At 40.3% G+C, this 144,179-nt stretch overlaps 4 protein-coding genes across 16 annotated transcripts; 2 read left to right on the top strand and 2 right to left on the bottom strand.

Annotated features, from left to right (window-relative positions):
- Positions 1-30,878: 30,878 nt before the first annotated feature.
- MRPL15 (mitochondrial ribosomal protein L15) lies at positions 30,879-44,949 on the bottom strand. The gene is made up of 7 exons (XM_065053546.1): positions 44,875-44,949; positions 41,389-41,507; positions 40,525-40,995; positions 37,026-37,183; positions 34,629-34,794; positions 34,023-34,146; positions 30,879-32,870 (listed from the first exon to the last, which is right to left on the bottom strand). Exons 3-7 carry the CDS (start codon positions 40,621-40,623, stop codon positions 32,533-32,535), a joined length of 885 nt encoding a protein of 294 aa, XP_064909618.1. The 5' UTR covers positions 40,624-40,995; positions 41,389-41,507; positions 44,875-44,949; the 3' UTR covers positions 30,879-32,532.
- On the top strand, positions 44,492-58,296 carry LYPLA1 (lysophospholipase 1). 3 transcript variants are annotated; one of them, XM_065053553.1, is made up of 9 exons: positions 44,492-44,644; positions 45,191-45,222; positions 48,222-48,287; positions 49,769-49,816; positions 50,667-50,737; positions 51,397-51,470; positions 52,171-52,272; positions 52,851-53,027; positions 54,450-58,296. In XM_065053553.1, exons 1-9 carry the CDS (start codon positions 44,576-44,578, stop codon positions 54,501-54,503), a joined length of 693 nt encoding a protein of 230 aa, XP_064909625.1. In that variant the 5' UTR covers positions 44,492-44,575; the 3' UTR covers positions 54,504-58,296. The 3 variants fall into 3 exon arrangements, with proteins under 3 accessions (XP_064909625.1, XP_064909627.1, XP_064909626.1); XM_065053555.1 differs by lacking the exon at positions 44,492-44,644 and adding an exon at positions 44,725-44,816; XM_065053554.1 differs by lacking the exon at positions 44,492-44,644 and adding an exon at positions 44,733-44,824.
- Positions 58,297-63,372: 5,076 nt separating this feature from the next.
- On the top strand, positions 63,373-91,863 carry TCEA1 (transcription elongation factor A1). 4 transcript variants are annotated; one of them, XM_065053542.1, is made up of 10 exons: positions 63,373-63,635; positions 69,948-70,010; positions 75,140-75,245; positions 82,973-83,060; positions 84,121-84,266; positions 86,629-86,685; positions 87,651-87,805; positions 89,708-89,854; positions 90,923-90,994; positions 91,558-91,863. In XM_065053542.1, exons 1-10 carry the CDS (start codon positions 63,567-63,569, stop codon positions 91,564-91,566), a joined length of 912 nt encoding a protein of 303 aa, XP_064909614.1. In that variant the 5' UTR covers positions 63,373-63,566; the 3' UTR covers positions 91,567-91,863. The 4 variants fall into 4 exon arrangements, with proteins under 4 accessions (XP_064909614.1, XP_064909613.1, XP_064909617.1 ...); XM_065053541.1 differs by having other exon boundaries at positions 63,376-63,635; positions 84,118-84,266; XM_065053545.1 differs by lacking the exon at positions 63,373-63,635 and adding an exon at positions 63,871-64,058 and having other exon boundaries at positions 84,118-84,266.
- Positions 91,864-97,464: 5,601 nt separating this feature from the next.
- Positions 97,465-139,901, bottom strand: RGS20 (regulator of G protein signaling 20). Of its 8 annotated transcripts, none has more exons than XM_021292966.2 (5): positions 139,353-139,901; positions 104,813-104,961; positions 100,787-100,873; positions 99,714-99,948; positions 97,465-98,526 (listed from the first exon to the last, which is right to left on the bottom strand). In XM_021292966.2, exons 1-5 carry the CDS (start codon positions 139,473-139,475, stop codon positions 98,338-98,340), a joined length of 783 nt encoding a protein of 260 aa, XP_021148641.2. In that variant the 5' UTR covers positions 139,476-139,901; the 3' UTR covers positions 97,465-98,337. The 8 variants fall into 8 exon arrangements, with proteins under 8 accessions (XP_021148641.2, XP_021148639.2, XP_064909621.1 ...); XM_021292964.2 differs by having other exon boundaries at positions 104,813-104,964; positions 139,353-139,439; XM_065053549.1 differs by lacking the exon at positions 139,353-139,901 and adding an exon at positions 122,173-122,748 and having other exon boundaries at positions 104,813-104,964.
- Positions 139,902-144,179: the final 4,278 nt, after the last annotated feature.

Here is a 144,179-nt window from a genome sequence, read left to right as displayed (position 1 = left end):
GAGCTGTTAGAGAGCCAAAGTTATGGGATGCAGGCTAATTTCTTGTCCGTGGGCTTCTGGCAAAATTCAGAAAGCTAAAACTCAAAGATGAATAGAGAAGACTTTCTTCTAGAGGAAGGGATCATGGATTTGCTGATGTTGCATACACTGTGCTTTCCGGCTGACAGACACTTCATAAAGTTCAACAGAACAAATACAAGGTCCTTCACATGGGACAGAAGAAGCCCCTGCAACACTGCAAGCTGGAGACCAACTAGAGAGGGAACAGCTCTACAGAGCAGAACCTGAGGTGGAGACGCTGTTGAACACAAGTCAGCAGTGCGCCCTTGAGGCAACGCAAGATAAGCACATGCCAGGCAACATCAGCAAGAGACCAGCCAGCACCTCGAGATAAGTGGCTGTTCTCTTCCAACGGGCACTTGTGAGGCCACATTTGGAGTACTCTGTCATGTCCACTTTTGTGTTCCCCAGTAAAAGGCACTGACACATTAGACCAAGTTCAGTGGAGGGTCACCAAGGACATGGGTCATTACATTCAAGGAAGGGCTGAGGAAACCAGATTTGCCCAGCCTGGGGAAGAAAAGGCTGGGGGTGCAGGGGGATCTGGTTGCAATAATCAGCTGCTTAAACGGTTCCTACAAGCAAGATGGAGCCCGACTTCTCTCAGAGGTGCACAGCCAAAGAGCAAGAGCAATGGCCACAAGATGCATCCAGGGAATTTCTCAGCAAATATAAGAAAACAAACAAACAAGCAAACAAAAAGGTTAGAGTGGTTAAATCTAGCCAGAGAGGTTGAGGAACCTCCACCCACAGTTACTTTCAAAACTTAACTGGACAAGGCTATGAACAAGGCTATGAACAACCTCATCTGGCCTGCCTGAAGCAAAGGGCTGGACTAGGTGACCTCCAGGGGTTCTTTCCAATCTAAATTATTCTTGATTCTATAAATAAGTAGCGGTTGCAAGGGAAAGGACCTAAATCAGACTCAGGAGTGGCATGAGTCTTTCCTGTGTTGAGAGGAGAGAACAAGCCTGCAGGCTGCTGCTGCCGTTGACCTCTCAAGGGCTGGATGATTGAAAATCACTCCTGGATGCAGTGGAGCGTGTGTTCCTGGCACAGTGCTTGCATTGAGCCATTCCCAAGTTTCTCTAAGCAATGGGCTTATCTGGGTGGAGTGCTGTCAGTCAGGCATTTTTTCCTTCAATTTTGCCTCACCCTTTGCCATTGCCATGCATTAAATACAGCCTGTTTAAAGGACTCACCAAACTTTCACACTCCAAAAACAAGCATGTGATTTATGCAATAATTTCAATTTTTTAAAATACAATTTTCATTTATTGATAATGAATTTGTACCTTTGATGACACAAGTGTCGTGCAAGTAAAATGTACCAATTGCACACAGATTTCTATTTCTAATCTGAATTAGAACACCAACCAGCGGCAAGAAACAGACTTGGACTAGAAATATTCTCCTCTCCTTCTTTTAGCTAAAAATGATTTTACTAAATGTAAATAAAGACCATACACTTAATTATTCTGGTGAATTCAGAAAGTAATAGGCTGGAGTGACAACATTTTTCATGTTGGGTAATTAAACTGGTGGAATGTATAGTGTAATTACCAATTGAAAAAAAAAAAAGTTCTGATACATTCCTTAGAAAAGTTTTACTCCACTATCAGCTGCTCACCCAACACGCACAACCCCAGTTACCTGTATAGAACCAAAATGTTTTACACTGATTAAAAAAAAAAAAAAGTTTGATTTTCAGTCTAGTCAGTTGGAGACAAAAACCATTTTTATCTGATAACACCTGCCCAACAGACTATTAAAACTGCCCTCTTATATTTTATTTCTTTCTTAGCAATAAGTATTGGAGTTTGGATTTTCTTGCTGTAAGTAAGGACATGTAAACCAATAAATAATCTTGTATATGCAAGTAGGTCTAGCAATGTGGCTTATCTTTGGTTTAAGTTGTTCCCTGCTCATGTTTCATAGGGTTGGAGCCTATGAGAAGAGTAACAACCTATGGCAACATTAACAATAAAAGTTTATGACTAATGAATTCAACAGACTTTTTAGAATCATGTGTGTTTCATGAATAGACTGTCACTCTGTTGTTTCAAGTCCCCAAAATTTCACATTTCAAAGAAGCCACCCATTTTCATCTCTCCATCATAGAAATGTCGTTTTGTGTTAAAGTCTTGCATTTCCTTATATTCAGAATTTGAGACATGACACAGTGAGTCATTTTTGCTTGTAGAAAAAAAGACAAGAGAAACTTCTACATTGTAAAATTATCAGCAGCCCAGAGAGCAAGCTGGCTATGGGAAACTCCATCACCCTTGTCCTCATTTGGGCTCTACTGCTGCCTTTTATTCCAGCTGGAGCTCAAACTTCGATCACTCATGTTGTGCTTTTGATGAGCCAGACTCAGGATATCTTCCGAGGACTGTAATATCACACCCAATCTGTCCAGACTGTGGGAAAGGAAGCTCAGATCAAACCACAGGGCGAGTGTGATTACACTTTCCCCTTAGCACACCGCGGCTGAAACAGAGCCGGCACTCAGTGTGACTATGGGCACATGTTGCGTGGATGGCTGACAAGATGAGTCTCAGGCAAGCTCATGGAAACAGCCTTAACCTGGCAGTGGAAGTAGCCTCAGGCTGGTCAAAAATCTCAAACATGATTAAGGAATGTGCCCTGTGTTCAGCAGATGACCATTTTATGAACTTCATTAAAATCTTTTCTACTCAATCAGTTTTCAGCTTGGTTTTGGGTTCAGTTCCTCGCTAGTCCTTGCACTGCTTCCTTATAATGAAGTGCCTACTCTCTGAAATTTGTTAAAGTGAGAACTTCCAGACAGAAAACTTTACTAATTGTCAAGGAGATCAAACTCTAGCATTTTCTTGTCCATTAAAATTGAGAACTCAAAAAGACATGCAAATATTGCATGCGGCAGAACACGGAAAGGAAAGACTCTTAATGTTAACCCGTATGTCCCTAGTTCTTGCCTAAGCAGACCCAGCGTCCAGCAAATCACACAGATTTTAGTGCCTGCTGCCACATTCCAGTCCTTTTGCAATACATGGCAAAATTCCCAGTGATTTGAATAGAATTAGGTTTTAACGCAAAGTTGGCAAGCCTGGAAAAAAACAAACAAAAAAAAAAGAAATAAAAGTATTTTTAAATCTTCGTGTTAGAACAAAAAGCATCTTAGAGGCTCTATATCAAAAGTGAAAACTGAGGCTGGAACTTAACTCCAGTTTCATGTGTACTTCTAACCTTTACACCAGTATACTGACCAGTTTCTTTAAATACAATAGAAACTCTGCCACTTTGAAGATAAGCCCTCACAGTTAGCTTAAAACAATAATTCTGTACTTTCTTTCCTGTTTCTAGATTTATTTTAAGTATTAGTATAAAATGTCAGAGTCTGATAGCAGCCAGATCAGTTTGTATAAAAATCGACTGCCTGTTTGTAGTATATTACAGTCTATATTTGACACAGGAAAGCACTTAATCATGAATGCTATCAGCACACCACACCCATCTTTGTAAGTGCCTTATAAGCTAGATTTATCACCATGAACTTCAACGGGATAGAGACATGTAATGATGAATAACGCAAACCCTTTCTGCAGAGGTAGGGTTAAAGGTGTATTATCCACAATACAACTGCCAGACAGTTCAGAAGCTGTGCTCCTATCTATCAGCAGCACAGAGGCATCAGGATCAACTCTCTTTCACTTTGGACTGATGTCCAGAGGACTGTTTCCACTGGAGTCATCAGGCTCAGATAAACGGAGTTCAGACAAAAGAAAGAATCTGTCTAAAGTATATGATCACACAGATTCTGACATTTTAGGTATTTTTTATCTCTCAGCTCATCGTATTTGCACAGCAGAACTGATGGCCCTTTAAAGACTTAAATAAAACTCACAAATTCTTTTGCCACAGGTTAAGTGTGACTTTATTTCAGGTGCCTAATTTTTTAGCTCTATTCTAGCTTTTGAGCTCTAATATACCACTTTTTGGATGTGTGCACTCCAGAAACATCCTGAAAGATGCACATATTACATGGGGGACAGGACCTTCCTCCTTTTCTCTGTTGATTCATGCAGAGAACTGCTCCCTTCTATCGAGGCTGCCCCTGTAGCTGGCTCCTCCATGTTTCTGTGCCCACCACTGTGCAAAAGCTTTTCCAAGCTCACGTATGGAGTCAGCAGTGGAGATGGAGCAGAGCCAGGTGGACAAACATCTTAAGCCACCCCCCCAAGCTTCTTTCTCCTGCCATTCTTGTCTCCCCAGCTCCTGCCAGCAGTGCTCCTTGGAGAAGGGAAAGATTTGGGTGGCTGTAGGGGCTGCTGCTGCCCCTCTGCCTGATTCTTCTTCCCTGCCACCACCATACTCTACACCAGCTAGCTCATGGGGGACAGAGAACAGTGTGGTGCAGCAGGACCCTCATGGGTCTGGGGCTAGGCCAGAGATGCCCTTCTCTCCTCAGCAGACCATGCCGAGAAGTCAAAATCTTTGCAAGCAAAGCAAACAAAAAATGCTACCAAAGAATCACAGTGTTTGGCAAAAATTAACTGGAGAGTAAGTTGTGATTGTCACCTTGAGATATGGTGTGGACATGCACATTTTTGGCACATGCTTACTATGAATACACACAAAAAGAGGTTTTGTTACCTGTTTATGACATTTTTTCACTACAGCCCAGTTAGGAAACACGAATTAAAATTTGAGCCTTTGGGTTTTGCCTTGATTAAAAGAGAGGAATTTTGGCTGGGCTTTATTAATATGTTAGCTAAATCTAACTCAATCACTTTTCCTTATAGATTAAGACAAAGCTTTTTACAAAATCACAGAATGTTAGGGATTGGAAGGAACCTTGAAAGATCAATCTAGTCCAATCCCCATGACAGAGCAGGAACACTTAGATGAGGTTACACAGGAATGTGTCCAGGCGGGTTTTGAATGTTTCCAGAGAAGGAGACTCCACAACCCCCCTGGGCAGCCTGTTCCAGTGCTCTGCCACCCTCACTGAGGAGGTTCTTCTCAAATTTAAGTGGAACCTCTTGTGTTCCAGTTTGAACCCATTACCCCTTGTCCTATCATTGGTTGTCACCGAGAAGAGCCTGGCTCCATCCTCGTGACACTCACCCTTTATATATTTGTAAACATTAATAAGGTCACCCTCAGTCTCCTTTTCTCCAAGCTAAAGAGCCAGCTCCCTCAGCCTTTCTTCACAAGGGAGATGCTCCACTCCCTTAATCATCTTTGTTGCTCTGTGCTGGACCCTCTCCAGCAGTTCCCTGTCCTTCTTGAACTGAGAGGCCCAGAACTGGACACAATATTCCAGATGTGGTCTCACCAGAGCAGAGTAGAGGGACAGGAGAACCTCTCTCGACCTACTAACCACTCCCCATCTAATACACCCCAGGATGCCATTGGCCTTCCTGGCCACAAAGGCACAGTGCTGGCTCGTGGCCATCCTGCTGTCCACCAGGACCCCCAGGTCCCTTTCCCCTACACTGCTCTCTAGTAGGTCATTCCCCAACTTACACTGGAACCTGGGGTTGTTCCTACCCAGATGCAATACGCTACACTTGCCCTTGTTATATTTCATTACATTTTTCCCTGCCCAACTCTCCAGCCTGTCCAGGTCTCACTGGATGGCAGCACAGCCTTCTGGCGTGTCAGCCACTCCTTCCAGCTTGGTGTCATCAGCAAACTTTAGCCTGTATATCCTCACGACTTAGACAATACTTACTGCAACAGTGTGAAACCCTCAAATGCTTTGCAAGGAAATGCATCTGCAGGAATGTTACACATTTGTGAATCACTTCACCCTTCACAAATACCTGTAACTCAAGCTAGAACGGGAAAGCTATTGAAGGATGCAATGGAATATACTTCACCAGCTCAAGACAAATGCTGAAATATACAGAGAAATAATCCTTAAGTAGAACAACATTTTCTTCTCTCCAGTAAGAAAACACTCTGACATTTCCAAGGATCAGTTTTGCACCTCATCTGAAAGATGCCACTATCAGCAGACGGTGCCTGTCATGTGGTGGTGAAGGGCCGCTCAGCGGCGACTCAAAGGGCAGCGTGTCACCTGCTGCACTGAGTCACCAATGCTTCCCGGAGCACCCATGGATTCCCAGGTGACCCAATCTTGCCAGCTTGGGATGAGGTAGCACGGCTGCAAACTAAATAAGGACAGAAACCACTGAATAAAATTCAGATCAGTACATCAGAGAGATATATTTTGGATTTCAATAAGTAAAGGTCATTCTTATTTGGAGTCATGAATCTTTCCCCACTACACAGGGCAGACACCCAACCATACAATAAGTTCTTTTGGGACATTGCTAATAAATATTTTTTCTTAAATTAATGAATTTTGTTGCTTTACTCCCTTAATACACTTATTCAACTGCATAACACTGTGCTTGGAATAAACAATGTGTTTGGTGCCCCTAATGATAATTTTGAGCACTGAAAAACAGCATGACACTAGGAAGTATGTCCTTTATCTCATCACTCTAGCCCCAACTTTTTAGTCACAAATGTCATTAGTGACCGTATAACTGATTGACATACTAAAAAAATACAGATACATAGCTGAATTTGGCAACCAATACTATGGACTGCCAATTCATTTATTAGAGGTAGTCATCCGCAGTTACCAGATCTAAGCTCAAAACAAGGTAATTCTATTAATGAAACACCATTGGTATTCAGGGCTTTACATTACGTGAGACGCTAAATTAGAAGGAGAAAAGTCAGGATAAAGAAGATGCACAGAGCAATCAAGATCCTAAATCATCTCAGTCCAGGCAGATCAGACCAACAAGTAGGCTCAGAAAGAGCAAGGCTAAAACTCTGCACAATCTTATGACAAATATGTTGAAAACTCAAGCACTGGTTAAACACAGGGATTTTGAAAGTTCAGGGACTCTGCAATAGACCTCACCCTCCAGGTGATCTGTAAGTTTCCCCAAAGCACTTTTAAAGGTAACAGTATGTGCATTATACCTTTTCAGGGTTTTGTGGCCAGATTTATCCTTAAGGGTACTGTTGTGACCTACAATTAATGACATAGAAACAGAAAATACATAATTATGTCTAATAATCACTTCCACAGCTACAGAGATTGAGTAGACCTCTTTTATTTTTTTTTCTTTAGAGTGAACTTGCATCATCTTTCTGTCTGTCCTCTTTTGGTGTAGAGAGCAGAGCACCAAAACGCCTGTTTTCATTATGGCCTAAACCCAAAGAAAGTGAACATCAGCTGAAAAGGGGTTTTACAAGAAGTTGGCTGGGTTATGTGCTGTACCTTTTGCAGAATTCTGACACTGCCCCAGTTGCAGAAATCATAGAATCATCAAATCATTTAGGTTGGAAAAGACCCTTAAGATCATTGAGCAAGTCCAACCATTAACCTAACACTACCGAGTCCACCACTAAATCCTTTCCATTTGATTTCTCAGCTTTCACTCCTGTATTATTATTACTTCAGCTTAGTCACAGTTTTCTAGGGAAAGCAAAACCCAAATTCCTGATGTTAAAAACCAACCAAACAAAAGACAAGCAGAAAATAAAGAAAAAAAAAAAAAAAAAGGAGGAAAACTAGCTCTCCTTTGTGTACTACAGCACAGTCAAAGCAAAACACACACCCACGCTCCCCCCCACTTTGTAGTTCACTTTGAAGTCCTGCCGTGTCCAACAGCTGGAAGCTGTCTTGCCGTTGGACTCTGCACAGGGATGTGCCAGAGATTCCCTCTTACTCCCTTGGGTGGGATGTAAAGGATTCCTCTCCTCATAACTGGCATTCCTGCTGCACTGAGTCACTATAATCAAGGCAACAACTTACAAGTCTTGTTCAAACCCTTGTAGAACGACATTGTGGGGTTTTTTTCTAATTATATAAATATGAGAATGTCCATTGGATATGATGCTTCCTGGCCAAAACCTTTATTAAAAACAGAGTAGCCCATGCTCGCCACCTGCAGTTAATAGACATACTTTGGTGTTCTTATCCCACCTTCCCAAAATTAATTATTCAAGACTGAGGAAGGGGTTTCAAATTCACAGCATAGCTATTAAAATAAATTTTATTCCGGGAAGATGTAGGAGTCAGTAATATGGTCACCTGCTTGTTCCTCCTAGTAGCAACCAGCACAAGCACAAAACTCTATTGTGTTGTGTACTGTTCCTAAGCACAAGCCCACCTGATGCTTTGCCAGCAGACACAGAAGAACAAGTCATCTTGTCTGACATGTTTGTGCTGCAGTGGTGGGGTAGAAATAGAAGGTTTGTGTTGTTTTAGGTTTGGGTTTGTTTGTGGTTCTGGAGTAAACTGAAATGAAAGAGAAATGTTAACCACAAAATCAGTGTTTGGGGTTTGGAATAATTTCCCCCTGCCCTGCCAGGCCGAGGTTGTCAATATGGGTGAATATTGTCCATCTGAATTATAAGATGGTATCTAATCTAATCAGGGTTCTGAGTACACCAGAGAAACATTGGGGTGCCGGACCTGTTTCATGGTGTGAACTAGTCCCCCATGACTGGATTATGCTTGGTCACATTCCAAAGATCTCAGCAAACTTCTTTTCAGACCTTTGCTCACATGAAGCTTCCTCTTTTCTACGCCTGTCAGCCTAGAAGAAAAGCCTTTCTCCCTTCAAGATGAATTAAATGTGTTAGCTTATCATTATGTAGGGTTTAGATATTTTATTCAGCTTTTTATACCTTGTTCCTTTGTTGTTTTTTTTCCAAGCCCCTGGAATCTGATGGGGGAAATTTGGAATTATGGGGTAACAGATCAAATTTAGCTTGTATGCTGTGCAGAGTAAGGCTATCTTGGTGGCCAAAAGTAGATCTATGGAAAATAATAAGATTAATTGTTCAAGAAAGTAAATTTTTGTTTAAAATTGTTTACTGGTATTGTAGTCCATGAGCAAGAGGCACAGCTCCTCTACAGAGCAGCCAACACTATTCATCAGGGCAGACACTTGGAATATTCCTTAAATACCTGGCCTCATGTCTCAGTGCTACTTTGTGGTGGTTCAGTCTTTTTGATTCTACATACATAAAACACAACAACTCCAGTCGCCCCATAAGATCTTGGTTTCATCAGTGCAGAGCAGGCATAATTTCAAACGGCAGAAAGGTTTTGTAGTGACTTAACATGATTCTTCCTTCTGTCTATCCAATCCCCACCCAAGAGCCAAGTTCCTCCAAAAATTGACTCTGCATCGAACTACTTATCCTCACAGGAATTTGGATTCTGAATGACTGGAAATATATCAACACTTTTCATACACAGAAAGAGCTCTGTCTTCTGCAAGAAAACTATATGCAGAGTATCCATGGGATAAGCTTTGGGAGCTATTTTACTATAAAAACATAAGTTTATAAGTGCACACTTATAGATACTAGAACATGCTGTAAAGGTACTGGTGCATGGTATAGGCTGACTTTCATAAAGAAGACATCATTTGTGTTCAGCATCTTTCTAAGCAAATTACTGGCATTTAGCCAAGTAAAATTTTTTTTTAAATACAAGAAAAATGAAATCACTTACTGGAACTAACCCACTGATTCACTTTTGGTCACTTTTACCACTCAGTCCGATGTCCAGGCTACAAATGACTCCTTTTCCTGAGCTGGCGAGGACCACAAAGGACCAGCCCAAGCCAGGTTCTGCAGAGCCGCGTGGGAAAGGGACACAGGCAGTAGATGACAAGTTTGTTGGGGAGTTGGGCTGGACCCCACTGAAGGAAGGGCTATTTATTTATCCAATCTCTCATTAAAACACAAAACATTGGTTATAATGCACAAGCATATACAAGAGATAAACTATTTATTAAAGTGGCATTTAGTTAACCTAGTACAAAATCATTTTTATGCATAACCTCCAAAAACTCTACATGTCTTCTTGCTGCAAAAGATACCAGTACACACAGCTAAAATAACCCTTTCTTTGTTCTTCTTTTTTTTTCTTTCTTTCTTTCTTTTTTTTTTTTTTTAGGAAAAAAAATCAAAATCCATAGTAGTGGTATACAGTATGATATAGTATATGTATTAAGCACATGCCCTTTATAGAAAACTTCAATGCAATTTTAAGTAGCACAGTAATTGCAGCTCTACAACCCACTGAAGGTGCAGGTGCCATGCCATGACTGCTGCTAGGTCTGAGCCATCCGGTTCTACCAGCCATGATTTCAAGAGTCATTACACAAAATCCCTGCCTTGTCTCACTGTATAATAAAAAAAAGTCTTCTCTGTATGTTTTGTTGCTCATCTTCCTCCTTCCTAGTGAATTTACCAGTAACATTACATCAAACATGGACCTGATGTGATAACCAAACCTCTATTAAGGGAGAATCTTGTATTATGCATTTTTTTTTTATTGAGAATTAGGCAACTGAGATGTTGCAAATGATCCTGTATGCCCACTATAACTACACTACACAGATAGCACTTGTCCATCAACATGCAAATGTAATAAAGTGCCAACTTCATTTGTTCTTAAACACAAAGCTAATGCATAATAAGTTACTTCAGTGACCACATTCCATAGGGACCAGGTGATTCATAGCTATACCCCTCTTAACTTTCCTGCAGTTTCTCCTTTCTTCCTCTATATGCCCACATGTGAATTTGATGCTCCATCTAACATCGTTGTGATTAAAAAATCATCTAGAGTTTCCTATCTATGTATGAAGCCTTCTACTTTAAAAAATGGTCTTTTAAATAAAGAAAGTATGTAAAGATCCTGCCTCTATTTATTTTAAAGTGTTTTGTATTTATTCCTGTTTGAAAACACAGAATACATTCTTGCTGTAAACCTCTCAAGGCTATGTTTTCTTTGCAGATTTTCTGAGCTCATTCACCTTGTGCTTGAGCGGGCGAGCAGGTCAGGCAAGGCTCCAGGTTCTTCACACCCCAACATCGTCTTTCTAATGGAAATGTAGAGCAATGCATCAGCAAGAGGGCTGAAGAAAACTTAGATTTCTCTGATCAAGCTCTGGTGCACTCATTTAGTGCCTTGATGCTGGGTGTGTCTCCAAGTATTTTGCACCACCATCAGAATTGTGGTTTTCATCTTGTCTCCCGAGTGATGTCTTTTAGACAGATGAGGTGGAGGGTCAGCAGGAATAACCAGCTTCTACACACACTTTCTGCAGCCAGAGGAAGGGGAAACAAGGAGTAGCCATGGTATGCTTCTAACCACAGCAATTTCTGCTTGCTATCGTTTTAGCCATTAAATGATTCAGTGCTGGCTCCAGGTTGCTCTATAGATAGTGTCACAGGAGCATCAGTGGATGTTGCACTACAGACGTGTTGCGCCAGACTCCTCATCTATTAGAATGAAGATCTGGCCACTACTTTCCAAATGATAGAGAAAAACAGATAAATCCTGTGCGGATATGGAAATCAAATTCTCATGATCACCTGAATGTTTCTTCAGCTCCTGCCATTCTCTTTTCTAAAGATGATTCTTTTTCATGAGTCTCCTTTATATAGGCATTTTACAGACAGCTTTACCTGCCTTTGGTTTAATAACCCTGTCACGCTTGCTGCTCCCCCCTTTCTTGTGCATGTGTGTGCTTTTGTTACTTGTATTGTATACGGTGCCTTGGGATATTCGCATCCTGTGCATTGTGTGGCATTGTGTTGAATAGGAGGCACAGAAATTAAAAGCGGGTCTCCTCCTACCCACATATGCCTTTTCTTTGCAGGTTTTCCTGGAAGTTTTGTGAGGGAAGGGAAGGGAAGAGGTAAAATATGACTTGGCTGAGACTGCCGGATGCTGAATCAGCTGCGATTGCCTCACGTTTTCCTTTCTTTTAAAATAAAGGGTACAGTTTTCAAAAATGCCCATCTGACTTCTCTACAGGCTCTACCCAGCCCATCACTTCTCAGTAAGTCACTTCTAAAAAATGGTGCTGCATATGCCTCTAAGTCACATGGGCACCCTCAGAGAACATCTTTATAATGCCTTCCTCCGTGGTCTAGAGACTATGTGTTCTGGAATTGCAAGAAGCTGGTGCAACCACTGCAGAGTTCATGATCAGCTGCAACTAGTTTTCACCTCCTCAAAATACCATTTGAAAAAAAAAAGAGGATATCACCACATTCATTCAGTCAGAAACCCCCACCATCACCAAACACCAACACATGGTGTTTAAAGCATAATTCTGCTCTGCTGCACTGCTCTGGTTAAAGGAGCTGAGGTCTAAAGTGTTGCCTCTGTGCTGTTCACAGCTACAGACACTGGCACAGACTGCTCTGACCAGGCTAGTCAGCGATGGTGTGGTGATGCACAAGTCAGTGGACAGAGGAGCACTTCACGAGCAGCACACAAGGAGAGTGGCATCAAGATCCTTCAAGGCCAAGACAGGGCTCTTTGCAGGAGACATACACATCCTGAGGCTGCAGACAGGTGACATCAGCCACTGGTTAGGAGCTAGCAGCAATCTCTGGGATCATGTAATCTATTTTTGTCAGGGCTCGGCATTTGGCTTCCATAGCATCCCTGTCTTTCAAAGAAAGGAGGAGCTTGATGATACTTTTTATTTAAAGGACACACAGCCCTATAGCATCCAACCACAGGGTACTCAACCTTTCCTTCCCTGTTGTGCACTGACTCATGCAGATAAAGCTTCATCCAGTCTTGTTCGCTTACTGATGTAGCTACTGTGATTGAATACTTGAAACCCTGGCAAAAGAGCAGAGGAAAATTGGGTGTTAATAAGGGCTGTGTCCTCCAAGGCGTACAAGAAAAAGAACCAGCATCTGACAAGCAAGGCCTTTGCATTCAAAGGTGAGAAAAGTAATTGCCAATTGCTATCTTTCCTCTTTCTCCTCTGTAGAAATATGTATATATTCACCTGACACAGATAGCTTTTGGGTCTTGATAGCTGGTTTTATACACCCTCTTGAAGGTTATTAATTCTTCCTACACTGTTCCCACTTAGATGGAGCACCTTATAACTTCCTCATTAACATCAAGAGCTGTGATTATGCAGTTGTGTTACCAAGGGCTTCAAAGACATGAAGCCTAAATATAATCTTACAGTACCTTGTTACAATACAAAGCACATCCTCTAATACATTTTTTTTGTTTGCATAAAATGCAGCACAATAATGGCTTGCTTGACCTTTGCCCCTCTGTATAGTTCATTTTAACATTGTTTGAGGAGCACGGAGTTTGCATTTTGCAGGGCACAGGTGCTCTGCCCCACACTGGAGGCTGAGGCTCGAGCCGGCGGTGCGCTGCACCGCTTCTCCCCCAGAAGCAGCTGGACTCAGGGGATTGCTTTTGTGGTCCACCAGGAATTTCCTGTGATAGAATATCAGAAACCTACTGGTGACTAGTAGGAGGTGACTTCAGAGGGCAAAAGTTCTCTCCCTACAATAAACATTCTCAGTGCTGCTGTGGAGATTTCCTACACAGACCTGACAGCCGCCAGCTACTTGTCATCTCGGCAGAGAATGGCTCAGGGAAAGGATCGTTGTCCTTTGCAAGCGTTTGTCACCTTAAAAGTGAAGTTGCGCCCCCACTGACATTATATCAATGCCTCCTCAGAAAAGGAAGAATTCCACTTATCCATGCTAATTAAAACAAAGAAACAAACTAACAAGCAAAACCCAACAAACCAACCAAAAAAAAAAAAAAACCAAAAACCAACCATTTTGACTGAAAAGACTTTTAAAAATATACAAATCAGAGTATACAAGTCAGAGTATACTGGTATACTGGTATACACATACAGTCCATATGTACCATATATCCTGGTATCTATAGGTACTATGATGCACTCACAGTCAGAGAACTTACACAACAATTAGGAAAACACCGTACTCTCTCTGTACACAGGTTTCCTTGGGAAAAAAACACACGGATATTTAGCCAACAGATCTCTTGCAGGGGACTGGCATTTGGAGGATCCAAGTAGCAAATCTGAGCCTGACACCATTCCCTTGGCTAAAACTGCTAAAAGGAGTGTCAGGGGCACTAGATTCCTGTGGTTGGCTGAAATAACGTGCAACTGGGCAGACTGCAGTGAAGTTTACAGACTGAAATAGCTTTGGGGAAACAATACATTAATTTCCTGTGGAAAATACATCTATTAAAATGGAGACTAGTCTTGGTTGAGCCCAGCACGGTAAAAAAGCATGCTGTAAAGCCTGGAAGAACATACAGTTCAGGGGTGACTGGAAAGTGAAAAAATGCTGAGAAGTAATATTATCCTCAGAATCAGGGCTGTGCCAGGGTCCTCCTTGGTAGAGGCAGTGAGAGAGCGCAAAGATTTCCAGAAGGTGTCTTCAAGCTGTCTCATCAATTTCTCAACATTCTCCAGAACTTACGCACAAAGTCTGCAGCCGTGGCCTTCACCATGTACTTTCCAAGCATGTTTCCTGTCCACTGAACAAAAATTCAACCCAAAGCAATGCTTATTTATTTGGCTTCTGAAATCTCGCCATTGGCTGGTGGCCATTTCCTCAGGTGAGTCTTCATCAGGGCTGGACAGAACAGGGCAATTATTTTGTCTCACATCTCACTTTGCTCTGCAACTCATAGCGCCGCATTGGGAAGAAGAAAGGGGAAAAAGGTGGTGAGAAAACTGTAGGAATACTCAACAACACTGGAGATGTTTGATGCTGCAGTCCTCGTTCACTGTTCCTGAAGTACTCCTGTATTCATGGACATTTGCACCACTACAGAAATCACTGTCTAGCCTGGCCAGAGCAGTCTGTGTCTCTATGTGTAGCTGTGAGGACCAGGGTGTCAGCACTTCATTTCCTTTAAGCATAGCAGTGGGGAGGAAAAAAAGCCCTGCTTTTAAGACTTGTTTCTCTTTACATTCACAAATAAAAGTTTATATTTCCTCCAGCCATGTACAACCTCTAAACCAGCATGATTTCTACCAGAGCTCTGACCATCCCCTCTTGGAGGGCTTAATTCAAAGAAACAACATCCATCTTACCCCACAATCTATTAATGGTGCAGTGGGAGATGAACCCACACTATTTGGCTTCAGCGTACTCACCAAACTTTTAGTGGCAAATAAATGTTCATGCTGAGGAAAGACTAAATCCACCTGTCAAATACTTCATTTTTGTGTGTGTGATCAAGGCTGATATTTTTAGTCTCAGTGACTGAATTTCCAGTCAGTCACTATGTACTCAGGAAGAAGAAACCAGTTTGGTTAGCTTTTTTCTGTTTCTCAGCAAGCAGAACACTGTATTCCATTTCTGTGGACCGTGACATCCCATGGCACATTAAGAGCCTTATTCAAACTGCAAGACAGCCATATTTTACACTCAGCAGGAGACTCTAGGAAGAGGTATGAGGCCAGGGTTATTTTGACTCTGGACAGCTTGTCAAACTGGGAGCTAGGAACAAAGCATAGGACATTCTCTGCCAGTTCATGTGATCCTGAAATAAATAAGTAGAAGACTGCCTCAGAAGGGATTTTCTTTATGTTGCAAGAGACTCTCCATAGAGGAAGGTTTAAATTAAGAAGTAGCTGAAACTGCACTTGTACTAAGTCTCCATCCATTGTGCAGTATTGCAAAATCTGTGGAAATGCAGGGGACAGTTCTGAAATAAACAGGATTTTATTTCTTGTCCACACTGGAACAGAGCAAATGAACAAGATCTCAGCTTAGTTCATGGTTCTGGTTCACTGGGACCTGGGAACTCCTCTTCAAACCTGGGTCATGTCTCACATGCTGATCCATAGTTTTATCTCAAAAGTATAAAAAAATAGTCAGGAAATGGGAGAGCTTGAGAAGCCTTTTATTAGTCTGCTCAGTATTTTATTCTGATTGATCTTTTCAAAGAGATGATGACAGAAAACACAATAATCACTTCTACCCTCCAAAACAATAAATTGCATTTATTGAACTCTTCCTCAAAAACCTCGTACATCACTCCTCACATAAAGGCAGAGGACATTACATTCCCTATGGCTATCCAGTTCTACCGTGTTGAAGAGAGCATTTATACATTTCTGCATGCCAGGAGATCTTTGTCTTCTTGTCTTCCACAGATGTTTAAGATAAACAGGAATGGAAAGGGTCTGCAAGGTGGACAATCTCCTTGCTCTTTGACTTTAGCATGCAAGGCTGGATTTAAGCTGGGCAGAATCCGATCTTCTGAGTGTGCTGCATGACACCAGTTTCTAGTTGATATTGCTCATGACTGTGATGTGTAAATTAGCGCTATCATCCATGAGAAATAATATCAACTGACCTTAGTTGTGCACTTGAGTTTCACAATCAAGAGGCAAAGAGGTCCAAGGGTCTTCTTGAGCAATTTAGTTCACGTTATTCCAGAATGCTTCAAGATGGATGGCTTCTTGTCTCCTGAAGCTCATTGTAATTCATAGGCTGCAAGTAGTCAACAAATCTTTCAGTGATTTTTGCCTTTGCACATGACAGAAAGTTTAAGGGGTCTGTTCTTTTTTGCCATGCAGGAGAGGAAACCTTTACATACTGATTCATTGCTTGCATTAGCAAAGTTTGATCACAAAACATCCACTGAATATCTGAGATAAACTTAGGGAAAGAGCTTTCATCGAGTGAATGTGTAGGAAAGGTCTCAGTTTGGAGCTTGGCTTTTCACTCCGTGGATACACCACAGAAGAAAATAAATCCATTTACTTTGATAAATTACTATTTCCATCAAAAAGGAGCAGAATAAAGCATATGATCCTTTTGATCACTACATCTCCTACACTTGGTGCACATATGGAGAAAGACCGCAGACAAACAAAATGGCTCTTGCTTTTGAACACTTTTGAAGTTAATAAACTCAATCTGGCTTTGTTGTGGGTGGAAGATCTCTTTTGTGAGAAATCTCTAACATGTCATGGAAGATGTTACATTGTGCTGGGGCATGGGGAGAAGACAATGGTGATTGTTGTCTAATCTTACTTAGGTTGTTTTAATCCTTCACATTTGTCTTATTTCCTCATTTTCCAGTTTTGAAGCTCTTGCTGTGGTTTTTGGAAGAGAATAAAATATTTCCCAATGTCAGCAGTGTATTTCCCATCTAACAAGGTATCTGACAGTAGTGGACTACAGGAAAACAGCAGAGTTTGTTAAGCCACTAGGCTGCCAAAACCTAAAACACAAAACCTTGTCCTCTGTGGGTTCTTCTCCTATACATTTATGCCTCAATTCTATGCTAAAAATTTCCTAAGCTTGAGGAAATCTGAAGATCCTACTTCATATTCACATCTTTCCTGAAAGTGAGGTGAAGAAGAATTACATGACTCACTAATGGTAAAAGCAAGATAGTTTGCTTTATGTTTAAGCTTAACACTGCTTATTGACAACTAGGAGGTAACACAGCTAAAATCCAGAAACACACCACTTTATTTTTTTGTGATACGGAGGATCCTGGAATTGGCCAGCTTGTGCTTGGGTCCACAAAATGGTGCATTGCTTGATTTTAGGGTGAAAAGGAGAATAGATGCCTTTTTTTTCCTTTCAGTAGCACACTTACAGTACTTCTTGCTATGGACTGCACATCACACAATTGGTTTTCCATAACACTTCTGTTACAGAAATGAACATGAAATTGCTGTTTCTTTGGATTGCATCTGATTTCCCAAGACTACTCCTTCCAGTATTTGAATGCTTGGTACTGCTTTCCTGTCTAGAAGACTAAATCTCAATGTATCTTCAGTTCCTTAATTTGTAAGCAGAGCTCTAAATTAATAAATTTAATCCCACTAAACAGTAGCTTCATAAACAGCTCAGTGTGGCTGTTTGTAGAGTGATGTAGCGTAATGTAATTCTAACCCACTTGAAAAATGGTCCAAACATAGAATCACAGAATCATAGAATGGTTTGTGTTGAAAGGGACCTTTAAAGGTCATCTAGTCCAACCCCCAAACATGTTATGCTTAATGAATACTTTCCATGACTGTATAAATCTATTAAGAGAAAGAAAAAAAATCTTTACAAAAGGCCTCTGTTTATTGTTTTGTTATTACTTTGTTTTATTATTACTTCTTTTTCCAGACAACATTAAAAGGTTCACCACCACTTCATTATTTCAGTGTAATGAGAATATTCATCTTACCACTTCTGACTTAGAGATATCCTCAAAGATTGCAGGTTTTAACACCAGGAAATGTAAAGGTAACAGAGTAGCAGCCTTCCCATTTACTAACCATTATGTTTCAAAACTCTACTTTCCTTCCCCCAAAGTCCTTGCCTCATTAATCTCCACGCATGACTGAAAGCGTTAAAAGCTTTTTTGACTAATTAATTACAAAAAGACGTCTGGGGACATTTCCCATCGTTTTCAACAGCAGTCTCTGGTTTGGTGCAAAGCAGATTTTGAAGCATTCCTGCTTCAGAACCCCCCTAGAGATTTTTTCACTCACATTAGAGACTTTCAATCTCCGCACCTGACCCAGGAACGGAGCCGCTCAGCTTCGGCCCTGCGCTCGGGAGCCGGGCGCGGTAACATCTCCCCCCAGCGGCCACTGCACCGCCGGCCTCTTCCACGAGTTTGTACGATGCTTTTGGGGAAAATAAATCGCGACACCCCACACACACTTCACCCTTAATTCTAATTTCTTGTAAGGTGGTGGAGGTGATGGGTGCGTCTCCCTCTGTGTAACTCTGTGCTCACCTTCCTGCTGATGGCGATTGATGCTGCCGCACTCGCAAAGCTCTGTGGGTTACTGTTAAGGTTAGAAAAATTATAACTATAACCTTCTGCTTTCACATCAACAGGTCTAAAACTTTCAAAACCGTTCCAAGCATATTTCACACAAATTCTGTTCCCTAAGATGAATTTTTGCTTTGTTCCAGCTATGTGCCTGTCCCCACTTAGAGTCTGCATGGTTTTTTCCACTTGCCACTCCTGAACAAGAGAGATGGATTTTGCTGAGCAATGTCAGAAAGAAATAGACACACCAACTGCCCTATTCATCAATGGCACAAAACACACAGGGCTGAAAATCATGGCCCGAGGCTGGACGCCCCTCCTTACCTCCTGGATGCTCACCACTCACACCTTGGTGGACGCAGGAGTCAGCTCGCTCTGCCTCCAGCCCTCTGTCCCACCTCGACAGTGCTGTTCTTTCAGCAATAAGCATATTTTGGTGGGCAAACTCCCTTGGGAACCCCTGGGCAGCACCAGCCAGTCTCTTTCTTGAGCAGCAAAACACGTTGACCCTGCTGGCCCCATACGTAGCTGAGCTACCTTCTTGTTTCGCACTGGGTCACGCAGGCAGGTGCATTCTGCCAGCTCCAGCCAGGGCAGAAAAGGAATCAGCTCCTGTCCCAAAGAAAACTAGTAGCAAAAAAAAGGAAGAGACATTTTTTAGGCAATTAAAAAATGGTCCACATCTGCAGAAGAAGTTTACACAAAACCTTTTTTTTCTTGCCTGAGTAACTGGTAAAAGTTACCACCAAGTCAAGCATGGCATAAATTAGGAAAATGGGGAATGTTCATCTCATTAAGAAATTATCTAGCAAATTAAAATCTTCTTCTAGGTTAATAGCAGCTTCCAATATTTTTTATTCTCTGTACTGTTGTACTTTACATCTACCTGTTTCTGACACTGATCAACAAAATGTGTCTCCTTTTCTTATGAGTGGCAAGTGAAAAAAATTGCAGAGAGTAAGCAGAAATAAAACCGAAACAAAGTAGCATATAAAAATCCAAATTACTGATTTGCATTACAAATTTACATTGCATTTATATTACAAATTACTGGATTTGCATTAAATACACTTGGAATAGTTTTGAAAGTTTTAGATTGGTTGATGTGAAAGCAGAAGGTTATAGTTATCATTTTGCTAACCTTAATAGACTGCCAACTTTGTATAAATCACACCACAGCTGAAAGGGTTGTTCTTACTACTGTTACGAGCAGTATTGAGACTGCTGGGAGTGAAAAAGATTTTGAGGAAAAAAATTTCCGTTTAGCTTTTGACTGGATACTTTGTGGATTTGTTTTCATTGTTTGCCTCTCCAGCCAGTATTTTTGTGTGCATATTTCTAAGAGCATCGGGGCAGGAGACATGTGCCCTTTCACCCATGGCTTATGAGCAGCACCCCTGCTGAAGCCTGGCTCCTCTAGCTGAAGCCTTGGAGCTATGTTTGCTGGTTTCTAATGAGAAGGATTCACATTTAAGCCTGTGTATTGGTTAGGACACACGAGCCTCCTCTCCCAGTCCAGCTGCTTGTCTTCATGGGGCTTGTGGGACCTTCCGCTCTTGGACTCTTCTACTCTTTCATCAAGCAGGGCTGAAACTGTTCAAAACATTTCAAAAGAAATTACAAGAAAGACAAAAGGGTGCACAGACAGGCAAGTGTGTACTGTTGCACAACACTTGAGAAAAGAAGACTCAGGGGACACCTCATCACCATGTTCCAGTATTTAAAGGGTGGCTACAAAGATGGAGACTTCCTTTTTACAAGGAATCATGTGGAAAAGACAAGGGGTAACAGGTACAAGTTACTCCTGAGGAGATTCCAACTGGACAGAAGGGGGAATTTTTTCACTATGAGAACAATCAGCCATTGGAATGATCTCCCCAGGGAAGTGGTGAGTTCCCCAACACTGGAGAGTTTTAAGCTTCAGCTGGACAGGGTGCTGGGCCATCTTGTGTTTTTGTCGAGAAAGGTTCTACCAGATAATCACTATTGTCCCTTCCAACATGGCGTTCTATGATTGTATGATTCTACGACATGATTTTCCTTAGGAAATCAGACTAAAACACATGAAAAACTTGACTGTAGCATTCCCTGAACCTGATTCTTCAGCTTCTGATTGCACAAGGTTATTATAAGAACCCATCACATTCTAGGAACGTCAGTCGGTGTTAGTGTTAGCTACTGAAACATGTTGCCTCATTCCTTTTCTTTCATTTCCTCCTATTCTTTTATCTTTTCATTTAATTTTGTTTATTTTTGTTTCTTTTAGTTTCTTTTTATTTCATTTCTTCTCCCTTTCCTTCTTTCTTTCCTTTCATTTTCATATCTATCTTTATTTTCCTTTCTTTTCTGGGTAGGCCTGCAGCTGAGAGCTCTGCTACCTACTGAAGAAGTGGCTATACCAGCATCGCCAGCCCTTGCTCAGTCAGTGCCTCCCAGACTTTGTGACCAACGGATTACTACCACCGGCCTTCCGGAAATACTTTAGACTATCATGCATCCAGGTCAAAGTTCTCCTTGAAAACTCTGTAAAGATTTTATACAGGGTGGTGTATTAATATTTTTGGCCATCAGGCTGCAGTTTGACAAAATCAAGGGTTTATGTGCACTATGCCAGTGAGCGGCTTGCTGATTAGATTTTGATTATCGGCCAAGGGGTAATAAACCACAGTATTTTCATGGTAGAAAAGGGACATTGATTACATTTGTTTTCAGAGTGGATTAAAAAAAAAAAAAAGGTTTTGTAATCTAATTGGTCCAAACAAATCAATACAGGGGTGTTAATCAGAACAGAAATGTGCCATGAGTCAGGAGGACCTGTGTCCTGTGGGAACCTCGCACATGTCTTTCATGTGGTCAGAGGGTTTAGCATCCTAGGAAGGATGACACAGAAGAAGTTGAAAGGGGCAGAGAGAAGAGAGAAAAACATTTGAATTCCAGGGAAACTAAATAGCCTTCAAAGTTTCTTCCACGTCATAATAACTTTTTCATTCATATGAGACCTTTATATCTTCCTTTTGACCTCTCTTTTAGTAAGCGTTTTCTGTTCATGTTAATCATGTGAGCAAATTGCTCAAACATACAAAAAGAAATTCAGTCATTCCTCAGTGAGCATGAAAGTTCCATCATTATTTAAATAACACGGTACTATACAGCTTAATGCATGAGACTATACTTCACCATGATGTCTTTATTTGGATTAGTTTATAGGAAAGTGGAATTAGGAATTCTCAAACGGAGTTTCAAAAAGGAGTCAATAATACTATAGGCAGAAATTATCACAAACTGTTGACTTCTGATAAAGAATATTAGTGGTCAGAGATACAAAAGTAGTGTTTCAGTGTAGAATCATGCATTTCCTGGTGGTTTTCTGAAAACAAACAAACAAAACACCAAAAACCAACCTCAACGGTGTAAAATCTTTCACCTAAGGTTTCATCAGTTGGTATTTTTAGAACACAACTGTGTAAAATTCAAGTGCGTGTGCAGTAGGGAGACATCCTGAGTCACAAGAAGAACTAAGATCAAACAGATACATTCAGCTTCAACTTTCATTTAAGTTTAGCTGTGACTGAAATTAGGAAATGCCTTTGTACTTCATATTTGCAAGTGTATCATGAATCCAGTTGCAGGCAGAGCCAGGATGTCCTTATATACTGCTTTCCGTATAAACTCAAAGATCCCATTAAAGGCTGTCAGGGTCCCCAATGTTTAGCTTTTGAAATGAATAATTTGACAGGTCTTTATTACTTATACCTGGTCAAATTCACATTTACATGTTTTGTGACTCTTGTTCATAACTGATCATTAGCTTTTCAGTGCAAATGAAATAAAGTTTAGAACTCAGTTTTTGTGATTTTTTAAAATATTCAAATTGACTATGCAGATGAACTACCCTTTAACTTTGTGAGCTGCTTCTGGAGATTAACCAAGGATGGCTGCAAACATGAGTGAGAAAATACAGTTTTCCCTTCAAGGCAAATGTTACTGGGTGACAGTTCTGAGACACTCACCAAACTGCACCATCAGTTTTTCAGAGAGGGAAAAGAACTGTGTTCTGTGTGTTCGGACAGTTTTGTTATCCTCATTCCTAGTGTCACAGCTCAATGAGTGGTGGCCAGGTGGGGGCTGGCAGCTTGTCCCATCCTGTCGCAGCACCCTGGGCAGGAGCAGGGCAGCCAGGGGTACCAGGGAAGCCCCAGCCCTCGCCATTGGGCACCTCCCTGGGATGGGAAGGGGGCATCGACCAGCGGGTTGCAGGGGGATGGTCATGCTTGGTGGTGCCCTTGCAGCCCTGAAACAAAACTGTGAAAGCTGTGACGATAGAAGAAAAAAAAAAAAATAGGCCATGATGATGTGGACTACTCTGAATAAAAATGGGTTTCACGTACATAGTGTCAGAGTACCCGAATCCCAGACTTATGGAAAGACAGTTACTATTTGGAGGCTTGTATTGCTCAGAGACTAGAATCTCCTGCCTTTGACAGAGATTTGTGCCTTGAGAATTTGCTAGGCCTCTCTCCAGAGGCACATCCTATCAGAGATGGTTAGCACATGAAAAAAATCACTGTATTTTAAAATACAGATCACTTATTTTGTCATGGGTTAATTAGAAACATGCCACAGATACAGAACATGAGCCATATGTAAAGTTCTGAGTCAGATAGAAAAGATTATCTGAAGGAAAAGAAGCCTGCCTTTTCCGTTCAACAACACATGGCTTGTGCAAGTTCCTAGTTATTTCATTCAGGAAGAATCAAAGTTTCCTTTCAGCCACAGAAAAACATCGAGCTTGGACACTTTGTGTAGTCAAACACAGTACTAGTAGCAAAGAGTCATGCTGAATCAACCAAAATGTTTATTTCCAATATTTCAAGAAACATTTAAATGACAAAAGACATTTAAAACACGAACATTTATCCAATCCCAGTGATTGCTCCAAGGCTTCTTTAGAGCTTCAGTATAGGGTTTCATGTGAAACCTATTAATGTGGGGAACCACTGAGAACTTCTGCAGTCAACTTCTGGAGTCAATGATTATTCTTACAAGGAGAAGACTGCTTTGCTTCACACTGTGGGGGCTGTTTCCCCAAATTTATACAGTTACTCCTTTTGGTAAAGGTCACATACCATTCTCAGAAGTGTTCATTTAGATAGGCAAAGAAAAATCAGAAGGCAAAGAAAAATCATAAGCATTCTGGAAGAGTCTTTTAGCCAAGTTTTACTCTTCCTCTTCAATATGCAGTTCACTAAGGCACAGAACTCAAAGCATTTCCAGCAGGATCTGCAATGATGACTGAACAAGTAGCGCTTTCCAGGTGGCAGCATCATTGTAAGATGCTACCCCTGGTCAGCAGACATCAGTAGACAGAAAATTCTGCAACTCAGAGAATATCCCCTTATGTTTGATTTTGCATTTTTTTAAACAGGATGAACAAAGAGAATCCAAACACCAAGGTCAGCCGTGATTTTATTAAGGAAAAGCCACAGAAGGACCATATTCCAGACCTACTGGTGATTGCTATCAGCCATCTCACAGTTTGCTCAGAGCAGCTGCAATGCACAGCTCCCAGGAGATCACATGCAAAACCTTCATGGCTCCAATATTAAGCTTGAACAAGCTTTCAAGCTACCTTAACTTCATCTTTAGAAGAGAACACTAGAAACTGAACACTGAAAACAAAGGCTGAAAGTGATGATGACATAAATTAACTATTCCATTTGAAGTTTAAACCTTCCAGATTTAGAGAAGAGCAAATAGTGACTGAATCAGAATCCAGTGAATTCCCATAGGAATAAATGCATCTGGTCACTAGGTGTCAGCCTTGCCTGTGCCAGAAGGACAGTGGACCTTCTCCCTCTGCCCAGTGAGCAGATACAACTCTGGGCACTTCAAATAATCACAGCAGAGTTGTAATTTGGGGAAAGAAGCAGAGGAAGATGCTGTTTCTGTTGTGCTCTACTCCGCCCTGGTGAGACCACATCTGGAATATTGTGTCCGGTTCTGGGCCCCTCAGTTCCAGAAGGACAGGGAACTGCTGGAGAGAGTCCAGCGTAGGGCAACGAAGATGATTAAGGGAGTGGAGCACCTCCCTTATGAAGAAAGGCTGACGGAGCTGGGTCTCTTTAGTGTGGAGAAGAGGAGACTGAGGGGTGACCTTATTAATGTTTATAAATATATAAAGGGTGAGTGCCATGAGGATGGAGCCAGGCTCTTCTTGGTGGCAAACAATGATAGGACAAGGAGTAATGGGATCAAGCTGGAACACAAGAGGTTCCACTTAAATTTGAGAAAAAACTTCTTCTCAGCAAGGGTGACAGAGCACTGGAACAGGCTGCCCAGGGAGGTTGTGGAATCTCCTTCTCTGGAGACATTCAAAACCCGCCTGGACATGTTCCTGTGCGACCTCACTTAGGCGTTCCTGCTCCAGCAGGGGGATTGGACTAGATGATCTTTTGAGGTCCCTTCCAATCCCAAACATACTGTGATACTGTTATGCTCACATACCTGGTTAATATAATGTTTGTTACGCACAGGTTTGGATGCTGGAAACAACAGTGTGTTTCTTTCATGCTGAGGAGACATGACTGGAGGTCAGCTGCAGAGACAGCAGAGGAGTTATGCTCTCAAACAATGAATAAGTCAGCAGAGTACAAGCAATGAATCACTAACTGTTTTGCAAGCCTTACAGTATTTACTGTTTATCCTAAAGCAATAGTTCTTGGAATAATGCCATCCCATGAAAATGCTGGCAACCACTTCTTAAATTTGCTTCTAGTATTGCTGGATACAGGAACAATACTTGGAAACAAGATCCCTGCAGGGCTGAAAACTCTAAGGACAACAAAAAAAAACCCTAAAATGTATTCTTTAAATGATTTCTTGAATACTTACACTTCATTACAGTACAGTCAGCAAAAACAAAGAGTAATTAAAAGTGCAACAGAGTTTTAGTGGTGTTTGTAGAATGCTAGTATGTTTCTGCTTTTGGAATCTCTTCAGATGGAGACTTTCATATCTTGATGCTCCTGTTCCCAGATCCCACAGATTCTCTTTTCTTTTGTTAGGGCCAGCTACGGCAGCACATCTGCCTGGCAGTGCCCACAGTGCTCTGCTGCCATTGCAGCTTCCTCATATGCCACCAGCACAGTCATCCAGCTACGCTGAGAACAGTTCAAACCTGGAAAATGTGCACTTTTCACAAGATGCTGCAAAAAATTACTTGACGTCTTTTTGCTCTCTATTTTCTTTTTAGGTTCTCTTAATGGTCAGATAAGATTTTCCACAATAAATAAAGTCATAGCAGCCCAGTGCTTCTGTTCCCTAAGATACAGGCAAATGAATGTAGAAAAACTGACTCGGGTAGAATTTTGCAACACATTCACATCCTTGCTACGGTAATTCATTTCATGATCATTCCACAGTAAACACCTGTCTTTAATGATGAACCTGGAAGGGCTGGAGCCTTCCAATAACAACAACAAAACATATCAACAAAGTCATAATGAGCCCAGACATTTTACAAGTCCTAGAAGTCAGGGTGGCAGCAGTGTCACGCCAGCCAAGTCCAACATAAAACCAGTAGAATAATATTTTGCCTGGAACAGTCTCAAGCCTAGTACATGGGCCATATCCAGACTGCCTGCTGTGGTGATTAGTGCAATTGCCTTGCCAAAAAAAAACCCACCAGATAAATGATTGCCTGTGCACTAGAAACCAAACAGGTCTATGAGGTTCCAGGGACTCAGATATCATTGAAAAGAGGAGAAATGGCAAGTCCAAATCTGTAGAAAGATCAGTCCCAAATCTGTCTTTTATAGAAATAACACAATTTATCACAGTAGTTGTAGGGGGAACCCTAAGAGACACATTGGCCTGCATGTTCTCAGAGTGCGGTGAGACAACATCTGTGTTTAAACATCTGTCACCTTCTCTAACTATTACAAGCACCACATGCTGAAGCAGACCCCTCAGAGGGACACAATCCTCCTCCCCCATTTTTTCTTTTGCAAACACACACATCAGAGTTAGCATAAACATCAGCAACATATTACACAAGGGCCAAAGAAGGCAGGCAGACAAATTTTGAATAGCAATAATGCCAGTGCAGGGCTAGGAACTGGGAGTCATCCACCTTGAAAGAGTCAGCAGCTTCTGGCAAGGATGCCACTGATTTCTGTATCCTGGAAAAGCTGCTGTCTTCAACAGTTGTATAATAAAATAACACTGATTGTCTGACTGCCAGCATTTTGCCTCTTGTGGCATCAAGATGTCCTCTGACTTGCTTTTTATTAAATCAATGTGCTTAATTCCAAAGACAAACACAACCTAGTACATCAAGCTTCAGAAATTCCAAATGGTGAGCTAGGCAATCCACACTGGAGATACACAGATTCCTAAGGAGAACTTCCAACCATTAACTTCAAGCATCTTGGGTCACTGAAAACAGTGGGAGTCAGCTCCAAATACTTAAATTTTGGGCGTACACAAGTGTGTTACGTGTCAAAACTACTGTCACAGTCAGTGGAACCTAGGGTGTGATTTAGTTGATTGATCCAGGCTAAATGCAGGGATTCTCCAGGCTCCACTGACTGTACCAATCAGATTTCTACTAACTAGGAAATGAGCTTTAACAATTGTCTACCTGAGAGCAATGTAAATTGCATTTATTTTGAAATGAGAACAACACCTCATGGTATTTAGCTTAGAGGGAAAAAGTTGGATTCCAACTGTTGAAGGTCTGAATCACAGCTACATTCAACTAAGAAAGCATCTACCTTGTCAGATATTACGAGTGAATTTACTTTCTTAATTTAAGGTACTCCACATTAGGAGCAAGGCAAACTACAACAGCATCCTCACCCCCACCCCAAAATAAAAAAGCCATAGAGAACTAGTTTACTGTAAATTTACATATCAACTATTTTTCATAGACCACTTTATGTACACAAAACTCTAGCTGTCATTACCTGCACAAAGAATAACAAGAAGAATATTAACATTAAGAAATGGCAGACTTTCAAGCTAACCTGCCCATATTTATAAATTAAAGACCAGACAGGACAACCCTATCAGGAGACAAAATGAATCTTATAGAAGCTGGATTTCCAAAAGTGCAAGGAGGGACTGATTTGGGTATTAATGCATGGAATGCAAAATTTCTGATCCATTAAGACTTGTATCTAGTGAGAATAATGCTGAGTTAAGTGCACAGACACTCTTCTGGAGTGCTCCTTGGCTCTGAATAACTCTGAATCCACTGCTCAAAGGGCCCTTCAACATGGCCAGTGTATGCCTTGGAATCTACAAGGTTAACAAGTAAACAACACTGCTGTTGACATTTTTAACAACAAAAGCAACACCAGTCCAGGAAACTCAAGCCATGAAAAACCCCCTCATATAAACAGATGCAGGAATGATCAACACTTTTCCTGCTGCAGAAGCACATAAAACAACCAGATTTTCAAACCCAGAGTGGGCCAGACAGGATGACACTGTGAGAATGATTGAGCCCTGTGGTTCCCACCACTGCAACAGGAGAAGTGAGAAGCGACCTCGGGAAGATGCAGATGCAACAGAGGGAATATTAACCAAGGGAGACAGAATAGATCTGAAGATAGTTGGCTTCCACTGAGAAACCAATAATTCTGTAGACGGTGCCATGTGTTTCTGCTACAAAAGATCAAGATGGGCCACCTGGGCTAGGAGAAGGAGCTTAAAAAGTTCATAACTAATGGGTAAGAATTCTGACACACCAGGACTTCTAACTACATCTTTTCGTAGACTAAACTATACCACAGTAAACTGATGTACAGACTGTGAGTTATGTAAAACTGTTCCCCTCTGATCACTGATGAGGAAATTTTAAGAAATAAATCTGCATATGGAAAATTAAACTGCCCATTTTGGACAGACACAGCATTTTAACTTAGATATACATAAATGTAACACTTAAATATTTAAAGTACAAAACTTGGGCAACGATTTCAAATTAGAGACAATTTTTTACAGAACTTGTGGGTGTGCAACAGTGCAAAATTACCTTTGCATTAGCTTAGCAGTTTAAACTTCAGCAATAAAACAAAAAATAATAAAATAGCAATGGGAAGCTATCTTCGTAATTGATCACTTTTATATGACTTCCTGGAGCACTAACATCAATTATGCTTTTATGTCAAAACAATGTTGGCACACTGCCAGTGAAGATTCAGATCAGGGCCACTGATTTATTCATTTCTTTCTTTCTGGAAATCAGGGAATCAACTTTTGGTTGTTAAACATGTCTAATATGAAGTATAATGAACTAAAAGGCAGTGTGTCTTTGTTGTAGATACAAGTAAAAAGGAAAGTGCATTTATTTTAACTGGCTGCATTTTCAATCTGCAGTCAGCCACCTGTAAGTACAGTATTCACCAGCTGCTGTTATCAGTCTCTCTCATAAGAAACAGGTGATTTCCAATTATCGAGGTATGATATAACGAAGTATGTACTCATTCAGAGGCCTTTATTTTTATTTCAGTCTCACATACATAACCAACTTTATCAAGGAACCATTCAAAAGTATGATGCTGATAAAAATTGACATGGCTTTCAGTATTTTATGGCACAAATCACGTTTCTTTTCCTCAGATACTTGATAGTGCTTTTCCGGTTACAGCCAATTGGGTGCTTTTTGCTGTGTTAATATATTGTTGCGTATGAAAACCCCTATCAAAACAGGATATCTAAGACAATAATTTATCTTATGAACATGAAAACATGGTAGATATTCCTAAATAAAAAGAATAGCCTCAGTGCTGGCCTAGAGTCTTTCATCAGCGAGCCTCACCCTCATATAAACAACGGTCCATCGGGAGGCTGTTTATTATGGATTTATTAGAAACTTTGTCAATAACTTACTTGTGCTTTTGATAATTCTGTATTCGGTTGCCAGGAGACTTGTATTCCTGATGAGATAAAATGAACAGGAAATCCTCTATAACCTTGTCACTTTTTTCACTAGTAAATAAAAATCAGAACAACAGTTATAAAATACTAGCTACTGTAAACAGAAGAAAAAAGACAAGCATTGCATATTTTAAATAAAGCAACATACAGCCCTTTTTGCCCTCTCCAATTATAAGATGATAAAAGATCACCTTTATAAAGTAGAATGACCGGATTTGGTGGAACGTGGCTGTTTTGGCTCCAAGGTATTTGTAGCGTTATAGTATCAGAGCCAGGATACAGCTGCCTTGTGACTAAGACGTCGTTCACTAAATAAGCGCTATCCAATCCCTCGACGTCACCAGACATCTGTTTCCTGTTTTCATTCTTTCTTTCACTGTTATCATTTTATCCAAGTTACCCTTTCACCTGAAAACCATTTAGAAACCTACAGAAACCAACATGTGCACGCATGTATATATCAAAGAAGTTGATTTTGAAAAAAAAAAAAAAAAAAATTGCTGAGAGCAATTTGTTCATTTTAATACAAAGAGCAGGAGTGGAAACAAAGTTGCCTGCCCCCTTCTTCTCCTCCCAAAAATACACAATGATACATAAACACTTTTGTCTTCTGGTCTTCACTAATATGACTAACTTCCTTCTTCGCTTCCAGTTAAGTAGCTTTCCTGTTGAGTACCACCACCTCCACAAAATACAATTGTGAATTGATTCATAAAAACAGAAACATTATGGCACAAATAAGGGAAGGCAATAAATACTCTTCCCCTCCTCCAACTCCTTCCCCAATGGAGGCAGTAGTATTGTAATAACAAAAAAAGAAAAGAAAAAAAAAAGTAAAAAAGTATTGCTTGTCATTTAAGTTTCCAAACCAACAATCATCAGGATGCAGAACAGGATACATCTAAAGTGAGAAAGTTATTTACTTCACATTCAAGTTAACACTAGCTATACTTTTTTTGGCATGCTGTATTATTCTTAATGTTCCAAAAAAGTGTTGTGCGCTGTATAAAATATGAATGTTAGTGCCACTAAAACCAAATTCCTGCTATTCACAATCCAATTTTATATCGGTGTTATTTTCCTATGTTTCACCTATACTTAAAGCACAAGTCAGGAGAATGACCGGTACTGATAGCATCTAACACACATTAACAACAGACAATAGAAGCTGAAGAGTAAATTATCAAAAATTAGTGACTTTCCATTGTTAATCTTTGGATTTCAGATTATTTAATCATCATGAGAATAGAAGACTTGTTTTATTTTGTTTTGCGATTACAGATGCTCATATTAATTTACAAGGCGGTTTGTTGAGTGAAACAAATATCTGAGCTAGTTCACAAACACCAACGAAAACCTTAATCTGCTTCTTGTTATTCCCTGAAAGAAAAATAAGTTGTTGTTGTTGTTTTTTTTTCCTCCTTGAAGCACACAAGTGCAATACAGGTGTTATACAGGAGATTCTGGCACTCAAGGCAGCTTCCCCTAGGAGACGAGATGGTTTGGCAGCTACAGGAAACTATATATAGCATTTCCAAGGGCACATGAACATTGGAAAGCAAGACTTATTCTTGTGTTCTGGTCTTCCGGACTGTTTCCTGCACCATAATAACCAAATTATCCATATTTTAAAGCCAAATTCAGCTTCCATTAAGTTCATGTAATTATGAAACATCTCACTAACTTCTAAGGAGTCTGATCAAGTTCTGATGGATTAACTTAGTGTCCTCTCTCATCTTTTCGTTTACCACTTGGTTCATCATCCCAACACCCAATCCTAAACTTCCATATGAAACCTAGAACACTCCTGCATAGTAATAATACAGTATTCTGCAGAGACTGATGAAACAAATGTTTGTTGGAAAATAGTTTTTGTAGTTGTATCAAGTCGGTGTGATTAAAATACTGTTTCCCATTAAAATAATTTGTTCATAACTTTTCAAATCTATATTTGTTTGTCGATGGTCATGTATGCAATCTGAGATCAAGCTGAAAACTGAATCTTAATTGTGTACTTAATCACATTCCCATCCTTCACGATCTATTGTTGCTGTCTAATATGCATTGACTCTGGATTCTACTATGCATTTTTTATTAATGGCATTACATTTATATCTGGACAAGTTTTAAATTCAGTTTGAATAATAAAAAACATTTAAGATAGCCATTTTTTTCTGTAATTTAGATAGAAAGTTCTTTTAAACTGCACACCCCGTCTGTCTCAATTCCACCTGCAGACATAAGACAAAAATCTAGACCTCTCAAGCTCTAGTGATATTGATGGAAGTGGCAAAACCCAAAACATCACTATTGAATTGAAGAGGTTAATGAATTCTGCAGTACTTTGTTATTTCTGGTTCTTTTTAATTTCCCCCCTCCAAAAACAGATGGTCTACCTCTCAAAGGTATTCAGGATACCATTTTCTAAAACATAAATTATAATGATATGTAATATGATTGTAAAACTAATATGGGCTTTGTACAGCCACATTTCTGATTTTAAATTGAAGGGGGAAATATAAACTAATTATTAGGTCAAGTAACTCTTTGGAACCATTCTCTGAAATAAAGGCAACATCAAAACATTTTATCTGAAAAAAAGAAATGGCAAATCATCACAAGAGAAAGTGCCTGAACACACTCTTTATGTCAGATTCTACACTGTTTCCAAATGTTAGGACTTTTCATATACTGTATTGTGATAATAAAAAGAGTTGAGAGCTACACCAGAAGATTACATAAACAAAAATGTATGTTTTGTCTAGTCTAACAGGAGTCTTGAACAAAACAAAACAAACACCACCTAGTATCCATTATTTCATACCCAGATGTTTCCTGTGCACCTGCAGTTGTCTCTAGTCCTGAATTCATGAGCTATAGTATTTTAACAGCCTCTCATCAGTTGGTTTGAGAATTTTCTTGTCTGCCATGTTCACGATCCAGCCTGGAGCAAGACCAAAAAATATCTGTCTAGGATCCTTGCGTGCGCTTAACATTTTGAAGAGTTCATCCTTCGTTATGTCTGGTAAGACGTAGCCATATTTCTTGGCAAGTTCAAGCCTGGCTTCTGCAACCTTCGATGGATCTGCCAGGTATCCCCGATTCTTTGCATCTGTGTAGTAACGCACTAAATCTTCAGGTGGAAGCATTCTCTTTGGAATAGGCTGGCCACGCAGAAAAAATACTACTGGCTTACATAAAATTTCTGTGGATAAACATGAAAGACAATCAGGTATTATGTTCCATAATACATATTTAAAGACATTAAGTGACACCTTATTTAGTATTTTGTGCTAAATAAGTTATTAAACTCTTATTAAAAAGTACCATGCAAAAAAACAAATCTTAAGAATTTTCTTGTTCAGAAGGAGATAGTGTTTTACAAATTTCACCTAAAAAAACAAACAACTCTGTTTAACTGATATTTACAGTGACAATCCAGATGAATCATTACTTCTAATACATTTAGAATGACTACTTTGGTAAGATACCATAACTAAGCTAAAAGACGCCATTTATTTAAAGGACTGACTTCCAGGTTAAAAGCAATGCATTTGCATGGCTATTTATACAGTGTACCAACAAATGTTAGTATTTTAAATAAAGAATCGATAGCATGTGTATCTATTTCATCATTTGTGAGACTACCCTCTCAAGTTTTACTGAATTTGGCAAATGACATTCTGGATCTTTTTAACCTTACTATTTTTATTATTTTCTGGATTGGAAAAAAGAAAACTTGTATCACTCCAGAATAACATATTTTGCAACTAAAAAAGTTTGTTCCTCTTGTTCTCAGCCTCATTCACACATGAAAGCTCCATTATTGTCAATAAAAACCACATGAATGAATATTAGGCAGGATGCAGCCTCAAGCAAAGCAAAGCTTCATTCTTCAGTGAAAGTGTTCTGAAAACAATAGCCATTTTGACTAGAATGATTCTGAGCTTCCGTAACTTATTTCCTCACTTTACGTGGAAAAATATTTTAAATTAAAAATATAAATATCCGCAGTTCTTTTAAAATCTATTTTTTCCTGAATTTTCTCAAGGTTATTAAACACTTGGAAAAGTTGGAAGAAAAAAATTCAAATAAAGAGTCTTTATTAAGTTGGTAAATGACAATAACACTGGTAGGGCTAAACAAGTGAACAGTTTAAAAAATAAAGACCCCAAACTGAGGATGCATTACAGTTCAACATTTGTACAACAATGTGTTGCTGAAATTTTTAGAATAGGATTGGATGATTTTACAGTAAGAACTATGTCTGAAACTTTGATTTGGACCATTTAATCTTTGCACAATCAAAACAACAACAACAATAATAACCAAGTCACAGATTAAAAGAAATTCTTACCCAAACTCCTTGGATCATAGAATGATGTTGTAACAACACCTCCATTTTTTTCTATGGCTGCAATCGCTAATTCAGATGCCCTCTGAACTTCAATATTTACTTTTGCTGCAAAGATATCAGCACCCTGTAAATTTCAACACATATTAGAGTAAAATTAAAACAAGTGGTTTTGGACATATTCTTCTCGGCAAAGCTGTAAGAAACATTAAATCCTGCAAAATACTATGATGTGTCTGTTCCCTGCACCAAGACAAGTAACCAAACTGTCCTCAGTGTGAATAAAAAAAGTTTGTCTGTCCACGGTATTAATACATTTCTTTCAGTACATTCTAGGCTTCTGTTCTAAAATACTAGTTCAACCTCTTGTTATGTGTTACTTAACTACTATGTTTGTGGTCTCTCAGGTCTTAATACACCATCTTGGCTTTTTTTGCTAACACACAGTGCCCTCTTGTGGTATTGTTACCACAAAAATCCAACAACAAACTAACAGAAAATGGCAAAGATGTTTCCAACACAGAGGAAGGTCAATCTGACAGCCTGGTATGGAAAACTGAAGACCCAAGGCTTTATATGCCTGAAGTAATAAATATCCTGTACACATACCTCCTCCACCAGCTGGACACCATAATCCCTTTTGAGAGGTTGCACTGTTACACCTCTGGCGTTAGTGAGCTGCGTTAAGTCAATTGGTTGTGTGGGATCAACTCTACCCAAATCAATCAGGTACTGCAGCCTCTGAAGACTGAGCGGTTGATACTGACGTCTGCAGCTGGGGAGAGAAAAATAAAATAAAACTCAAACAAAACAATGAGAAATTTACAAAATTAAAGCTTTAATAGCAACTGGTTAACTGAGATACACCACAGTTTACTCCATTTTCTACCTACTCCTAAAAATATCAAGTGTTTAAAACACACTCACCTATAAGTCAAAATTTTAAGTTTAATGCAAATACAATCCCTAGTTACAGCCCAAGACTCCATTATGCCTTCAGGTTTGCACACACACCCCCACTCCAATATGATATTAATAATTTTGCTGTTGCTGAGCTAATTTTACTCCAGAATATCTTTCCACCTCCTAGCTGGTTTAAGGAATTAAAGAAAAAAAAAAAAAAAAGAAATGAAAGAGTCAGCATTTCTTGGTAAGCCAACAAGATTCTAAATAACTACCATCTTCAAAGTGAATCCAGCCTGGTAGCTTCGCTTAAACATTCAGAAAACCTGTCAAAAAAAAAAAAATAAAAAATCCTCTCCTCCCATACAAATTTAGTCCAAGACTATCAGCCAAACTCTGTATATGCTCCTGCATCACTTGCCTATGTCCAACAAGATTTTTTTAGTCTACTACCACTCTACCTGACATCTCACAAGTATTGAATGGAGTCTTCCTCAAAATGCCACCAGGGGAGAGAAACTTCGAGAAAATATGCATCAAGCCGTATCTCCAAAGGAAACTTGAATATTTTGTCAATAGCCATCAGCTTCAGCAGAACCTACTTTTGCATTTTATACAGTTCTAGCTTTACTATGCAAGCCAATCCACACTGTTCAGCACGCTCCCATCCCGCCATTATAGTGTTGCTCAAGTGCAGTTACAGGGTTCACTAAAAAAACATTTACAATGGCCTGGCATTTAAATTTTGCCCATAACATTGAAAAGAAATTACAGAGCAGTTTTTTTGTTCCCACATGCTGTCAGATGCAGTTAAAAACAGCAAGACCCTATTTCTTGTCACTGTAGAAACTTGGAATTTTTTGCTGTTGATTCTTCACAAACATGTGACCGCTGTTGACATAAGCTCAGTGTCTGCATTCTGCAGTGTTTCCTTCGTAGGATCCACACCATGTCTTCACCTATTGGAAGTACTCCTTTCAGAAGAAAATGACAGTACGTGGAAATACAGTTTGAATCACGCTTCAAAACCGGAAAGACTGACAGAGAAAAACTTTCATCATCAGGACAGGTAAGTTATACTCCACGCATAAAGAATGGAAATGTAAAAATGCACAGCTACTTGATGAAGTTATAACAGCAAATGGAAGTTTAACAATTTTCAAATTAATTCACAAGTCCTTTCATTCTTGAACTGTCTGCTAGGTGTGGCATATTTTTCTTACTACTGCCTAGAACAACTTCTCTCTCCATACAATGCTTTCATGACCATACCTAAAAGCAACCAGGGTAACCAAAGTAACAAAAATGCTATCTTAAAAAACAAAACCAGCTTTAAACAATAACAAAACAAACCAACCAAACATGTAATTGAGAATGTAGCAGAGGAAACTAATAAGAAACTGGCATACAGATCTCCAGCTAAGAACAGTAACTGGTTAGAAGAATAGTTTTAAACATTAAAAAGCTGAAAGAGGGGCACGGCATAAACAAAACCATCATGTGAAGGGGACAGAAGTGTCAAACAAGGCAGAATGACTGAGGAGAACAATAGTCAAAGATGACTTAATGGCTTCATCCAATGGATTTGATATTAAAGAGCTTGTTAAGATCCCAAGTGGACCAGATAGGAGTGTTTAGCCCACAGCGTTGCAGGGCTAAATAAATAAATAAATAAATAAATTAAATAAAATAAATTGTCATGAAAAGAAGTAGAATTGCTTGGCTAGCAGTAGACCAGGTAAATGAATGAAGCAAAGAGAGATCACAAAGCAAGGCTTTGGATTACACCTCCATGCCCAACATCCTCATTCGAGCCAATGGGACTGTTCCCAGTCATTTCAGCTGCAGCACGAAGGGAGACTGCTATATATGAGGGGTTATGCAAAGAAATGGGCAAATAAGCAGAGCTGTAAACCAACAGAACATAATTCATTTAAAAAAAAAAATCTCACAAGAAATGGAAGATGCTGCTGGTAAGGGAGCTAACAACCAAAAGTAATGTCTCATTTTCGGTGAGGTCTGTTTTGGCATATTGCATTCCAGCTTCAGAAGAAAGACCAAGCGGACAACAATTACTTTCTGACTAAACGTGAAGAAACTTACCTATGTCCCTCGTTAAACCCATATTTTGGTATGGCCAAGTAAAATGGAGTTTGTCCACCCTCAAAGCCTAATCGTGGGCGATTTCCTCTTTGTCTTTCTCCTTTGTGACCTCGACCACACTTCCTGCCTCCATATCTTCCACGGCCACGTCTTTTCTCCTTGAAAACAATCAATGATACATTCAGGCAGCTACTTTGGCAATAAGTATAAAACATAAGATTTCAGGGATCCAAACAACAAGCAAAATACTGATTCTTCAAGAAAAATAAAGTAATAGCTCTTTTCTAAGGGGAAAACTTATCAGAAAAGCAGTTAATGTAATTTTTGCAGAGCACAGCTCTAGGTAGACACCACAAATAGTCTGAAACTTTACATGAACACATATTGCAACAAAATGAATACCAGTACCGAATCCTACACCTTACACCCTGCATTCTCCAAGTTAGGGAATTTTCCTGAATTACTACTGATATTTCCTGTATCACGAGAAAGTTGCTCAGTGCTCAGAAGTTTCCAAACGCTGACAATGAAAACAGGTAAAAGAAAAAAAAAAAAAAAAAATCAATTCTAATTCAAGAGGCAGGGGAACAGGCTATATATACTATGCACATATGATTCTTTTCATGGACAGACTTTCTAAAGTAATACTACAGTCATAAGTAGCAGTTTAGCAATCTTCTTGCACTCAGCTCCTATTTCTGCCAGCAGATGCTATTGCATAGCTAAATGGTGAATGGGGTAAGCAAAGCTAAAACTCTTTTCTTTTTTAATTTAAAATCTAGGTCAGTTGCACCATTCAGTACAATTCATGGGTATGCAAATATCTATTGGATTACAAAACCAGCAGTAAGCAAAGGTGGAAATGAGCAGCTGGGAGCCATTGCTACTAAACGGAACGGTGCCAGCTGACTCTGACCTAATAAAGTTTTCTGTGTAAGGTGACTTTATTTAATTCATATACTGAAGAATCTGCAGCACTAAGGCTCACTTTTCTTCACACTTTGTCAGGGATAAGACAGAGCCACAAGGTTCAGAATCCTTGCTGCTGTGCCACATGTGGTAGAGCTCACTGTTCAGTTCCAGGAGGCACAGTCACATCGCTTTGATGGATCCATTTGATCTTACAAAGCTTTTCCCATTTAAACTAACATTCACTAGAGCATGAACACATATGGAACAAGCAATGTCATGCTGCTGACTAGTCTCATATTTGCACACCACAATTCATACATTTGCTATTTTCCATCATGTTCGTTAATGTTAATCAGTCAGGCTGGGATACATGTAAAGCAACGCAGTATAAACAGTATTTGTACTGCTTATAAGCTAACTTTGGTTAAGTCACAGCATAGTCACTGTTGGATCAATAATAATGTACATAAATAATTACTAAAGAGACTACAGTAAGCCTCTTCAGCTTCTCATTTTATGTGTTCAGAGCTCAGATGGCCAAACTTCGAGCACCGATAACCCTACAAACCACTCTGTGCAGTTAGACTGCAGTACAGAATACTCAGCAAAATGCAGGTCTGAAAACTGCTCACTACATCATGCTATTTGATTATTCGCCTAACACCACAAAGACATAAAATTTGGTGGTTTATGCTCTTTATTATGTCTGTAATGTTTCCAAAGTTATGGAGCACTTAATGTGCATTGAAATATTAGTAGAAAAGTTCATATGGGCATATATCAGAAAAAAAATGCATTAATATATTTGAAACATCATCTGACCTAAGATGTACAGCTTACCTGTATTAATATTAAATAGCGTAGCATTCAAGTGCGATTTTATGCTAGACCAGACTATCCCTGCCACCAAAGGAAGCTGGCACACTAAGCTTCTTTACTCACAGTGCTTCCTGTGCTGACACAAGAAGTTGTGTGGCTCTGTGTTGGACAGGTCAGGGAATTAAAGCAGATGAAAACTAATTTTTGTCTAACTAGTTTTCAGCTGGTTTAGTTCCTTGCTTTGGCTCACCACACAACCTCCAGCAGCAGAGAGCACATGGAAGCAAAGAGAGGACACTTCTGGTCCACCCACTCTTTCTGGCAGCTGCCTGTACACACACCAGATTACATCGTGACTCTAGTTAATACAAGTACACCAACAATATCTGGTCACAAATGGAACGTAATCAGTACATTGACCAGATTTTACATTGTTAGAGGAGCCAATTAAAACCTTTTTTCCAACAACTTCTCTTTGTGAAGTCAAATGCTCTTAAACCTGCCCTGCTTACTTGAGAACTTCATTAATCACAAAAAACGACTGTCAGGCACAAAAAAACAAAACAAAACAGAGAAACAGAGCTGAGTTCACTTGTACAAACTCTAACTGAAGGTAAACAATTAGCAGTAACATGAGCAAAAAATGCTAATTTCCTATACAGAGCTGCAGGTTACTTGCCAAAGACTCAGTGAGTGTACAACAAACCTCTACTTTCAAGATTCAAAAAAAAAAAAAAAAAAAAGTTTTCCTAAACCCAAAAGCCACCTTGAAAAATTAAGAGTCCTGAGACCAAACACTGTCAGGAAAACATCAGTTCCAGTAAAACTCAAGTTTAAATTCTTTCATAACTTCTAGATGATAAACCTGAAAGCATTATTTTGGAGCCTGTATTGACTTGAAAAACCTTAGTAATCACCACTCCAGTCCTGCACAGTGCTTCTTCTTCTAGCTCTGCTTGACTCTGGCCAAGCTGGGTGTTCACGGCTTCAGGAGAAGTAACTTGACAAGGGAACCCCAACAGCTGCAGGGGGGGAAGAATTTCCACTCTCTTTTCTTGTCACAGGTTTATGAGGTTGCAACTATGCAGCACTCACCGGCTCCATATGCATCTCTAGGGAAACTTGACAGCTGACAGCGAAGTGTTGTTTGGTGCTCCCTGTCAGTTCTCTAATTCTGTGACTTGAGCCCTTGAACCTCATCCCCCTGCTCACTGATATTTCCCACAAATCAGGTGGGTTTCTTCATGGTTGCTCTTCTTTACTCCCCAATTACTTTACAATGAGACATGGAAGATAACATTCAGTTTTGTTTTTGAGAAAGCAACAGGGAAAATAAGTGCTGGCTAGTATAACATTCATTTTCTTTTTAAGCCTTTTAATCCTCCTTTTTCAAGTATATTACCACATCTCATAAACATTTGGTATTCTATAGTTTTTATGGTTTCTGCTTGTCCCCCGGTGATGGTCCTGAGGTTCAGCTAGAGCCACTCCTCGGCCAGTTCTCTGTGGGGATGGGCACACACACCAGCTACAAGACATAAAAACGGCACGAACAGGGCCAACACATACAACACTGCCACCCACTCCTCAGCCTTCCCACGCCTACTCCGGCCAGGCCGCTCTCCTGGGCCTGCCGCAGCGTCCTCAAAGATCTTCTGACAGCCCTCGAGACAGCCGCCACCAGGGCCGGGCGTGCCTCCTACCGAGGAGCCCTGCCGCCGGAGGGAAAGCGTGCCTACGAGCCGCCCGACGAGCTGCAGGCACTCACCCGCTTTTTGGAGCCTGGACTGGGCCTTAGGTTGGCCAGGCTGACTCTGGGCAGTGACCGCAGCAGCTCCAAGGCCTTGGTCCCGCCATTCCCACTCATGTCCGCTCGCCTCCCAAGGGCAGCAGCAAGGCTTGTCCGGGTGAGCTGCTTTACGGCAGAACCGTAAACCACACCTCCCGCGCCTTCCCAACAGTGTCGCGCAGCCTCCACCGCCGCCGGCAGGGCGGAGCAGCGAGTCAGTCACCCGGTAGCGCCGGGGGGCGGGGTGACCCGAGCGAAGAACTGAATTAGGGAAGCTGCTGCTGAGAAGATACAGAGCAGAAAGACCGGTTCTCGTTGTGAAAGTCACCCGGTCCCTCTCAATGTCACATCCCATGCTCCGTCCTGAAACTGCTCTTTGAGCAAATTGTTCCTCTGGGTGGAATCTGCTGCGGGTCACGTCTGGGAGAAAAGGTCACACCGCAGCTCTCCCTGTTCCAAGAGAAAATGGGTGAAGTGGGAGAAGGCTCCAAAGAGACCGTATTGCCCTTCAGTACTTAAAAGGGACCTATAAGAAAGATGGGGACACACTTTTTAGCAGGGCCTGTTGCGATAGGACAAGGGGTAATGGTTTTAAACTACAGGGCCCAATACCTGGAGATATTCAAGGTCAGGCTGGACAGGGCTCTGAGCAACCTGATCTAGTTGAAGATGTCCCTGCTTACTGCAGGAGGGTTGGACTAGATGAGCTTTGAAGGTTCCTTCCAACCCAAACTGTTCTACAATTCTATGAAATTAGTGAGTTTTAACATGAAATCTGACCCCCTTCACAAAATAAACACACAATGCAACAATACCCATGAAATGCCACGACAAACATCTTACCTGAGTCCTGAGGGGAACGATCTATTAGAGAGCCGTGTAGGAAAAAGGGACCTGGGGGTCCTGGTGGACAGCAGGATGATCATGAGTCAGCACCGTGCCCTTGTGGCCAGGAAGGCATCCTGGGGTGTATTAGAAGGGGGATGGTTAGTAGATCGAGAGAGGTCCTCCTCCCCCTCTACTCTGCCCTGATGAGACCACATCCAGAATATTGTGTCCAGTTCTGGGCCCCTCAGTTCAAGAAGGACAGGGAACTGCTGGAGAGAGTCCAGCGTAGGGCAACAAAGATGATTAAGGGAGTGGAGCATCTCCCTTATGAGGAAAGGCTGAGGGAGCTGGGGCTCTTTAGTTTGGAGGAGACTGAAGGGTGATCTTAATGTTTACAAATATATAAGGGTGAGTGTTACAAGGATGGAGCCAGGCTCTTCTCGGTGACAACCAGTGGTAAGACAAGGGGTAATGGGTTCAAACTGGAACACAGGAGGTTCTACTTAAACATGAGAAGAAACTTCTTATCAGTGAGGGTAACAGAACACTGGAACAGGCTGCCCAGGGCAGTTGTGGAGTCTCCTACTCTGGAGACATTCAAAACCCACCTGGACACACTCCTGTCTAGCCTCATCTAGGTGTTCCTGCTCCAGCAGAGGGATTGGACTAGATGATCTTTTGAGGTCCCTTCCAATCCCTTACATTCTGTGATTCTGTGATCTTAGCCACCAGCATGGGAAAAATACAGTTTAGAGCATGCTCTGCCTTGTAAAGCTGTCACTACTTTAAGCAGAACCTTGAAATTGGGTAGAAAAACATCGCTCACATGATTGATATCTCACTGTAAAGGGACAGCCAGCTTACAAGTCTTTAAAAGCTCAGAAGCTCAGTTCCCTGAACATTTCTCTGTAATTCGCAAGACACTCCACACCAGCCCAGGCCATCCCACTGCTCTGTGACTCATGAATCCCCAGTCCCCACAGAGCTCATGTTTCTCCAGCAACCCTGAGCCATGCTGGCAGCAATCAGGAATCCAGGTAAGATCATTCCAGACATATTGACTAAAAGATTTTAAAAAGATTTTAAAATGTTAGAATCATAGAATCAATTCAGTTGGAAGAGACCCTCGGGATCATTGTGTCCAACCATGACCTAACTCTATCACTAAACCATGTCCCCAAGAACCTCATCTAAATGCCTTTAAACACCTACAGGACTGGTGACTCTACCACTTCCCTGGGCAGCCTGTTCCAACACCTGACAACACTTTCCAGGAAGAATTTTTTCCTAATATCCAATCTAAACCTCCCCTGGTGCAACCTGAGGCCATTTCCTCTTGTCCTATCACTTGCTACTTGGGAGGAGAGACCAACACCCTCCATGCTACAACCTCCTTTCAGGTAGTTGTAGAGAGCAATAAGGTCTCTCCTCAGCCTCCTTTTCTCCAGGCTAAACAGCCTGCTCTTTTCTCTGCTAAACAGCAGACTTCTGACCTTCTAGGCTGGAGGTTCACCAGGAGGCCACTTGACAGAAGTGACATTTATGTGGTAAATAGCACGGTAGAGAGGGAAAACAAAACTTTGTTCATGTTCCAAAAGGATTTTCTGCAGCAAGAATCAGGTTCAATGTACTTGATAAGCACCTAGCATAATCTGAAGTTCCTAATGTTTTAGGAATCTTTCATTCATAAACTGTATTTTCATAACAAATTTGAGTCAGGTACAGTACACGAGGCAAGAACACACACTAAAGGAGGGATAAATCAGAACACAAAAAGCTACCTGTGAAAATAACCCAATTTCGTCAATAACAGGGACACCCAGCAGCAGCACTATGCATCAAAGCAGCCTAATAATCACAGCAAAAGAGGGTGCATGTTTAATGTTACACCATTGGTGCAAAGACTTCTGCAATATATTTTATGCAGCCATGCTGATAAGAATATTAATGTTGTTGAGCAAAAGCTTTGTAGAAAAATGTCCCTGCCCCTTATGGAACTCACCAGTGGGAAGGAAGGATGTGAAAGAAGGATAGTGTGCATTCAGCTGCTGTTTGAGCTGCCAAAATAGCATCTATGTCAGCCAGATAGCACCCGACAAATACAATGAGCAGATTGACTTTCTGGGAGGAAATATCTGACAAAGATGTATGGAATAGAAGACAAAGAACAAAGTATTTCATTTTGATAGAAATGTGTTTGCCATACTTATTCGGAGTCAGTCTACCGATCCAGTAATTTCAATACAGAGTGCATGAATAGCCTAATACATTTCAAGATGAATAAGAATCATTGACTCTTTGGCTGTAAATCAAGAGATTTAATTTGGTGATGAAGACATCTGATTCGCTGAGGACAAATGAGTTCTGTCTAACAATGCTGTTTGCTGTATATATGCTGGTTTTCCTGTTTCCTATTACTTGCTAATTTATATTTACCTATATAAGAACACTGCAATTTCCCTTTTCCCCTAAGCCTTATAATACAGCATAAAAACGATTTTTACAGGAACACTCAAACCACAGACATGTACAAATTAGACTATAAAAGTGCAATATAAGCTGACAGATGTATCTGGCTACTTGAAAGCGAGTTTTAAAACACTGGAAACCCAAATACGGGAGCAGCTTTGCAGAGCCTGACTTCCAAACAGCGTGCGCAGACTCGTCACTCTTCAACACACCGGGCTTCAATCGGACTTTCCCAGAAGGGTTTCCCTACCAGGCGTTCGCTGCCGCCGCTACACACGAGAGCTCTGCCGCACTTGACGCCGCCGCCGCCACTCAGCGGGCCGGCCCGGGCAGACACGTCCAAGGCCGGGCGAGGAATCGCGGGTCGCTGCCCCGGCTCCAGGGAGGCCGCGTTAACGTTTCACTTCAGGTTCGCGGACGGGCGGCAACGACTCCCCTCAGCCGCGCGACCGCCCGGGCGACACCTGTCCCGCCACCGCGGCGACAGCCAATCGGCTCCAGGGAGGCTGCCCGGGCGCGGGGCGAGGCTGCGCCTCGGGGAGCGAGTGGGCGCGGGGCTGTGGGCGCCAGGCGCGCTCCCCCGCCCGCAGCTGCAGCAGCGCCCCCGGCTGCCGCCCGCTCGGCCGCGCTCCTCCCAGCCCGCCGCCCGCCTCACCCCGCCCTCCTGGCCCGGCGCCCGTCCCGCCTCCCTGCTCCTGGCCGCTGTCCCGCTGGCCGCCTTGCAGCCCGGTGTATGTGCGGCAACAACATGTCGGCACCGCTCCCCGCCATCGTTCCGGCCGCCAGGAAGGCGACGGCTGCCGTGAGTGCGGGCAGGGGTGCGAGCCGCGGGGAGGCGCCGGCGGGCAGGGGTCCGCCCTGGCGGGTGGCGGCCCCCGCCGCGCTTTGTTCTCTGCCGTGACCTCAGCCGCGGGTGGGGGGCGGCCGCAGCGGCCCCGCGGCCTGAAGGCGACGCCGCGGTTACAGGCCCGGCGGTGAGGGGGTATGGCGGGGCGGCCCGCGCAGGCTGACAGGTCTCCCCTGTTACCTTACCACAGGCTCGGGGCCGGGACCCCGCTCCACTCGCGGCCGGAGTCAGCGCCGGCGGGGGAAGGTCACTGGTGTCGGCGGGGGCCCCGCGGCGCCGTGTGGCGGCCCAGGGCGGGCGCGCCCGCTGATGGCGGCGTGGAGGCCGGGGGAGCGCTGGGTGGGAAGTGAACCAAGCGGAGTTTTCCTCAGAGAAAGTCGTGTCGTGCTTCGAACTCCGTGTGATTTTGCGTGGGCTCTGTGGTTCGTGGGTTGAGTGCGCTTATTGTTTAGTGATCTTAAACCACCGTGGTGTTTTTGTTGTTTTGTTTTTTTCCTTTAGGTCATTTTTCTTCATGGACTGGGAGATACCGGGTACGTATTCTGATCTGTTGCATACTTAATAGTTACTACCGTTTCAAATATAAGGCTGCATGTTTTAAAGGTATGGGCTGTTAAAAAGTTATTTAAGGTTCTTATTTTGCCCTTACTTGACTGTAGTGGCTAAAAACAGGTGAAACTTCACGTATGTTTGAATGACGGTGACAGCTATTTATTTAAAATTTCCCAGTGTAACTCCTCAAAAGCTGCTTCTTTCTTTTAAGTCACTTACCTAATTTGTTCTGAATGTGTTCACTCTTTTGTTCTTGAGTTGAACTAGGTGGAAAAATAACTCCGTGGGTTTCTGATCTTTCACTTCCCTGAGAGTGGGCTTCTTGTATTTCTTGTGCTTGTGTAAATCTAGACTTCTCTTTTTTCCAGACTTGCGGATTGCTGATTTGCTAGGAGGTGCAGTTAGGCCATGATTTCTTCTTCAGTATGCCACACATTAAAATCGAGGCTTACTTAGTCATCTGTGCGAACTCCTAAGTAGTCACCTAGTGTCTACAGGTTTCTCTCTCTGAAATGTGGTCTTCAGACTCCAAAAAAAACCCCCAAACAATCTGTGAATTACTTTGTTTGCCTTGTTTGTGTCATTTCCACATTTGAGTAAAAACAGAAAGAGTAGGGAATTTCTGGGAGGTGTTACAGGTGTGGTATAATGTTTCACTTTAAAGCTTGTGTGTGTCAAGGTATAAGCATACATTCATTAAAACCATTGAATCAACAAGTTAGGAGTGTGTTGAAACTATTTTTGGTAGAAGACTTCAGAAGAATTGGTACTTAGATACTGAAAATAAGCATGAATGCTTTGTGTATTGTGCTCCATTATGAGTGCAATTATATAGTGTTTTTTTTTAAGAACTTCATTTTTTTTATCTGTAGTTTGAATGTTGCCTCTAGATTGAAACTTGCAATGTTTAAGACAAACTTTTTCTGGAGAACTTAAAAAAATAAAAAGGTAAGCTGTCAAATTTGAAACATGAGTAAGCTGGACATTTAATAAGTTAAAAGAGTGAAGTCTATGCACTTGCGAGTATTCTACAAGTGGAGATGTTTGCTCTCATTTGTTGTGCTGACCCACCACCTTGTTTGCATTATCTGCTGGTTACACGTAGCTGAGGCAGCAGGACTGTCTGTGTCTTGGCACCACATGTTCTGCAAATGATTGTAGAATCTTTTGAGTCTTTGGAATTTGAGTCCTTCCAAATCAAGTTGATGTTGGTTTTGGCAAAAAAAACCCACAAAGATTTGCTCTCTAACATAAATTGTATTTTTTATACAAATATTATGCAGTTTCAAGGTTGCAAATGCACTGGGCACACTGGAAATATATGCATTAAGTTGTAACACCTCTGGAAATACGGTGATTGAGCTGTATTTGTTCCTCTAGTCCACTGCAGATCAGATTAGCCTAAAACTGCCTTTGACATACTGCCATTTTTTTTTTTCCAAAAAAAAGTAGGTCTGACACGAAAAATAATTGTTTGAAGTGAACTGATTAACAATTTTATAATTTCATACAGTTTAAACTGACCTGTTCTACTTCACATGATTTTTTTTAAATTACTTGGTTCAGTTCACCAACTGTAATTTTCTTGCTCTGAGAAATGTCTAACAGAGGTTATGTTCTTTTTCTTTCTTAGTTCCTATATAAATGGCACTTAACGATTGGTACATACTTGTCAAAATCTGAACAAAAGGTACAGCATAGAGGATTGTTCTAAAGAGTCTGCTTAAATGTGCATACAATATTGCTTTCCAAGTTTGTAAATTAATCTTTGTAGTTGGCTAGAAAAAGTCTTATTTCTCCTTTAGATTTTTATTTGGCCTTCTATGATACTGCAAATATGCAAGAATTATCAACCACAATTTGTTAATGGTATATATTTTTATGGATTGGCAGGAAGTAGGCTGAGATATGCAGCCAGTGTTTCAAATGTCTGTGTGTTTGAAATGTCTTTAACTTTAGGTAGCACACATTAACTTTTCAGGGTGATATTAAAATTAAAACTAAGCCAACATGCTTTTATGGCTTGTCTGGTGTTGGTCTGATTAGTTCTGCTGTGTCACTGACAAGTTTGTTACAGGTGCTTTCTGCTTAGCATCAGCTTCCTAGTGGATGAGTTAGGAACACCGAATAATGAGAAAAATCGGGAAATACAGGTACTCTGGCATGTTTTTGAAAGCGAAATGCAGGCACAGGCATTGGTTCTACACAGGTTCAGATTTGGGTGAAGCTCAGTTCATGTCTAGATGAGCCCTGGAGTGAGTCATTTGGAGCTATTCATTTAAGTTAGGCTTTTCAGTTTTCTGGTTTGTGGGAAGCTTGATAGCTCATCTGCTGTGCAGATCTTCTGTTATTCTCTGCATTCATACAGCATGTGCTTGAGATTAAAAAACTCCCTGCAATCTGAAGCGGTGTTCATGACTGCCTGAATCTGAGAGCATTCACTCTGAGCCAGAGTTAATAGGTCTGATTGTTTAGGTTGGCTCCATGTGGATTTAGCTTGGATGTCAGTTTGCTTCTCTCCTGCATCAAGATATTTGGTTCAGGAAAAGCAAAGCTGGTTGTGAAAGAACCTGCTTTAACTCTACAGGAGCAGCAAAAGCAGCCTCTGGGCCAGAGCTGTCTGGAAGCAGGATAACTGTGTTTGTGAGTTGTAGCCCCCAGGTTGATAAACTAGCCAGATACAGAGCATGCTTTGCCTGTGGAGCCACAGTGGTATTTCTTCAGCTGTGCTGTGACTGTGATAGTCAAATTAGATAAAATGTCTCTGGCTATATACAACAAATATTCAGAGGCAGAACAAACCTTATCAGTTTAGTACTATATTCATAGCATACTGCAGTTAATGTAAAAATTTTCTACAAGTGTGTTTATATTGATTTAATTCAGCATATTTCACACTTGCGCTGTGCTGTTGCACCAACTTAGAAATAAGAGCTAAGCCAAAACATAAATGCAATTTAATATATTTTTTTGTTGGCAGGCATGGATGGTCAGAAGCACTTGCAGGTATCAAAAGCCCCCATGTGAAATACATTTGTCCACATGCGTAAGTTTGTAACTTTTCTTGTTTTACATTTTTCTGTAGAGTTATTTATTAAGGCACTTGCACAGATGAAGTCAAATAGGATTTGGATGCTTCCGCATTTTGCTGTTATATTAAAAAGCACTCTAAAGTAATGTTGGTACTATTAAATGTGCTTCTATTTTAGGAACTGCTGTGTGTTTTACTTTATGGTAAAAGTGCATTTTTATTCATGTTTTGCCTTTGTTACTAATTCAGACTGAAAACATATTTGGAAAATGTTATGTGCAAAGTGAGATTGTTTTGACTTTGTTTTCACTGAGTTGAGTTGGTAGTTGCCTTTTCCCCCCCCCCAACAGTCATTTGTTAAAAGGAATATTTTTTAATATTTTACTGACCATCAAATATACTTTGCATTAGGTACATGTACTTCTTAAACTCAGGGGCATGTACAGTAGATGAAATTTCCCCGATACCTACAGCAAGTTTCAAATATTCACAGGATATTAATGTTTTCAGCAAATAATGCAATTTGAGCTGTCTTTGTGCAATTTGAGAAGTGAAATACTTCTAAACAGGGTCAGAAGTCAGTAAATAAAGCATTAAGATTTATCTAGTATTTACTTAATGATAGGAAAAACTAGTTAAGTATAATCTTAAATTATTTGAACACAAAATTGAGATTGTCTTTTGCTCTAGCAGTCTTGTGAGAAGTGGAGCAGGGATGATAGGGAGATAATAAGCAGTATTTTGGTGTATTACTGGTTAGCTGGGCTGTGATTTATGTATTTCTTTTATCACGTGGATGCACTTGCTGAACAATTCAGAAAGAGCTTAGCAATATCTGCTGTTCTCTTGGCTCTCCCTTTGTCTTCTTTCAGTCTTTTCCCACATAACTTCTATTCCTCGGTTTCAGTAGATTAAAACTATCGCCAGATGTGATCCATGGCATAATCTCCTCCAGTTGCCTTGGTGTGTCTGAAAAGCAGCCCAAGGGTGGGCATGAGCCCTGTGGTGAAGGTGGGCGCTGCTTGAGCAGGTTCAGCTGCTGAGAGAAGTGCCCATGGCCAGACAGGTACCCACCACTGCGCTGTGTCTGGCTACTTCCTCGGGTTTCCTGATGCTGCTGTGGAAGGTGCCTTCACCCACTGCGTGTGTGTGTGGGGCTGTGATAAATAACTGTTACTTAGAAATAACTAAATGAGATATAGAGATATAAAAATATGTATATGATGTACATGCATTCATGCACGTATATAAAGCAGACTGCTGATGCTTTGCTTGCTCTCCATAGAGAATGGTAGTTCAACCCAGAATATTAAATATGTTTGAGCTGGCAGGTTTTAAGAGAGATTTATTGAAGAGATGTTGCAAGGTAGCTAATGGTAATTATGACTTAAAAATAAGACAGAATTAGGTGTATGTAATTTAATTATGTAACTGCATCTGCATTATTAAATTTCAGTGTATATCTTAATGTCAGTGATGTTCATTCTCATTTCTAGGCCAGTCATGCCAGTTTCTTTGAACATGAACATGGCTATGCCATCATGGTAAGTATTTGTTCAATTACAGACGATGCTAATCAAAAGATAGCTAGGGGTTTGAACTCATTGTTCTTAATTAAAAATCATTATCAACCTGAATGGCTGTTTTTAATCACATGTGAGTATAAACAACTTTACTTTAGTTCTGTTATAAAAGGCCTCTAATGAGTATGCTCTAATTTCCTTTTTGTATCTGTGGTAATTGTTATTCCTCAGGACTAATCTCGATGTCTTAAAATACAAAACCCACTTTAGTTTTTTTAGTATATTAGTAAGCATAAGTATATTAGTAAGTATAGTCTATAGTCTGTATTGTGTATGAATTCATAGTAGTAGGGAATTGATGTAGAAATATTATTGCTACTAATGAGTAATATTTGGTGGGTCAGTAGGATATTTAGAAACTGTTCTTTAGAACATCCATTCTGAATAGAGAACAAGAAAAGTGTGTTAGATTTCAGTGGTCTTAAACCAGTCCTCTTCATGTTTGTTTGTTTTTTTCCTCAAATAAGTTGTTTTATTTTTCCTGTATTTCTTCAAACAGCCTTTTAATATTGTATGTGCAGTGGATAAATTGAAATTCCTGTTGATATTTTTGCAGCAAATATCAAAACTGAGCTGTGTAATCTGCAGTAAAGTACAGAAGACATTGAAATTCAGAAAAGCTTTGTTGACTAGTTCTAGACTTTTAGCAACATTCACAGATTGTCTACCATTTCTTGTAACCTGTGAGTGGTTTGTGATAAAATGTCAGCTACCCTTTTTATCTGGAAAATATCCCAATTTTATTATTTTTGTTTTAAGGAAGTTGAATGGATGCTCTAATGAGTAATGCTCTTGTTGATATTTTTGTAAGGTTTGATATCATTGGACTTTCTCCAGATTCACAGGAAGATGAAGCTGGGATCAAGCAGGCAGCAGAGAATGGTATGCTTAGGAATACTTTTTATGTCTTTAAAAGTACTTACTTGTATTCTTAAAAATGAATTATCAGTCTGAAACAGATTTTATGAAGACAAAATTATTTGGGAAGGTAATATGTATATCTTGTATTATTGCTGATCAAATTTAGCCAAGTGCCTGGTTCATTGTGGGTGGGTTGTTTGTGTTTGATTTTTTTGGGGGGGGGGCGGGGGGGGGCTGTTTGTTTGTTTTGGTTGGGGTTTTTAAATTTTTTTAAACTACATGAGTAAATAGAGTAACTCACCAGCATAAACACTTCATACTATCAAATATGAAATGTACATGGGAACCAGTGTCCTTTTATTTAAAGAGCTTCTGGGTAGCACAGTAGGTTAGAGCTGTATGAGCATCTACCTCTGATGCTGAGTGGTTAGAAGAGGATACCATCTTCCTGGTAGTGGGGCTTTTGCAAGACTTACTTGCATGTTTTTCTTTTTGGAAATGGTACAGTGGCACTGGAATTTCTGATCATGCTCTAGATCTTTTGATACTTTTCAATGTACAGCAGACTAGATTTTTTTTCACTAGCCTTCTATTGATATCAGGGAGAAAGTCTCTCTCCTTTTCTAGACTTTCTACAGAACAGAGTGGTTTTTAACTACTGGACTTTATTTATGTTGTAGTTAAAGCACTGATAGATCAAGAAGTAAAAAATGGAATTCCTTCTAATCGAATTATTCTGGGAGGCTTTTCTCAGGTAAGGTGTGATTGGAGAGAACTGTGGATTTTTCTGTGGAGGTAACCTAGCCTTCCTAACATGGGAAATCCAGGAACTTGAACTGAAACTAACTGATGTTAGGTGCTTCTAAAATTTTAAAATGTCAGTTTTCCTTAACAAATGAAGTCTTTTAGTTTTATGCAAATAATTACTCTTCACTGGAAAATTACATATATGTGGAAAAAGAGTACTAAAATTAATAGTCTATTTAAAAGTCCTTATGCACCTAACTTACATAGCTTTGTTTGAAAATCTTGCTGGTATTTTAAATTTCATTTGGTAGGTATTTGACGGTTTGGTTGTATTTGGGAAATTCTGTGGTAGGCAGGTTTATAGATTAATTAATTGATCCATATACCAGCTCCCTAGTCTGTGTGCAAGTAAATTAAAATATTGTAGTTGTGCTAATACTGTTGTGAGTGATAGTTCTTTATTTTTTTGTTTTGTTTTCCAGCTCTTAGTTATGATAATTTGCTGGTTTACTTCTAATTGATCACATGAAATTAGATAGAGGGGTGAAGCATAATAAATGTAGAGGAATATTTGTTTTAGTGCTGGTTCTAAGGAGGAATAGTTTGGAGTGGAAAAACACCTTTAAATTAAAAACCAGAGATCTTGAAACAAACATTAGAAGGAATATTACCATCACCATTCTGATGCCTGTATCTGTTTCTCATAGGGAGGTGCTTTGTCATTGTATACAGCTCTTACAACACAACAAAAATTAGCAGGTGTTGTAGCACTCAGCTGTTGGCTTCCTCTACGGGCTTCTTTTCCTCAGGTATTTATGGTTCTTTCCTAAGCTTACTTGCAGTTGGGGAATGAGTGCATTTGAAGATTGTATCTTGTGCAGGAATTAGTGGCCATTGTTATTACTGAATATTGACAGTTGTTTGATAACTCAGAAGTTTTTAAAATAGGGCCCTGGATTTCTGGAGTTTGGCAAGCAAGTAAAATGAGGAAATAGTAGCTGTCTCTGCTTAAATGGTGTTCCTAGGAAGCTTAAAGAGTACAGGAAATTTTCCTTGAAAATGAGTTTTCTATTTGTTACTCTTTCCATCTTCAACACACTGTCTTACTAGAGACCAGGTATTTAAAGAAAGTATCAGGTATCAGCAATCATGTTTTTCTGTTCCTTAATTAGTGCCAGAATTTTAGGTTTTTGAACTTAATATGTTGTCAGGCACAGAGCTGAATTAATAAGGAACTTGCAGACTATTCATTGTGATTTTTCCCCTTCAGAATTCAACTTGCTTTGTCAGGCTACAGGGCTTAGTGCCATGGGGTAATTTCATCTCAAAGATGTTAGCCTTACCTCCATTTATTGTCTCTTCCCTCCTCCAATTCTGCCCCTAACAGGGCCCTATCAGTGGTGTCAACAAGGAGATTCCTGTTCTTCAGTGCCATGGGGACTGTGACCCGTTGGTTCCTTTAATGTTTGGTTCTCTCACTGTTGAGAAGCTAAAGAGTATGATAAATCCAGCCAACGTAAACTTCAGAACTTACTCTGGCATGATGCATAGCTCATGTATTGAGGTAATTTTATTAATATACAGTGTTTTAGCTGTGTATGGTTAATTTTTTTCCCTCAAAACAAATATGTATTGGGTGTGGGGTTTTTGTGTTGGTTTTGTTGCTTGCTTGTTTGTTTGTTTGCTTTAACAAGTGCTTGATGCTACTACCTTATTTTAGTGAGTAACTGAGTGCCTGGCTGAAAAAGCATCCAAGGCAAGTTTATGTGACTAGTGGGAACTTCCTCGTTAGATGGTATTTTTGGGACTATGCTAGTTGATCTATAAAATAGTCTTTTTTTTTTTCCCTAATTTTTGTTATTTGCTTATTAAAAAAAAAAAAAAATTGCTGAATTAGAAGTCAGACTTTCCCAGTATTAATTCAACTTGGTATTTTGGAGAGAAGAATCTTGTTAGTTCTATAGATGGAGCCATCAAAGGAATGGATAGCAAGGGTTGATGCTATGGAAGAAGCAGCCTCAGAACTTCTGCTTATGGATCTGGCTCAGCAGGCAGCTGAGCTGATGTAATGGTTTGCTGCTGCCAGAAGGGGGTGGACTGGTTCCCTCTGTCCGTGACCTTGTGGCCCTCTCGTCTTATACTAGCTCTGGAGCTGATCAGAGATGTCTTTGAACTTTTTGAACTTGCTAAAATGGTGAAAGCTGCTGGCTTCAGTTTTTGCAGCTGTAGTGAGCTGAAGCATCAGAACTCACACAAAGTATATGGTAGAAGCAAGAAACAGAAGAGGAGGCAATAAATGGATCTGCCATTTGTCAGCAGTAGTAACTTTGCTAATTTGGATTGCTTCATCTTGTGGGATCTGTACCTTTGGACAACCCCTTTGGGACATTTGCACAGTTGTATTACATTTAGGGAGTAATAGCACTGCGTTGTTGCACAAATATATTAAATTGTGCTCTTTCTTACAACATTGACCTAATTAAAAAAAACTATATTTTTTTTTAACGTGGCTTGGTTTCCATTGGTAGTTCACCATATTGCTTTTCCTTGAGGGAGGAAGCATCTTGAAGGTGAAACTGAACAATTAGGAGGAGGAGCTGCTGGCTTTTCATGCTGCTGCTGCCTTGCTAAGTTTATACAGGAAGCTACAGCCTCTGCTGCATTCAAATCCTGTCACTCCTCAGCCTGGTGCTGTTCAGATCACTTGATGTTTAATAAGTAGCTTGCCTGCTCAACTTCAAAGAGAGAGAGGAAAAGTAGTCTTTGCTCTTTTTCTTGTGTTTTAGCATCTTCTGAGTGCATAGTGCCTAAAGAGTTATCAGCCTTGACTTCTGTGCAGAGTGGTATGATTTTATCAAGTAACTAATTACTCAGTATTTGTAGCCCAGCTGCTTATTATGACTGAAATGTTGAAACACTGATTTAGTGTAGCTGAATATATATTAGTAGGGAACTTCAACTAATAAACACTTTTATCTTTAAACAGGAGATGATGGATGTAAAACAGTTCATAGACAAACATCTACCTCCCGTAGACTGAAATGATATGTGAGAAGCCTTCTATATAAATACACCAGCATCAACTGTGGTAGAGTGTTAATTTTTTCGTATGCCTGATAGGAAGCATTACTTATATACCTGCAGTGTTACTACTGTATTGCAAATTTATATTTAGGATGAGGTTTGAATAATACACATGTACAATAAATGAAAATCTTTCTAGTATTAATCATCCACTGGTGGGACTGTATGAATGAGGCAGCTAGGTAACAATGACAGAATGCAACCTAAGCATACTGTTTTAAAATGTCTGATTTTATTTTTTTGATTAAACGGTTTGTACAAGTAATTAAAAACTAAATTTAAGTGAGCAACATCAATGTGACCGGTTTAGTTATACTTGAGACATGATTTGTTCTTAATACTCACTGAAAATACATTAAAACATTTTCTTTTTGTAATGGATGCATAAAGTATACAACATGTAATGTAATGGGCATATGATGGTAGAATAAATGTTACTAAGGACAAAGCTTTAAGTATTACATATTGTTACTCCAGATGAGGAGGATTGTTCTAGAATGGCTAGAAGTCAGCTAAGATATTTCTTATCTTTAAAGCACCTCAATTTTAGCTGTTTTCATATAGCTAGATATTGTGGAAATTCTAATGGGACTCATTCCTTGTTAGACCATTGCTTGTCACTTATTGTCTTTTTTTTATTACTATAAACTCACGTCAAATGCTGATTTGTAACAGAAGTCTGAAGAAGTACATAAAATTAATTAGAGTTTCGTTTAAAAATTCCTGTTTCCATACTGAATATTCATCTTGTACTTTATTCTTTGTAGCTTTCATTTGTGTGGAAATGTTGATGTATTTCACATGAGCAATTCCAGCATATAATTTTGTTTTATCTGTCTGCTTTGGAGTAACTAACTGAAAACAATGCAGCTGTGCAGTTCTGTGTATTGTTGAAGTCTCATCTGCAACGTAGCTGTTGTCAAATTTGAAATTTTTTTTAATAGAAATATAAGTGCAATTGAGATATAACTTTAAATTTATACCATCTAATACTTTCTTTTATTGCATGTTGAGACTTGACTATTTCTGAAAATGAACAAAGAAGTCTATTTTTGAATATACCATTCTGCAGTTACCTAGATCAGTATAGCCTAGGAATATGAAGACCTACTGTGGGGAAAAAAAAGTACGTCTACAAGATGCAGAATGTCTTTTTTTTTCAGAAGCTCAAAAGTTCTAGAACACAGTGGGTTACAGAAATTAATGCGCACTCAAGAGGTCTTTGTAGCTGAGAGCCATGATTTGCTTCTGCAACAGCTGTTCTTCTGTAGAGTTAGAGGCTGTCACCGCACTAAGAATGTTTAAAAAAAATACACTACTGTTTTAACTACATAATATGCTGCATAACAATGTTCTATAATATGTTTGCAAGAAAAGATTATTTTTGTTTTGGCTGCATATGTTGTGTCAGCACTGTGTTTTATACCTGCATTCGAGGTACTTTCTCTTCTCCCAACTTAATCAAGTGGTCCTTTTACAGTGTATAGGGATTTATGTCTGAGACATCTGCCAGCACAAATACATAAATGGGGAATTACACTTCTATATCCCTTCTTTAACAGGGCTGCAGCCAGAAATCTGGCTTGTTCACGTAGTATGAATTCTTGGTTTTCAGTGCTTTTTTTTCATATGTGTTAACCTTAATTTTTAGAAAGCTATTTTTCTTTTTTAGTCCAGTTTCTCTGGATTATTAAACATCTCTTAATATGTAAAGTTTAAAAGGTTTCTTTTTTTCTAGATGGTATTGAAACACTTTAAGATATTCCATCTCTCATTGGGAGGGCATGTCTGTTAACTTTGAAGTTTAATTAATCTTTTTCCTCAATCATTCTGTTCTGTAGATCTGCCAATTTGTCTTTCAGTTAATTTCGTTCACAGAAGAAACCATAATACTCTTATTGTAGTTGTGCCAAAGTTCTATTGAGAAAACATTATGTCCTACTTTGGAGTCATTCCTAAATTGCATTAGCTAATTTTGCAGTCCTGCTAAATTGCAAACTTGGTAAGCAAACTGTATGTTATTTCTCCTAGATTTTAGATTTATCCTAATTCCTCTGTTGTCTAAATAACTCCCTGAATATTGGCATGTTTCCCAAGTTCTTCACAAGCTTCTAATTTTTCCTATATTATTTTCTTGTTCTGTTTGTAAATTGTTCAGTGATGTTCAGCTGTCTTGTTGAACTTCTAATTGACTGTGCATACATTTCACATATTCTTTCTTCTGTTAGAAGGAGTTTAAAAAAATTTCTAGGATGTTAAAATAAGATCAGTCCTAACTTCATTCTGCATTAGCTTCATAACACTTTCTTGAGTTTGGTGAACTATGTTCACAGCTTGTGGTCAGTTTCTAGTGCTTACGCATTTTAATCTGAGTCTGCTTCAACTGCTGTCTCAGTGATGCTTTCAGATGTTTTTCCAGAAATGCTTTATGTGCTAACTTTGTTCAAATATTCAGCTATCATAACAAGATTTTGTTCATACTGTTGTTTTGCCATTTGCTTTATCTACAAAGAGCTGTGTTACCAAAGTAAATGTAAGTAAATGTTGTGACTTATTCTGAATTTCTGTATTCTAGGAAGAATTCTACCCCTGTAGTGTTGTTGTGTTTTGTTTTGTTTTGTTTTTTTTCCAGGGGTAAACGAGTATGTTGTAGTTGAGGGTTGTTACAGAGCCCAGAAGCTGGAGGAAACTTCAAGGAAATATCCTGTCTTCTCCAGTATCACAGTGTCTATTTTGAGCTCTTGTCTTTTGTAGCTTCCCAGCTAGTTGGAAAGCTGTGTGTATGATCTTGTAGCTGAACTGCTTCACTGCCTGAAGTGATTTGATACTGGAATGGTTGTCACAATTGCATGTGTCTTTAGGCTGAATGATAGCTCAGTCTAGAGTAGGAGTTTTCATAATATCCTATTAAAATGGAGAAGTTGAACTGTCAGTATTCTAAATGTGAATGTCATATCCTCATAAACTGCAATTTGAAACTGTCCAATAATTATTTTTTTGTAATGTTAGACTTTCCCAAAAAGGGGGTGATGTCTGTCAAACTTCTGAAAGCATTGATGTGAAAATACCTGACTTGAAGATCAGTTTGTTTCAATGGGTATCTAATTCCCTAATGCGTTTTTAATTTCAAAATGGTACTTAAATTTGACTGCAGTTTTGTGCAGTCAGAAGTCTGACTTCTTGCTGAAATATGTTGCCCACTTTTTAAAAGAGATGTTATGTCTTATTAGACAATCTTCCAGCCATTCTTGAAGTAAACCTATATTGAGCTCTGTACTGTGTTGAGGGCTGTATGATTTGGTCTCATCCTCCTATCTTGTATAATTACAACACAGTAGATTTATAACTGTACACTGCAACTGGTATTAGAACTGTTAATTAAAACAGGTTCTCTCTAATGAAGCATACTGCACTTCATTGAAGTCATTAGGATGCATCTTTTATGTAGAGGTGCTGTTTGTGTTGATGGATATGACTGAGAACAAATTTTTAAGATGTTAATGAAGCCATATGTACAAGGCCTGTGTATCTTAAATTTTATAAAGAAATGCTGAACACTTAGTCTTTGTGTTATGAAGTATAAGCCATTTATATTTACTATAAGCATCTAAGATGTAATTTACTTGGTTTACTCATTTTATTTATGATAAGAACTCTTAACTTTGGAAGTTATTCTGTAGTAAGGAAAATGTGAAAGCTTTCCATTTTTATCATTGTGAAATAAATTTCAGTCACTGTTTGGTAAAGTACTAACAACTTTTTTCCATACTTACCTGAAAGAAGTCAAGCTTTCATGTGCTGTGAAATGGACATTTCACAGGCTGCTTGCAGATGTATTGCATGGTAATGTATCCATAATACTACAATACAAAAGAATGATGATTTGTAATTACTGAAAAGAAAATCACCAATTTATGTTTTGCTACCTTGTTGAGAGAATGCTAAGTATGATTTGATTTTTTCCATATCCTGGATTAATTTTATTTTAGCTTGTTTTCTTGGAATTTGCAGTAATTTTGAAAGGTAGAAGAAATGTAAGTATTTTCTGGTAGCCGTATTCTACCACACTAAAGAGCCTCAGTCTTCTCACTGTGTACTACTGCACCTTTCTCGGGGGGTTCTGCGATGTCTGGGAGCCTTTGAAGTTACATTAGGCATAGCATACATACCACTTTACACATTTGTTAAACAAGCAGTTTTCAGGTCAGGAGTTACATGTTGCTCTTTAAGATTAACTGTAATACTTGAGGCTGATCAGTGTACATGTAGCATGGGGTATCCTAGAGAAAACTAGAGACTGTCTAGGCAGAGACGCTGAGGAAACTTGGGAGGGAATGGGATGTACATGTAATAAAGGTAGACCTTCCCCCTCAAGCAGTTTAAAGCAACTGAAAAGCGGCTTGTGTCCATAGTCTGCAATGTCTAAAGGTCAGCGTGGAGCACAGTTAGAGGTTCATAAATGTGTGGAAATGTATTTCAGGTTCAGTGTCGTGTGTGAATATATTGTGGCAACTTTACTGGAATGTTCAGTTTCTATTTACTTTTGGCTCTGGCTTCCCTGAGGAAGTAATTGTGAAGAGAAACTTTGCCTAGACTTAGCATAGGAAAATATTAGAATGTATTATTGTATTAAACTTTATCAAATATGGTGTGAGACCAGTGGTGAGAGTAAAGAAAGTGATGCTCAAGAAATTTTCAGAGTGTGTATTGATTAACTTGGATATGGGGTTCCTTGAAGAATAATAACACTAGAACAGATTTTTTTTTTCTTTTCATTGCTTACCACTCTCATGTTAACCACTGTTTGCCTTTGGGTTAACAGGTTTTATTAATTCTCTTCGAGTGAAACAAGTGCCTTTGTTGCTGATTAAAGCTGACTTAAACAGAGTGCTTGTATAATTTAATGGACATCCCCTAAGTGAATCAGTAGAAAATGGTTTTCTCTTAGTTACAATTACTAGAAAAAAACAACCCGTTGCCTCCTTTGTCTCTGCAACACTTATTAAACTCAATACTTCTAGGCAGTTTGAGGTGTAGTGAACCTTGCTTCAGGCATCTAAGTGGGAAGTTTGGCTTCTCTGTGTGGAGAAGGTAAGACTTCCCTCACGGCCAGTTCAAAGTTCTTTTTTTAAAAGGCCACATGTCTGTATTAACAGATGGAGTATAAAAGTTGGAATTTGGATTTTCCTTGGTTGTGAACATGAATGAACTCTTAAAAGTAGCTTCTGCTTGAAATAATTTGCTAGCTATGTTGTAGTATTTACAGTTATTTGGGGGAATCATTAAAAGGCTTAAATATTTTCAGTCTATGTACAAAACAGTGAGCAGAGGTTGGTACAGAATAGAAAAGTCTAATAATGTGATCTTAAAACCAAAAAAAAAAGAAAATAAATGCAAAATCCCAACATTTTCTTAAATTTTTTTGTATTTAAATGCCTCTAGTTACTGCTTCTAAGTTCACAAAAGTGAAGGCATTTTGCAAAGAACTTATTGCAAACACCAGAATTTGAAAATGATACTTGGTCTAACTTCAGGCTGAACCATTATAATCTAGAGCTAGTGTGAGGAAACAGAGAACAAGAGGGGAGGGAAAAAACAAAACAAACCAACCCACAACGAAAAAAATACCAAAACACCACCAACCCATCAGTTGCATAACCATAGAAAGAACTAATCAAGATGCATATTACTGTTTCAGAAATTTTTGAAGAAAATCTTGCCATTGTGCGGAATCGGAGCTCCCATTTGCTACAGCTGCCCTCAGGTCTCTGTGGTTGGACTCATCTCATCTGCAATGCCAGGGAGCAGTTGGCTGAGTTGAAATTCTGTTTTGGTAGAAATAAGTCATTCTTCTACTGAGAGCTCAAATAAAGAGGAGAGGCATAATGGGTGTAACACATGGTTATATAAAATCTTTTGAAGAACTGTGAATTTTAGATTTTGCGTAGTTCTGTTGACACTTGATTAGAGGAGCCTTTTTCACAGAGAATGGAAATGGAGGATTTTAAGTACCTTGATAGAAGTTCAGGGATGTTTCACTACAAACTTTGTGTGTGCTGCTGTTTGCACCCCCCAAATTTAGCTTGGAGAAAAGGAGAGTGAGGGGAGACCTTATAGCTGTCTACAACTACCTGAAAGGAGGTTGTAGCATGGAGGAGGTTGGTCTCTTCTCCCAAGTAGCCGTTGATAGGACAAGAGGAGGTGGCCTCCAGTTGTGCCAGGGGAGGTTTAGATCGGATATTAGGAAAAATTTCTTCATGGAAGGGGTTGTCAGGCATTGGAATCAACTGCCCAGAGAAGTGGTGGAGTCATCATCCCTGGAGGTGTTTCAAGGATGTACGGATGCAGTGCTTAAGGACATGGTTTAGTGGTGAACTCGGCAGTGTTAGGTTAATGGTTGGACCTGGTGGTCATAAAGGTCTTTTCCAACCAAAATGATGTTATGATTCTAATTTCTCTAGATGCTCTCTCATATCGAATGAGACTAGTCAGTAAATGCTACAAGATCTCATATGTGCCCCCCCTTAGGAGAGCCATCTATGCCTAGGAAGTGTTAGTGTTATGAAAGGTCCTGTGGTCCAGCAGATGACAGGCTCTAGCGAGTCAGACACAGGCTCTTTGCAGCAGCAGGTATACGATACCCTTTAGAAAATGTTGCAAAAAAAAAAAAAAAGTGAGAATTTACTGTAACAAATGGTGTGTTATTCTTTCTAATGGCTTTATTTCGGAGTAAGAAGCTACAGGGGAAAAGGTTGCATCGTTTAACTTGTTTAGCCTCTTCCCTCTCCTATTGCTCTTTGGACTTAGAGTGGCACGTTATAGAAGAAATTGATGCAGTACAAAGCAGCTTGGTTTAGAGCCAGCTAAAAGATAACAACCACAGAGAGTGCTGTGCATTTCTTTGCAATAAGGAATTGTTGTCATAAAGATGATAGAGCAGCTAATATAAAGAATCTGTTTAGTACTGGTTCAGTTAATTGAGTGTCATTCAGATATTGTAGCATACGGTGCAGATAGTGTGAGCTGTATTTATTTTACTGCATCAATTTGCAGAAAAAGGATATGCATTACCATCTGGTTAATCTTTGATTTCCCTACTGAAATATTTCTGATGCTACTTTTGTTAGCTTAGATGTTAAAGAAGTATGTGTTCCACTACAGTCCGGCAGCGGGCCTTTTATAAGTGCTGTATAGCATTTAATTTACTTTTATTATTTCCTTACCTAATACATTTTGGATCCTAATAGATTTCATCTTCATTTTTTTACCTCTTTGAATGCATTTCCAATGAAGGTGTTGAACTGCATTTTTGAAGCCATTAATACTGGAAGACTTCATTCCCAAACATAAATATATTCAAACTAACCATGCTGACTGATTTGAGGTTTCTAGTTTTCTGATAGCATTTTCCCTGACCTAAACTGCACCTACTGTAGAACACCTACAAGCGTGTTTATGATACAGTGTAGCAATAGCTCTCAGCTGCTAACAGCTTGTACTGTTTTTATCATTGGTGTGTTTGTGGGGAAACATGATGAGAAATTTCATTTGAGGTTAGCATATTATTTACACTCAGGTACTAGGTTACTGCATCTAGACAAAATGGAATTTAACCTGAACTGGCACAATTCCTTAAATGTTGTGGTGCTTGTCCAGTCGGTGGCCTGAATCTAACCTGTGGGAAGATCCTGGATAGCTTCTAAATAATTCTAACTGCTTCTTATCAGTGTATATGCAGGCCTTTCAGCTGGCAGGCACTGCGACCATTGTGTGAACTGAGCAATACGTAGGAGCACCTGAAAAGCACCTGTCTCTATATGGCTCCAAAACACAGGACAGCCTTGCTGCGAAGTACGTGACACAGAAGTGCAGTGACAGTTCTTGCTGTAATCATGTCCTTCAGTGTCGTTTCAAGGAGAATGCCTTTCGCCTCTTCTCCAAAATGTACATATTTTACGGTCCTAAGTTTACAACTCAGGCAGCCACAGCATTAGACTACTCACTAATAGATTCCAGAAGGATGTTTAAGCGCCTTCCTGCATCTTCGTAAGAGATTATCTTCATGCAATCTTTTTGTAACCTTCAGATATGCCTACCATTTTCTTGAAGTAAATGTTTTTATTTTACAGTTTAATTATGCTGTTCCTTTTCTTCAACAGCAAATCCCAGTAATAAAGGCATGTAACTCTGTTCATGAACAGAATTTCATTGATGGTGCATATTATAAGTTAGTGGAACTTTATAAACAGCGTGTGTCTCACTGGAACAAGATTTAGGCTGGTTTAAGACATGGGAGTGCTGTAGCACATTAGAGTGTGATGAAGTTTATCTCCAGCTCTTGTGCTGACTCTTATAAATTCTGAACTGACTGTAAAATTACAATTTGAAATTACAATTTGAAATCCTCGATCCATTTTATAGAAAAGTAGCTCTTTAGAGATAGACTTAAAAAAAAAAAAAGCACCTTTTCAATTACAGGTGAGAGAGGATTTTCCATCGTTCTAAAGCTAACAAAATCAAAGTTATTCTGAGCCTTCCGACGGCTGAAGGAAAGCTTGAAGGCAGGAAACAAGTTGCTGCTGCCACATTTTGCCGTGATTCACTCGTGGTACGCGCAGGCAGAGGGTGAGACACTGTAAGAGGTCAGAACGTTTAATCGTACTGGTGTTGGGCTTTTTGGGAGGACGGGCGAGACTCACCCACGCAGCGCCCCCGTCCCCGTCCCCACGGCGTGTCGCTGCCGCCCCCGCCCCGCCGCCCCGCCCCCGCGCCGATGTTCTCGGCCTGTGGCAGCGCTGCCTGGCTCCTGTGGCCGGCGCTCGACGCGCGCTGCCTGGCGCCGCCGCTCTGGCTGCTGGGTCGGGGCGCTGCGCCGCGGCCTGGCTGCGCTCCTGCCCGCAGAGCTCGGCGGCGGCCCCGGCCGCGTACCCCGGGGAGGGCGGGTGAAGGGAAGCGGGTCTGCTCCGAGGGCTCCAGCTCCCCTCGCGTCGCGCCGGGCCCCGCTCGGGCAGCCGCAGCCATGACCACGGAGGACGAGATCATCCGCATCGCCAAGAAGATGGACAAGATGGTGCAGAAGAAGAACGCGGTGAGCGGGGGCGGGACGGGACGCGTCGCGTCGGGAGGCGGCTCGGCAGCGCGGAGCCTCCGCGGGCCCCGGGCCGACCCCGCGCTCCCTGTTCCCAGCGGGGCCGGGCCCTTCCCCCTTCCTTCCCCCGCCGACGGTTCTCCGACGGTGCCCGGCGGCCTTGGTGCCTTCCCGGCCGCGGGAGGACGTGGAGCTGCCGGCTGGCGCGGCCCGCCCGCTGCGAGGGGCCTCGCCCCGTCCTCCGGCCTCCTTCCGCGGCGGGTTGGCTGCCCGCCGCCTCCCCCCGCTGCAGCGCGGCTGCGAGCGCGGCGCTCTCGACCGGGAAGAGGTTCTTACCGCGGGCACCCGCCCTGGCCCCCATCGGCGTTTCCCTCCCGCTGCCCATTCATTAAAATCCCAATATTTGCCTCGCTCGAGTGTGGGGTGAGTGGGGAGGGCAGGCATCCTGGGGAGAGCTGCAGGGGTGGTCCCTTTGCCTGGGTTGTTTTGCTTTCAGGCGTGAAAGCTGCAGTTTTATTTGGTTGTGCAAACTTAAATGTGAATGAATAACCGTAATCCTGCCGCGGCAGGGCAGCAGGAGCTGTGTGGGTAAAGTGCTGAAGCGGATGGGGGGTGTGAGCCACTTTTTTAACACGAAACAAAGAATGAATGTCACTTTAACTGGGTTTGTCAAGTCAAGGAGTAACTTCTGCCTCAGAATGGTGGTAGAATTCAGTTAGCTTAGTTCATGTGTTGTTCTCATGTATGCGTTTGGTATAGGATTTACTTAGGTATCATATAATGTCTGTACTATTTCTAGAGATTACACATAAAATAGCATAAAAGTAAATAATAGACTCCAGTTATTGCTTCTTTATCAGGTGGGCATATTGTTATTTTCTTTTAACTCGTATGTTTGTGCTTGCTGCTCTTCCTACAAACTATTGGTTTAGTACGCAAAGTTAAAATGTTTCTATATGTTATGATTAGTGCATTGAGTGCTAGAGCTTAGTTGTAGTTTGGAACTGAGATGGGTGGAATTTCAGTTTATAGAAGTCTTAATGGGTGCAGCAATTTTTTTTTTTTTTTTGTGCTTTTTAAGATAATCGAAATTATAAATAATGCTTTTTAATAAAATTTGCATATTTGTAGAAATACTGATTGCATTACAGCAATTAAATTTGTTTGGTTCAGAATCCAAACAAATTCATTGCAAGTACACACAGGCCAGGCTTTGTTGTGTTTCAGAGTCCTTGATGTTGCGATACATTTGAACCCTGCAATGATACAGTGTGGGAAGAATTTTTTACAACCAATGTTTACTCATTGAATATTTTTTTCTGGTTTGTCCTCTGCTTCTTTCTTTGTATTTCTGTTACCCATGCTTTTTCAGGACAAAATAATTCAGTCTTGCTTTCTCAACTTTAATATTGGAGTAGTGGTTCTTTCCTATGAGGTGGTGAAAACTTACCAGCTATGAAGTATTTCAATATTGTGGCAATAAGAATGATAAAGTGCAGTTAGTTCATTTTTTTTGCATCGACTTCTGACAGTAGAAGGAAAACAGCAACTCCCAGGTAACATGAGAACAAGTGTTGAGGCTGGGGAGCGTTGCTGCAGAGATCCCAGAGATGCTCCTGGTGACCACAGGGTGTTTCTCGGTGATCTGGGAGGCTCGGGAATTTGGATATAATTCCTAGCAGCAGCTGTGGGCGTGTATTCATGCTTTGGTACATATAACCTTGCTAACTTTCAGAGCTCTATGGAGTGGTGTGGTGTCTTTGCTGGGCTCAGCGTCGGTCTGATGTGACCACACAGAGCTGTGCTGGGTTGCAGCCAGCGCCTGGGTCTCTGTCTTCAGTGCTGTTCCATGAGCCAGAGCAGCACCACCACCACCAGTTGTGCTTCTGTACTTTGTTTTTTCCAGCTTGTTACCACACACAAGTGGCTCTGTTGTTGGTTTGTTGGTGTCTCAAAACCCTTTTAACTCTGAGGACTTGAGCTACCTCTGTGGCCAGTACTTGAGATCTGACAGTTTATCCGAAGCATGTGTGTGTACCATGATAAAAGCCTTACTTGTGTGGTAGGAGAGGGGAAGTACAGGAGATTTGTCTGGGTTTTTTTACTAGTCTTTGTCATTTATAAGATATTTATTTTTAAAGTACACGATGTGATCTCTTACTTCATCCTGCCCTACAGTTAAAATGCTAACTTTAGAAAAATTAATAAGATAATTTCTATGAAGATATACTTAATTGTCTCACAAAGATGAAACTCAATTGAAAAATGCATTCCTATATAAGTACCCGCTCAATAATCATGCTTGGACAACCTCTCGTATTCCTTTCTCCATTTTTACTCAACAGGTGTTTGGTGTATGTCTTTGAACAAGAATGTTCTGATGAAACCAATCAATAAAATAGGAAAAAAAAAGTTGTGATACATTTTCACTCTAAAGTTGTTAAGAATCAGATGGCAAGAGATGCTTAATCTCTCACACAAAAGGTGATGGCGTGGCTTGTGACAAAGTGCTGTTTGCCATTTCTTTTGATGAATTGCAAAGGGAGTTAGAGCAGACACCCTTCCTGAGTCACACTCTTGGTGATTTGCATTGACTAAGTATTTAATTGTAGCCGTGCAGATTTCACAACTATTTTAGTGAGGTGATATATGAAGTTCTTTAGTTTTGAAGGACAAAATAATAATTGCAATATTGTACTTACTACACTACGATATATGTAGTTGTGCCTTTACTTCAAATATTTGTTTGAAATAGATTTCATTAATAACTGTGATTGGGTTAAAATGTATGTAGTGCCTTCCTATAGTTTGTAAGTATACCTTTCTTTCATTAAGTTGCTGTAATGAATAGGTATAAAAAATAAGGTTGTACCATGGATTAGAATAATTGAGAATGGTTGAGTAAGTTTAGAGAAGAGAATGTAAAATTGTTCTGTTATTAAATGTTTGCTTCCTTAAATAGAACAGAACTATAACTGGATAGCTCTGCTGCCTTCAGAAATGTATTTCATTTTCTATCGCCTCAAGCGTAGCTTTGAAATATGAATACAGAACATCATTCTGGTGTTATGATGTGATCAACAGAGAAGCTGAGAAGAATAATCTAAATCTGTATGAAACTGACTTCTGTTATTTCCAGTAACAAGGTAAACTGGAAGCCAACCAGCCAGGTGGAATGGGGCATTGCCTTTCACTTTCTATACAGTTATATAACTGCCATTAAAAGTAGATTTAGAATAATGTTCTTAATGGTTCACGTTTTTTTAAACAGAGAAGTCTTATATAAGAAAAATAGGAATCATAAAATATCTCAAATTGGAAGGGATCCACAAGGATCATTGAGTCCAACTCCCTGCTCCTTGCAGGACTACCTAAAACTAAGCCACATGACTAAGAGCATCGTCCGGATGCTCCTTAAACTTTGACAGGCTTGGTGCTGTGACCACTTTGCTGAGGAACCTGTTCCATTGACCGACCACCCTCTCAGTGAACAACCTTTTCCTGATGTCCAACCTGAACTTCCCCTGACACAGCTTCATCCCATTTCCTCGTGTCCTGTTACTGGTCACAAGAGAGGGGGGGTCAGCACCTCCCTGTCCACTGCCCCCCTAAGCTGTAGACTCTGGGGTAAGGTGTCACCCTCAAGCCTTCTCCTCTCCAAGATAAACAGACCCAGTGAATTATAGTTCTACCATGCAACTTTCAGTCTGGCTTTGAGGAAAAGAGAGCATTGTACTTGATGATAAGAAAAGTGGTTATGAAAAACTGTTTAGTTGCTGTGAGTTTAAACTCAATTTGAATTTAATTTTAAAGCATCTAATTCTTGGTACACCTAATATAATTGTTTAGAAAAGAGTGAAGGATTAGAAAACATCAGTGCATTAGAAATTTTGGTAACATCTGTGTAGAGAGAACCTGTGCAGTTTTTGTTTGTTTTCTCACTAGTGGCATAGTTTGTTAACCTCCTATGGATCATGTTACTAGTTTTGGAAGGTATTTAGACTGGCAATATCCAAGTTAGTTTTGCATGTACAATTCGAAAGGGATTTTACAGAGGCAAAGAAATTTTGACTAGACTGTTTCTAAGATGAGGTGTAGAGAGCGCTACTTAGCATGAGAGTATCATTGTTATGCTGATATTGCAGACTACAATAACCTGTGTTTATTTTGAAATCACATACTGTGTACAGTTTCCTAATAACTTAATTGGTTTGGAGATAAGTATTATCGGATTATAGTATTTTAAAATGGCACACTGACTTTCGTGATTCACTTGGTTTCAGTTAAGAAAATGTTCTTCAATTTTATTTTGTTCTGTAGCAGAGCAGAGAATTAATTTGGTTTACTTGGACCTGTGTTTTTACAGAAGATACCTCACTGATGGCTGTTTAGCGAAAGAAATGGTTTAGTTTGCTAACTCAATTTAGCATCTGAAAACAGCATGAATTTCCCAATCTTGCATCATCGCTGCTAAACTTTGAGAGGTTTTGTATATTGTGAATAAAAGTTTAACGGTTTTATCTAGGATGGCAAAATAGTAGAAGTTCAGTTTTTAAAGTGAATTGGATTTCTGTAGGTGGTACATAGAGAAATGTTTGGTTTTAGAGGCTTGTTTGTTGTCAGATGTTTTTAAAATCGGGTTGTAGCAGACATTTGAGAGTGTCTGAAGCAGTGTGTGTTTGATTCTGACACAGAAGTTCCACTTTCATCTCTCTCAGCTTCTTGCTGGTTGTTTTCTTTGCGCTATCTTTAGTGGTTAAATTGTAGGCCTGCAGATGCAGCAGGAGGTTACAAGGGTTTCCTTGCAACAAGTATCATATTAGAAGCTGGTCAGGGAGAATTTAAAAACAAAGGCAAGCAAAATGCATATTAAAGTAAACAAAATAGGATGAGTTGAAAGAGCAGTAAGGAAAGAGTAAGGAACCAAATTCCAATGCTCTGCAAAATGGAAATTTTGTGGGTTTGTTTTTCCAAACCTCATGAATTTAAAAAAGAAAAAAAAAAAAAGGCAGGAAGGTGTAATGGGCTTAGCCAGGGTAGAGTGGCTGCTTCTGTGCATAGGCAGTTGCCTTCTGGCTGTTCGTAGCTCACAGGTTCAGAACCATGTGCACTTCAGTAACAGCAAAATCACCTCAGTCTCTAGAAAGCTGCTATATTGTGTGCATAGTAAGAAGCGGATGGTGTAGAGCTTTGCTTAAACAGAGTGGTAGATCAGCAAGGACATACAAGTTAAATTATGGAACTCATATTCATGAATTTTTATTTTTTTTAAGTAAGGCCCGCATTGTCAAGGAATGAATTATTAGTCAGAGTAGCTGTGTATAGAGTGTATTAATGCCTAAGAGTACAATCTCTGAAAATAACTAATCTATCTAGAAAGTTGCTGCTTACACAGTATTAGTTTGTACCTTTCCTTATGGACTTAGCAAGGGAAAAAGGAAAAAAAGTAAAACTCACCATAGCTGAATAGTGAACAAGTGCATTAGCTCAGGTGTTATAGCACAGTAGGATGGGCTCTGACTTCTGGATTGGAACATGTTGGTGCTTGACCAGTCTGGTAAAGGCTGGAGAGTGTTGTCTGCACTAATCTATGCAACCTAACCTATGTATTTCATTGAATTTCATTTGAATTTAGTAGTCGAAAAATAAGACTTGAAAGCAAATCTTGCTCAGCATTTTTTATTTGGACACTCACAAAGTTGTCTTTTTCTGTTGGAGAAACTATAGCTGTGTCTAATAAAATAGAGCTGTCTGATCACAGTTTTTAAACCAGTCAGCTTTTCTGGCTTTACCATACCACCACAAATACAGGTAAGAGTGTTGGCTGTATGTTTTATATATATATAGTTATATGTGCATATATGCATTATTGATGGACCATGCAGAGCTTCTCAACTCCAAGTTCTTGAACTAAAACAGGTGAGATTGTTCTGAACTGAAAATTGGTGTTATTGTCTGGCTTGTTTCTGATACTGTTAAGTGAAGTACCCTTGAGGCTGTTTTCTTGAGGATGTGTGTTGGTTAAGTAGTAATTGACAGAATACTTTAATTGGCATTTGAATTATATGAAATAAACTTCTCTAGTGTTTGAGTGAATACTTTTATTTCTGATTTAATACCTGTTAATGCCTAGAGTTTGTGGAACAGAACATTCCTTGTCCTGGTGTTGTTCTGTGGATAAATTGGGAACTCATGGTTTGAATCCAGCCTGGGACTTTGCAGGCAGATAAGTGTATGTTGTTGATATTATATTTAAAGTGCCTGATTGCTACTAAATCGACTTTTTTTCTTTTTTTCCTTTATTTTTTGCAGGCTGGTGCTCTTGATTTATTGAAGGAACTTAAGAATATTCCCATGACCCTTGAGTTGTTACAGGTATGATTTTCTTATTGTTGTTATGTTGCAAATACTAACACCGTGATGATGAAAGTGAAGCCATCAAATTTGGAAGAAGTTTGCACTAATGAAGTAGATTTCCATGTAGGGAAGCATTGGTGTTATTACAGAATAACTAGTCTTATTTCACACAGGTTTAGGGCACTGACGTGTTTTCTCCCAGTAGCAAGCTCTTATATCTTTCTGTTTAAGTTGAAAGTAGTGATTTTTGTTATGGACAAAGGGAAAGTGCTGCTTATAAACTTACCTTACATATAGTCTTAGGTTCTTACTAACACAAATGTGGTGTTCTTCCTTCCTTCTGAAGGAGAATGCACATGATTGGAGCTGATACCTTATTTTCTCATGTAGTTAATTCTGGTTTTGGATTGTGAGGAGAAGCATAACTCATATGTTCAGGCAAGTTGTATTTGACCTTTCCCCCCTGCCCCCTTAACTCTGAGTAGTGTATTTCCTAAGGTAATTATACTACTACTGTTCTTCCTCCCCTTTTGCTCCCCTTGGGCAGGAATGATGGTGTGGTACAACCTCTCTCACTTGCATGCATGCTCTCTCTAATTTTGCTTATATCTACATCTCTAATGTAGCATTTATATTTTATTTATAAATTCTTTAAAAATGTAACTCAGTGAACTCTGTTTGCATGTCAAGTTTCAGAGTTTGTAAAGTAATTCATCAAGGAAAAACTTTTCTTCTAAAATAACTAGGTATTTCCTATTTCTGTGAAAATTTTCAAATGGCAGAGGTAAATGTAAGACCTGGTTTGCTATGGTAGCCAATTCAATTGGAAGAGACTGAAAAAGTGACTTTTTTCCTAAGTGACAATTAATGGTCACAGATACAGAATAAAGTTCAAATTTTAAGTGGCAGTAGCAGTGTCACTCTTGACATATGCATCCTATGTATTTGCAGAATGTACTTAGCACGTTTTTGCTAGTACTATTTGTGACAGAAAATAGGAATATGAAACTGTCACCTAAATGCATGAATGGCATGGCTGATACAACACTGCACCTTCTCCCCTATGTCCATCCTCCTTCCTTAAAAACTAAACAAAATCCAACTGAAACAAACAAACAAACAAAAAACCACAACACACAGAACAACAAAACCCATAGAACCCCTCTGTTAGCCTGATTCTTTGGAGTTTCTTTGTGCAGGTTGTAATACAAAGTATTTGTGTAATAATGTTTTTGCCTTTGGAAGGAAAAATCTCTCTGCAAGTGCTCCAGAAATTCTGTAAATGCTGCTGTGCAAAGCTTCTGCTTAGTGAGAAGAGCAAGACTAGAAGGAGAAGGTTTATACAGAACAGCAGAACAACTTTATCCTTGAACCGTGAGGATCGGAAGAATGTACAAGTAGATAACTTATTTTTTTTTAGTTGCCATGAAAACCTTAGTAATGTTATCAACAGAGGAGGACTCCCAATTTTGCTAAGTACAAACAGACTCAACTCTTGTGTGACCCTGACTTAATTTATATAGGGTTGCATATTAATCCTGTCCACTTTTCTGTCCTACTTGGAAGAAACTTATTTATTCCTATCCATATGACAGGTACTTGTTTTTAGAGTGAAATGATATTTACAGTAAATGATTGGTTTTAATCTGTATGTGGGCAGGCACTGTTGTAAAGGACATTTCTCTGTGTTACAGTAGGTCTAAAGGGATCAGGTATTTTAGCCTACTCTTGTGTAATAGATTGACTGTAGCTTAGTTAAAAAGTTTTTCTTAAGTATCCATTACCCTATTCAAAACAGCTGTTCTGCATAAGATGGCATTTAGCAATATGTGTAGACTCAAATTTACATTAGTTTTGTTGGCAATTTTATAAATACGTGAGGTCTGCCAGAAATTTTCTACATTAGTCTCCCAAATTTGCTAAGCAAGAGCTGAAATGCAAAGTAATCACACGCATCTCTCTGGTAGCAGATCGTTAGTGTGGTGATGTCAAAGAGGGTGATGGTCATGAGAGGGTGGGGGCACTTGCTTCCTCTGTGTAGACTGAGATGTCTGTTGATGTGTTTGAACTGGTGAGACACAGGACACAACTGAAAAGCATACTTCCACACCCATTTTTAAGCAGTTTTGAAAACTGGCTGCGTTGAGAAAAGCACTGCTAGCTGATGTGGTCATTTAATTATTCCTGTGTAATAAAAGGAGTGATGATTTTTCCTGTTACATGATTGCCAGCTCACATAGAAGCAACAAAGTCCTCTGAACAGTTTACAGGTATGTGGAGCAGGAAGGTGCACATCAGTAGTCTGGACTTGTGCTTGTGTCTTTCTTGCTTTGTTTTTGCCACAGAAGGTTCAAGTGGTTACAGAAAATAATACAACTGTGTTATATCTAACGAGTTTTATGTAAGCAAGCTGATACTTGCTCAGCTGGGCAGGGAGCCAGGAGCCTTCCACACACGTGATTTATCTGGTGGTCAGAATTGCAAATCTGTTTAGCAGTCGCACAGTATTAAAGGCATCATGGTCCTAGTGCTAACTGTGAGTAGTGTGCAGCCAAATGGTGAGTAAGACAGACGGTCTTTATTTTAACAAACAGGTTTTACTGGAAGCTACTCATCTGCAGAACTAGGTTGTGATGTACGGTCCTTGTTATTGACTTCTTGCCAGCTCACTGGTGAGCCGGGGAGACCCAGGAACCTGGAGGTGATTGATGTGCAGGGGTCGATCTGGCTCTCATTTGGTCCACGTGCTCACCAGTTCTCTGTCCTCATACTCTTACATTTTAAAGTTCGTAACACCTCTCCTCACTTCAGTGGTTTATTTTCTTCCCCAACTATGTTTCTTATATTTTCTCATTTGTCCTGTTTTAGAGAAGAGTGGCTGCCACCATAAGTTTTGTTTTGGGTTCAGTTGTAAGTTACTTAGGCCAACTATGGCTGGTACCAGCTAAAGGCTGCTTGGCCTACAGCAGGAATGCTTTGGGGGTGAAAACAGCTGGTTTATGCTGTCTCTAAGCCTCTTTACTCTCAGAAAGCACATGAAAAGTGCTCTAGAATTTGAAGTGGGGAAGAATGACCTGTTAAAAATGAGTTTTGGACAGGGTGAGGAAACTTTCCGTGTGCCTGCACACTTATAAACTGGCACAGAGATAAAGCAGTTCCACAGGTTACACTGCGCTAGACAAAAATACCAGAGTTTTCCACTTTTAGAATGGCTCTCACACAAACAACTCCATAGGCTGGAAGACTGAGGAAATTTCAGATACTGATAGCTGGTTTGTCATTAAAGCACAGTCATTTAGAGAATACAATAACACTGATCTTTTGTGATTACCCGAGTCAATTTGCAGGCAAATAAACTGGTAGATCATTCCTTCTCCTCTCTTTAGGACAGGCCAGATCAAGTACTGTATAAAAGCAAAAAAATAAACTGTTTATCTACTGCCTTAACAAAGCCAGTGGTTTAGACAATTACCATAACATGTTTCTCCTGTGTGATAAGAGGAAGAAATTAATTTATCCAATTAATTATGAGTTTCACTTGCCTAAGTAAGTCTGTTAGTTGGTGTCTTTCCTTTTTGCGGCTGAGAGTAGGCTGGGGTTATGCCCAGTTATCAGTGGAGGATTGTTGGCGTTTTTTTAGATATGTTTATCTCATTCAAGTAAGATAGGTGTTTTATGGAGTTCCAAGCACGTGTTATTCTTTATTGTCTGAACATAGTGTCCAGAGTATGTGTTTAACATGTCGAGAGCACTGGCCAGTATTGTTAGTCAGAGTGAGCGGGGTCTATCTTGAAACACTTCAGTTACAGGTGATTAACCATCTGTTTTCTTTAATTCAAAATATGTGTTTAGAGCTGATGCTCAGAACTGAGGTTATTTGATGTATTTCCTTTGCTGAAATAGCTACTGAGTATTTCAGTACATTTCCACTCATTTAGCACATCCACAGTGCCCCAAAAAGCGTTGTGTGGGTTGTAAGGAGTAATTTACAGGAACAAATCCTTTCCATTTTTAGTGAGCCACAAAGATTTAAATTTTCCTTTAACAGAGAAGGAAATTTATGATGAGCTGCTGAAAAAGTAAGTAGAATAATTTATATTTAGTGATTCCTGTAGATACTAAATGCAACAAAACCGAGTAGCTTCAGAACAATCAAAAAAATATTTATCAATCAAAATATGATATGATGATAAAATACTCATATTGTTAAAGACTTTTCTTGTCTCATGAAACTAGAAGTGTGAAAACGTTCTACCTGTTAGATTAACACATTAGTCAGAAGTCTTCTAAAATGAAACTTTTGTGGCTGTTGAGCTTAATTTGTGTCCTCATCTTCTGAGACTGTAAAGGACTGAATTGTAAATTAATCCCTTCACTCCATAGGTGGCAGTAGTGCCAAAGGTTTAAAGCCTGTCACTATCCTGGCCTCTTCACAGGGACAGGCTGGTCTTGCTGTTCCTTTCTAAAAGCAGAGCCCTCTGTGATGAAGATTTTGAAGAACTTCAGTATTGCCAAAATGATGAAGAATCTAAAACATATCCCTCCCAACTGATATTCCAACTTCTTTGGCAGCCACTAAATGAAGTATGAAGTCACTGAAGCAGTTGGCAAGCCAAAATCACGCCAAAATGTAAATATAGTCATTGCTTCAGAGAAAAATAAGGTTTTGAAGCAAGAAACCTTGCTAAAAACTTATGTAACGTTAAGATGTACATATGATTTTTACATAGCTATATGTTTGGAATGTTATGCTTAGTTTAGGTAAATCGTTTGGGAGCGAAAAATCTTCTGATTGACTCCCTTTAACTCTCATGCCCCACCACCCTGCCCTGGGCCCCAAACTTCTGTGATGGAAACAAACGGTAACATTGTTGCATTTGTTCTTAAAATGTTCATGTTGTTAATATAAGTTCTGTAAAGGCTTGCAGCATTTCATCCTGTTATTCTTACCCAAAAAGAAAACAAACAAACAAACAAAAAAAAACCCACACACAAAACAAAAAAGTGAACCACCCACAACGAACAAAAACATCCCACAAAACTAAAGAAAAAGATACTTTTGAAAAAACTGTCAAATACAACTTTATATGCTTATTAAATTAACTTCATGTCACCTTTTATAGTGTGTATTTTTATTTCTGTTGCAGTCTACCAGAATTGGAATGTCAGTGAATGCGATACGCAAGCAAAGCACAGATGAAGAAGTTACATCTTTAGCGAAATCTCTTATCAAGTCTTGGAAGAAACTGTTAGGTATGGCAACTCAAGCTTTTTTTTTCCCTGCTCTTGCATGTTTTAACTGTACACAGTCTTGGTGCAGATCCTTGACCACTGCCTTGCTTTAGACACATTTGTGCTCCTGTGTAGGTATTGAAACTTTGTGCACTGATGTAGTTGGGTTTTTTTTACCCTTGGACTATCACCAGTGCGTTACTGTGAAAGTGTATTCATAGAAAAAATGAATATATTCGTATTGGGCTGGCAGGCAGTAGGAAGTCAGCTTCTGTGACATGACTCATTTCTGAAGTCTGGTTGCCTGCTGCTGAGCCAGTGAGTGTAGTGCAGTACCAAGCACTAACGAACCTGTTGTTGACTATTTCCTTTGTCAAATATAACAGGTACTCTGAAGAACTTGTGCAAAATCTCATATGAGAGGGTGGAGGCTTTGAAGTTTGGTTATAAAGTGATTTGTGAAGAGGAAAAAAAAACGGTAAAAAAGTTGACGTTAAAAAATCTGTTAGAACTTAAAGGTAGTGAGAAATAGAGCTGCACTTTCTAAAACCTTCAGAGTTTTAAACAGCATACTAATTAGTGAGTTTATACTTTTTGTTTAATTGCCCTTAAAGCAATTAATGCAGTTAATGAAACCTTTCTGTTAGCTGTTTTTTTGTAGTACTTATTTTTAATGTATTTGAAAATGCTCACATCTCAAACTGTCAAGGTATTTTTGTTCATACACTGTGCTGTACTCTATTTCTTTGTATCCAGGTTTAGTTAAACTAAGATTTAGGAGGCTTGAAATTTTGAAATAGAAAGCAGTTTATGTTATTTTCCACTGATTTAAATATTTACTGTTCTGTCTAGAAAAATATGCTAAATACCAGAAGGTGACAAAATCTCTTGCCATTTGAAGTCAGCCTCATTTTTATCAATTGTGAAGTATTTTATCAGATACTTTATTACTCTCTTGTAAATGGTGTAGAAATTACTTTGTATCTATGTCACAGTATATGTATGTAGAAATGGACAATTTGTGACAGCTTTAAAGTTCTAGCAAGAAGCAATAACCTCTACAGCAGGCATTTTTTTAACCTTCCTTTAGAAAGCTAGATAATAGTAATTAGGTTAGTTTTAGTAATTAAACTTAGATAATACTAGATATTCTGATAAAAGACTTTTAAAATAATGATAATGACTTTTATTATAAATTAAATGCATACTTTAGAAAGGATCTGATTAGAGTTCACTGATAGATAGTGAAAATTATGTACTTTTTATGTTTAAGTTTCCACTTAGAACTTGAAGTCCCGCTGTATTCTATCCAATGCATAAAAGTGGTAAGATACATAAGTGGAGAAATGGACTTGCATATTAATTTGAATTACTCTAAAGACTCCTAAAAGCAGCAGCTGGATTGAGTGACCCAGCTCTCAAGGTATTAATTTAAGTTTAAAAAAAAAGGCCCTGTCAAAGTGGGGGCATTTGTTTGTTTGTTTGGTTTTTTTTTAATTCTCTGAAGCTCAAATTTTTTGATACTGCAACTTAGTGTAGGCAGCAAAGTAGAGGAAATACTCTTGTATTTCCCACAGAGTTCTCAGCTTTCGGGAGTGCTCTTGGGAGGGACAGGGGGACTGACCCGTCTGGGCATTGCTGTCCTTCGAGCAAGGGAATTGCCATTTATTTGTTGAGACAGTAAAAGTAGTCTTCTGTCTCCTCTTTTTTTTTTTGACACAATATCTTAAGTCAGTCAAACTTGTCTTAGTATGTTGTTACTGACTCATCTTTGTGTTTGAACACTGTGAAACACAGGGTGTGTTATTGCTGCCCGGGATCAGAGGCTGTTGGTGCTGTAGGAGTCTGGAATGAGCCTGTGGTGCCAGCGGGTCGCAGTTTGGGTGCGGGATGCTGCTGCGAGGGGTGTTCCTGGCGCCCCTTCTGCACAGGAGCCTCCTTGGAGCTCCAGTGGCTCTCCAGGAGGCTGGAGCTGGGAACGGACCAGTTGGGAACCAATCCTTTTATTCATTTCTTCCAGCTTAGATTTCAACTCTATCAGTTTCCTGATCCAGCCTGTTTGCAGTTACTGTTTCCTGCACAGGGATTGCGGCAGTAACATACAGCTGGGGAAAGGTGGACCTTCCCTTTTTGATGGCTTGCCACATTCAGATAGTTTTAGGACAGTTGGGAGACTACCGAAGGCTGCTGACATCAGGTGAAGTCAAACGTGAGGAACTGGAAAGTAAATAGCAAATATTTGACATTAATCAGAGCTGAATACCTTCTTCTTGAGCTGGGTATGTGACCATTGTGCACACTCTAATTTTTGTTACAGGGCAGGTATTGCGTGTACATTATTGTGCCAGGTCTAGTACAGTTGTGGTTGTGCACTTACTGTATAAAATCAAATTATTCTTGAAAATATAGCACTGCTTGTAATCAAAACTTATGTAACTAGATTTTCCTTGATCATAATGTAGACCTTATAGTAAAGCGTATTAGGGCAAATGTTTCACCTCTCACTGCTCAGTCATTCATTAGAATGAAAAATCTCATTAACTGTGGAAGATAGGGTATCTGGGCTGGGTGAAATATGAGTGGGAGTCTTACAAAGTACTTTCTGTTTTATCATTAGCTTTGACTTTCTCAGAAGAATACAAAATACCATATGCTTGAGAAATCAATTTTGATTATGCTGTTTGTAGTGCATGTAAAATGGTATGGATCAAAGGTGGAAGCAGACAGCTGTTAATCGTACCAAGCGTTATACTCAGAGATCTGAAGTTTTTGTGAGTTATTTTTATCAAAGACATTTTGAATTTAGGCAAGAATCATTCAGCCTGCATGTACTTTCTAAGTTGAAAGCTGTTGGAACTTACCTTTTAGGAATGCATGAGAAACATGAGAAGAAGTCACAGTAAGGTTGTGAATCACCAGATGCTGATGGCTGGACCAGAGCCATGCCGTGTTACCGGTGTTTTTTTGGGGTTGGGAAGCTGCCTGTAAGAGCTTGCAGGAGTTGTCTGAAGTGACTCACCAAGTGAGTGAGCTACACTGGAAGATCACTTTCAGATGCTACTGTAAGAACGTTTAACCACATAGCCGCGTTGGCCACAATTTACATAAGGAAACAAATTCTGTTCTCAGAATAAAATACTGGTCAATTATAACATGGGATTTGCAAGTAACGATTGTTTTGCCAAGTGGCTGAGTGTATAGAGTATGCTGTGCAGGTAATGGATCTATGCAAACCCACCTAGGTTATGTGGGGTGATCCTTTATATTAAAAAAAAAAATAAAAAGCTTTAATGCATTTAACATTATCCATCACAAATAATTACTTGCTGAACTCTAAAAGTATACAGTGGAAAAGAATGTCCAGACCTCTAAGTAAGCTTAATTGCAGTAAGTGTATATACTGAGCTGGAAACACAGAATGATTGGACAATAATTTTAACAGTAAGTGCAAGTGTGATCATCTACGGCCAGTAATTAAAAATGAGGCCACAAATGTTTTGAAATGTCCATCTCAAAAAAGTGCATGCCTGAGTAATTTTATTTTAAAGTAATGTTCAAGTGCTTATAATTGTCAAGAAAAGATAACACCAGCCAGACTTCACAGAAGTGTTTTACTCGGATTGCTTTGTTCATGCAATCCTTTGTTATTTCGAACCTGAATTTGATTGTACTGGCACAAGCTGGTACAATCTAGGACTATCTTACAGGTATGTTAATGCTGTTATTAGGTAAAGTTGTTCAAGAACATCTACTAACCTACTGGCTTTGCTCAAAAAATCATTGTTAACAAAACAGGTTCCTAAATTACAGTCTAATGTTGTTTAAGATTATCGTTTAATATTGATAAGAAAGGTACATGTCTTTATGAGATACCAAGTGCATGAATAATTTCAATAGTTTCATTTCCATGTGAAGTATAAGCTGTGGAAATTTGGAACTGTTCCATATACAATTGGTTGGTCTATAATTTATTAGGATTGTCAATGGAGAGATAATAACACGTGATACAAATTACATCGTAGTGTATAGGAGAAAAAACTTGTAGCAAATAAGTTAATGTGTCATGCTCCTTTGTCACTTAAAAAAAAAAATCTTTTACAATGGCAAACAGTTCATTATTTGTTTATTTATAGTGTCTTATTCCTCCCTATGCTACTTTTAGAAAGACACTTTTCTGATTTTCATGCCTTGCAACACCTTGCAGTGGAATTTCTGACAAGTGTAGCTGCTTGTACATCTCAAGATTATTTTCGTCAGGGTCTGGAAAGTGGGGCCTAAAGAATTATTAACCATGAGGGTCATTGGTAAATTAATGACTATGCCATTCGTTACCTGTTCTTGTATCTCTTTCCTTTAAAAAACTTTTCAAGTTTTGGTGGTGATATCTGAATCACTAACATAAGATAACCCACTAAATTGAATTCTCATGTGCTTCCAGGGAATAACTAAGCATCTTTCATTAACATTTCTGAAGTATTCTTACTTTTTAAAATGTCGTAATTTAAAGTTATGTTTATTAATTTAAAACAATACATATTTTTTCTATTTCTTTTTCTAGCTGCTAGCAAATGTCTTGAGTTAACCTGTAATATAATTCTAATTAGAAGAATCTACAATGAAGCTATTAATGGCTTCTAACATTCAGATTAATTATGTTATCTCTGACTGCATACTATTGTATTAAAAATTTTGTTCTGGTAACAAAGGACACTGTCATATTTACCCTGGAGAGCTTATTTCACTGGAAAAGGTAGAAGTATCTTTTGAATTAATTTCAAGTCCCAGATAGAAACTGCAATGCAGTAGTCAGAATTTGATAGTCTTATTCCAATGGCTCGTAGTCAATTCATGTTACTAGCTTGTTCTTATTATTTTAAAAAAGCATTAGTATTAATCAGCTTATTTAAAAATAAAGGCTTAAAGATTTTTTTATGGCCTTCTGAAGCTACCATAGCTAATAACTGTGAAGTTACAGTTTTCAGTCCTAAAATTGATAACAATTTCAGTCTGTTTCTGAAAAAAAAAAATGTTTGGTTAAGTTTTAATAGCTGTATGAAGTTGAAAAGGTAATTGTGCCTCTTTAAAGCAACTTGTAATCTATGTTATAGAATATTTATGATGTTCTGTAGACTTCCTAACATGAATCACTTGCTCATTGTAATTTTTAAATATCTTTAACAGAAGGGCCATCTTACATTTTTAGAATTTCTGTGGTGGTTTGTAGTTCCCATTAGCTGTCATTTTTCCTTTGCAACAGTGTGTGGCCATTGAATGTAAAATAAGTTAATTAGGAGGGACTTCTGGTTTCTCAAGGGTAACTTTTTCCCTTTCTCCAGCGGATAGCTGGAATGCTGTCTAGCCTAGCCGGCTGTTAATTGCATTCTGGTCTTTTGTCAGTACAGTAGTTTAATAAAATAAGGAATCCTTATTAATGTATGGGTTTTAGAGTAAATACTTCTTGACACTGGATCTCCTCTTCTTGGTGATCTCCAGTGTATGATCCATAAGAATGAATGACTTAAACACTGAGGAGAATATTTGGAGCAAACGGAGAATATTGTTGATGTTATTTTCAGATTTCTGAAACTGGATTAAACAAAAGACTCTATAAACTCTAAGTGATTAAAGAAATTGTAGATTTGAAGACATATTTGCTGGAGATGCACCAGCTGCTGAAATTTGAACTTGGTTTGAGAAGAACTGGTGCTGGCTGGTCTGCAGGTGTAGGAAGAGCTGGACCTTTGCCTCATGTGTACCTGCCCTGCACAGGTGAAAGAAGCGACTGGAGTATGGACAGAGGTTCTCAGGTGCTGGGCTAAATAGAAGTATTTGATAAACTCAAGCTAGGTGCCAGCTGTACCATAGCGGTGCATTTGATGCAAAAATAAGCAGGAGATAGCCAGGTCAGCTCTGAATGTGACAACTTGCTTGCCAGAAAAAAATAATGAAGGTAAATGGGCTGAAGCAGAGCTCAGCTCTAAGGCAGCTGCGCTCATTTGCAGAACCTGAGCTGTAGCCCAAGGTACCTATTTAATATATCAGTTTGTCTTAAAGCCTCTGACAAAAATTATCATATACTTCAAAAAATGGTGAGGGTAAATGAGATCACATGCATATTTAGAATATATTTTTTAATTATATATCATGGAAGTGTTTATTGCCGTAGAGAGTAGTCATATGAATATGCATGTTAAAAATGGGATTGGTTTTCTTTCTCTGCACGTTGTGCACTTTAGGTATCATAGCAAAGAACTTCTGTGATCCATGCAGTTTTATAGCCTCATTTGCTTTCTAGTGAAATTACTTTTTTATAAGTAATACTTGATTGAATTGATAGCTTTATTAGTGTTTTTTAATAGCACCTGTAGTTTATTAAAGACAATCAATTCAAGTGCACAATCTACTGTGTTTAATTTCCTTTTTTCTTTAATGTGATCTCCTTTTATGATGATGATTTTTTTAACAAAGTGATATTTGGTTTGTTAAATTCCTTAACTCAAAAGTTAAGGTAAAGATACAAATCCTGTTCAGTTTCTCTTTTCTGTGTAGCTTTAATTGTAAATTGTTCCTTTTAAAAATAAGCCAGTGCAGTAATTTTCTACTCTTTAGGGGAAAAAAAAAACGCCAAAAACCCAGTGCTTGAATAAGAGATCTGAATTTCCGTGTTCCATGCCACCAAATTCCCCTGAGAAATGTGGGGATGGGGCTCTTCAGGAAATGAACGTGCTTTTAGATGCTTAAACAAGGATTTAGATACTTGGTCTAGGACATCTTTGTGGGAAGGACTGAGCCTTATTCAGTTTCCTTCCTTTTCGTCATTTGTTTTTACTGCTTTTTCAAGTATCCAATAAATGCTTATTCCAATAATATAGTCTATGGATTTAGAAGAGTAATATTGGCTTTATGAGGGCTTAGAGAGAGGAATTTACAAAATCTGTCAGTGAGTGATGCCAATCTCACTCAGCCCTCTCTGTTGGCTCTGGAGAGAGTCGGCTTTGCTAGAGAGCAAATCAAAGCAGTAGCTCGATCTAGCCACCTGAATTGCTCTTTACAATGGAAAGATGTATGTGTTCTGGCTAGGCTAAAGTTAAATGTTGTGACTGCCGTTTTTAATAAAGGCTTTCATCTTTATTTTTTTGTAAAATCATCATTAAACATAGCCTGTATAGGAAAGGCGAATTCAAGTATTTTTAAACAGTAAGGCAAATAATTTGAGAGCTATCACCAAAAATAGTGTGTATGTGTCTGGAAAACTCCTTCAAAAGCATATGAAAATTACATATACCAACTATGATAGTTTTCATACCTCCGTTTCACTCAGTTCAGTCCTTTGGTAGAAATCCAGTGAATATAATTAAAAAGAATGCCATGTGTTTAGTAGGAGCTTATATTTAAAACATGGAAGACAGACTCCAGAGACTTGATGCAGTAGTTTAAGAAGTTATTGTCTACCTTATGCAGCAGAGTTGGCAAAAGTAAATCATAAAAGTCTACATGTTCATCATGTATTCACTGCCAGTTGAAGCAGATGCTGGACTTAAAGGATGTGAAGTTTTGCCATAGCTCCTATTTGCGGGGCTGGGAAGGGTGTTGAAGAGTGGAAGTCTGTACTGCAAGACAAGGTCAAAGCAGAGAGTGGGAGCCTATAGTATTTCCAGGTTCAAGAGAACTCACAAATATTTTAGCACTGCTTTGAATCAGTTACAATTTCTGGATAAAAGAGGGTTTCTCATGTTTTGTATTTCCAGATGGACCTTCAACTGATAAAGATTCTGAAGAAAAGAAAAAGGAGCCTGCATCTTCCTCACAAAACAGCCCTGAAGCAAGAGAAGAAAGGTGCTTAATCTTCATGACTGTGCAAATAACCTCACCCAGTATAAAATAACATTAAACTATTTGGTCCAAATTTTTCATATTTGAGACAACTTCCACATTCTTTTCTGAAATACTTAAGAGTTTTACAAGAAACGGAGTGTTGTTAGGGAAGTAAATCCTGCTGCTGCTGACATAAAAGAAGATGAAAGCCACCGGTCAAGATATGGCCAGACTAGTTATTTTTTATTACATCTGTCTCATCTGTCAAATACCTCACCCTCTCAATACTAGCACTGAGCTTTGAGAACTGTAAAACAGCTTTCAGTCACAGCTTTGTGGTAGTTGCATATGTTAGTGGTTTAGAATACTTCTTTTGTCTCTTAGCCTTTATGTTTAATAAACAATCCCATTCTGCACTTTTTTTGGTAATCTCATGTTACCAGAAAAAATGAGTCCATGTTATGACGCTATAGGAGCTGAAGAACATTTGCAAAATAGTATCTGCAAGCCCATTTCTTCTATGCATTTCTGGTTTTAGTGAATCTATTTCCAGCAGCCAATTTCAAATTGAAATTTAACCGCTAACCGTTTGTCCTGACGCAAGCTGAAAACTTTTTGGTTTCCAGTTTGCAAGTCTACATCACTTGTTTGTTTATGACCATGGTACCACTTCACTACAGTAAGCAGACTGAATGCAGTGCATTCACTGCAGAATTAATGTTTATGTGATATATCTTCACTTTTTTTTAAAGTAAAGTTCCACGGTGGGGGGAAAGATTTCATGTTAATATATAATGTTAATTAATATAACTGAGAATTAAAACTTATATGCCACATAATGGAATGAAATACCTGTTGTGTGTCTATTGTATGGAATACCCTAGTGAATATTTTAAAGACACTTTTAAAATTGTGTTGACTCTAGAGCTATAAGTAGCTTTAAAAAGGTGGCCTGGGTCCTTTTTTTGGAATACCTTGGAATGGATGTAGCAAAAGTCCTGTATATTGCCATGGAAAAAAGTTACTGAAAGGGAGGGAAAAAAAACATTAATACTAGTTTTCTTTTTGCTTTTTTTAGCAGTTCAAGTAGCAATTCCAGCAGCAGGAAGGAGGAGGGTAGCGCTCCCTCAAATTCTTTCATCCCGTCTTTTCCCCGGGCTCCAAGCACTTCGGATTCTGTACGAGTGAAATGTAGAGAAATGCTCTCTGCAGCTCTCAGAACAGGAGGTGAGCTTTGTAGACTGTATTTTCAAGTTGAATTATTTCCTCCTTCTTTCTTTCAGTTCTTCCCACTCTGTTTTTCTCCTGCTCCATAGGATACAATAAACTCTGTTTATGCCCGTTTGTATGCATATACCCATAGGCCAGTTCATCCAAGTTGCAAGTAATGAGTAACTTGACAGCATGGAAATGTATTGAAATACTTTTTTGTTGCCGATGATACAGGACATTTTGTGGCTTCTGTTCATCTGATATCTTGCCTACACTGGATCCTCTTTTCAGGAAGGTTATTGCCCCTTTAGTGCCTCATTTAAATCTTTTTGTGGAAGCTGCTATTTTTTTGTCCTGTCTCTGACTGAGAGTGCTACTGTCTGCATGCCTGTCTTTCTTAGGCTAGTGATCCTGTGGCCTTCATATTTTGGTTTTTGAAGGCTCCTTTTTGTTTTGGTTTAATCTTGAAGTTTCATTGAGATACCTGCAGTAAGAGAGTCTTGCATTGCTCTGTCTTCATACCTTCTGGGAATCTGTACATTCCCTGACATTTCGGTTTTGGGGTTTTGTTCATTTGTTTGTTTGTTTCTTTTCCTCCTTCATGTACACTGAGTTGTCTTTAAACTGTCTAATTGAATGTTATGCCAGATTAAGAGAAAACTAAAGTTGGACTCATCAGAATGACATTTTTTTTTCTTGTGGATCCTTCTCTTCTACTAGAACTTACGACTGTGAGTCGTAAGCTCCTGTTCCTCTGGTTTTAGCTTAGTGTAACCTGACCCAATGTAAGCAGATTTCTGAGTCATCCATTTTTAGCTTCTTCACTCCTTTATTCTTTATTTTAGTTCACATAAATTCAGATACAGACAAAGTTGACAAAAGACCTTGAATTTGTGGTCCTCTGGATATGTAGTTCATAGACTTCTAAAATAATTTCTGCCCAGGAAGTTGCACATAGCATCTTAGTATTTGTGTAGTCTTAATTTTATTTCATGTAGTCTTAAATTTAGCTATTTTTTCAAGAACTCTTTCCTCTTTTAATTTCCACAGCACATATAAGCTGTTCGTCCATGGGTCGAATGCCAATTTCAGTAAGGCTTTTTTGTGGTTTTATAGCCTTCTGCATGAGGATCAAGGGAGAAATGGTGTTTGAATCCAAATACTCATTGAAGTACACCCGTATTAAAATGAGAAGGAGGAAAACACAGACTGTATATAATTTGTCCTAACTTGTCTTGGAAAGGCAGCTGTCTTCGTGAGTAAGGGTTTTGGTCAGAGACAGTAAACAATTACAGAATTACAGTGTGTTAGGGATTGAAAGGGACCTCAGAAGACCATCTAGTCCAATCCCCCTGCTGGAGCAGGAACACCTAGATGAGGTTACACAGGAATGCGTCTAGGCGGGTTTTGAATGTCTTCAGAGAAGGAGACTCCACAACTGCCCTGGGCAGCCTGTTCCAGTGTGATGTCACCCTCACTGTGAAGCAGTTTCTTCTCATATTTAAGTGGAACCTCCTGTGTTACAGTTTGTACCCATTGCCCCTTGTCTTACCATTGATTGTCACTGAGAAGAGCCTGGCTCCATCCTTGTGACACTCACCCTTTACATATTTATAAACATTAATAAGGTCACCCCTTAGTCTTCTCTTCTCCAAGCTAAAGAGCCCCAGCTCCCTCAGCCTTTCCTCATAAGGGAGATGCTCCACTCCCTTGATCACCTTTGTTGCCCTGTGCTGGACCCTCTCCAGCAGTTCCCTGTCCTTCTTGAACTGAGGGGCCCAGAACTGGACATAATATTCCAGATGTGGTCTCACCAGGGCAGAGTAGAGGGGAAGGAGAACTTCTCTCGACCTACTAACCATCCCCCTTCTAATACACCCAGGATGCCATTGGCCTTCCTGGCCACAAGGGCACAGTGCTGGCTCATGGTCATCCTGCTGTCCACCAGGACCCCCAGGTCCCTTTCTTCTACGCTACTCTCCAACAGGTCATTCCCCAGCTTATACTGAAACCTGGGGTTGTTTCTACCCAGATGCAAGACTCCACACTTGCCCTTGTTATATTTCATTAAATTTTTATTGTCTTGAGACATTTTAAGTCAGATGCTGCCTTGTCTTCAAGATTGCTGTGGTTTATTTCTTTCTGTTTACATATTTTATTACACATCTCTGCTTTGCATTTTGTTCTTCCAAGTAATATGTTGACAAAGTTTTGAAAGGATAAGTGTACAGTAAATTAAACTTGTCTGTACAAAAGGAAAATACACTGCAGTTGTTTCATAATTTGCTGAGTTTCTGAGTGTTAATTGGGCTCTTGGGGCTATAGAACACTGGTGAAATTATCAGGTTGTTAATATTTTAATATTTGTTTCCTTCAGATGATTACATTGCTATTGGTGCTGATGAGGAAGAGCTGGGTTCTCAGATTGAAGAAGATATCCTTTGTTTTACATCTATGCGCTCTAGAACAAGAGTATTTTTAAAAGCATTGGTAGTGTTAAAATTAATTAATTGGATCTATTTATTAAATATTTTAAAATCTAATTTAAAACAAAAATAGCAAACTATGTTCAACACATCAGCGCAGCCATTTAGTGTTTAAAAAACAGCACAACCTAAATGGTTTGCCTTAAAGCATGTAGGAATGTGTGTAGGTGAGTGTGTATGGGGTTTTTTTCAGTTCAGTATGTTTTCCGTGCAGCAGCAATATTGTATCTTACTGAAGCATTCTAACATAAATTTCTGGGCTCCTCTATGTTATTTTAAAATATTTTCTTGTTAACAGTTTTAATCTGTTTCTTATGTCTTTATTTAATTTGCTGCAAGTTTATTTTTAAATTAGTTTGAAATTTTGAAAAGAGTCATTGTAGTAGTGTTTGAATAGGTACAGAGCAGAGATCTGGGCTTATTTTTGGGGGGGCGCGGGTGGGGAGGTATTCTGAAGCATAGAAGTATTGTAAGCTTCAGGATTCTAACTTGCTAATGTCCTTCAGTAATTGAAGTCGGCCACTATTCCTGTTAAGGAATTTCTTGTTTCTGTTGCAAACCTGTTTTAAAATTCTGTTAGTGAGCAGCCAGTGTTTCAATATTTGGTTTAGAAATCAATTAATCCTTAGCATGAGGTCAAGGAACTGGACATAAATTTATGGGTGACTTTTCACAATTTCAGTTGAGATCCCAGTACCCAAAAATTTGTGTTTCACTCACCACGTGCCAAACGACAATTAGGCTTCAAAAGGACATCAAGTCAGCTGTGTCGAACAGGAAAGTAACTTGGTTGGGGTGGAGGGAAGGACTTAATCAACAGTGGAGAAGCTTTAGAAAAGTTGCCCCCCATAGTGCCCCCCTTTATAGTGCTCTGTTTTACCTGGTAATGTTTTGTTCCTTAAATACAAGGCACCTATTTTTCAAGAATTAAAAAACACTGATATGAAATACAAAAATAGGGTACGAAGTAGAATAGCGAATCTCAAGGATGCAAAGAATCCTAACCTAAGGAAAAACGTGTTATGTGGGAACATTCCTCCTGACAAGTTTGCCAAAATGACAGCAGAGGTGAGTGAAACAGAGGTCTTCAACTCTTTCCCTATTGGATTTATGTCCTGGCCTGTATTTATTAGCCATAAAAGTAATTTATGTAAGCTGTCTGCACTTTTGAATTACTGTGGCTTGTTTATGGCTTGCGCAGTCTGAATTACAGGGCTGTGTTGCGGCAGAGGGGATTAAAGTGGTGTCTGTTAACGTTTCCTAAATATCTGAATTTGTCTGTAAGTCAGGAGGCAGGTAAGTTGTTGCATGTAAATTTCCTGAAACACGACATGTTGTGCCATTTTTAAGAGGCTGCAGGATATATCAGTGGTGTTTTTTAAAGTTTAGGAATATGTGAATATGTCTGACCAGTGACTCCAAGTTGCTTACCCATTCACCTTTCTGGATATGTAAGTGTTAGCCTGTCTTGCCATTTGTTTTTCAGATACTAACCTCTGCTGTTACACTCCCATGCAAGGTATAGCACTGTGCTTCTAAAGATCAGTCCCTCTCCTGTTGGCATTTTTAGTGTTTACTTAAAGTTTATCTCACATTTGACAGAATACAGCAAGTCAGTTTGAAGGAAACTCTCCACAATAAATAGAAAAGGCCATAAATGATAGAGAAAAGAAACTAGGAGAATTGCCCTTTAAATCAAATTAAATGTGTGTTACTGAAAGAACATTTTGGACACTTGAATAGAAATTCCCATTCAGATGCTCACTGTCTTTACAAGTTGCCATTCAGATGCTTACTGTCTTTACAAATCAAAATAAATCTAGGAAGTCAAATGAAAAAGTGGATTTTATGAGAGCGAAAACCAAAAGTGGGGTAGTATCTGATTTTGGTTTTGTAGTTCTGCTTGTATGTATTGAATTCTACCCCCACCAAATCAGCTATATAGAATTATCTTTGAGACTGAAAGAAATTAAATTTATGATCAAGTAATTAAAATAATGATTAGCTTTTTCTAAAGGAGAGGTGTTTATTTTTGCTTTGTTTGTTTGTTTTCTATAGCTTTACTTAAAGTTTAGGGCAAACACACTGATAAAGGAATGTGTAAAGAAAAGTGCATGTTTTTTTTTTTGTTCTACACGTGTGTATGTACATGCGCACAAACATACGTTTTATGTTGTCCAGTGCCCATTCTTTATTTTAATTAATGACTTGGATTAAAATTCTAATGGCTTAAATGTCACCCTTAGTGTTAAGATTACTTCTAAAGTGAAACAGCATTAATACAAGATTTGCGTTCAACATCTACATGGGATGTGGAGTAATACTTGATTGAAGCAATATGGAACGACTTGTTCTCGCTGTGCACACTTGATTGCTGTACATTGTGGAGATCTGCACGCTAGAACTGTTTTAAATGAAGAAGAAGACCAGTGAATCTGAGCTCTTCAGTTAGTGTTTTGAAACTGTGTATGACTTCTGCTCTGTATGGTAAATTATGGCTGTACTGTCTGTCTCAGGATGAATACAGAAATGCTCAAAATAGTGTACATTTTTCCTATAATAATATTCTGTAGGTCAATGAGATACTTATGCAAGGATCTGAGTTAGAGAGATCTTTTTCTTCCTCTCTAGAGAACTTTTTAGTCCTCCTCCATCTTATCTCTCGATTACATTTCTGAGCTTCAGAAATGCATTTATGTAGAAATGCTTCTTGGTGTTTGATATTCTGACTTTTCGTAATTCATAAGAAAAAAAAAACCACAAACATTTTAAACTTTTTAACTATTGGCTTCTCTACTGAGAAATACCACAATTTAACTCTTATAAAATTCCTGTAGTATTACTTTGCCTTTCAATAGAGTTGCCGTTCATGGGTTCTAGATTAAAAAATGTATGTATTTGCACAGTGGTAATGCCTTGTTTAAAATAAAAACTGTCTATTATACTTTCTCTGCTCTTTATCCATAACAGGAAATGGCAAGTGATGAACTGAAAGAAATGCGCAAAAATCTGACCAAAGAAGCTATCAGAGAGCACCAGATGGCTAAAACAGGAGGTACCCAGACTGATCTGTTTACGTGTGGCAAGTGCAAAAAGAAGAACTGTACATACACCCAGGTACATGATTATTCACACTCTTAGTTTTCATTTTTCAAAGCTTAAGTCCTATGTAAAGATTGTCAGAGAAAAAAGTTGTCTTTACAAAATGAACTTAGATGAAAATGTAAACAAATTGCAAAATATGTGAAGACAGTTGGATCTGCTTAGGTGTGCTTACATAAGGAATGTTAGTTGTATTAATTTACTGAAGATTTTATGTAAATCCAAGCTGAGAATCTCTATAGCCTGAAATGTCAATTTCCTTGCAATGCTGAGTTTTTGGTATTCTTTTTATGTCTAATTAATATAGTGTTATGTAGAGGAAAGCTAATTTACTGTTTTTAATATCTGTCAGCTTTTCTTTACAGAGGGAATAAGTAGCAGAAAATAATGATATATACACACTTTTTAATATATATATATAAAATATGTATATATATAATCATAGAATAGCTTGGGTTGGAAGGGACTTTGAAAGCTCGTCTAGTCCAGTCCCCCTGCAATGAGCAGGGACATCTTCAACTAGGTCAGGTTGCTCAGAGCATTTTTGTGTTTATATGTTTATATATATTTTTATGTGTATATATATATAATCTACCATTTCTATTTTAATTAGGAAATATGTGAAAGTAGGGCTTTAATTTGTTTAGCAGTGCTTCAGGGCATGTAATTTTGATCATCGAATCAACTGCGTTTATAATTTAGTATTTTATATCAGACACTTTAAGTAGAAAGCTGATTTTCAATCATGAGACATTTAACCCTTGGCATCAGTAAATATATGTAAAGCTGTATTGAACAGGTAGTTTTATTGCAGAATCTTTTCCTGGAAGTATGTGCACAGTTTCTGTGCTGAAATTGATATTTTTATGCTTCTAAACCTGTCAAAACATAAGTTTATGATTACGTTATCATCTAGACAAAAAAAACCAGTTTCAATTGATATGGAAAGTTGACTTGTATTTTTATCCAAATGTGTTTCCTTAATGTTAAATTTTGATTTTAAACATTTACACTGAAGACATACTAGCAAAAACTTAAGACACTAATTTTCTTTTTCATCTCTGGCTCTTGCCTTTGCCAAAGGTTCAAACCCGCAGTGCTGATGAACCCATGACAACGTTTGTTGTCTGTAATGAATGTGGTAACAGATGGAAGGTAAGACTGTGAGACTGCTCTGGATATTTAATAGCAGACAGCCAGGCTCTGTGCTTAATTTTGGTTAGTCCAATGAAGTGAAGACACACTCAAATGAAGGCCTGTAAAATATACAACTTAAGATGTAATAGCAGGCAATGTGAATCGTGATGTCTTCATTCTGTTATTTTTCTGTGTTAAGAACGCTGCAGCTCTGCAGAACCATGTTGCACAGCGTATGTTAATATTACTGTATTACAAAAAGAATGCATCTTGTTTTGCATATTTTATTACTGAGTATTGTTCAAGTCTATACTTCAAGATATCCAGATACTTTCTAAAGCCTAGAAATTATTTGATGCAGTACCTGGAAGAGTTCATTTGCACTTAAAACCTTCGGTAACGTTGCTGTTCCAAAAGTGTCTGTATAAAGAATCTTGAGTGAAGGACTGGTTATGATCTAGGCAAATGCTTTAACTAGTAATTTCTATATCCTGACTATGGTGTCATATTTCTGTTTCTTCTTGCAAAGATTTAGAAATAAGCTGTATGAAGATCTCATAAAAATTCTTTTCTTTTGACAGTTCTGTTAGAAGAAGAAATTCTCAAGACATCTGGACCAGTATAAAGGAGGATTTTGTAATTAGCTTTAAAAACTAGGTTAAGCATCTAGCTTCCAGCAAACAAGAAGTTTTTTGATTTTCATTTTTTTTTTTTTTAAAGCAGCGTACATGCCTGACATTAGCCTTTGTTTTGACACAACCATCATTTCCTTAAATGCCTTCCTATAGCTGATAGTCAGTAGGGCCAGGTTGCTCAATTGTATGGTGAATGTTAAAATATTTTTTCATTTTTATAAGTAAGTTGACATTAAACTTTTACCAATTAAACATTTTGGTAATCGACTTGGGTTTTTTTTAACTGTGTGAATAAGGTACTGTATTTTTTGCGGTCTGAAACATACACGCTCCTCCCATATGGATTTTACATCCCCACATTTGTTCATTTCTAAGAATGGAATTTGTTTCTTGCTGCTGCATCTACTAGTTTTGCAAAGAGAAAGGGTATCTAACTTCATCTGATTACGTTAATCTCAATTGGTAACTAAATAACAATTTAGTTCACTCCTAGTTTGTGCATACTGTTTCTGAGTTAGGACTAGGTTTGTAATCTGGCATTTGGAGATGTATTTGTGGATGTGATGACCTCTTTTGCAGTGGTTGGTTAATCTTGTTTGTGTAAGCAGCCTTAATCAATGCAATATTTCTAATTGCCCAAAGCGTGTATTTTACATTCTATCAGTAGGTATTATTTCTAGGAATGTCTTAAGATAGTTGGTTAAATCTGATTTGAGTGTTTGGTTTTGCTTAACATGCTTGACAAATAAGTTTAGTTCAGACTTTGTAAATAAGCAAAGTCATTGTGGTTTAGGCTGTCCTAATAACACCAGCTAGCAAATTCATCACAACATAAACTGTCTGGGGAGGCAGTATGAAATTCACTTCATATAAATGTCATTAATTTTGTTCATGAACAGAATTTTGAGATGTAGAGTATCCAATATCAAGGACAGACCTGCAGGTGAGAATAAATTATTGAAGTTATGGTCTTTCCTATATGCGGAATGATATAAATGCTGCCTTGTTAGAGCCCGCTTTGTAACAATGCTTGTCTTTAGAAGTATTTTCAAATGTGCTTTCAAGGAAAAACATGTCAACATTTTCAGAACAGATTAAATTCTTTTAGTATACCTAGATTTATATTATTTATCAAAGCCTGGGGCTATGGAGGTCTATCCTGGCAACATATAAAGGATTCATAGGGGGATGGGAAGAGTATGTATAGTTCCTGGAGAATAAGTTCCTTGGCTGCACAGGAAAAACAAGATTTTTCTGTGTTTAATGCTTTTTTGCATGGTGGTGACCATCATAACAAATGAATTGGAAATAGTACCATGATTCTTGAGCTTTCAAGACGAGAAGTGATAGGTAAATACTTCATAGAGCAAGCTTTTCCAGTCAGCTTGTCCAAGTAAGGAAAAGTGGGTTTTCTTTTGAAACAAAAAAATGATTAAAACAAAGGAGAAGTTTAGTTACACACATTTTTAGGCAGAAAATTGCTAAGCATTTAAAGTTTCTCGTATAGCTTTGTATAAAACATTTTAAACTCAATTTATTTTATATTACTACCCTAATTTATAAAACATTCTGGTTTTTTCTACTAACTGAATGGGTTTATTTTTGGCTTATGTGTAGGTCCTTTGACAGAATCGCATCTTAAGAGTTACTTAAAGATGCATAATTTTTTTTTTTTTTTTTTTTTCCAAGTTGTTTAAGACAGCAACAAACTAATGACAGATGTTTAATATCAATTATGTTGCTTTGTTTGGGGACGTTACTGAACGAACAAGTCTAACAAAATGCGTTAGAAATGATTGCAAATTGGATGCCAAGTAGACCAAAATTTCCAGTACTGTTTGTAATGTAAATACAGGACAGACACAGGTTGGTTTGCATCACCTTCCTCATGCTACGTGTCCTTTAGTGTCTGTGCCCGATTGTGACACTTAGGAAAATTACCTTTTGAGAACATGTAGTAATTTTCTTTCTGTACTTAGCAAATTATATCTGGACTTTATTAAAAGAACTAAACTGCAATAGCTCTTTCTGTGATGTAGGTGTATCCAAGTAGGAGTTCAAATAAAATGTTGTTTAACCTAATGTTACCTTATGGCTGGACAACAGCCTTCATCCATCTTCTCTTGTGTCCCCAGGGTTGAAAGAAAAATTACTTTCCTGCAGTGAAAGAAATAGTGAGAAGACATTTCCTCATAAATAATTCATTTAACATGCTCAGTAGAAAGTATGTCTTTTAAAATGTCTTGTCCTGAATGATTCTTTTTGACTAGCACTAAGCAGAAGGTAAATACCCGCTCAATGGTCTTGGCTTTTGTGATTCCGACCTTGAAGCCCTGTTTCACTTTCCAGGCATTGCAAAGGAAACACCTGGGTTTTGTCCAGGGTTCAGGATTCCACTTGTGTTCACATACGAGCATTTTAAATTGAAACTTACCACCCATACCAGCTTAGTTAGAACTTAAATTCATCAACATGAAGTCTTGTTTCTGCTAGAAGTGTTTGTATTAGGTTTCAAATGCCCGCCTTTTGAAATAGATCATCAGTAGTCATTCACATCAATAAACCGGAGGAGTTTCACCTCTAATTACAATTTCATACAGCTGAATATTAGCTTCTGTTTTGCTAGATCACCACTAAGCTTGAATTGTTTTACCGTTTTAAAAGGTTTGGGATTAATTTAGTTACATTATTATAGAAAATCTTAATTCATGTCATTGAAATGATGCTTACACTTTTCATGGCAGAAGACACTTTTTCTGAATTGCTGTTTGAAAATTATTTCACATTGAGATAGTCTTTCTCTTTTTCAGATGTCCTTTGTAATCAGAAGGCATAAGTACATGATTTTTGTGTGAAAAATTTTAATCTGTCTTTGTATGGTAGAACCCTTCAGGGGAGATACATATATATATTTCCCCCCCTCACCTTCATTTGTATTGTGCTAATGACTTTGGAATTTAAAGGTCAGTGTAAAGCACAATATGTTGGCTGAAGAAGCCCATGCAATTTTAATACGGCTTAGCAGGTTGGCGAAAAGAGCAATTTCTAACAGTGTGCATGTTCTGTGGGATTTATTGGTTTGTGAAGTGCAGACATTGAAGGAAGAATACCAGTGGTCTGGAAAGGTGTTAGAGCTTAATGATATCCTGCCGTTAGATAAATGCCAAGGCAAACCAATCATGCTTATTTTCAAACCAGGATAAGTTGATTTTGTGGTAGTTTCTTGCTTGATGAATTATAAATGATGATTTTCTCCTGCTGTTCATGTATCAGCTTGTCTATAGTAACTTTTCAGTGCAACTCACTTTTGCTGTGAGAAAAGTTTGTGCATAATGAGCAAGTATATAGTAGTGAAATGTAGTTAAAAATCTGCCTTCTGTGTGGGTGAGTGTCCTTTATTTTTATTATATTTTTCCTCCTCCACTTCAGTTAAATCCAGCGCTGAACAGACTCAAAATAACATGATATTTAGGGGAGTGGGCTGGTTGTTTGGGTTTTTTAAGAGATACTGTGAGGATATCTAGGGACCAACATTCCTCTGTTGGTTCTGAGTGTAAGCTTAAACATAAAACACAGCATTAAAATTTGTTAAGATCCTTCAGAAAAGAGGTGCAGTGCAAATGTCAGTGTGTTGCAATGCTGAAAAAAAAAAAAAATTGCCTAGAGAATTTTAATTGCTTAGAAGTTGTGGCACATGGAAAATAAGCTTAGAAATTATTTTTTAATAATCTGATGTTAACTGTAGAACTGTCCAAACCAATATAGTTTTCTCTCCCTTCTAATTTCATTGCATCTTTTTCTTGCAGAATAATATAATATATTGCTTGATTAAAAAGTATGAGTATTTGGTCTGTTTTCCAGCTCCTAATGAGGTATTTTTGCAGGGAAGAGATGTGACTTAAAAGAAAGAAATTCTTCCATTTTGTGAAATGACACACTTTGAACATTTTGTTTGATATGTGTGTCTGATCTTTCCAGCAAGCTGAATTTGACCTAGTTAAACTTACTTTGTCAGCTTAGAGTTTTAGAGAGTCTTACCCATGCTGACTAAAACAAGTACAGCTTTGTCAGGCTGACTGCAAGCTCCCCATGAATATGCTGCTTTACTGATAGATCTCGTTTGCTTTGTTGAAGTCATGTAACACTTTATGTAAACTGAGATTGTATTGATAGGACGTTCTATGATCTCCAAAGCACTGCTTTGGAAGAGACCCACAAGGATCATGGAGACCAACTCCTGTCCCTGCATATAACAACCCCACAGTACACACCATGTGTCTGAGGGCGTTTTCCAGTCTCTTCTTGAACACTGTCAGGCTTGGGGCTGTGACACCTCCCTGGGGAGCCTGTTCCGGTGTCCACTACTCTGTGGGTGAAGAACCTTTTCCTAATGTCCAACGTAAACCTCCCCTGGCACGTCTTCCTGCCACGCCTTTGGCTCCTATCTTTCGTCGCCAGAGGGAAGAGATCTGCACCTGCCCGTCCTCCTCCCCTTGTGAGGAAGCTGTAGACCATGATGAGGTCTCCTCTTAGTCTCCTCCAGGCTGAACAAACCCAGTGACTTTAGCCGCTGCTCATGTGGCTTCCTCTCCAAACTGTTCACCAGCTTTGTAGACCTCTCCTGGACACTCTCCAGTAGCTTAATATTTTTTTCTATCCTGTGGTGCCCAGAACTGCACCCAGTGCTCCAGGTGAGGCCGCACCAGTGCAGAACAGAGTGGGACAGTCACCTCCCTCGCCCGGCTGGCAATGCTGTGCTGGATGCACCCAGGACACGGTTGGCCCTCTTGGCTGCCAGGGCACACTGTTGGCTCATGTTCAACTTGCTGTTGACCAGAACCCCCAGATCCCTCTCCGCAGAGCTGCTTTCCAGCCTCTCGTCCCCCAGTCCGTATGTACAGCCAGGGTTGCCACGTCCCACATGCAAAATCCGGCACTACAACTTCAGCTGGAATGACCGATGTTGATATGTTCAGCGGTGGCAGCTGCTAACTGGACTGTGTCTTAAACAGGGGTATATAGAAGGTTCTGTCTTAACTTAGTCATCCAGTGTTGTACTAACAGAGGACAAAACACTTTGTTTTGCTGTCTCACTTAAACTTTTTGGTTTACATTTTTGTGCTGACAAGTTGAATAGTGCTTTGTTTTTGGAAGGAGATGTTGGTAACTGGTCCATAATTATTGTTGTTAACTTACCGTGTCTCAGGTCTTCTCCTGCGGTGCTGTGTAATGGAAAATCTTGGGTTTTGTTTAATAATGTAAATGCAGTAAGGAGAGAATGTGTCTCCTGCTGAGTGCACTGAGGAAACAAACTGATTTCCTAAATTCTTCCTTATTATTCCTATTTCCTTTTTCTCAGAGGCAGAAAATCCTCATTTTGTGCTTTTCCATAGTGCTGGAATTAGGCAAATAGCAGGTTTCTGAAAGGCTACAGTAAATGTCACTGAACTATGCCTGTCTGGTTCTTTCATTCTAGGGGTATTTTTATTCTTTGTTCCCAATATGTCCTTTTCCTACCTATATGTGTCATTTGATAAATTTAAATAATCCTGAATTGAAATCCACTATAAATGCCCAAGTTCAATATAGTGGAATTTAAAATAAGTTATTAGAATCACTGATCTACAAACAGATTATGCAGAATTCCATTTACTTTTTTCCAAGTACTTCCTGTGCTTACTGACTCTAGGATATGATCAGAAATCAAGTGTAATGTTTGGGGGATACTGTAAATTAACGTGGTTTATTAGCAGATAGAGCTGTTGCTTTTCTTCCAGACAGTCTGAAATAGTGCTAAATCAGAACAGAGTATTAAATACATGAGTATCTGTAATAGAAACCATACGAGATCTGTCAGGTAACAGAGGAGAATTTAATGTGTACAAACCCAAGATGGCTGATACTGCCATCCTGTCAGGAGCAAATACTGAAATGTTTTTTACATCTACCTACCAAGGGAAGAGAAGAATATGTGAGAATTCTTGTGCTTTATTTAGGAATTCAAATGCCCAGACTTTTCTTCCTCTTAAGTAAATAATTTAACTTTATAAACATCAACAATATGAACTTAAAAATGCTTTCAGCAGACTCTAGTAGTAAAATAACAATTCTTCAGCAAAAGATTTTTATAGGCAGCATTATTTCAACCATTAGCTTTCAGGAGCTTGAGGTTGCCATACTGATTTCCATTAGCACACCGTATACGAATTAAATTTACCAAGACGAGTGGAGTGTACCCGTGCCAGGTACGATCCATCCAATATGTGAAACGTTGTCTAGCATAACCCAGATATTGACGGTACTGTTTTCAGCTTGTTCCCAGTGTGGATGTGGCAACTGGTTTGGTTTCCAAGAAAATTTTCAACACTCCACTTAAAAATAAAATTAAATTTTCATGCTCAGTTGGCATTTGTACCTCAGACATACGTTGTAACAGATTTGCATCTGAGTTGCGTGCTGCATTTGAAAAAATACTGCATTTTTTGAACACCACCGCTTTCTGTCCATTCTCTTCATTTTCATTTGCAAAATAACACTGAATTTGATCAGAAACTGTAGTTAGCTGATTGTGTCAGAGCCTTGTGCGGGTTTAAGTCATTCAGTCCGTAGTAAAACTTGCCTGAGTTATTTTCAGGTAAATATCTGTTTAATTCTAAATTCCCTGTGAATTGGCGTAGCCCGGAGTTCCATTTGTTTTAAAATAAATAACGTTTAAGAAAAAAAATCCTATGCTTCAATGGATTTTTCAGATAAGGACCGAAGCAAGTCCTTATAAATAGCAGAGTTCATAAACCGAGGGTAGGAGTCTCTGTGCATTAAGGTATAAATTTGAAGCTGTGCGTCATCGAAGGTGTGTTGTGAGGGTTCCAGCATATTTCGGTTAATAACTTCTCGTACTCTGGAGTCCAGACTGACCTGCATATTGAAACAGAAAGTCACGTAATTAATAGCGGTTGGCTTGAAAAAGCAGGCTTTTCTAACCTTTTCAGCTGATGTCCTTTGAGAGTGTAAAAACTGCTAAATATACTAGGGCAAAAAATGCCTGTGTTGTAATCTCTGATGGATAGAGAAAATCGCTCACCGAGGTGACCTTACTTTGAAGAAGCCTGTTTGCATTTCTGTTATTGCTGAAACCTGAGAGACTGGGGGACTGTTTCCAGACCAACCTCCTGCTCTGTAGCAGAGAGGATTTGTAACATTTGGTGACAGTTTGTTTCCTTGGGAGTTTGTGCTGTTGCAAAGAGACTGAATTTGGAGTAAGCACTGTGACACAGACCAAAACCGTAACCTGGGAAGCTGTTGCTTAATCAAATTCCTGTGGTAAAAAGCAGGGTGAATTGATGTGAATCACAGGTATTATGGCTATGTAATGATGCCATACAACATACATGTCATCCTTATTTTTCTGCAAGGTTCTAGTCTCTGCAGAAATATATTAGTATTCCTGGAACAGGCCGACTAGATTTAAACAGCATTTTTGTAAGTAGGTAAGTATAGCTTGCACTGCAAACAATTAAGGTTGAGTTTTGCAAGGATATTGGAAGACTTAAAATTCCAGCCTACTTAGCAGGATTATATTCAAACTGAACTGAGGTGTCTTCAAAATGTGACATATTTGCTAACAGCAAAGTGACAAACAGTTTTTAAAATTTTCGGGAAGTCGGTGTGTTTGTTCCATGCTGTATTTTGTCAGTTGCTCTTTGAACAATTTATGCTTTGCCAATAACACTTTATTTGTGGTTACTGTGCTTTTGGAGAGATACACACACCCCCTTCCCCTTCCTAGTGTAAAGAAAAAAGGAACTGATTTGTTCAACAAATAAAATTTGAGCAAGGATGAAGTAATGATCTGTATATTCGTGCCTCAAACTAAAGGCTTCACATCAGCATGCCAGAGCTTTCTTACAGCCACTGGATGTAGTTTTGATCATTTCACCTCAAGGATGGGTCTGCCTTTTTCCCCTAAATCTCTGCTTGTTGGCAGTGGAACATGGAGGGGAGAAAAGTTACTCCTGGGTATTGTTGTAGCTTTAAACACATGTCACAACTTTAGAACCAGCTGCAAAACAGCACCAAATAATGTGTTTGGGACAGTAATATACCTCTTTTGGAGAAAGGATAGAAATATAATCTTCATAAATTAGTCTTGCTTTTTCTTCAATGACACTTTTGTTGGATTCCTGTTTTAGTTCCTCGCAGGCCATCCAGAAAAGCATGTTTTCCTCGCTGAATTCTGTTCGTAGAAATTCACGAAAAGCATTTCTGCCAGCTGGAGTAAGCATCAACTTGTCAAACGATTGAGCCCAGGCATTTACTTCTTCAAGAGTAGGAGCTGGGCTTGGGGGGGAAGGAGAGGACAAGAAGAGAGAAGTTAATGGTTGTTACTGAAGCTGTTTGCAGCTGGCAGGAGGCATCTCCCATTACGATGGAAAAAATCAGAAGGTTCACAGGGCTCTAATTCCTCACCTCAACTACTCAAGGACAAACTCTAGTAAACGTATTTACAAGATGCCCTTTTAAAGTGTGCTTATTAAAATCTCAGGTGCAGATGCCTGCCAGTGCTGTGATGCAGAAATTGCAGTTCGTTGCTCAAAGTAATTGCAACGAAGTTCCTCTTCAACTGCTAAGCATTTTTTCTATGCCTAGTAGTCCTTGTTGAATCATTGTTAAAAATTGAATGAAAATATGTAGAAAGCAGCAATGATTCAAATCCCATAAAAGGCACCTTGCTGTCTATTACGGTTTTACAGGTGTTGGAGCAATTCTGAAGAGAGTTGCCTGACTCCTGGGAGGATCTGAGCTCCTCTTCATAGTTATTATTTTTGTAAGGCTGAGCACTGCCAGGTAGCTTCATTACATAGTTGTTGGGTGGGAAAAGGTTGTATTTAAAAATTTTTTCAGGAAAAAAAAGGAGACCATTTACAATGCTGGTTTTGATGTACCATGTTATGGAAGTGGGGATGTGGTTACATGCTGCATATAAATAAGGTAAGAGATCATAGATCAGACCTTTGGTTCCTTAGGAGGTAAGAAACAGATGATTGCAAATTCAGCATAAATGACAAATAGGTAATAATAGTTATTTGCATATTTCAAGTAATTCGCTTTAATTATTTAGCATGTTTTCTTGGGTTTATTTCATTTTAGCTTGACAGAACACTTGTAAAGACCATACCTTTCCTCACAGTTTGGAATACCCTCTGCTTGGAGTTCATGAGATGTTCTCCTTGCTCTCTCTTCGTCTTGATTTCTAACAGTAAGACTGCAAGGTAGCAAATAAAATCTTGGTCAGCTTTATAAAGGAAGAGGCTGAACGTACCCCAGATGCTATTCCTCCAAAATTAAATCAGAAAAAAGGACAGAAGCTAACATTAGCCACATTACCCCTAGTTTTGCTCTGACATTAATGTTACAGTTATATAAACCTGGCAAGCTTTAATGTAGCTGCATGCTGCTCAATATTGTATCACATAGACTTTGCATACAGGGACCATAGATTTGTAGACTGTCTTGAGTTGGAAGGGGCCCGTGAGGATCATCAAGTCAAATTCCCTATATGTATGTGTACACAAGCATATATATGCATGGGATATATATGTATACATGCGTACCCTTTATCACATAACAAATCTATGTTCCATTGATCCTTATTATACTGGGTATGTTTGATGCAATGTTTTTACTTGAGTTTGACTACATGAACTGGCTTTATGTTGAGTTATTCAAGGTTGGTTGTTTCAGGTTTTAGTTTTGAGGGTTCCCCCCCACCCTTGTGGCTTTTTTTTATATCCATAGGGCACAATGAGGGCCAAGACTGGTTTAGAATCGTGATACCATGTTACAAGAAAGCCAGAGTTCAGAAGCTGGAGCACAAGTTTTAAGCAAGATAGATGCTGCTTTATGTGTTGTGGGAAGTGTAAGCATCTTTCAGAGTTCAGGTGCCAGATTGTGTGGTAATTCATTGCAACTTTAAAAAAGTGCTAGTATATGCTTCACAATGTGAGGCCTGGAGCACAAAGACCAGATATATAATTGCTGAATATCATTTTGAGTATGTCTGACTGGAAATGAGTATTAGCTTGTTCGTAGCATTACAATAAAAATATACTTGCTGCGATCACTAGTGATCACTGAGAGATTTTCATGTCCCATCGAAGAGTAGCTGTCAACTCCTGCTGATTTCAGCAAATGTTAGTTTAATTAATTCTAGTTTTTAAAAATTCCCATTGTAGTTGCAGATGATTCATTTTCATTTGAGACTGGATTTGAGAACGTGCATATTTCTTGTTAGGGAATAGGGACTATGGTCCAGTTCATACGCTGTCATAGTTTAGCGAGAAATGCACACACATACGCACACACACACACACATTCATACAATTTGTAAAGCTGCTTAAAATTTGTCAAGAAGAAAATGTCCAGCTGAGATATAACCTGTAATTCGTATGAAACAGGTCCTTCAGCTGCACTAAAGCAATACAGTTGTTCTAGGAAAATAACTAATTTAATTTCTTCATTTGTATCTTACCTTTCTTTAATGCTAATGTCCTAACAGTTTTTGTTGCCTTAATCCTTAAGAATCTCATTTATCTCTAGTAAGGCTGATTTTTCTATCCTTTATGCCTTCTAAACTCATGGCTTTGTCTTATATGGAGCTTTACTATTTACTGGTTAGCTCCTCCTCTTGCTCTCTCTAGCGTTAGTGCATGATCTGCAGAGACCTGCATTCCTCTTTGCCAAGGCGGTCCATGCATTGAAGAGGTAGGGAAGCTTTCCTGTTGCTAAGCTGTAGAGCAGTTATTACAAACACATTTTCTTCTGCAACATCTGAACCATACATTAAAACTAATTAATTATTTCTATTCACCTTTTCAGGAAAAAAAAAATAGTAAGCAGTTAATGTTAATTTTCTATTCTTTTGGGGTGTATAGGTCTTGATCCTTTACTACCCTTTTTACCAGTGATTCTGGCTTTTTTTTTAATTTGCAAAGTGATATATTCTGTGTTCCTCACACACAGACAAGAAATGATATGCTTGTCAGAGTTATTTTTGGATTGAGAGCAAACAACAAATCCAAAAGAAAGGATTACAGTCTTCCTAGGATAATGCACAAAAGAGGAAAAAGACAAATAAGAGCTTAAGAGAACATGCCATACCTCAGAAAATGACTTGCAGGTAGATGCTTTCCCTACAAATGTACCAGCAAACAAATGAAAAAAAAGAGACTATTGCAATACTGCAACCTGTCAGGATCTGGAAGAGTAACAGGCTAGAGGCTCGAGTTTTGGCTGTAGGAATGAACACAGGCTCTGAGCATCCAGCTGAGAGACTCCTTTCACCAGTTCTTCATTCTAAATCTACTATTAAGAGTGTGCTGGATATTGGATGCTCAGCAACTCGGCTGCATGACTCATGACTGTTATTTTTATTCCTATTCATAATTTTTTTGTGCAAAGTACTTGAGCTATTTTGAGAAAAGGCTCTATGAATAGGAAATATAAATAGCTTAATTACGGTTTGTTTTGCTTTTCTTGCTAGTAGAAAACAATTATTCTCTCTCAAAAAAAAATCAGAAATTATTTTAAAGCTAAAACAAGCTGCTCTGTTTTGGAGCCTGTGTTGGTTTCCCAAATGATTCTGAAATGCAAATAGGAATTTTAAACATCATGAAATTTGGGTACTTTCAAAAACCCTATTGAGTAAATTGCTTTCTTTGAATTGTTTGAATAGTGAGGTGCACAGAAAATGAGCATCCTGAAGATGTCAGGTAAAATGGCAAAAAACCACTTTACTAACAATTTAAAAGATAAAATGCAAATTTTGTGTACTCTGACTTAGTAGATAAATGTGCTTTTGTGGAAAGACATGTTTGTGTGATATGCAGCTCTAGATCAAATTACTTGTGATTGCACTGGACAGTTGTTCAGATGACACTGGAATTTGTATGGTGATGCTTTGACATTCTGCAAGGTAGTGAACTGATCCTGTACAGGCACAGTACTTACTGTCTCCTGAAACTCTACCTTAGTTTACCTCTAAGCACCTGCTGAAAAGCTTGGTAGGATCAGAGCCACTGTACTTGGCATCTTGCAAAAAAATCCAAGCAGCCTTTTTGCCCTTGTAGAATACTCACTGTTTGCATTGGAGAGGGCACTACTGGCTCATTTCTGTTTCCGATGAGCTGAGTACCAATAGGAAAGGGGTGATCAGCCTGCCCTTCCCTCACCTGCTAATGCTGTTCTCCAAAGCATTTGCTATCAGCTGCTGTTGTAAAAACAAATAATGGTGGAATAGATTGCTAGCCTAGGCTGTAAGATTACTTATGACTTCTTCCCTCTACCTCAGTGCCAGCTTTGCCTGCTCTGGTGGATAGTGCATTTGTAAGAAGCACTCAGCTTGCTGTCTGTTTTGGCTGAACTCCTAAGACTGTTTAAGACTTCTTTTTTCTTTATTTCAATGCAAGTTCTGGTCTCACCCATTAATTAACATGTGGTCCCAAACAGATACAGGACTTCTGAGTATGACTTGCTTCCCTGATAAATTTTCCTCCTTATCACCTTGTAATAGGAGTTCTTCTGAAGTATGTTTTGTTAACTCCTCATCTTCAGCAAATACTTACAATACTTAAAATCTCCAATCCTACGGATTAACTTCATGTGAGTTGCAGGTGCCATAAATTGGCAACACTCATTAATGACAACAGATCCAGTTTTGAAATGAAAGAACAGTGCTGGGCACCTGGTTATTTGTTTTCTGACCTATACATTCTTCCACCCTCTCCTAACTCTGTTTAACACCACTTGTGCTCACCGCTAAGTTCCAGTGATAAATCCAAAGCTGTTACATATTCTGGTATTGCTTTCAGTTTTTACTGAAAGCCTTGGTGAAGCTCAAGGCTGAGGAGAACCAGTCCTGCACAACACAGACCTTCCATTACACAGTATTGACAACGAAAGTACAACAAAGATACTGTACAGAGATTTTCTTCTAAAAAAAATATGTTATTTCAATGGCAGGAAAAAAAAAAGGAGTAAACTGGAGTGGAAGGTTGTGTCTAGTACTAGAGCAGAGTCATCTCTATTAGACTCAGGCTTGCAGAGTTACCCAGGTGGTTTGTTTGGCTTGTGTTGTCCAGTTCACTGGCTATTACCTCCCTCCCCTGTTGTTCTGTTCCCCAGAGGCTGGAATGACAGGGGTTACCATGAGCAGCTGCAGCAGCAGCACCAGCAGAAGCAGCAGGCGTTGGACCCCCGGTTCCCTGTGCTGTGCTGGGCGGGGGCAGCACCTGGCGTCTCCTGGGTCGTAGACATCTGCCGTTTGCGCATCTCCATCCGCTCTGATCCCATGGGCTGCTAGACAGCAAGAGAAGAGGCAAGTAAGAAGCTTCTCTGTCTTCTGTTTGCTTTAAAAGTCATACCAAGGACTGCCAAAGGCCACAGCTCCTGAGGGAACTGAAAAGCTAAATGCTTGGCTTTTCCACACAGATGCTCTTAGGTGTTGAATCTTTTGGAAAATGCACGGATTTTATATGTAAGTGCTGTGATGGAAAGCAAGTGGCTATTGAATTCTGCACGTGGGTGGGCATATGAAGAGGAGAGAGCAGTGATGTAGAGAGCAAAAGGTGGAAGTGAGGGATCTCAGAGAGCTGCAGCTCTTAGGAGAACGGTATATAAGCCTTGGAGTTGAAAAGGGTTTCCTCAAGTTTTGACTTCAAGGCTAATCTTAAAGAAAATGGTACAGAATAGAGATAGGTAGAGCCTCTTTTTTTCTTTTATTTTTAAAATTTTCTTGTCTTGATTAGCCAATGCACAGGCTTAGTGATGCTTGAGAGACACCTGAGCTCTCTTGAAATTCTGGCCTTTGGTGAGAGTTGAGGATGTCTCAAACCTGCTGGTTGTCTGTCCTACAGCAAAGGAGAAAGGTCAATAATACTTACCTGTCCATTAGAGGTCTGACTGCCACAAATTTTTAAAATGTTTTTCTCTCAAGAAGGAGTCAAGGAAAAATGAGGAATTATTAATGGAGAAAACGTATGACTGCATGTTAATATTTAACATGCAGGTTTTTGGTTGCCTCCCCAACTGAAGACAGAATGCAACAATTTTTCATGGAAACACTGGTTATGGGTTTTGCACTATTCTAGGAAACCTTTTTGGAGCCTAAGTTCTGCAGATTGTGCAGAGAAACGGTGTTAATGAAATGACAAGTCCCCTTGAAGTCTCTGTCTCTTTCTAACCTCTCTATGAGCTTCAAACTTGCCCTACAGCACTTAATAATGCTCTCTCTATTATGCTGAGGATTGTGCCATATTTAAGTGACAGATGTCTTTTATAGATGAAATGCCAGCTTGTACAAAGACAAGTACGTCTTCATTTTGATTATTTAATTTTTGGATACATAACTAGTCATCTTCCTCTGTCATGAAACCCCTTTTTGTGCAGGTTTTTTCAGGTTGCTAAAAGTTCTTTTGGGACTATGGCATTTGTAGGGGAACTAAAATTAGCTGCTACAGATTTTGAGTTGTTTCAAGTCTGATATTAAATTATCAATAAAAAATCTGATGAGACAAATACTGGAGGGTTAAAATTTGCCTTCATTTATTAAATGTTTAGCCAGATTTAGAAAATACGACTGTGGTAACTTGGGGGAGAATGCATAGATGCTGTCATGGACTTGAGAGAAGTGTCAGAAGAAGAAAGGAGATTATTTTAGCAGAGCGCAGCATTAAAGTGTGCTGGATTTTTTTCTGCTGAATTTTTTTTCCCTTTTATAGAGCTTAATAGTTTTTGTTTTTGTGAGAACCACCCACTCTCCCGAGAGAAAAATGCACGACATGCTGAGCAGAAGGTGCACCTGTTTTGCTGGAGGAATAAATTAAAAGAATAACAGTACAGATATAAATGATAACCCTATAAATGATAACCCATTTTGTAACTCTCTAGACCTAAGCTGACAAGCAATACCTAAATACCCAAAAAGAGAAAATCAGAAAAATAACATAGCCCCCAAAACCCCACCACCTTTCTCATTTCAAAATGTACGGAATCACAGAATGTCCTGAGTTGGAAGGGACCCACAAGGATCATCGAGTCCAACTCCTGTCCCTGCATATGACAACCCCACATTTCATACCATGTTTCTGAGGGCATTGTGCAGTCTCTTCTTGAACACTGTCAGGCTTGGGACAATGACACCTCCCTGGGGAGCCTGTTCCAGTGTCCACCACCCTCTGGGTGAAGAACCTTTTCCTCATGTCCAACCTAAACCTCCCCTGGCACATCTTCCTGCCATGCCTTTGGCTCCTATCTTTCGTCGCCAGAGAGAAGAGATCTGCACCTGCCCGTCCTCCTCCCCTTGTGAGGAAGCTGTGACCACGATGAGGTCTCCTCTTAGTCTCCTCCAGGCTGAACAAACCCAGTGACTTTAGCCTCTCCTCATATGGCTTCCTCTCCAAACCCTTCACCAATTTCATAGCCCTCTTCTGGATACACTCCAGTAGCTTTATATCCTTTTTATCCTGTGATGCCCAGAACTAGCACACAGTGCTCCAGGTGAGACTGCACCAGTGCAGAGCAGAGCGGGACAATCACCTCCCTCATCCAGCTGGCAATGCTGTGCTTGATGCAACCAGGACACGGTTGACCCTCTTGGCTGCCAGGTCAACATGGAGAAGATCATTCTGGGAGTTACTGAAAAACATCTGAACGACAACAGTCATTGGTCCCAGCCAATGTGGGTTCATGAGGGGAAGTCCTGCTTGACCAACTTAATTTCTTTCTACAACAAGGTTACCCAGCTAATTGACCAAGGGAAGCCTACCAATGTGATCTTTTTCGATTTCAGTAAAGCATTCAACACTGTCTCTCACAGTATTCTCCTGGACCAGATGTCCAGCATACAGCTGGATAAACGCACAGTGCAGTGGGTGAGCAACTGGCTGCCAGGCTGGGATCAAAGGGTTCTAGTAAATTGGGTTATGTCAGGCTGGTGACCAGTCACTAGCAGGATTCAACAGGGATCCATCTTAGGGCGAGTGCTCTTCAATGCCTTTATAAATTACTTGAACACAGGACTTGAGAAAGTAAGTTCATGGATGACACAAAATTGTGAGGATCTATCGACATTCTTGAGGGCCCTGCAGAGTAATCTGGACAAATTGGAGAACTGGGTAACCACCAACCACAAATTCAGCAAGGGCAAGTACTGGATTTTGCACCTGGGACACGGCAACCCTGGCTGTGCATACAGACTGGGGGACAAGATTGCTGGAAAGCAGCTCCGTAAAGAAGGATCTTGGAGTGCTGGCTGACAACAAGTTGACCATTTCTCATTGAATAAGCAAGTAGTTTTTGGTCATTTATGTGATGAAGATTTGTTTTGAAAGATACTTTTAGCAGATAAAACGTGCTTTCATGGTAGCCGAGCTATATTAGAGAACTGGGAAATAAGAGAAAGCGGACTGGGATATATCTGTTGGCTGAAAGACAGCCCAAGTTTTTGAATAACAGAGCTGTTTAGTGATTATCTTGTATTTCCTGTGGCAGTTGACAGTCATATTGTATATTCAATAGAGCTTTGGAGTTGATCACAAACTAATTAGGATTTGACTTTCTGTGGTGTATTAGCAGGAATACTGGGGTAAGATACAGGAAGTAATTTACTCCTCTGTGTAAGTACTATGAGTATTGCATGCCAAGAAAGAGAAAGCATCTGCCTAAACATGTAACGAGATGTTTAGAAGGCATGACTTACACAGATAAATTGTAGGAGTTTGTGTTGTTTAGAAAGGGGAAATGAGAAGCGTATTGATCTTCTGATCAGTAAAAGGCTATGGTGTTGTGCTGTTCTCTGTTTCTTTCAGAGATAAATAATGAGTTACCTTAGGCTAAATAAAATCTAGACTCGATTTTATAGGATAGCAAGGTAGAGAGCTGAACAGTGGTGCAGGTTATTATGAAGTTGTAGAAACTCCTTTGGCACGGATAGTATTAAGACCCATAAGACAAAAACATATCAGGCTATTACAAGTTCACAGAACAAACAATGAGTAAGTGAACCATCCCAGCATTGTTTTTCTACCTTCATTCTTCCCTGCCTTTTTAAAAAAAAAATTATTTATTTTTAATGCAGCTCTATCTCTAAACCAAATGGCCATCAAGCACATGATTCTATATACATTTCTACCTGGACTAACTCCCTTTGGCCACATAAGAATGATTAATCTGCACGAGGGGATGTCTTACATTAAAAGTCTACATTTTTCTGGTTCATTGTCTAGCCAGAATTGCTTAAAATGTTAATGTTTGCCACACAATTTGTTGTAAATGTATATCCTAATCATGATTGTACTGAGACTGTAATGCCAGACATGAGGCCTGAACGCACAGCAAGAGATATAGGCTCTGCCTAAAGGATATATTTTAATTTCATATGTATATTTGCTGGTTTTCTAGATTTGTTTTTTAAAAACATATGTAATTAAAAAAGTAAACCAGGGAAACACAAGCTCTGCAATTCTGCAGCTGTGTATGGTGATACAAGAAGTTTACCATGAGCTCCCTGTCTGCTGCTTTGCTCTCCTATAAGCTGCACCTTGGCTGCAACAGAGGCAAAGGCACAGAGACCGAGTTTGTGCAAGTCTTGTAAGGACCAATTTTCAAAGAAAAGTACCTTGAAAAGCATTGAGACTATCCTAGTATGACTATACGCAGGAAAGTATAGTACCCTTGGAAGGTGTATGGAAAGAAGTCATAGAGGTGAAACAAGTTGTCTGAGATCATGCAGTGAGCTAATGACAGAGCCACTAATGGGACAGAAACAGAAGAGCCTTATTTTATGTCTGTAGTTGGTTTTCTGCTACCTCTATTATATCCAGAAATTCACTACGGGTCATTGAAGTTCTCCATCACACTTTGCTGCTTCTTGATGTGTAATGAACCTTTCCAGACAACTGCTTGAATTACTGTTTTCACTTGTGCTGTGTGCAGGAATGGACAATAGATTCCTCAACAACTGAAGTGAATATTACTTGTAGGAATTTACGAAATGCCCTGCTTCTTTACAGTACAACCCATGTTAGTAACAACTTCAACAATTGCTTGACTGACTTGTGGATCTGTGGAAGTGGAGGCAGCTGTTTTTTTTTCCTTCAGTAGACTTTAGGTGCTCAAGGCAAAAAGCAGAGGGTTTTTTTAGACCTCCCAATAGAAAGGTCTTCTCTACATATAATGTTACGTTTGTTAATTTGGGAGATTAGGTGATCTGACTAGGTCATGGCAGTAGGTGTAAAACCAATTAGAAAATATAGTGCCTGTGTTCTTCTCATTAATGATGAGACTGACATTATATATTAGTTGAAGAATTATTCACCTGTGGATGCTAGTGCTATGGTACATGCTACCTTGGCAACCTCTTCAAGTTTATTACCCCACAGTACTAGGCCAAAGGGTATCAATCAACTGTAATCAAAACCAGTGGAAGTGTGACTGCTAATTTTGCAAGAGGGCTTTTCTTATTTTCTGGACTGACATTATGAATGATAAGGTTGTTTTGATAAGGAAAATTTCAATAATCAACAGCATTTTAAGCTAATGGCTTACCTTAAAGTTGTTAAAGGGAATTATTTATATTGCTACTTCTGTCTAGCTAAATATTTTACTTTCTTTGTCCTAGTTGAGAATACACTCAGTAGACAACACAACTTGTGGAGCTGGCAAGTACGATAAGAGGCACATAGAATGATAGAATAGTTTGTGTTGGAAGGGACCTTCAAAGGCCATGTAGTCCAACCCCCCTGCAATGAGCAGGGACATCTTCAACTGAGGTTGTTCAGAGCCACATCCAGCCTGGCCTTGAATGTCTGCAGGGATGGGGCATCTACCACCTCACTGGGCAACCTGGGCCAGTGTACAACCACTCTCATAGTGAAAAATCTCTTCCTTAAATCTAACCTGAATCTACCTCATTTTAGTTTAAAATCATTACCCTTTGTCCTATCATAACAGGCCCTGCTAAAAAGTCTGTCCCCATCTTTCTTACATGCCCCTTTTAAGTAAAGATGCAATAAGGTCTTTTCCTCGGAGACTTCTCCAGAATGAACAACTCTAATTCTCCCAGCCCATCCTTCCAGGAGAGGTGTTCCATCCCTCTGATCATCTTGGTGGCCCTTCTCTGGACCCTCTTCAACAGGTTGTGTCTTTCCTGTGCTGAGGGCTCCAGAGCTGGATGCAGGAATCCAGGTGGAGTCTCACCAGAGCAAAAAGGGGCAGAATCACCTCTCTCAACCTGCTGGCCACGCTCCTTTTGATGCAGCCCAGGATACAGTTGGCCTTCTGGGCTGCAAGCATACATCACCGGCTCATATCCAATCTTCCATCTACCAGTACGCACAAGTCCTTCTCTGCAGGGCTGCTTTCAATCCCTTAATCTCCCAGCCTGTACTGATATCAGGGGTTGCTCTGACCCAGGTGCAGGATCTTGCACTTGGTCTTGTTGAAGCTCATAAGGTTCACATAGGCCCACTGTTTCAGCTTGTCCAGGGTCTTCTGGATGGCATCCCATCCCTCAGGCATGTTAACCACACCACTCAACTTGGTGTCATCTGAAAACTTGCTGAAGGTACACTTAATCCCACTGTCTGTGTCACTGATGAAGATATTAAACAGTGTTTGTCCCAATATGGACCCCTGAGGGACACCACTTGTCACCAGTGTCCATTCAGATATTGAGCCATTCAGAGAATCATAGAATCATTTCAGTTGGAATAGACCCTCATGACCATCAAGTCCAACTATAACCTAACTCTGGTACTAAACCATGTCCCTAAGCACCACATCTACATGTCTTTTAAACATCTCCAGGGATGGTGACTCCACCAGTTCCCTGGGCAGCCTGTTCCAACGCCTGATGACCCTTTGCATGAAGAATTTTTTCCTAATATCCAATCTAAATGTCCCCTGGCACAACTTGAGGCCATTTCCTTTTATCCTATCACTTGTTACTTGGGAGAAGAGATCAAGACCGTCCACACTACAACCTCCTTTCAGGTAGCTGTAGACAGCAATAAGGTCTCCCCTCAGCCTCCTTCTCCAAGATAAACAGCCCCAGTTCCCCCAGCCGCTCCCCATAAGCCTTGTTCTTCAGACCCCTCAACAGCTTCATTGCCCTTCTCTGAACTCTCTCCAGGACCTCAAAACTGCATGCAGTATTCAAGAGGGGGCCTCATCGCTCTGGATATGACTATCAGCCAATTTCTCATCCACCAAACAGTCCACCTATCAAATCCGTATCTCTCCATTTTAGAGACAAGGATGTTGTGAGGGACTGTGTCCAAAGCCTTAAATTGATATGGGTATTGCTCCCCCACCAGCTGCTGCATTTCATAAGCAGCATAAGAGGCGGCCTGAACTTGTCCCCACAACCTGATGGTGATGCTTAAATAATGATTTCTGGTTTGTTTGTTTGTCTTAAAAACAGTAGTATGATGTTGCAGAGAATTGCACGTACAGAACTGGGCAGGGAAAACAGTTGTAGCAATCAGCTGGGACACTTTGGAGCTTGAGGAGCCGTGAGAGCTGACTGTGTATAAAAGTAAGTTAATTCAAGGGTGAGGGATAGTTCTGAGCTGCTATTTGGCTGTAGAACAAGAGGGTGCATTCCTGGGGAAAGCAAAGGGAACAGACATCCTCCTGGACCTGGAGCTGTCAGGCAGATCACTCAGATCTGATAGGAGACTTTTTTGGTTTTAGTCAATCTGGCACTGAAGTGGGAAAGAACTTCCAACTCAACTGGACAGGTTGCTCCTTATAGATAAATTTTATAATGTAGTTAGAAAAAAAAGAATAAACTGGGTGTATTTTCTGTAAACATCAGAGCAAATGTTCTTGTATCAGCCAACATATTATGTTGTTTTTCACCAGGTGTGCACTTTAAAAATGGCAATTGGTAAATACAGCTTGTTGTCCCACCACCCTCCCAGGACAGTCACTTATTTTGTCAGCTGACACTTTGAAATAAAAGCAAGATGGAGTTGTCCTTCCTAAAGTTTTTAGTTTGCATGGCATGCAATCAGTATCTTGTTTTAAATGGAGCTGTTACTGCCCAGTGTCACGAATTCTCTGTTTTATTTTCCTGGACAATCAAATACAAGTATGTCCATCAGCATGGGTTTTTTTTTTTTTGCAACACCAAAATCTTCTTGTGATGAGAGAAAATTCCATCCCAGTTCTTATACTTTAAATTTTGAAGTATTAATGCTGATTACATGTAGCAAGAGTCAATTTTTCAGCTGCTGAAAAACTATATCACTTCACTATGGCCATTGAAGACAAAGGGATTTATACCAGCTGAGGATCTGATCTGCTATTTCACAGTATCACAGTATGTTTGGGATTGGAATGGACCTCAGAAGATCATCTAGTCCAATCCCCCTGCTGGAGCAGGAACGCCTAGGTGAGGTCGCACAGGAACATGTCCAGGCGGGTTTTGAATGTCTCCAAAGAAGGAGACTCCACAACCTCCCTGGGCAGCCTGTTCCAGTGCTCTGTCACCCTCACTGAGAAGAAGCTTTTTCTCAAATTTAAGTGGAACCTCTTGTGTTCCAGCTTAATCCTATTACCCCTTGTCCTATCATTGTTTGCCACCGAGAAGAGCCTGGCTCCATCCTCATGGCACTCACCCTTTATATATTTATAAACATTAATAAGGTCACCCCTCAGTCTCCTCTTCTCCAAACTAAAGAGACCCAGCTCCCTCAGCCTTTCCTCATAAGGGAGATGCTCCACTCCCTTAATCATCTTTGTTGCCCTACGCTGGACTCTCTCCAGCAGTTCCCTGTCCTTCTGGAACTGAGGGGCCCAGAACTGGACACAATATTCTAGATGGGGTCTCACCAGGGCGGAGTAGAGGGGAAGGAGGAGCTCTCTCGATCTACTAACCACCCCCCTTGTAATACACCCCAGGATGCCATTGGCCTTCCTGGCCACAAGGGCACAGTGCTGGCTCATGGTCATCCTGTTGTCCACCAGGACCCCCAGGTCTCTTTCCCCTACACTGCTCTCTAATATGTAATTTCCCAACCTATACTGGAACATGGGGTTGTTATTTGTATTTTTATGCTGCGGAAAAAAGTGATTTCATATCTTGGGTTGGACTTAACACCAGGTCGTGCTAAGCAGAGGTGTTATGAATTGGCTGAAATGCCTTTCTTCGAAATTTGTCTGTTGTTTTTTTTTTTAAATCCTCCTTCTGCTTCCTGAATGCATTTACATGGATTGTTACCAACAGTGAGAGTTTTATCTGATCACTAAAAGTGACTTCTATCATCTTACTAAGAGAATGCAGAGGGTGAATGTGTATCTGTGTGCATAAACTATTTTTCTCTATTTCTGCTCTGACTGAATTAATTCTTTGAGAGAATTCTTCCTGTTTTGACTGTAAATTTAGACATGGATGTTTTAATTTTTTCTAAGGTAGTTTAAGTATGTTTAGGTTTTTAAATATATTTTGTTAAATAGTTAAAGATTCAGACCTTTGAGATGCTGTTCTCCAGTTCTCATTGAGGTCCTTGCAAGTTCAGGAAGATCAACATCCCACAGGTTCAAACTGAAATTACTGCTCTGGTTTTGTCTGGGTTTTTTTAAGTCACTTGGATAGTCACACTGAGCTCTAGTGCTTTCCCTCTTTAAGATGCAGGCAAGGTTATATTGCTTCTTCAAGGTAAGAGGAGGTGGTCTAGGAGAACTTAACTCGGAGCACCAATGGCGAGATTCATCAGCCTAGCTTGTGACAAGTTTATCCTGGATTTCAAAAACCTCAGATGCTCCCTGGTCTCTTGTTCAATTCCCTGTTACCATAAGTTCCCTTACTAGGTTGCTGTACTATAAGAGAGATCTATACCTTACAACTTGGCTCACTGAGGAAAAATAAGCCAATCAAAAATTGCTTCTCTTCCTCTAGGTTATCTCCCTCACACCAAAAATGAAATTTCACTCTTCTAAACCTGCTGTGCAGTGAGCCTCCTTTATCTTCTCAGATTTCCAGACCTCCCAGAAGGTGTTATGAGAAAGAACAATTTCTGTGAGAACCCTCTGTACTTGGATGCTTTCTGCACTTTGAGATTTGGGGTCCGCCTTTTCTGTCCCCACCATCTGGAACAGATATGTGCTTTGTTTGAACATGGGTTGGAGAAGAAAAAAAACCAAACAACAAACTGGACTGCTATCTTGTTCAAGTTTTGTAAGGAATCCAAAAATACTTTTAAACTACTGATGGAATGAGGTGAGATACCTTTAAGCAAAGGACTTTAATCTCTATCATCTCCAGCATTGTTTAACCCCAGTCTGGGTACAGTTTTAGCCAGCTGCTGGATATGACATGAAAAGTATCTCTATGTCAAATGATATCAGTCTGGCTGCCTGAACTAATTACAGCACTATCAAAGGCACCTACTTCTGCTTGGTGAGGGCTTGGGTAGCCATAATTTAATTGAAAAAAAAAAAAAAAAAAGACTTTCTGGTTCATATGGGTCAGGGAGGACTAAAAGGTGCTATTCTGCTGGTTCTTGGGGAGTCAGTGGGATCTGATTTTGCTAATAGGTCACCATGGGGAGTCAAATCCTTGTAAAGGACGGTCAGTCAATGTCCACATGGCAACAGGAGTTTCTGTTGCAAAGGTCCTTGTAGTGCTGCTGTTGGCTGGACCAGATGGGACTCCCTGAACTGTGCTTTACTGTGCAGCTCTTGCATGCTCCCTGGGACCACCCCAGCACGAGGGATTATCTTGAGCTACATACAAAATAACTCCTAATTACCTAACCTGTGTGCAAAAGAGTATCCTACATGTTCATTCCTGCATCTGCAGGAAGGTTCTTCTGACTATTTACAAATGACTGGCTACTTACAAGCTTCCTGTGACTACCTGTAGTCTGTGTAGAGGTGGATTCATTTTGTAGCCTTGGAGCCTCTGGAAGGGACAGATTCTCCACTCAGGGTGTTAATCAGCACATTGAAACATACAAAGACTGGTCATGGCACAGTGGGGCCTACCTGAAGGAATCCATAGAACTGACCAAATCCCACCTGGAGAGCACCAATTAGTCAAATACTTAGTTGAAAAAGGGGAGTAGGAGTTGAATTGATCAGCTTGTTTCTGGTTCATTCACTATTTCAAGTCAATCTAATGTAGCATCTATGCAGATGCCCAGGTGTGGAGTTCCTGGATCTCCCTGGGAGAGATCCTTCTCTATATAATGATAAAAATAAATGTAGTCCATTATAAAAATGTATCTAAAAAGAAATGAACCAAAAATAAAGGAAAAATAATGCCACATGTTCTTGCTTCTTATCCAGCTAGACAGCATCTATGATTCATAGAAAAAGTACACACTAATATTACTGAATGCTAACAATGAATTAAAAAAAAAAAGTCCAGGGATTTAAGCAAGCATCTGAAAAGCTACTTTTGACAATAGTGAAAAACTACTGTATGACTTTAGAGTAATGTTGACGTACTGGAATAAGTATGTCTGTCATACCTTTTCCACTCCAAGGCATGCCTATCTGACGTTCACATTATGAGGCATTTCTGTATGTAGCCTTATGAATGCAAAGGAGTGTGAAGGTCAGGAATGAAAATTAAAAGCACCTCAGATGATACTTGGCTTAGTTGTAACATTTATAGTATTTGCTAATCTCTCAGTAGAAAGGTGGGCTACCAAGAAAACAGCTTTCCGGAAGGAGTAATGTTTAAAATCTAAGCCACAAAGATAAGATTTAAACAAAACAGAAAAGCCCAACACAAGAATATCCAGGAAAAAAGTGCAAAGGTTTTATTACTTAAACACCTTGTTTCTCCAAAAATAAGACAGGGTCTTATACAATTTTTGCTCCAAAAGATGCTTTTCTTTTTACATGTATAGCTGCCTAGACACTATTTAAATTGACTTTTTAATTGAACTCTAACTGGGTCTTATTTTTGGAGTAAGGCTTATATTTCCACCATCCTAAAAAATCATGCTAGGGCTTATTTTCAGGGAAACAGGGCATAATGTGCACTCCTTGTGCCCACTGCAATCAGGCAGGTGTGCAAGCCTTAACTCATGCTTGGGTCTGACTTGCACAGCCGCAGCACGAGCTTTCGCAGTAACACAGTGCGCGTGAAGCCCTGGGCTGTAACTCCCGCTGACACACACGTGGATCAGCACAGTCCAGTTATCTTTTAGCAAATACTTTGGGCCTGATCCATCCTCCATTAAAACAATGAAAACCACCAATTAGTTTCCGTGAGCTTTAGGTGAGGTTACATAACTCTCGCAATCGCTGCTCTCCCTTCAGATCCCCCCCAGTAATGGTAACTGGTGAGCTGGAAAAAAGAGATTCTGTCCTTGTCTACTTGTGTCATAAGAGGCTTGCAACTGGGGTCAAGCTCCAAGTAAATCTCTGAATCTATATTTTATTAATTTCAAAATATTTGGGGCAGCAACCCACTTCCACTTAAGCCTGTGGCAGCTTATTGTCAACTGAAATAAGAGCAGAAAGCTTGATGTTCGTGCTTCTTCCTCTTCATTGACAAATTTGACATGCAGGATTTCTGCATCATGCATTGTACTATTTTAGATAGAGAAAAATCATAATGTATGTTAATAAACTCACCCACACACGTGTACATACTTTAGGCATAGTTGTCAGATTGCCCACATAGTGAATTAAGAGCAAGGGCTCTTCAGAGTTTTTCTGTTATTGGAGATTTGGCGTCTTGTAGTGGGGTGCTGAAATGGTTGAGAATTTATGAATGCAAGACAGAGGTTAGTAGAGGGGAGACTGGCAGCCACTCAGAATAAAGCAGCTTCTTATTGCACTGCTGTGCCCATGTCTGTCAAAGACTTAAGTGGATAAAATTGCAAGAAAAAGCAGTATCCTTCTGTGAGTTTAAATAACAATTCTGGGATGCTTTTAAGTAAAATGTCCAGAAATTTAATGCCTTTACCTGTTTTATTTAATTTGTTTTTCCAGAGGTGCTGGGATCACCAGTCCAGCTTAAAGCATTGTTTTACCTTTCAAAAGGAATGACTGAAAGTCTGCCACATTCATGTAGTAACAGTTATTGGTGCCTTGATGATGTCACCTGGAACTGAGGCCTTTTTCTGCCACGGGCTTAAATGTCTTCTGCTCCTTTTTCTTTGCTATTTCAGTGCTACACATCTGTGCACCAGATCAACCTGCTGCCTGCAAAAGCTTTCTATACTAAATAAAGTATGAGTAAAATCTTACTTTCTTGTTAAGAAACAGTTACTTGGGGTTTCGGTGGGATTTTTGTGTATTTTTTTTTTAGAGGGGTGTACTAAATCTCCTCTGGTAGTATTGTGAAGTATTTCTTTACTTTGAATTTTAGCACAAGAAACTTCACTGAAAATATTACTCTAGCATGCAATTAGCAGGGTCACTCTTAGTCATTATTTTTCCTGTAGTGTGGAAAAGACATGAGAAATTTTTACCAGTTGCATAGAATAAGCAACAAAAGGAACCTGTCACTCTGGTCCAGCTCTTTATGTGAGTGTAATGGCAGTGCAGCAGTATGAATGAGAATATGTGTAGAACTTCATCCCATGCTGAGTCCCTTCACAAACTGGGTCATTGCAAACTGCAATTAAGTTAAATCAGTGTCAAGTCCTTCTCTGCACAGCACAGACTGTGGCCATCCCTTGCCTTGTCTTCTGTGGCAGCTGGAGTCAGCCTCAGTGGATTTGTCACCTCACAGTGGCTGACCAGCTCTCTCAGGAGCAAAACTGAAAAATAAATATCAGGCTTCTCCAATGTTGGGAGTTTTACTGCTGCTTCAGCCCTGCTTTGGCTGGCTTTAATGTCAGAAGTATTTGCTTCTAGTTATTTGTATGCAGCTCATTTAAAAAAAAAAAAAAAAAGGAAAAAAAAAAATTCAGCCTAATATTCTACAAACCTCTTTACTAAGCAAACAGTGAAACCAGTGCGCATAGCAGATTGCTCTGCTCACTTCCCATCGTCTCCTACTGAGCGCTTGGTTGCATCGTGCTTAATTATGAATGGTCTCCAAAAAGCCCATTTTACTGTACTATGAAGTGACTCATATCACACAGCAGCCCTGACAATTCGCACTGGGTGCTGGAGTCACATGGCGCTGTATTACTCAGTGACTCATTTCATATTGTACTTGGTGCTGGGATCTGACTCATATCGAACTGTGGGAGGAGCTGAGTGACATTGTACTGGTCTGAAAGCTGGTTTGAATCGGGATGACTCACCCTGGAGTGCATTAAATAGTGATTCACGTACCGTTTCCTATTGATTCTGATTGTTGCGATTCACTTCGGATTGTACTACACCGGCATCTGGCTGCTCTGGCAGGGCAAGCGCCATGGCAGCTGCCCCTCTGCCTTGTGAGCTGGGCTCTAGCGCCAAACGGAGCAGCATCAGCTGGGAGAAGTATTAGCAAAGTCAATTTAAACCTGAAGTAAGGTCAGAATTTGATTTAAGATGCTGTCATTTTGGTCATGACATGACACTCTCTGGACTTCTTTGCTTCACCTGGCTATGACAAATTTTGAAATGCCTATAAACAGAAAGTTAAGAGTCGTGAATCTCATGCTAAGAATACTCGTGCTTCTGAATGCCTGGAGATCTGTGCAGTGTTTTCAGGACCTGTTGCCTCCTTGGGGTAAGTTTTAGTGAAGAAAAGAAGGGATGAATTTTTGTTGGTGACTGAGTGCTGGTATTTGCCTACACTTCAGGTTTGCCAACTCGTGACTTGAGCTCCAAGAGACACAGAAACCTTACACGTTGACAACTCCTTCCTGGTACATTAAGCTGAGCCCTCAAAAATCACTACTCACTCTGAAAAATGTGTGCTATTCTTTCCGAGGGATGAAAAGGTGTGTAACAGCTGAGTCGATGCTTCCGTGATTAATGATTTGGGACCCAGAGTAAAGACATCAAAATAAGTATTTGAGGGGGGTCTGTGTACAGACAAGGAATTAAAGGGGAAATAAAGTAACCGTTCTCTCATCTTAGAGCATTTTATAGTGCTAGTTTTGCATTCAGTTGGCTTGAACGTGCTCTTAGTTTAGAAAGATGCTTCTAATTTTAACACAATGCTCCTAATTTTAACCTGACCACAACTAGGACTCTTTTAGCTGATAGTGATTTCAGTGCTTCGTTGAGCTGAGCTAGGGGTTACTCGGTTTTGGTCCTGCAGCATAGCAACAGCCTTAACTGGCACCACAGTACCTAGCTCTGCCTGACAGATCTGACGGTGATGTTCTGTTTGTGCAATGGGCATCGAGGTACAAGGAGCCTCCTCACCGTGACGTCATACCAATGGCACAGTACGAAAAGTTCCAATCTTGCATTTTTCAACAGCAAAAATGAAATAATGGAACGGTTGCATCAAGTAAATTGTATCGGTATTAAATTACTATAATTCTTACTGGCATGTACAAGGATAATCTTATTTCACTTTCTGCAGTTGTGTCCAATTTTCATTACCTGCTTTTTCTTACCTACTGACGTTAACTAATGACAGAGCTCAGGAAAAGCTCGCTCTCTCACCCAAAGATGCGTGATGTGGCTGAGCCTATAGGGGAGGACACGCTTGTTGCTAACTCCTCTTTCTAACTTTGCAGGGGAACCGAGGGCCTCGGGAACGTACGTGCCGCGGGACTCCCTTCACGGAGGGGCAGGGAGGTGACGGATGCTGCCTTAGCTTCATCCCCACTCGTGAAAAGAGGAGGAAGGGCCCCTTGGAGGGTGGTGGGAGCCAAGCCGAGCTGTTACCTGCGCTGGGGCGAGGGAGGCGGCGCGGAGTGGGGCGCAATCCCACCCTGGGGAGCGGCGACAGCGGCGGGGCCGAGCCTGCGGGGAGGAGTCGTTGTCCCCGCACCCGGAGGCATCCCGGTACTACCCGGGCCCTGCGATGGAGACTCGGTGGGAGCCCGTGGGGAGGGACGGGGAGCCGTGAGCCTCAGCGCCGGGCGCTCTCGGCTGCCGACCTTCCGGGAGATGTTGGGAAGCGCTTTTTGCGCCGGGTCTCTCCAGTTCCTCCCGGGGAGGGCGGGCGCGGCGCCTCGCCCGCCCCGACCGCGGGGGACGCCTCTGGCAGCACCGCCCGCCCCGTCCCTCAAAGCCCGGGGCGGCCCCGGCTGCGGCGCGGCGGTCGCGGCTGCCGGCGATGAGTCCCCGCCTGCCCGGGGAGCGGGGCCGCGGGGCCCGGCAGCCTTCGGGCCGGGCCGAGCGGTACTTACGGTGTCAGCGGCGGGGCCTCGCCGGTAATCCTCACCCGCTTCCCCTCCGGTAGCGGCGGGCTGGGCGCCCAGGGACGGCGGCTCACCAGCCCCGCGCATGCGCCCGTCCCTGGCGGGCTCGTCTCACGGTGCCGGCCGCGGATGCGGGTGGGTTTCGCTCGCCGTGGACGGAGCCGGGAAGGTCGGGCCGGCAGCCGTCGCTCCCCGCCCCGGCTCCGGCACGACGGGGCGGGCTGCCGCGGGGCTGCCCCCGGCGAAGGGAGCACCGGGGGCCGCTGCGGCTCAGGGCCGGTTTGCAACGGGAGCAGCAGCCCGGACGCCTGCACGGCGACGGCGGGCTGGGGAGGGCGCGGGGGGAGCCATGGGACCGCCGCCGGGGGGAGAAATGCCAGGGAAACCGGCGTGAGAGAGTGTGTGTGCGCTCAGGGAAAGGAGTGGGAAGGGCTTGAAGAGGCGGCGATGCCGCCGCGGGGCTCCGTACTGGTGCTTTAATGTTCATAGATGCCTTAAATGAGAACCGTGCTTATCAAAGCCGGGATTGGAGCACGCTTGCATTTTAAGTATCTGCAGGGATGCATCTTCCTTCCCGCCCCCCAGCCGCCTCCCGCCTTCTAGAGGCGCACAGCTCACCGCCGCCGGGCTCTCTCGGTCTAGTTCTCCGGTTTCGGCGTGGCACGATATTAGCCGGCTGCAGCGGCTGGCCAGGAGCCGCCGGGCTCGGCGCTCACCCCGCTCTCCGGGGTCGGCTCTCTCAGCAGCACCCTGAGGGGACTATCTCACTGCTACCGTCCAACCACTGCGCTCCCCGGGCAGTCCCAAACGCCGTCTGCCGGGAAGGCGCAGCGCGCTCGTCGGCGGGGCAAGGGTTAACGGGTTAAGGGCTGCGGTTGGCTTGTGTCACAGCGGTCCCCGGGCACAGCGGCATGGTCTTCCCCTGAATACGAGACTGGCACGAACGCTCTGCGCGTCCCTGACTCAGGAGCTGAGCTCCCCGTTACTGGGAGACCTGGGGGGAAGTTCTGCCGTCGGGGCTGCTCCCTTCCCTCCTGCGCACTGGGTGCGGAGCACGGCGGCCACAGGAGCTGCCTTGCCGGAGCGAACAGACCCGGGGAGCGCCGGGGATGGCAGAAGGGCAGTGGCGGGCTTTGACCCCGGGGCTCTCAGCCGTGGGGGGCTCACGCAGCGCCCGAAACTCCCACGCCGGTACCGGCTGGGGAGACGTGGGCGGACAGCGGTTTCCCCGATGCGGGGAGGAGGAAGGGTCGGTCGCGGCCCCACGAGCGGTACTCACAGCGCCGGGCGGCTCGGGGGCAGCGCGGGGCTGCGGCGGCGCGGCTCCGTGGCACGCCGGGCATCTCCGGCGCTCCGGGGAGAGGAGGCTGGGCGGTGGAGGCGCTGGGGCCGGGGCGGGGGCCGGCGGCGGCGGCGGCTCAGACCAGCGGCCCCGCAGCAGGGCGGCGAGCGGGCAGCGGGCGGCCGCCCCGCTCCCAGCCAGCAGCGCCGCCAAACCCACGGGGCTGAAACGGGGCCCCGGGGTGTCTCGACGGGGCGCCGAGACGAAGCGCGGGCAGGGCCGGCGGGCGGGGAGCTGCGGCCGCAGGAAGGGGCTGGAAAGCAGAGCTGAAAGCGGAGCGAGAAGCCTGGCAGGCCTCGGAGGCTGCGGCGTGCGGAGGAGGTGTGGGAGCAGGGAGGTAGGGCGGGGAGAGAGAGAGAGAGAGAGAAAAAAAGAAAAAAAGACAAAATAAGCATTACCGGGGGCAGGCGGGCGCCCTGCCCAGCCCAGCCCCGAGCGGAGTCCCTCCACCACTGTGCTAATCCGGGGGGGTGGCAGACTTGCACCCCCACCGGTCTGTCTCTGGGTGCTCAGGGTTGCTCCGTCACTCCCGCGCAGGCACGCTCTGTGTTTTTAACTTTTCTAAGCTGGCCTTTCAGGCGTAGGGTGGAGGGGACTTCTCGTACCAAGCCAGTGCCCCGTGCGGTTCAGAGTTGGACAAAGTGCCAGAGTAGCACGGGGACGAGGCTGGCCACTTACAATCTGCACGCAGAGCGCACCCCGTGTCCCCAAAAATCTCCATCCAAAGAGCCGAACGCAGCCCGCGGGAGGAGCGGCGGCGGGGGGCGGGCTCCGCGGAGCCGAGCAGAGCCCCGCGTCACCCTCTCCGGCCGCCCGGCCCTGTCCAGGGTCCTGAAGCTGCGCTGCCGCCTCCCGCCACGCCGGCGTCTCGGGGATGGGCGGGCGGCTCAGCGAACCTGCTCTGGTCTGCAAGTGATCGAGAAGCATCATCTGCCCTTTCCTTGCCGAATGTCATGGTCCTGGAGACAGAAAGCCACCCTGCCGGAGTATGAGCCCGGGATAGGAAAAGGCAGAAATCATTGCCACTCGAGCTCTGTGGTCATTTCCTCCAGCAGTGATTTCTACCTGTTCATCAGGGCTTGTTTTTGCATTAAGGCCCAGCCATTTTCAAAACGTCTTCCTAATTTCTGGCTTACAACCCATCTCTTGATATCAAAAAGACAGAGAGGAACTGAAGTCTACAAAGTGTGAAGAAAACCCTTCCCATGGTGATGGCGCTACCCTTGAAGGCCAAAGCCGGTGGTAAAGCAATGGAGGGACGTGACTGTGGTGCCATTGGTGCCAGGGGAAGGTGCTCAGTAGAGCTGAGTCCTGCAGGAAAAGCTACTGTTCCTGCACATAAGGAGAGCTTACTGTTGCTTAGCAGCAGAGAGTTCCCCTAGGTCTGTTAGGAGAAGTGAACCAGGATGGAAGGTGGACAAGGTCCCCAGGAGACCATAAAAACAGAAAGGTCAATTTCCCTCCGCCCCCCACGCCCCCTTAGTATTTCTCCTGCCCGGTGATAAGGAGTACTTCTGCAAATCTCTGCCCTTTAGGTCATGGTACAAAGCACAAGGCTGGGATGTGAAATACACTTCTGTGCTGAATTACAGTTGTCTACGCCCAGACAAGACCTCTGGAGGCTTGACAATTAGGATTAAATGATATGCCTCACTCTTTAGCAGAGAAAAAGGAAGAAAGACTCAGTAAGTGTACCAAGATTGTTCTTCATGTGTCCTGAGACCAAGATCCAAACACCTGTTAACACCTCTGAGCTTTGAATTCAGGTCCTAGTCACTCTGCTGGAAAGGAGAGACATTTCTCAGACCAGTGAGTGAATGTGGTTCCCCTGAGCCCTCTCTAGACTAGGGCCTCAGGTGGCTTTCCAAACATTTCCAAATGATTAGTGATAGTGCATAGTATTGTATAAAAAAATGGTACTCATGCTCCCCAGCACAAATGGTGTTACATAAACACTCACCTAAGCTGAGCATCTTCCAGTGCTTGGTGTTCGTAGACAACTCTGTCTAGTTCTCTAGGCAGGTATATCTGCAATGTTGCATATGTACACAGCCACGTAAATCCTGAAACTGCTGAGCAGCTTGGAGGACTAAAGTCCTCCCAGAACTGGTAAAACAGGCATCTTCTTCTCCTTTCTCCCTGACTAATGGAAGCAGACTGATGTCTGGCTGCATAATACAGAATGGCATAAACAAGTGCTTGGGCTACGTTGAAATGGGGTTTAAAGTTGAGGGACTTTAAGCCCTGAGAGACACAGATTGAACCCCTTCCTGTGCCTAAAAGGAATCTGAACATGCATTTCTCATGTGTGAAAGGAAATTCCCTCAGTCATCAGAGAAGCTTGCTCTACATGTGCATGTCTGTGATTGTACTCTTAGTCCCCGACACTGCTGCACTTTGTACAGGTTAATTCAACTTCATCAGGACAGAGAGAAAGCAAAATGTGTGCATCTTGACAATCTAGTTAGGCATGGGAGTATTTGGCCTGGGTCTTGGTTCTGTTGCAGAAAATACGCCATGGAAAATGGAGTGTTTACACGTGAACTGTGTATTTAATAAAATTATTCCATATAGTGGCACCTCTATAACATACAAGGCAAATATTAAAGCAGAACTTAATTTCAACATTGATATTAGCTACTGGTATATAAAGCATTACGAAAAAATCTCTTTACTAGATTTTCCTGAACGTTTTGCATTAAGTCTACATAGGTTACTGATAAACATTTAGGAGAGAAGGCCATCCAGCATGTAGAAGTTTTCTTCTGTTCTACATCTGAAAGGAATGGCTTTGTCTGAGGGTGCTCTTGCTATTTAATCTTGTCCCTTTAAATGTTCCTTAGATTCCAGCCTCTCTCTTTCTGCAGACTTGTCCTGTTAATATGTTCTCCTCATTTTGCCTTTGTGGAAAGGAAGAAACCTGTTATTGTTGCTGTTATTACTGAAAACTGGTATGGCAGCTTTTTATTTTTTTTTTTTAACTCCCTACCAGAATATGTTAAGAACAGCTTATCTGAAAAGCAATATGGAATATGTATCCGTATTTTAATCACAGTGTATTCCAACATTCTTGCAGTCACACTTAGATGGGTGACATAATGCACATAGTAGTTCTTCTGGGGCCCATTTTACTTTGAGGTGTAAGCAGAGATTGCTGGGCCTCGCATCTGAACTGCTGCTCCTTGCCCAAGGACAGGTCATACACATTTGTATGACGGCTTACGCGTATTGCTCTATTTTAGTGTTTCCCGCTCACTTCAATTGTTAAATAGAGAGCTTCTAGACCATTGAATGGAGGTGATTCATAGTGAATTAGGGAGCAATTCAAACAGGAAGTAAGAAGCCATTTTAGACTATTTTCTTTGATATGAAAGTGTACTTGTCGCAAATCACTTTGAAGACTGATACCTTTTCTGAGAGAGGAGGTATTTTCAGAAGTAAAATGAGTTTCCAGGGACTTTAGTTGAACTTCAATTTTCTTTATAAATCAGCAGTATTATAATATTTGCTTTAATTCACTCCTTAATAAAAACTTGAAATGCAAACAAAATAATATTTTTTAAATATTCGTTTTAAGTAACCATATTTTGAAGTGAACATAATGCAAGTGATATTATAGGAAACAGCTTTCTTGAAGTTTTAAGTATTTGTATTCTTTCAACATCAGTTACTTACAGGTGTAAGTAACTTTTCTTAATGGATCTATTAGTAATTGATTTCAAACAGAAGATGTAGGTTAAAGGCTGATGGGAGGTGGAGTAAACCAGAGCCTTCAAACATGTAAAGCTAACCACAGGGCTGCATCAAGTAGTCCACAGAGCATTAACATATCCAACATGTGGGGATGCCTGTTAGATTTTAATTTATAATAAAAAATAATACCAATGTGTTAATTCTCCAGTATAATTTTTTTTTTTTGTAAGTCGCACTGGGAAGTTCCTACCATTGACATTATATTCACATTGTCAAAACCCTATGCTCTACATATATGCTACTGAATAGGGTTTCTCTTAGTCATCTGCTGGAGGATTAACTTTCCTTAAGGTCTTATGCTAAAACTGTTCATTGCATTATGTTTGGACTAATGCTTGAAAAGTTATCATAATGGTTAGACTTGGCTTGGATCTCAGTGCAGCCAGAATTGTTTGCTATTGATGGCTCTGCTTAGTACTTTGTTAATTATTTCAGCACCATGAGGTTATTTTCTAGGATGACACACTTTCTCAGGGTTGGGCAATCTCGATATATGTTCTGCCAAAACTCTCTGCCTCGGTATTTATATCAGTCAGCCTCTACCGTGAGGTCTTGGGAATCTGAGAATGAACCTGTTCTGTCTCCACTTACAAGCTTATTTCTTTTCCACTCCCACGTATCACATCTTTGTTACTTCTAAGGAAGAGGAGGCTAAAAGAGAAATAATCTTTGAGCTGGAACTAAATATTAGAAATAAGGAGGTGTTTTCCAGTAACACGGCTGAATGACAGGTTGTAGAGCACCACAGTCAGCTCTGCTCCCCATGCTGGCCTCAGTCCAGCAGATGCACACAGGCACCACAGGATGAGCCCTGGGACAGAGTCCTGTGGCACAACTCCTGTGCTTAAAATCCTCGGTGACTCAGAGCTTCTGGCGGATTGACAGACTAGCCAGGAAGTCGGCAGCTTGGGCAAAGAAGGTTTAATTAGAAATTGCAACATGACACATAAAAAAAATGAATTCTTTGCTGAAGTACAACTGCATTAAGAAACTATGTCATTAATTTTGCTTACCATGTCTGGCAAACTGAATGCTCACTATATTCTGTCTGACCATCTCACCTTACGTATGTCAATGAATAGTTAAACACGTAATGGCAAGAACACTTTTTAAAATCATGAGGTTAACATCCATGTCTAATTCTATCCTTTTTTTTTTTTTTTTCACATAAACCTTTGAATTATTTGTAATCATTAAAAAACCCTACACGTTTCCGTTGATTTAAAAAAAATTTCTCCCATCATTACAACGTCCAGTTTGAGTTTTGACATCAGATAACCAAAGGTCTGTGCGAAATGTTGAGCAGAAAAAGATCAGCTTCTACATATAAGAACTGTGAGTTTCTAGATGGTGGAAGGAAGCTGCTCAGTCACTCTCATTACAAGCTTCCAGAAGGTGTCACTGTGCACCTACAATTTGATTGGGGAACTTCAACAGCCGGAGACTAGTGCCAAAGCATTATGCCTCCTTGTGCTATGAGGGGTCCTCTTCTCTTCTCATAATGGAAATAAAATGCATTAAAACTGGAGACACAAACATTTTCCTCTTTTTATGATTAGCAAAGGGGAAAAAAAAAATCTTCACAGTATCAATGTCACCCAAGAGGTAGCTACCCATTTCTGCAGGAATATTCCTGCCATTCTGGGTTACACATAACCTAATTATTACACAGGATCCTTACCACACAGGTGGTAAGTAAGAAATATAGTTAAATTAGAGTCTAAAACTTACATGTATGCAATTTTTAGGTCTAGAAAGTAGTTTGTAGACCTGATTCAGAAAGGAAGATTAATAGGGCAATTTGGAACCAATGTTCCCAAACAGCTCGACTTTTCAGAGCAGTTTAAAGTGATTCTGAAAGACTGGATGCACAACGTGGCTGCACAGTAATATTCCAGCTTGACAAGATTCCTGAGGAAGCCCCTGTAACTTCTGCCCCTGACTTTTGATCAGATTTTGGACCTTACAAAATCTAAAGGAATTGAGGGAATTAAGTTACCATGTTAAAAGGGTGATGGGAGACAATACAACTCAGTCACAGAATGTGTTGGGGAACACAAAAAGACTTCAGAGCTAAAATAAACTATAATTCCTCTGAAAAAGATGAACAAAAGAATAAAGAGCAGGCAATGAGGTACTGCTGAACAATATTAGAAATGAGAGTGTTCTGGGCTCATAGATACTGGCATGAAGAATAAAACATGTATTGGTCTCATTGCAGACTAGTTTGAGATGGTGACCAGTAGTATTTCTCCAGCATCTCAAAAAGAGCTTTGAATGATGATAGGAAGAAGAGGAGCTGATCCGATAAGAATGACGATGAGAAGAAGGTATGAACATAATTAGGAAATGGGAAAACTTCAGGTGATATCTCCCGCCATGTACTACTAAGTGGTCAATGGTACTGAACAAGTACTGATTTAGAGAGGTCAGGTGGATGCTCTTGTGGAAGTGAGCAGAAAGGCCTGGGGCTTCTTTGCAGAATCTCTTACTAATCTTTCTGTCAGAGATGCCTTATGTGGTTTTACCCATATAAGAGTGCTTGCCTGGATTAGAGAGACTGTGGTTGCAGACAGCACAAATTACTGGCTAAATGTCATGCTTGCTTTAGGCTTAGGAGGAGGCTTACAAATGGCATCAGTTCCCAGGTCTCTCTTGGCAGCACCAGATACCAAGTTACAGGTTAGAAATACAAAGGAACTAAAAAAAAAAAAAAAAAAAGAAGAGCGGGAGGGAAAAAAGCTCAGAGCTACTGAGCTGTTGGGGAAGTGTTGGGGAAGGCACTTGATATGTTCCTGTGAAACCACATTTCTCCTGTTTGATGCTCAGAGAGACTGAAACACTTTTCTGCAGGTTGAACCTTTTCTTCTGGCCACTCTGGGGCTGTCTGTCACATTTCCCTGCAATCAGAAATACTTTGCTGCAGACTCTAGAAGTGTCATTAGAATGGAGAACAGCAGTCCAGATGGGTAGAAATTTGGACAAACCTATTTTTATACCCCACCTTTATGCATTGTTGTTCAAAACAACTCAGTAACAGACCATTCTTGTGGTGCTTTCTCTCCATTACGCTATGTTTTGAAAGATCTTGTTCTACACCTGGGTGGGCGAAATGTCCCTTCCAGCCTCACTTCAAATCTGCCTCCTAACTGAACACTGAAAAGACAAAGTGAGACTGGAAGTGTCCTGCCTGCACTGGCCTATACTTTTTTCTCTGATCTCTAACACCTTAAACATATTTCTCCTGATGATTTGGAAAGGCTAGTAAGAAACCAGTGGAGTTTGGCATTTCTTTCTGTTTAAAGTGTGTCTGGTCACAACCCAGTATGATAGTCAAGAAAGCACAGCTTTTTATACCTCTGAAACAATTTTATAGTCTGAGCATGCTGCTGTTGACCAGGTAAATCATTCAGGCAGATGCTATTTTTGTAGTGAAACGAAGAGCAGGCATTGATCTGTCCAGGGTCCGGAAGAGCAGAATAAACACAGTGCAGTGAGGAAGGCTGGTCTCTCATAAAAATAGTAACCATCTTTCAGAATGAAAAATTTCAGTGAACATAAAGAAATGCTAGTTTGAAGAAATGTCCCTGGCATTTAAGGCTGTGACTCACTTCATCAGTTTTCTGACTGGAGAACTATCCAGCTATTCCACGCCAAGTCGTCCAGAAGATCTGGATGCAAATCAAGAAACACCTTCTAACCCTCTTCTTTAGAGCTTGTATTATATATAGATGTTATAGATGTCACATTTATTGACATGCAGAATTCTGGGTAATATGGGTCAGTAAAAGGAACAAGAATTGGGAAGGGAAAAAACAGGACAAAGGGACAGAGAGGAGCAACTCAGCCACTTCCCCTGCACAGTCTGAGCACCTGTGCAAATGTGAGCACAAGTTCCCAGCACCAAAATCCACAAAGGGTGTGAAGTTTGTTTGGGATACCAAACTCCAGGATGGGCAAGGAATGCCTAAAAGGACATTCCCTTCCCCAAAGACATTCCTCCTAGAAGATTGCTTGTGTTTAAACAAATCAGTTTGGTAATAAAAAGAGGAGACCACGGATTTTCCAAAATCAAGCACTGCAATGCAAGAAAAATAATAGTTTAAAATATTATAATCCTTCTACGTCTCATAATAAGTGCAATCATTATGCAGTTCGAGAATAAATACTTTATCCTATCTATCTTGGTCTAAGTATGATTCACTATTTTTGCTCTTAACTTGATTACCCTCAAAGGAAACAGTGAAGTTGACAGAACAGTAAGAACTGGTTTCTTCTTCATTGAGTCCTAAAGTAAATCACACAAGATGTTACAGGAAAAATCACAGCTACTTCCTGAAATTAGACTGTGTTCACAAATGACCCTGAACAAATAACAAACCAAAGTTGAGCCCTTCTTCTTTTTCTGTCTGAACTCCTCAGCTTACCCCTGACATCTCTGAACTCCTAAGAATAATTTTAATCCTTGTGAGAGTAATCAAGCACTTGCAACAGCGAACCAGGAAAACTGATGTGACATTTCATAAGATCATCAACCGCTGCTTGGATGGTGTGACTTGGCAGCTCCTGGTTTGTTGCAGCCTGTTCTTACCTCTAACTGTAGATACAGCATTTTAGATTAACTTTACTTTGAGAATAACATTAAAAGTATAATATTGAGGACAATTAGCCTCCTGAGCTGTTTTCAGCCACATCTCGTAGGAGACTGAAGATCTGATAAGTTCAAGATCTCATCACTTAAGTTCCTGAAAACTTCTTTGGAGTCAGTGCCCAGCACAAGAATGGGCTGTGGGAAAGACCAAGCCTTCTCAGACATCAAAATCGGTCAATAAGCTGTCACAGACCCAGGGTGAGCCAGGCTGCACCAGCTGACCTGCTCACACATCCCTGCCATTTCTCAGACATTACCCTTCAGCACACCTTTCGGATGTGGCTGATGGAAAAATATTCTGCCTGCTTCAGTGTTAAGTTTTAATGCTTGTGATGAGACATACAGTTACTTATATTGTACATAAGAAAGGTGCTTTCACAGAATCACAGAATGGTTGGGATTGGAAGGGACTTCTGGAGATCATCCATTCCAACCCACCTGCTAAAGCAGGTTCACCAGAGCAGATTGCACAGGAATGTGTCCAGGCGGGTTTTGAATGTCTCCAGAGAAGGAGATTCCACAACCTCTCAGGGCACCCTCAAAGTAAAGAAGTTTCTTCTTATATTCAGATGGAACCTCCCATGTTTCAGTCTGTGCCCGTCGCGCCTCAACGTATCGTTGGGCATCACTGAAAAGAGTCTGGTCCCCTTTGACACCCACCCTTGAGATATTTATAAGAATTGATAAGATCCCCTGTCAGCCTCCTCTTCTCCAGGCTGAACAGAACAAGCTCATTCCCCATGTGGCCTCAGTGAGAAGAGTGAAGGTCTCTCCCTTGCGTTTCCTGGCTTGGTGGGCTTTGATTTTGACCTGCTCCCAGGAGGATGTGCCTAGCTGCCACCTAGCAACCTGGAGCTGGGCTTTGAAATGAAGGTATTTGTGGTAGGATATCCTGATCTCCTTTTGTACCTTTCTTTTGACTGGATTATAAAGAGATGCAAATAAACAGGAGTAAAGAGCTGTCTTGTTATTGTACAGAAGGGGCCAGCAAAATGTAGGACTGCATGAACTTAAACTCTAAATGGCTTGAAAGAAACATTTATTTTACTCTAGAGTCTTTGATTTTATTTTTATTTTTATTTATTTTTTTTTTTAAATTGCTGTGAAAAAGCATGTATGTGGTTCATGACTTGTGTTCTTTGCACCACTCATGGGAAATGCGTATCAGGTAGCATGCATTGTATGCAAACAGGAAAGGGGAAAGAGTAAACTGCTCTTCATGCTCACTACATATACAGCAGGGAGTAATGGACTTAAATTGCAGGCAGGGATATTTGGGTTAAATATAGGTTTTTAATGGTAGGATGATGAAGCACTGGAGCAGGTTGCCTAGACTGTGGAGTCTGTGATAGTGAGGTTTCAAAAAGCAGGTGATGTAAACCTGTGCTAGGAAGGGCTTGGGGATGGTTGATCTTAGCAGCAAAAGACAGATGACACTTTCAAGTTCCCACTCAGAACCACCTTTGATGATACTGTACCCCACATAATTCTTCTGGCCACTGGAAGGAATTGCTAATTGGAGTGGACTGGCTGATACCTACAATCCAGGCATGACTTATTCTGGCACTTTGAGATTCCTCCGGCACTCGGAAATCCCTGAGAAATCTGAGCTGAAAAAAACCTGCGCCACAGTTCCTCTTCATTTGGATATGAGGTGTGTTGGAAATAAAACAGGGTGCAATGGGAACATTGTGCTCAGGTGATCTCTACCACATGATGGCCTCTAAGAGAAACCATAAATCAGAGCAGCACTAACTGTATTCTGTTTCATCACTACGGGGCTGGTGTTGCACAAAGTTACTTCATTTTAGTTTTGTATTTTACTACAAATCATTTACTTTCATCAGTCTGGATGTGAGAGACATATTATGGAGTAAAGGTCAATTCTTCGTGACTGACTGACAGCCAAACTAGCTGCCTTTTTAGGAAGGTCTCCATGGTCTTCCAGGGAGAGACTAATTGTTTTTCCCCAGTCTCCTTCATCTAAACTGATGATTCTTGCTGGTGAAAGGATATCCTAAATTAATGTATCCATAGATCTGAAATGACCCATATCTTGAATTAGTTGATTTAGATTTAAGCTGAATGGGTTATTTATTAGCCAGCATAACATTTTGTTCCACTTGAAGAAAGCAGTCTTATATTAATGAAAATGGTTTCTGTAATTCAGGCCAGTCTAGGATTATTTTGCTGAAAAACGTCTTGAACTGGTGTAAAACCAGTTTATCTTTTGCATTTTGTATTAATTAAATTATTTCTGACGGAGATGTCCTAATCAGCCCAGAATTCTGCATTTTTCCATTTCAAAGGTGCACAGCTAAAGAGGAAGTTTAGGCCTACTTCAAACATGACATATGTAAATTATTAAATTGTAAAAACACAATTGCAAATTAGTACAAATTATCTCTGAGGACTAGAAAATTTGCACACCATTAATATGCAAGTACTCCACCTATTAGTGTGTAGTACATCATTATTTTGACAACTTTTACAAAATAATGCCATGTGATTGCTGTTTGTGCAGCTATTATTGGCTCATCGATAACACCGAGCAATATAGCTACCTATTCTCAGAACAGTGTTTCTGGATGCAAAAGAAAAATCTTTCATGAATTAAAAAAATATTATTATGGCATGTAATCAGAGAACAGTTGAAAAAGAAAGGCACTGTGAAGAACTCTATTTCACAGAATAGCTGAGGTTGGAAGGGGCCTCTGCAGATCACCTAGTTCAACCTCCTGCTCTCAGGCTTCCTAGGACTGTGCCGGGCAGAGTTTGAACACCTCCAAGCATGGAGACTTCACAGTCCCTCTGGGCAACCTGTCCCGCTGTTCAACCACCCCTACAGTGAAAAACCAAACAACTTTATCTGCCCGATAGAATAATACCGCCATAAACCACATTCATCTGTTCTTACATTCATGTATGACGCTAAAGATTAAAGCATGTTATTTTTCAAAGGAGCTATATTTAATGATTTGAGCTGCCTGGACCAAACTAGTATATAAGGACATTCAGATTCACAAATGAGAGGACTGTCTCTAATATCATTTGGTGTTTCTGCTGATGGCCACCTCTGCAGAATCCTATCCCAGTTCTGCTCATACACACGCAGACGCTTGGTCTCCAGCTCTGACACTTGGGCTCTAGGGGACACCAGTGCACCTAAACACAGCCCACAGTGATGCTGGTCACTGGGGTGACCATGGCCTGTTGAAGATTGTGCTGGTTTTAGCTCTGAGAATAACTATTAAATAGCTAGTAATGTGTGTTGGTTTTGTTTGTTTGTTTGTTTTTTGTTTTTTAATCCAGGCCTGTACCTTTTACTTTCAACTTATTGGTTTGTTTTACTTCCCTCACCCAATACAGAAAACTGTAGGAGCTTTACCTGACCAGCAGATTCGTACCCTGATGAATGTAAATCCTTCAAAGATGAAATGTCTTTACCATAGTTCCAAGTTAAGCTAAGCTAACAGATCTCCTGCTTCAAATGACCAGATGAAAGGGAGGACTCTACCCCCACAAATGACCAGTACAGTTTTTTTTCACAGCACAGATGACCTGACCCTAACAAGTGCTGTAGAGCTGGGTATGGCATAACCCTGAAATGCTGCTTCCTGTGCCTCAGGAGTGCTTTGTGACTTCTGAAAGCAGCAATTCATGAAACAAGTTTTTGCTTGGAGGAATTATCTTGCAAACAAGAGAAACACAGTCAGTTTCTACGTGGCTCCTTTTGCAGGGTTGTGGGCTGACAGGCCTTAATCCGCCTAATAGCTCTGCTGACAAGACGTGAACCAGTATTTTGCTGGACACTGCAGGTCTCAAAAGGATTGATACTTTAGGATTGATACAGTCCGTAAAAATACGCAGTAGCCCTTTCTTAACTAGTAAAAACACTTCAGGGACAAGATAAACCCTTGTTATAAAGGATACATGTCAAGAAAACAAAATTAACCAGCACAGAACACCACAGAGAGATAATGTTCTCCAGCTTGTCCAAGAAATAATTTTGCTTACCTTTAAAACCAACTGCACATAATTTTAACTCATTATCTTAATGTATAACTATTTAGCAAAATACTCTCTCTTTTCTCTACCTGAAAGTATACTGTTTTATCAAAGAAGCTGTCATTCAGACTAGCTGCTCATAACTTGGTTGTCCTAAATGCCCTGTAATACTCCTATTTCTCCATCAGAATTCTGTCTCCCTTTGAAATGTTGCTCCAGAATAAAACAGAGCATAAAATATGTCTCAAATTTTACATCTGCTCTGTAAGAATAACTATTTTGGCAGACGAAGAATGTCAGCTGCCAAGTGATTCAATCCACAGCCATACAGTTTGCATCCCCTGCCCATCTCAAACATATGAATGAGATAAATTGTGACTATTAAACTATGTTTCAGACTATTTAACTAAGTACAACACCTGTTCAAAAGAACAGAAAGAATGTGTTCTTGGTATTAAGTTACTGCTTATTTTGTTCTTAACACCCTATGACACAATCACAAACTTTAAGACACACAAATGCTACCGTGACTAAGTATGAAAAACAGACTTCACAGATAAACAATCCTGACCTGAAAATGCACTTGGGAGAGATTATATCGACTGAAGAGGGTGAAAATATTTACTAATATCAGGACTTTTTCTACTCTTATAAAAGATAAAGACAGTATCTGATTTCAGAGGGACTGTTGATGGTAATAGTAATTCATGACTGACAGCACTCATCACCTGAAAACACTAGAGTATTTAGCAAAGCAGTGCAATCATTCATCTGGCATGTTGTCCTTTGCAAATAATATTCTTTATGATTTTTGGCCTTTCTGGAGTTGTTTGTGAATGGATTCTTACTTTATCAAACAAATCATGATTCATAGCAGTTGCTGAATAATTTAGATGGTCACGAGGGACTCCCACACTACATGCTGTTCATGGAATAGCGTTTGACGTCTCCAAAACCAAAAGATCTCCGTAGAGCTGAGATCAGCTAGATGAAGGAAAAAGGATGCCATACTTCCCCTGAGATCCTCCTCCAGCCAGCATACTTGTGGCCATTTCAGCTCCTGCCTGGTTGCCCACACAGAACTCAAATGGGTAGGACTTGGCAAGCAGAAAGGCAATGCCAGTATAGCCAGGGTCTTATTAGGCTTCAGCCTACACATTGATGTTAAAGGAAGCTTAACAGCTGCTCTTTGCCTTTCCTTGGCACACACTTTCTCACTTCACACTATGCTTTTCTTCACCTCCATGCCTTGGGGAACAGAGAACAGAGAGCCCTTACAGGTAAGACGAATCTCAACAGGACCTGGAAAAGATTCTGCTTTCAGGGAGCAGCAAGAATAGGGCTGCTCTCTCAGGGAAGGTGAACTGGAAGCCAGAGAAATCCCACAGCCCAACCCACCCCACGGTACCTGGCAAACAGGACAGACATGGAGATGGCCCAAGCAAGGTGCAGATCATAAGGCAGCATCCCAGCAAGGTGGAAATTGCTAATAAGCCATTAATGCTTATTAGTGCCCTTAGAGCCCTGACACTGCTGTCCTGTCCTTTTTCAGTTGCCTATTGTCTGTAGGTGTATTATTGATGTAAATCCAACCAAATCTGGAGCCTCTATGCTTAGAAATCATAATTATGTTACAGAAGTGAAATGGGTCCAATCCAGATGTAACCTGGATGTGAACTATAATGTGGCATCTTTGTGAACATTCTTATCCTCTTCTGAGGAAATGATGGCAATGAGCTCTGTGTAACAGGACTTTGGCCAAATTGTGTCACTAAGAAAATATTGTGATCTATCTGCAACCTCTCACTATCTCCCTGCACAGTGTAATGTTTCTGGGGTATTTATTTAGTTAACTGGCAAAAAGTACATTAGGAACACACAAGAATGGGTCCATGTCAGCTCTGGATTAAGCAAGTTCTTGCATCTTGTGTTGAGACTTGTAAAAAGTTTATTTATTTTTGCTTTTGAACACATTTATAAATCAAGGTGCAAGCATATCAGAGGGAAAGGCTCACTGAGTTAATTTAAATGTCATGAAGAGAATTTAAAAGGCTTTTAAATTCTGCCTACCACTTTTCAAAACATTTCTCTTGTAATTCAGTTTTTCGCTGAAAGCATGTTCAAGAATAAATAAACCTCTTAAGATATTTTTTTTGCCCCAATTTATTTAATATTTCAACTTTGGCATGTTGAATTAGATGGCAATTTGCTCAGAGAAGCAGCCATCACTCACATTCAGAAGCATCCAATTCAAAATCCCACCCAAGGCGGAAGGGAACATGGGAATTAATGAGGAGTAGGGGGATCAGTCTGATCAAAGTCCCTGTCAGTCAAGAAAATTTATGGGTGTAAGGACATAGTTTGCCTTGCAGCAATCAGTGTCACATATAGAAACACCATACCAGAAAGAATCTGAACTTTCTGTAGGCTTCAATGTCACCACGAAAAAAAAAAGTTTTAATGTGATCTTGTCTGTTCTGGGAATGTAAGTGACAAACTAGTCTGGAACTTTACAAACTTCAAATTTATATCCTAAGTCCTGGGAAATCATGGAAACCCCCTATGCCTTGGTTCCCTATCAGTAAGATATTTCTTTCCTACATGAAGTAGAGCTTGCAATTTATTTTAGCTCCCCAGCCTCAGGGCTGTATGCATTTCTAGACAGGTAAGTTTTCTAACTTCCTAACACTAACACTGTCCTTGTAGAATAACAGAACCGTTTTGGTTGGAAAAGATCCTCAAGAAAATCGAGTCAAACCATTAACACAACACTGGCACTAAACCATGTCCCTATGAACCTCATCCCTGTGTCTGCTAAACCCCTCCAGGGATGGTGACTCCACCACTTCCCTGGGCAGTCTGTTCCATTCGAATTGTAGATTCAACTCCTAGTAACATTGTTTATGTTGCATGTACGAAAGGATCATTTGCTGATATCATTTATGAAGTTCTGGAGACATGTTCTCCTGGAGCATATAGCCTCACCCAAGAACTTTCACATGACAGCAGTTTCACCCCAGCTGAGCCCATGAAGAGCATCTCCTGGCCTGTCCCTGATATCAGAGATGAGAGTCACACTGCTGGAGCTGCAGCACTTAGAAACATTTCGCATTTAGAAAGCACAAACCCAAGTAAAGGGGATAGCCAGCAGGAGAGGGGAAGGTGGCAGTGCTGATGTTTAAGGAACTGTGGACAGTAAGAGGCCCTGAACTTTGCAGTGTCATTTAGGTTCCTCTGCAGATAAATCCTTCCACAGCAGAGAGCAGAGAAACAATATGTTGTCCTCTGTGAGGTCCCTGACTCAGCCCTGTGCACCACATTCTCAGAAGCTCAGCAACAAACTATGATTTCAGGCGAGAGCTGTAAAAGCAATCACCAAGCTGACAGGAATGATTAACATGGGATGAATAATAGAATAGTTAAATGAGAAATTACTATGGACATGAGCTGTGGAAAACTCAGTATATGGGTTTCAGAAGGTACGACAACCAAGGATTAAATTCAGGAGCCACTGTGCCTGTGACAAAACCTCCTCTGCCTTCAAGAGCTTCAAGAAGACCTCATGCTTGTGTGCTAAATCGACAGATAATGAGACAGAATGACATGAAGTTCTAAAACGAGTGTACTTGGTTCATTATCAGAAACAGTCTCCTGATAGTGGCAAAGCAGGCTGAGTATTTCCTCTCAGCAAAACTCATTTAGGATTTCTGATGAGTGTATTCCTGTAATTAAAATGAAATGGCCTCCTGGAAACGGACACGCACTGGCTAAGGAGATGGGATGGGGAAGCCAATTCTTGCTTTAACTTGAATGTCCATAGGGCAAATGTACAACAGGAAATGGATTCTTCCCCAGTCTTGCCTTTCACCAACACTGTCAACAACCCTGACTGGCTGCCTCAGCCCACCTCCACCCTGGTGCTAGGCTAGTCTGAAAAAAAACAAGCTTTGTGGTTCTAAGAACGCGAGACTTTGCTATCACATTATCTTCCCTACCATGCACCGGGGTGCATCCCTTCTGCACCAGGGTTTTAATAAGATACGGTTTCTTGCACCTGTCTTTCTTGCTCTGTTGAGCTGCACAGGAGTGTGCTGATCACTATATTTATAGTGTTGGTTCACCTCTCAGGCAGCTTTCAGGCTTTTGACAAAATCTAGAGGATAGATGACTGCTGTTTTAAATTAAGCAAAATGGTTCAACTCTACAGCTTCACTAGAGGGGATTTACTTTAACGCCCTAACAGATTTCAGTATTATGCTGTGTTTGATTTCTTTGGGGTATATTCTTTTGTTAACTATTTATACCAATAAAAATCATCTGAGGTAGCATCAGTAAAAAATGCAGACCTTTTCAGGGTCTAAAAACCATGAAACAGCATGTTTTCCCTCCCCCTTTTAACCACAGATCAGCTCCACAAAGTATGAATCATTTTTATGAGTTAGATGGATGTGTTTAATATGTTGTTTGAAAGCAAATACTTAACAGGAAGGCAAATCAACACCTTTGTCACTGTGGTTGCAACATGCTGAGGAACAGAATGCAGAGGATTATGCTCAGGAATAAAGGAAAACTACATGAATACCGATGTCTTGGTGACAAATACCCTATGGTTGTTATATATGACATTAACGCTTTCTGCTTCATTCCAGACACATGATTTTCCCCCTCCTTCAGGACATTTGGATAACTCTGGATGATGTCTTACCTGGAAAATCCACTGTGCTTCTCTAATATCCTCTTCATCTTCATTTTGGAGGGTCTCCTTTGCTTGACAGTTGTCTGTATGGTAGCTGTGAGTCCTGAAGTAGAGAAAAAATTGCCTCCACATTGAGAAATAAAAAGGCTGTTCCTGAATCCAATTTTGCAGTGACCTTTCTTGGAAAAGCACCACTTTTATTTAACTATGAAACAAAACCAAATCCCAGACATTGGGCTGAACGACAACAACATAGAGACGGCTCGTCCTTACACCGATGGGCAAATGTCAGGGCCTCTTGCAGATTGCCCGTTCTTTCTGCAGCCTCCACAGTTCTGGAGACAAACAGGATTATCTGTCCTCAGATATCTGCGGTGCCTCATCCCCTCAGCATTGCACCAGCTTAGAGATTAGATTTACGACTTCGTAGGTTTTAGTGAGTTGAAAAGGAGGAAGACGGGCACATAGTGGTTGAATACATGTCAGAGAAACAGGCTGTAAGAATCATGAAACACATTTTATCACCTCAGAGCGAATGTATTCCATTTACAACTTGAAGGAACAAGCAACTCAGCACACAGTTATACTGTGCAGGCAGCACCAAATGGAGATATCTGTCTTAGGTCAGTGGCACCTGTCAATCACGTTTTTTCTCACCAACTGAACAGATGGTCTACTGGTAATCCTTCCAGCCCCAACGAAAACACCACACAAGCAGCAGCCCTGTCTGCGGATGGAGACAAGCTATATATAAAGACTAAGACTCAGGTAGATTATTAATAGATTATTTCTCTTAGCTTTTTAGAGGGCTGCCAGGCTTTTGCCTTCTGTTTGTCTGCATTCACTCGCTACTTATTTTTTGTGCTTTTCAAAATACAGCCAGGAGAAACACAGAAAAATTTGGAGGGTTATTAAATTAACTTTCCATTTAAATAATTATTTGAACATGATTTATAGTTCTGGGCATTATCAATGCTGCTGTAATGAGAGCTAAGCAAATCATAGTGTTCCTTGTGTGGGAAAGCATACAGAACCCTTTGAAAAAATTCTTATCGTGGAGACAGCAGAAGGTCAAGCTCATACATATGTTAGTGTTTACTGGAAAGAATAAATCTTTTAACTTATTCTTAATTTCAGAATACTTCCAGTTTAAATAATTTTATATTTTTAATTAGTATTTTTATTAGAATTAGCTGAAACTTACAAATTAGAAGTTACTATAAATGAGAAGCCAAGAGACTTTCCATTTTGCAAGTGTCTGATGGGATATTCTACCTATTTGGAAAGTTTACCTCTTTTTCCAAGTTGAACAATATGTCTAAACCAACTTTTTTTTCTGTCAAGAGTCACAAGCTTTGACAATTCACCATTGTAGATACAAGGCAGGGCTAACACCATCTGCCCCATAGCACCTCTTGTGAGTAGGGGTGCCTTGGTCACATCCTTCTCTTTTAAGAGAAATCCAGTAAGTGCCAAGGAGAAAAATAAAGAACAACGAAAGAACATTTTTCCAGCATTTGGCTTGATGAGCTAAATTGCAATAGAAGTCATCACATAGCAAGAAAGCTGTTGCATAAGTTCTGGTAATAAGTCAGATTGATGTTGATGTTTAGGTAACCACCTTCTTTTCTGTCCTCTGGCCAGGCTTACTGTCTGCAGCACTGCGTAGTTCAGCATTTCCTTTTTCCTCCAAAAAGCTACTGCTCTAACCTACCCTTTGTTTTGTGAGAGTGGATGGAGTTAGAGGATCTATCTATCTATCTATCTATCTATCTATCTATCTATCTATCTATCTATCTATATCTAATTATTTTAGCACAGAGGTGGGCTTTATTTCGCCTGGTACTGCAGCAGTTTCCAGAGAAGGGTGCTTTTCCTACACATTCAGATGCTGACTCCCTTGTCCAGAAAAGAGCACAAAGCAGCAGAGACTGACAGTGAGAGGAGGATAGATCCTGTAAGGTTGCAAAGAGGGGCTGGAGACTCCGAAAACCTCCAGCTTTCAACACAGAAGTGGGTGTTCAAGAGAGAAACACTTGTGCCTACTCTCTAAAAAAATGTACTGTACTATTTTAACCCCAGCTATAAATAGTTTTGCTCTGGCCTTTGTGTTCCTGTTTCTGCACAGTACTTCACTTTCAATTTTCTGACAATAAAGCATTATTCCATTCTACTGGTGAAAAAAATGAAGATGTATTCATTCCAATAAAATGTCATTTTTCTTTCAGAAATACTATTCCTATTGAGGATAAGATATGTGTAGCTCCTTAACTGAGCATGCACAATTTAATTTCAATGATGTGGTGGAGCAATCAGAATATTGTCTGATACAACATTTGCAAAATTGTGGTGTATTAGCTTTACCAGATCCCTTAGGCCAGGACATGATTAATCTAAAAGAAAAATGAGCCAAGTTCTATGACCTAGAAGCCAGATAATTCCATATTGGTTGGAAGAAGAAGTATTTACTTGTTTAAAAAGATGTTCACAGAATAACGAGCTCCCACAACGACACAGACACTAAAGTGAAGATAAACTTTCCAAGCTGTTTCTTCTATACATGCGAAAAACTTGTACAGACATGCAGGAGACAGCAAGGTGGGTACAGAATACTGAAAGGTTAAATGGCAGGTGTGCAAAACACTTCTGTAATTTGCAGAATACATGAGAGACAATGATACATTGTTCTTATTACAAAAAAGCAAGGAGAACAGAAAAATACACTCACGATCCAACTGTCTGTGCTCTTACTGTGAGGATGACTCATCTGCATTCATTTTTCTAGTAAGTGCTGAACATTTTTATTCTTTGTGATCCAGGCAACTGATGACTTTTATTCCTGCACGCTGATATGTATTTCATTTTTCTCTGTGTGCTTCACACATCCATAAAGTCAACTAAATATAGGAACTCCAAGTGAAGCTGTGCTGACAGCAGTTAATGGACAAGCACTGATGTGACCAAAATTAACTAAATAAGAATTGCTTTGCAGCACCTGAATCATAAAGGCTGGACACTTACCAAAAAATTGGAGCATAGCACTTTTCTAATCATAAGCCTTAGCAAGATCCAGTTTGGAGAATCAACCAGCATGAATAATACACTATGAGGTGCTCTCTCAAGTTGATGGCATATGATGGGTTTGCACTGGTTGCTGAGGATCGCCTCTTGCTGTCACAGTGATGACAGGCACACACGAGACAGGTTCCTGTGATGACCACATGTTTTTCTCAAAGCCTACTCTTGCAATGCAAGTTCCTTAACACAGAAAGTGCCTCATGTGACTCACATGGAGTGAAAATTTCCAGACATGCCCACTGTGAAACCTGATTTCTTCCTACCCTCTGTTGTATATATATCGTTCAAGAGTTACGAATCAATGCACAGACCTTTCCTTTTAATACAGTACAGTTATTTTTTAAGAGCACTGCATATCATTGAATGCCTCTTGAAAGTCCAAGTGGATGGAGTCTACCTGCACCACCTTGTCCACATGCACAAAGAACTCCAGCAGAGGTGTAAGACGTGAGTGTCCCTTACAGAACTGTGGTGACTTTTTGTTAATGTTTTGCATTTTTTCCCTTACATGCTGTAGAAACAAAATGTAAATTAAGTATATTATTACACATGTTCAGGAACAATGTATTGTTTGCATTGTCTAATATGATACATCGTGTTCACTAATTTGATTGCTAGAGACTATTAACTTGACTGGTAGAGATGTCACACTCACTATTTTGTAGTTCCTTAAATGCTCCCTGGAACTGCTGTTAAAAATCGATGTAATTAATTTCTATTACAATTATTTCTCCTCTCTTTGAATTTCTTTTTGCTAACTCAGTAGATGCATGCTTTTAGTAGATGCATGCTCAGACATTACGCCTCACTCCAAGGATACAGAAAAGCCACAGGAAAATATTTTTTACTTTAGCCTCTCAGTCACCTGTGAAATGAATTAAGAGAGTCAGAGTCTGCCATTTATGATGAAGAACATGCCACATCACAGCTTTTCAAATTTCTTTTCTATAGAAAAATAACCATGTTGCCATAGTATCAAAATTTCAACTGCAAATAGCAAACTGTCTTCTTTTAGCCAGACTGAATGGATGGTGCTAGACTCTTGCAGGTGGTGCAATTAGGCAAAAAAAGTCTGCTGTGAAAACAAGGACTACTGATGACCTAATGCATGCTCCAAATAATGAATCACATTAGGCAACAAATTGAAACCATGAATTTATATTTCTCACATGAACACTGTGAACTATAAGGTACTGAATGATACTGGGAGCAGTTGTATACTTGTACTTGTATACTTGTACCCTATATCACAGTATCACAGTATGTTTGGGATTGGAAGGGACCTCAAAAGATCATCTAGTCCAATCCCCCTGCTGGAGCAGGAACGCCTAGATGAGGTCACACAGGAACACGTCCAGGTGGGTTTTGAATGTCTCCACAGAAGGAGACTCCACAACCTCCCTGGGCAGCCTGTTCCAGTGCTCTGTCACCCTTACTGAGAAGAAGTTTTTTCTCAAATTTAAGTGGAACCTCTTGTGTTCCAGCTTGATCCCATTACCCCTTGTTCTATCATTGTTTGCCACTGAGAAGAGCCTGGCTCCATCCTCATGGCACTCATCCTTTATATATTTATAAACATTAATGAGGTCACCCCTCAGTCTCCTCTTCTCCAAACTAAAGAGACCCAGCTCCCTCAGCCTTTCTTCATAAGGGAGATGCTCCACTCCCTTAATCATCTTGGTTGCCCTACGCTGGACCCTCTCCAGCAGTTCCCTGTCCTTCTTGAACTGAGGGGCCCAGAACTGGACACAATATTCC

This window comes from Columba livia, chromosome 2 (assembly GCF_036013475.1).
Source record: "Columba livia isolate bColLiv1 breed racing homer chromosome 2, bColLiv1.pat.W.v2, whole genome shotgun sequence".
In the NCBI taxonomy this organism is placed as follows: Eukaryota; Metazoa; Chordata; class Aves; order Columbiformes; family Columbidae; genus Columba; species Columba livia.
The sequence above is the reverse complement of the archived record's forward strand: the minus strand, read 5'-3'. Positions and strand labels throughout refer to the sequence as shown.

Coding starts and splice junctions, on each gene's coding strand:
- LYPLA1 (XM_065053553.1), top strand. CDS start 44,576: ATGTGCGGCAACAACATGTCGGCACCGCTCCCCGCCATCGTTCCGGCC. Junction 45,223..48,221: donor CATGGACTGGGAGATACCGG/GTACGTATTCTG, acceptor TTTTGTTGGCAG/GCATGGATGGTCAGAAGCAC. Junction 48,288..49,768: donor AAATACATTTGTCCACATGC/GTAAGTTTGTAA, acceptor TCTCATTTCTAG/GCCAGTCATGCCAGTTTCTT.
- RGS20 (XM_021292966.2), bottom strand. CDS start 139,475: ATGTGGAGGCAATTTTTTCTCTACTTCAGGACTCACAGCTACCATACA. Junction 104,962..139,352: donor AAGCACAGTGGATTTTCCAG/GTAAGACATCAT, acceptor GCTGTCTAGCAG/CCCATGGGATCAGAGCGGAT. Junction 100,874..104,812: donor TGCTGCTGCAGCTGCTCATG/GTAACCCCTGTC, acceptor GCTACCTTGCAG/TCTTACTGTTAGAAATCAAG.
- TCEA1 (XM_065053544.1), top strand. CDS start 71,219: ATGTTTTTGCCTTTGGAAGGAAAAATCTCTCTGCAAGTGCTCCAGAAA. Junction 75,246..82,972: donor GTCTTGGAAGAAACTGTTAG/GTATGGCAACTC, acceptor TTGTATTTCCAG/ATGGACCTTCAACTGATAAA. Junction 86,686..87,650: donor GGGTTCTCAGATTGAAGAAG/ATATCCTTTGTT, acceptor AATACAAGGCAC/CTATTTTTCAAGAATTAAAA.
- MRPL15 (XM_065053546.1), bottom strand. CDS start 40,623: ATGAGTGGGAATGGCGGGACCAAGGCCTTGGAGCTGCTGCGGTCACTG. Junction 37,184..40,524: donor GTCCAGGCTCCAAAAAGCGG/GTGAGTGCCTGC, acceptor ATTGTTTTCAAG/GAGAAAAGACGTGGCCGTGG. Junction 32,871..34,022: donor CTATGATCCAAGGAGTTTGG/GTAAGAATTTCT, acceptor GTTTATCCACAG/AAATTTTATGTAAGCCAGTA.